The 135,000-nt window shown below is 39.6% G+C and overlaps 6 protein-coding genes across 6 annotated transcripts in view; 5 read left to right on the top strand and 1 right to left on the bottom strand.

Moving 5' to 3' along the window:
• Nucleotides 1-46,594: 46,594 nt before the first annotated feature.
• Nucleotides 46,595-60,480, top strand: parn (poly(A)-specific ribonuclease (deadenylation nuclease)). The gene is made up of 26 exons (XM_053335068.1): nt 46,595-46,677; nt 46,920-46,997; nt 47,117-47,196; nt 49,961-50,028; nt 51,060-51,141; nt 51,364-51,424; nt 52,585-52,750; nt 53,110-53,172; nt 53,270-53,308; nt 53,407-53,449; nt 53,569-53,649; nt 53,904-53,960; nt 54,676-54,753; nt 54,875-54,918; nt 55,011-55,053; nt 55,473-55,548; nt 55,651-55,761; nt 55,881-55,950; nt 56,047-56,102; nt 56,970-57,056; nt 57,155-57,229; nt 57,317-57,491; nt 57,612-57,739; nt 58,059-58,101; nt 58,189-58,352; nt 59,465-60,480. The coding sequence occupies exons 1-26, from the start codon at nt 46,659-46,661 to the stop codon at nt 59,509-59,511; spliced, it is 2,034 nt and encodes a 677-aa protein (XP_053191043.1). The 5' UTR covers nt 46,595-46,658; the 3' UTR covers nt 59,512-60,480.
• Nucleotides 60,481-61,263: 783 nt separating this feature from the next.
• LOC128374241 (RNA exonuclease 5-like) lies at nt 61,264-69,948 on the bottom strand. Its single transcript, XM_053334521.1, has 18 exons — nt 69,698-69,948; nt 69,428-69,554; nt 69,188-69,308; nt 67,776-67,883; nt 67,555-67,643; nt 67,239-67,354; nt 66,999-67,137; nt 66,719-66,813; nt 66,517-66,619; nt 65,927-66,039; nt 65,324-65,432; nt 64,357-64,458; nt 64,144-64,281; nt 63,820-63,912; nt 63,312-63,681; nt 63,008-63,207; nt 61,995-62,107; nt 61,264-61,890 (listed from the first exon to the last, which is right to left on the bottom strand). Exons 1-18 carry the CDS (start codon nt 69,946-69,948, stop codon nt 61,836-61,838), a joined length of 2,442 nt encoding a protein of 813 aa, XP_053190496.1. The 3' UTR covers nt 61,264-61,835.
• Nucleotides 69,949-71,721: 1,773 nt separating this feature from the next.
• eri2 (ERI1 exoribonuclease family member 2) lies at nt 71,722-77,056 on the top strand. The gene is made up of 9 exons (XM_053326007.1): nt 71,722-71,744; nt 72,449-72,507; nt 72,649-72,729; nt 73,124-73,251; nt 73,368-73,530; nt 73,919-74,019; nt 74,341-74,422; nt 74,515-74,603; nt 75,021-77,056. The coding sequence occupies exons 1-9, from the start codon at nt 71,722-71,724 to the stop codon at nt 76,971-76,973; spliced, it is 2,679 nt and encodes an 892-aa protein (XP_053181982.1). The 3' UTR covers nt 76,974-77,056.
• Nucleotides 77,057-78,499: 1,443 nt separating this feature from the next.
• On the top strand, nt 78,500-83,060 carry thumpd1 (THUMP domain containing 1). Its single transcript, XM_053332512.1, has 5 exons — nt 78,500-78,792; nt 79,971-80,136; nt 80,229-80,314; nt 81,036-81,198; nt 81,924-83,060. Exons 1-5 carry the CDS (start codon nt 78,586-78,588, stop codon nt 82,256-82,258), a joined length of 957 nt encoding a protein of 318 aa, XP_053188487.1. The 5' UTR covers nt 78,500-78,585; the 3' UTR covers nt 82,259-83,060.
• Nucleotides 83,061-99,476: 16,416 nt separating this feature from the next.
• Nucleotides 99,477-114,702, top strand: LOC128374653 (axin-1-like). Its single transcript, XM_053334898.1, has 13 exons — nt 99,477-99,612; nt 100,426-101,122; nt 103,241-103,434; nt 103,646-103,798; nt 104,934-105,068; nt 105,211-105,307; nt 106,424-106,561; nt 107,337-107,730; nt 110,693-110,870; nt 110,995-111,171; nt 111,986-112,285; nt 112,388-112,537; nt 113,291-114,702. The coding sequence occupies exons 2-13, from the start codon at nt 100,496-100,498 to the stop codon at nt 113,415-113,417; spliced, it is 2,670 nt and encodes an 889-aa protein (XP_053190873.1). The 5' UTR covers nt 99,477-99,612; nt 100,426-100,495; the 3' UTR covers nt 113,418-114,702.
• A 3,719-nt stretch (nt 114,703-118,421) lies between these two features.
• The window catches only part of LOC128367699 (general transcription factor 3C polypeptide 1-like), a 24,574-nt gene continuing 7,995 nt past the window's right edge, over nt 118,422-135,000 (top strand). Inside the window, exons 1-30 of the mRNA XM_053328314.1 lie at nt 118,422-118,844; nt 120,396-120,590; nt 120,714-120,890; nt 120,984-121,127; nt 122,420-122,516; nt 123,283-123,406; nt 124,032-124,211; nt 125,409-125,524; nt 125,817-125,869; nt 125,965-126,362; nt 126,473-126,535; nt 126,920-127,070; nt 127,155-127,271; nt 127,364-127,517; nt 127,892-127,995; nt 128,466-128,599; nt 129,543-129,878; nt 130,003-130,148; nt 130,987-131,084; nt 131,175-131,271; nt 131,548-131,731; nt 131,836-131,932; nt 132,445-132,577; nt 132,666-132,753; nt 132,892-132,956; nt 133,228-133,336; nt 133,427-133,569; nt 134,428-134,570; nt 134,654-134,738; nt 134,821-134,933. Of these exons, the coding sequence (XP_053184289.1) occupies nt 118,624-118,844; nt 120,396-120,590; nt 120,714-120,890; nt 120,984-121,127; nt 122,420-122,516; nt 123,283-123,406; nt 124,032-124,211; nt 125,409-125,524; nt 125,817-125,869; nt 125,965-126,362; nt 126,473-126,535; nt 126,920-127,070; nt 127,155-127,271; nt 127,364-127,517; nt 127,892-127,995; nt 128,466-128,599; nt 129,543-129,878; nt 130,003-130,148; nt 130,987-131,084; nt 131,175-131,271; nt 131,548-131,731; nt 131,836-131,932; nt 132,445-132,577; nt 132,666-132,753; nt 132,892-132,956; nt 133,228-133,336; nt 133,427-133,569; nt 134,428-134,570; nt 134,654-134,738; nt 134,821-134,933 (4,265 nt within the window). The 5' untranslated portion in view covers nt 118,422-118,623. The remainder of the gene's footprint in view (nt 118,845-120,395; nt 120,591-120,713; nt 120,891-120,983; nt 121,128-122,419; nt 122,517-123,282; nt 123,407-124,031; nt 124,212-125,408; nt 125,525-125,816; nt 125,870-125,964; nt 126,363-126,472; nt 126,536-126,919; nt 127,071-127,154; nt 127,272-127,363; nt 127,518-127,891; nt 127,996-128,465; nt 128,600-129,542; nt 129,879-130,002; nt 130,149-130,986; nt 131,085-131,174; nt 131,272-131,547; nt 131,732-131,835; nt 131,933-132,444; nt 132,578-132,665; nt 132,754-132,891; nt 132,957-133,227; nt 133,337-133,426; nt 133,570-134,427; nt 134,571-134,653; nt 134,739-134,820; nt 134,934-135,000) is intronic.

Genomic DNA, 135,000 nt, shown 5'->3' with positions numbered 1-135,000 from the left:
GTGGACTGCTGCTCGGAAGCCAATAGTTTCGAATCTAGGCAGCGCCATCTTGAAAATTTCAGGAAAAATAAAAATTCGGATTCTACTTATATTGGCATGAGGCGGGGCCATGGGCGGAGCAGGGAGATTGCTATGGTTGCCAGGGCTGGATCTCGAGGACATTGGTCAATCAACCTGTCAATCAGGACGTAGCCACGCCCTAATGCATACCCTGCTTTATCGTCAAATATAAAATCAGGGAGGCCAAAATGTCACAAATGAACATCATGCTGCATTGAAGAAGGCTTTAAACTAGCGATTGAGACCATAAACACATTTTGAAAACGTTTACTGAGGTTACAAATCAAGTGAGAAGTTGGTGAATTCTCCATTGACTTGTATAGAGACGGAAGTCCTTTTGACACCAAAACGGTCGCCCCCTGGTGGCCTTTTGCTAGAATGCAGTTCTAAGTTACTTCCGCGTTGGCCTCATTTCAGAGGACCAGAACTCCCCGCCTGGTTGCTACTCATCTAATCACATATCTACAGCAGGGTATGAGAGAAAACTTATTTTTTTAATATGTTGCCATGATGGTGTATGCATGAAGCTTTTCTGTTTTCCTTAAAATATTTTATAGTTACCTAAATATGTTGATTTGTGATATTTTAACTGTTGTGACCCAGTATCACTGGTTTCCTTGCCTTGAGTACCTCGGTGAATAATTTCCCACAGTCAAACTCCTGGCTAAGCATTTTAAAAGCGTTTAGGGAAACTTTTCTTTCAGCTTACAGTGGCTTTTCAGTTACACATACGCCCCCTGAGGTTTACCTGCGGCTACCCTTGTACACACACACACACACACACACACACACACACATAAATGCACAGAATCTAATAAAGGAATATTAAGAAAGACCTGACGTCCGCCTTTCCTCTGTGGATTTAAATACTGGAAATTAAAAACACACACACGTACAATGTGATGCATCCAGATCTCCAGGGTTCAGTTACCCAAGAATTACAAGAGGTTCAGTCAACCATTACAGCTGAGCATGAATGTTCCACTTCTTTTAATGACTGCTAGATAATGTCTAAATACTGAAACACAAAGTCACATATTCTACAGCAAATTAGGTCTTACTTGTTCTTACCTGAAATTGATTGTTGCAATAAGACGTGTCCAAACATTACACCCCACATAGGTCTTTTTAGTTACCTTAAACCTGAAATAACTGGCGTCTTGGGGGAGATGGAAACAAGTTGTGGAGACAGAACTGACATCACCTCTTGCTGAAAGCATTAATTGCTTTCATGCACATTCAGCAGTTACATAGACACATTATCATCCATTTGGAGTCTTGTTTATGTGTACCTGATGAAGGTAAGTCCAATATTCACTCTCCCTTAGCTCTTTTTGTTTTGGGCCTGTATCAACTCCCCAGGGAAATATCTGGCTCTTTAGCTGCTAAATGTCCCACTATGTTCACCTGTTACTCTACAGTTAACTGTGTTTGGTGGCTGTTTGGTGCTGAGCAGGTAGTGCACAGTAGGCTTTTAGAGCTTTTTCTCTGAAAACAGCTAGCTGCTGCATCTGAAAATGACACTATGGGAGTAGTGAGAGTGAACCAAAACAGTTAAGTTGCAGCCAGGGAGATAAACAATGAACAGAAACTCATTATGAAGCTCCATAAAGTGGAGTGGAGCTGCAGAGTCTGGTCAGGTTCATCACTATGAGTGCACCTTTCACATTGTTTTCACATTGTCATTATTATCATAAAATATTTATTATGATGACAGAGTTTTTAAGTGCACTGAGGTCCAAGTTTGCCCAAAACTGTGTCCCATTGTAAAATATGCAGCACACTCAAACTGCAAAAGTGACACTATATTGTATTCCCAAATATGTCAGTATGCAATTTAAATTCATTTTATCCTCAACTGTAGCAAAACAAAGTCGAAATTAAAAAGTTTGAACAAAACAGATTGTGGATATTGATAAAGCAATTATCATCTAGGGGTGATCTTTGGAAATTGTGTTTCAGAGTTTGAACTCATTCCCAAAGTCACAGTATCAATTTCAATTTCAGTCACAGTTATTGCCAAAAGAATAAAGTGAGGGGGATCAGTACACAGAGTATGCTTTATTAGAGAAGTATAGGATATGGTTTCTTTTAAAATTTGTACATATCTACTATTGTCCTCTAGAAGTCATTTGTAGAAAGAGACATACACTATGGATTCCTCGTATGTATCACCCATTATTTTATTACATCATCATAACGGGCTTTACTTTTACCTTAACATCAATAACTTTGTGTAGACTCATTTCAGATATGTCTTATGGTATGATCCCTTGTAAAATACAGTCCAATATCTGACTTACTATCTCTGTGTCTGGTATCTTCAAATTATTTTATTAAAATATTCTTTTTGATAAATGTATATTTTACCCTTGCCTTACCCTTACCTTGCCCTACAATATATTATAAAGACCATGAACCTATAAATCTATATAATGTATGATTCCCGTTATGTAATTTATTTTAAATAATTGCCTCTACTGTATGCAAAACTGTCTGTAAAACTGCTTCAATGTATGCATTGTGCCATGAAAATGATAAATTTGCCTTTCTATCAGCTGAGTCAGAAATGACCAAGCAGCAATGCATTATGGAAAAACCATTTCCCTCCATTTCCCCTGAAATTACCACGGCAGGTAACACAGCAGGGATGCCCATATTGAAGCCACCTGAGCAGGGATCACACACGACCCGGCTGATTGGAGCCGTACTTGAAATGGCAAAGTTGGGGTTTTTTTAATGTCCGGAGAAGAGACCTCAGCACGAATCTCTTGCTCAATTCAAAATGTCTCTTCAGAAAGTTGTGGCTTTATCCAAAGAAAACACATTTCGGTGTAAGCAGTGTGATCGGGACAATACAGACGAAGATTATGGACAATAAAAAAGAGGAGAAACATTATGAGAAAAAATCCTTACGACTTACGGTTGATCAGGCAGAAAGCCATATAAACCAGCTCCTACCTCAGCCTGGGAGTCGTGTGTTAGCGTCGCTGCCCTATAAACACACAGTATACACTTTATAGCCTGCAGCTACAGAAGAAAAGCTCCTTTTCAGATTACACTATTTTCTTTACAGCGGAGTTCAGCGACGATCACAGAAATTGTTTTGCATTCTATTTCAAATCTGCGTTTCTGTTTATCAGCGTTCTGCGTTTATTTATTTTATGAGGCTTATTTATCAAATGGTGCACAGTTGCTTTGTGTTTGGAAGGAACATTTGAGAAATGTGCCGTTTTTATCATACTCTATTCCAGAGTCCTGATTGTTAATTATATTGTAAGAGGCTTATATGATGCTGTGTGTATTTTTACTGAATTTACATGCTCTCAGAGAGATGTCAAGCACCAGCGCTTACCCTGAATATGCATATGTGTGTGTGTGTGTGTGTGTGTGTGTGTGTGTGTGTGCAAATATTGTATATATCTTTCCATTTTAGAGTAAATCTCTATAGACAATGATCAATGGCCCTGTTCCTTTGTGTGTCTATCTTCATAAGGCACTGTTTGCATGTCTTGGATGATGCATTGTTAGCAAATTAGGCTTCAACAGAATCATTGATTAATGTCTATTTAACGACTGGTACTGTATAATGTGCACACACACACACACACACACACACACAGAGAGAGAGAGAGAGGATCTTTAACGGGAGTTGTGAGAAAATAAAATTGGTTGCTGCCAGATATCTTGCTCGGAGCCCACCAAGGAAACACATTTTCTTGGCTAATTGCAAAAAACAGCTTTATGCACAACCACACACACTAACCCAGAATATAAAGATAGATTGAATTGTGGATACACTATATTTGTACATGTGTATGTGTGTGTGTGTGTGTGTGTGTGTGTGTGTGTGTGTGTGTGTGTTTGTGTTTGTGTGTTCATGTGTGTATCTGTAAGTGTAACAAGGCTCTTTCTGAGATTACAGGGCTTTAGATGGAGGGTCCTCGGGTTAAAGGTCTATCTGTCAGCTATAACATCACATTAACAGCGTGATCCTGTGAATGTGTTTGGGTGATGGTCACTATATGTTATGAGTTTGCTTGTGACACCAAGGTGACACTCACCTTCTCTGCTGCCGAAACCCTGATTCATGCTTTTATAACATCCAGACTAGACTACTGCAACAGCATCTTATACGGCTCATCATCCAAACTCCTCAATAAATACATTCAGAACTCCGCTGCCCGCCTGCTCACCCAGACCTGCTCCCGAGAACACATCACCCCTGTCCTCCAAAATCTGCACTGGCTCCCCATCTCACACCATATACAATTCAAAATCCTCCTGCTCACCCACAAATCAACCTGGCCCCCACCTACCCCCCCCCCCCCCTGTGCCCTCCAATCCTCAGAGGGAAATCTCCTTGCCCTACCCCCTCGGACCAAGCACCGAACTTGGGGGGACAGAGCCTTCTCCACTGCCGCCCCCACCCTCTGGAATTCACTCCCTAAACCCATCAGAGACTGTACAGACCTCCTTTTTAAACTGGCTTTTAAACTCTTTCCATTTTATGTCTTTTTAACCTTCTACATTGTTTACTCCACTTTGCTCTATATTTTTTGTGTCCTCTGTAAGCATCTTTGAGCACTTGTAAAAGCGTGTTATAAATAAAATGTATTAATTATTATTATTATTATTAATTGTGCCATTAACACATGAACAAAGACTCCTCAAACAAGTTGCCTTTTTTTGTTGACATCAGCACACATATCTGCTCTGTACGTCACTTATGCTGTGTTCTCCTGAAATGAACTGAAAAAGGGAGAAATTTATATTTTAATTATTTGATTTTGATTTGATTCATGATGCTGTCTCCTAGTTTTGCATTATTTCATCATCTGTTTACATAGCTGGAGTCCATATTTCCATACAACAAATCAAATCTTGCATAAAGCAGTAATTTGGTGTTCAGTCATTAAGACAGAGCCGACGGTCACACAGAGCCTGATAGCATCCTGCTCCACCACACTCAAGCACTGAAGACTGAATAACCCACATTAGCTTTCCTGCTAAAGTCGCCTTCTTATCGAACTCACAAACATAAACACAGAGCCGGACAGTAACGGAGTACATTTACTTGAGTACAGTACTTAAGTACAATTTTGAGGGATCTGTACTTTACTCGAGTATCATTTGAGAGGCAAATATTGTACTCTTTACTCCGCTACATTTCTATCCATAACCGTGAGTACCCGTTACTTCTACTAAAAAAAAAAAAAAAAAAAAAAACCCTCAATTTGTCGTTTCCCTCTCAAACATGATTGGATTGTGCAGGCACCACTGATTGGGACAGCCTATCAGCAATCACCTTCAGCCAAAGTCAACTCCATTGTCAGGTTAGATGAGAGACGAAACCATGGAGGAAACAATGGAAGAAGACGCAGCAGGTCCATCTCGGCCCGGGATGAAAATGACTTGATTTTACTTTCAATTCCTTTTACATTCTCCAAGGTATTAACATTAACATTTTTCATAACTCCATCTAGGACATTTCTATACATAAATGTAAGCACTGTGGCAGTAGTAATGCAATATTTAGAAAATGTACTCTTGTACTCTTGATACTCAAGTACTTTTAAAAACAAGTACTAAGTAGACATCTGACCGTAGTACTTTTACTTGTACTTGAGTAAAATTTAGCACGCGGTATCTGTACTTTTACTCAAGTAAGGAAGCTGTGTACTCTGTCCGCCTCTGCATAAACATAAACATAAACAAACATTCACCAGGGAAACGTGAACCCACTAATATCAGCTAGCAGATACTGTAGCAGGCTGGATAGGTACCGGTAATTAACTCCTCAACTGCAGCACGTTAAACAGCGTGTAAACATAGCTGAACATGTCGGCTTGTTTAGTCATTACTCTTCAAAATCCCTGATAAAGTCACACTGTCTGTTCATGACCTGACACCAGTATGTTTACTTCGGGGCTGCCAACTTTGGACTTCAGCTTGGAGTAAGATTAGATTTGTTCCAGAGGAGGGAGGGGGGGGGACAAATCTTGGGTAAAATGTTTCACACTCTGGATATTACACATATTTTTCTTCAAAACATAGAAAGGAGAAAGATCTGTGCTCCTCACTAAGTCGCTCCCATCATCTGTCACTCCTCACTTTAGTCTCTCAGGATTAGTAAATCTAACAGGTCTATATACGTGGGTATCTGGTTATGTTTTAAAATGAGGGAGCAAACCATGAAAAAAAAAAGTAATTTAAATCAAATTTCCTGCATCTCTACACCACTTAACCTCTTGGATTAATTCAAGAAACAAACCACCTGCACTATCTTAGATTAGTGAGATTGAGAATGCCATAAAAATCCAAGAATGCATCAGTAACGGTATAATTGGATGGATCAGGACAGGAAATGATTATTAGAAGAATGGCTTTTTTCATATTTGAAATACTTTTCATCCCCTCCAACCCTGCTCCATCTGAGAGTGTGGTGAAGCAGGGTCTCTTATTTGGCATGAGATTAAAGAGAGAGAGGAGAGAGGTTAAAGTGTCTTAGCAACCCTGGATAATGTTAACTAAAAATGTAATATTATATCACTATATTTTGGCACTGACGTACTTGCATTCATGATTTTGCATAGACATACTAACCTAAAAACCTATTTTTGGGAATTGTAAAAAAAGTTTCAGAGTGACAGGGACAGAGCATTCCGTAACCATAGCAACTCACTCTCACTGCTGCCTACATGTGCACAGTGTGAGTGAGAGAGAGAGAGAGAGAGAGAGAGAGAGAGAGAGAGAGAGAGAGAGAGAGAGAGAGAGAGAGAGAGAGAGAGAGAGAGAGAGAGAGAGAGAGAGAGAGAGAGAGAATGTTATCTGGCCCTAAAAAGAGATTATGAATTGGCAGAATATCTCTCCGTAGAGATAGAGAGCACAGACAGATCCTAACCAAGTACAGGCTCAGTGACCACAAATATGCAATCAAAAAAAGGATGAAGCAAAAAAAATCTACCACAACAGAACAAGTGGTCACCGTTTGAGAGGTGAGATGCACTTCCACTTACAATGTAAAACATTCAATATAATAAGGAAATAAGGGGATTATTTACTTTAACAAGGTCAACTCTGTAATTTCAGATTTCAAAGATCTTAAGGACCTCTCAAAAATAAAATGAATCCTGGGTAATAGAGACATGGCATGGCATAACACACACACACACACACACACACACACACACACACACACACACACACACACACACACACACACACACACACACACACACACACACACACACACACACAATGTGTATATATGGGTCAGTGACAAATAAGGGTTGGCAAGATGGGCAATTCAAAAATATGTTAAAAAATAGTTTTAAAAACAGCATCAGGTTTGTTAAAACTTTGTATTTTTGCTGGTTTAACGGTTGATGTTTGCACCATTTCTTAACCAAAAGTAAGACTGAATGCTCCTGAAAATGTCAAATGGTGTAAACACAAAAAATAAATATTAAATATGTTATTAACCAACAGTGTATTTAAGTGGACTTATACAAATAATGACTTCACTTAAAAGCATTAGCATTTTTAACTAAGTTCAATTATTTAGCATTTGATTCTGTATGATCTTGGCATTGGTTTTTACTTTGATATTTGCAGATTTACTTATATTGGTTTTTTTTGTTTTTTTTTGAAGTGTTGAAGTGAATCCCTTGTGCATTCGCTGTTGAAATGCATCCAAGGAAATAATAATTCATACATTTATTTTCACATTTTAACCCCTTTAAATTTGACTAAACCACATGGACACAAAAAAGCATCATTGACCCATAGATGATTAAACGTATAAATCTTAATGTTGTGTTAACGTTTATATTATTGTTATTTTGTACGATACATAGCCTACAGTATATATGGACAAATTGTATTTTGATGCTTTAGTAACATTGTTCTCATAACATTCATGCCAATAAAGCCAGTTGAACTGAATTGAATTAAATTGAATTGAATTGAAGAGTGGACGAGAGTCCAACCCCTCTCGAGGAGACTGGTTCCAGAGCCCTTGCTGTGCGTCGAGGTGAGGCCGACTATATCTAGCCGGAACTTCTCAACCTCACGCACCAGCTCAGGCTCCTTCCCCACCAGAGAAGTGACGTTCCACGTCCCTAGAGCCAGCTTCTGCAGCCGAGGATCGGACCGCCAAGGTCCCCGCCTTCGGCTGCCGCCCAGCTCATTACACACCCGACCCCTTTGGCCCCTCTCACTGGTGGTGGGTCGGTGGGAGAGGGGTCCCATGTCCCTTTTTCGGGCTGTGCCCGGCCGGGCCCCATGGGTGAAGGCCCGGCCACCAAGCGCTCGCCTCCGAGCCCCGCCCCCAGGCCTGGCTCCAGGGGGGGGCCCCGGTGACCCGCGTCCGGGCAAGGGACACGGAAGACCAATTTTGTTGCTCGTCATTGGGGTCTTCTGAGCTACCTTTTGTCTGGCCCCTCCCCCGGGACCTGTTTGCCATGGGAGACCCTACCAGGGGCATAAAGCCCCCGACAACTGAGCTCCTGGGGTCATTGGGACACGCAAACCCCTCCACCACGGTAAGGTAGTAGCTCAGGGAGGGGACTGCTGGGGGACTTCAACGCCCATGTTGGTAGCGACAGTGAGACCTGGAAGGGTGTGATTGGGAGGAACGGCCCCCCTGATCTGAACCCGAGCGGTGTTCTGTTGTTGGACTTCTGTGCTCGTCACGGATTGTCCATAACGAACACCATGTTCAAGCATAAGGGTGTCCATATGTGCACTTGGCACCAGGACACCTTAGGCCGCAGTTCGATGATTGACTTTGTAGTCGTGTCGTCGGACTTGCGGCCGCACATCTTGGACACTCGGGTGAAGAGAGGGGCGGAGCTGTCAACCGATCACCACCTGGTGGTGAGTTGGCTCCGATGGTGGGGGAGGATGCCGGTCAGACCTGGCAGGCCCAAACGCATTGTGAGGGTCTGCTGGGAACGTCTGGCAGAGTCTCCTGTCAGAGAGAGTTTCAACTCACACCTCCGGCAGAGCTTCAACCATGTACCGGGGGAGGCGGGGGACATTGAGTCCGAGTGGGCCATGTTCCGTGCCTCCATTGTTAAGGCGGCTGACCGGAGCTGTGGCCGCAAGGTGGTCGGTGCCTGTCGGGGCGGCAATCCCCGAACCCGCTGGTGGACACCGGCGGTGAGGGATGCCGTCAAGCTGAAGAAGGAGTCCTATAGGGCCTTTTTGGCCTGTAGGACTCCGGAGGCAGCAGACAGGTACCGGCAGACCAAGCGGAGCGCAGCTAGAGCGGTCGCTGAGGCAAAAACCCGGACATGGGAGGAGTTCGGTGAGGCCATGGAAAAAGACTTCCGGACGGCTTCGAAGAGATTCTGGACCACCATCCGGCGTCTCAGGAGGGGGAAGCAGTGCACCGTAAACACTGTGTACGGTGGGGACGGTGTGCTGCTGACCTCGACTCGGGACGTTGTGGATCGGTGGAGGGAATACTTCGAAGACCTCCTCAATCCCACCAACACGCCTTCCGGTAAGGAAGCAGGGCCGGGGGACTCGGATGTGGGCTCTCCTATCTCTGGGGCTGAGGTTGCCGAGGTGGTTAAAAAGCTCCTCGGTGGCAGGGCCCCGGGGGTGGATGAGATCCGGCCCGAGTTCCTCAAGGCCCTGGATGTTGTGGGGCTGTCATGGTTGACACGACTCTGCAGCATCGCGTGGACATCGGGGGCAGTGCCTCTGGATTGGCAGACTGGGGTGGTGGTCCCCCTTTTTAAGAAGGGGGACCGGAGGGTGTGTTCCAATTACAGGGGAATCACACTCCTCAGCCTCCCTGGTAAGGTCTATTCGGGGGTGCTGGAGAGGAGGGTCCGTCGGGTAGTTGAACCTCGGATTCAGGAGGAGCAGTGTGGTTTTCGTCCGGGCCGTGGAACAGTGGACCAGCTCTACACCCTCTGCAGGATCTTTGAGGGTGCATGGGAGTTTGCCCAACCAGTTCACATGTGTTTTGTGGACTTGGAGAAGGCATTCGACCGTGTCCCTCGGGGGATCCTGTGGGGGGTTCTCCGGGAGTATGGGGTATCGGACTTCCTGATAAGGGCCGTCCGTTCCCTGTATGACCGGTGTCAGAGCTTGGTCCGCATTTCCGGCAATAAGTCGGACTTGTTTCCGGTGAGGGTTGGACTCCGCCAGGGCTGCCCTTTGTCACCGATCCTGTTCATAATTTTTATGGACAGGATTTCTAGGCGCAGCCAGGGTGAAGAGGGGGTCCGGTTTGGTGACCTCAGGATTGGGTCACTGCTTTTTGCAGATGATGTGGTCCTGTTGGCTTCATCAGACCGTGACCTCCAACTCTCGCTGGATCGGTTCGCAGCCGAATGTGAAGCGGCCGGGATGAGAATCAGCACCTCCAAATCCGAGGCCATGGTCCTCAACCGGAAAAGGGTGGAGTGCACTCTTCGGGTCGGGGATGAGATTCTGCCTCAAGTGGAGGAGTTCAAGTACCTCGGGGTCTTGTTCACGAGTGAGGGAAGGATGGAACGGGAGATCGACAGGCGGATCGGTGCGGCGTCTGCAGTAATGCGGACTCTGCACAGATCCGTCGTGGTGAAGAGAGAGCTGAGCCGAAAGGCGAAGCTCTCGATTTACCAGTCGATCTTCGTTCCTACCCTCACCTATGGTCATGAGCTTTGGGTAGTGACCGAAAGAACGAGATCGCGGGTACAAGCGGCCGAAATGAGCTTCCTCCGTAGGGTGGCTGGGCTCTCCCTTAGAGATAGGGTGAGAAGCTCAGTTATCCGGAGGGAGCTCGGAGTAGACCCGCTGCTCCTCCACGTCGAGAGGAGCCAGATGAGGTGGTTCGGGCATCTAATCAGGATGCCTCCCGGACGCCTCCCTGGTGAGGTGTTCAGGGCACGTCCCACCGGTAGGAGGCCCCGGGGAAGACCCAGGACACGCTGGAAAGACTATGTCTCTCGGCTGGCCTGGGAACGCCTCGGGGTCCCCCTGGAAGAGCTGGACGAAGTGGCTGGGGAGAGGGAAGTCTGGGCTTCCCTGCTTAGGCTGCTGCCCCCGCGACCCGACCCCGGATAAGCGGCAAGAAGATGGATGGATGGATGGATGAATTGAACTGAATTGAATTGAACTGAACTGAGCAACGCTGTTCAGCTGCAGCTGCTGGAGGAGATTACTCTAAGCAGCATGCAAGGGAATAAATTACAATTTTTATGTATATCTCTCACGTTCCCCCTGACGGTCTGAATGGCTTATTGCAGCACAGTGCGGTGTGGTGGTTGTGTGCTATAAGTGTCCTCTTTTTACACCACAATGATTCATTATAAAATCGGACGTGTGGTGTTAAAGCATGTGAAAAGTATCTATCTGTGAGTGTACTGTAACATCAGCTTCCAAATATCCATCTTCATTTTACTAACACAAAAACTATTCAAAATATACTGGCATTGTTTTTGACTGCTAAAAAAAGAGAAGATCAAATGTGATTTCAGTCGGACTTCAAGCTTCACAGCATCTTGCAGTCATGAATATCTTTAAATGTAAACTCAGTGTTTTCATAATCTTCACCATCACCACTCATTCGTTAGTATTCAGCCCTCATAAGTCCTCAGGGAGAGCATTAGTAGCAGCAGATGTCTTGTGATTGTAATATCCAAGAATCTCTCTAATCTTTGCCTTTCTGCCATGGCGGAGGAATCCCAAGTGCCTACAATTTACAAAATGATTTCACTCACAGTTTCACTTCTTTCTAGAGCAGCACTAAGTAGTAAATTTAGACACATAATTTTTCATTTACAAAGCTGATTGCTTTTCACCACTCCTTTAAAGCATTGGTTCACCCAAAGCAGAAACACATTTTTACACTTACCTTTAGTGGTATTTAGCAATGCAGATCATTTTGGTTTGATTCAGTCATATTTTCACATATCAGTCTGATATTAGTCCCAACACAACTGGGGTGAATGAAATTTCATCTGTGGCTCTCCAAGTATTGGAAAATAACATTTGATAAATATTTTCCAAAAATCAAAATTGAGCAGCTTTAATTGGAGCCATTTTCTACCAAAAAAATGTTTTCATAGATTTTTTTATGTATTTTGGTCATTTGGTGTGTTCTGAAGAGCACAAATAACACTTCCATTAGATTGAGTAGCAGACATTTCAGAGGCAGATAAATCCAGAATTGGGCAAATAAAACTGAAGCTGCCTGCCTGATTCAACCCTGTGGTTATTCTGAATGTCGAAATTGGACATTTCTGCAACATGTCCAATTTCAACATGGCAACAACGAGACAGCTGAGGTGAGCTCATGTCCAAGGCAAAAATCTAAAAATGAACAATAACTATTCATTTATATATTTCTGGATTCCGTCACCCAATACGTTTAGTAGTAAACTGAGTTGCTGCACATATTTATGTTGCTTGGAAATTTGGGCTGTCAAACCATTAATTTTTTTAATCGAGATTAATCGCAGACTTTCCATAGTTAATCACGATTAATCACATTTTGATTTGCATGTTTAAAATCCTGTTATTTTACATTTCAAGGCAGTTTTAAGCCCATAATGTCTTAACTGGGAATCAATCACGGCTCTGCTGCGACTCCCACACTGCACCTGGGTGTTTAGCGTGGAGGTGCTAACTCAAACTCGACGTACTCCGGTGGTAGTTAAACTCCGTTTGACACAGGTTGCATTTTACTTTTGACTTGTCAACTGAACCGTCTCGAAGTGTTTTAAAGTTAAACAAGCCGTTCAAAAGTCCAGTAGCTCTCTTACTTTCCATCAGCGCAGTAGGTTAACTGCAGGAGGCCACTTCAAAGCATAGCACTACAGCTAGAAGAGCCGTCTACGGGGGAGTAGAAGGGACAAAAAGGCTTGCAAAATGAAAATGCGATTAAAAAAAATTAACGCGTTATGGATTGCATTAATCTAATCGCGATTAACGCGTGAACGCCGACAGCCCTATTGGAAATGTTTTTTTCACATGGCCATACAGGACTTAAAACTACAGACAGGAGGTCTTGCGGACCACATGCAGTCAGTTACAGGCTACTTTAAGTCAAAGTCAGGGAAATGTCTCAAATAAATAATACAAATAATTTAAAATGATTTCAGTGAGTGAGTACAGACACATTCAGTATTAACATGTTTGGCAGTAGTAAAGCTCTTTACTTGTCAAATGCACAGTTATAAGAGTGGCAGTTATTGGTGGAAATTGAAAGGCTTGAGCTTCAAGTCTTCCCAACTGTTTTCAGCACGTACGCCATCCACCATCCACTTTGACATTCAGTCAATACGCTCGCTAAAAACGTTTCTTCATTACATTGATAAAAGCGTACTTTGGGCAGCATAACGTTTCTTCCATAATGTGTCTGCTGCTTCTAAAGAGCAGTATGTAAATATCATTTCTAAGAGATAAAATTGGTCTACAGCAGTATGTAAACTCTGCTGAAGTAGTGTCCTGCATTAAGGGAAGATGTGCTACTTCCTTACATATCTTTACATATTGCCTTGATATATAAAGGACACAATACTTCCTGAATTAGTACTGACATGCATTACAAAACAATCCAAGATCCAACACAAAGCATATTCAGATTCAGAGCTGGAACAAATACAACATGAAGTAAATGAGAAAATGTTGTTTTGATTTGGGTGAACTGACCCTTTAAATCTGTTTTGCAAGTAAATGATATGATAATGTAAATCCAATTAGCATCCTGCCAAAATAATTTGACATGAGCAGCAGCTCAAATCATCTTCATGAGGTCATTACCTGCAGTCATCATCAGACATATGATAATTTAATTTTCGCATGTTTAGTACAGAGGGTTTTATTCTGAGGCTCCACTGAGCATCGAGTGGTATGTTGCCTCCAAAAGCAAAGCCTGAGCAGCTGCACAGTTCGTTACTGCAGCCCTCCCTAAAAGACCCCCAACAATTTCATTCCTGTTCCATTTTTCTGTACTGACTGGGACTTCTTTTGACACGTTGACACTCAAAAGCACCGCATTAGCATATCTGCTTGTGAAGTAGCGCTCACATCTCTCTCTGCGTGACAATTTACACAAATTCAAGGTTTTATTAGATTCATTCCCTGCCATTCAGCCTCACATGTGGTACTGCACATGCTCTAGTTCACACACCACCACCACCACGGCTGCTCTGAGAGTGGGCAGCAGCTACTGTGCCTAGTCTGTGGGCAAAATACAACCAAAATAGCATGTGAGGAAAGGGATGTATGACAAAAACCTGAGCAGAAATCTAAAGAAAGTTGTTGTCTTCATTTCCCAGGTCATTGATAGCCACAAGTTTAAGACGATTTTAATTGATATAAAAAGCTTTTTCTGATAAGTTCTTGTACCATCCTGTTAATTTTTGATTAAGTGGAAAGTCTGATCTCATTCCTTTGAAAGATAACTGTCAAGGGTACAACAGCAGGAATTTCAAATCCTTTCAGGTCATAGAAGATAACATGATAATACCAATATTACCATGAGGAAGTCATGAATACATTAACTTTGCCAATAAGAGAAAAGGCACTGCAGACGGAGTCTTATCTTGATTTTAATGACCTGAAGCGGACATGAGATCGTTTACAGCTGTCTTTGTGATTTTGTGCATGTACAGGATAGTGTGCATATGTGACAGAGAGAAACATAAAGAGCATACATGTGCAGCTGTTGCAACATCTCATGCTATAAATGTCGGGGGGGAGGATATATGGATGAGTTTGTAGGGTAATGGGAGGAGGGGCTGCTGGGAGAAGAGATGCCTAGGATAGAGCATCTCATCTGGGATGAAAAACAACTCGCTCTGGGACATGCAAACCCACAGCGGAGCTCACCTACCACTTTTATGAATAAGGAGTGCGCTGTGTGTGGGGAATTAAAAAATCCTCTTTGTGTGTTTGTGTTTCCTCGCAGGCTACAGTTCAGCATGCTTTACACAGGCATGAGTGGTGTAATCATTATGAGAGGCCTGGGCCTCCGGCCTTGGTCAGTGTGTCTATTATTGGTTCAAGCTGTGAGTTATGCCTGTGCCCGGTGGGCTGAAATAAGCGCTGATTTAATCAGCTGGGAGACAATTAATCATTTAACTTTTCTGTGATTACTTAATTCATACTGATGTTTGCAAAATTAGTATTTGAGAAAATACATTAGGAGTCTTTTTTGTGGATTTGCGACACTCAGTTATTCCCCATCTTTGTCCTCTGGCCTTGATGTTAGCTGCGACACACTTCTAAGAAACCGTTTTGAATTAAACAAATTTTTTTTAGGTTCCTGCTTTCTATGCAACAATGTAATGGGTTTTCCTTTTGTGGACTCTTTCCATTTGTTATCTTTTTTGAAGATGTACTGCCTTTTCTGCAGAATGCTAGGCCAGCCTTTTTTAACAGCACTGAGTTGCATCTCAATGTTTGCATCACAGACTTCTCTTCTATTTTTCAGGAGGTGTGTTTACCCTGAAGACTACAAACATGAACATTTCTTTACTGATATGGTATCTCTGACTTAATGTCATGATGTTCATTCATTAATTATTATGCATTACAACAATCATTATGTTTATTTACATTATTCTACAGTATTTTTCACTTGCCTCTCAGCTTGCCTCCAGCTTGTTCACTGTTTTTCCAAACTTGTAACAGTCAGCTCAGATCAATCCAGTTTCAGTTTTGCTCTGAGCTTATTTTAATAAAAAAAATTCAACAAATAATCTTGACTCAAGGTCAGTTAACTTGCTTTTTCTGTAGCTTTCAACTTCAAGATAATCTGCACACACTAACACAATCCTGACAAGAGGTCTAATCACAAAACTGTGGAGGACCTTTAAATCCTCTCTAAAATCTTACTTGTATAGCTTTGAGCCTTTCTTATCTTAATCTGTTGCCTAGTCCGCCTCTTTTATTGTGTCTGATATTGTTCAATACAAGGTCAAACAAACAACCTTCCCATTAAAACTGAATCAGCTGCTTTCAGTCTGTTTGGCCCAGACCTGAATTTCTCAAGAACTATTAGATGGATTGCCATGAAACACTGTTAGACACCCATTGTCTCCAGAGGATGAAGCCTATAGACTTTTTTATAATAATGTATCAAATGACAATAGTAATGTGAGAAGCATCGCTCATAGTGATGACCCTACAGAGAATTATCAGCTCCCCGCGGGCTTTATGGAGCTTTATAGCATTTATAGAGTTCATTTTATGGTTCCGCCGTCTAGCTGCAACTTTACTGTTTTGGTTAACTCTGATATTGTGCCATTTTCAGCTGCAGGAGATACATTTTTTCAGATAAATACCTCTAAAACTCTACTGTTCACTACCTGCTCACTACCAAACAGCAACATATGCAGTTAGTGACTAGTTGGTGAACATAGTGGAGCTTTTAGCAGCTAAAGAGCCAGATAACCTAGTTCTCTCAAGAGTTGGTAGAGACCAAAAACAGAGCTAAAAAGAATGAATGTTGCACTTTAATTCACCAGGTGGACAGAAACATGATTCAAATGTTATGTTTCTCTGTAACTGTTGAATGTGTAAATCATCAACTGTTTGCGAACAAGTTTGCCCAATCAAGGTGATGATAGGTGCTGCCCAGATGTGGTAAAAAAAATTAAAAAACAGTTAATAACAGCTGTATTCATCTTGTAATTTCTCCTCTAGCAACATCAGGTCAAAAATTGAACTTATTCAGTATTTTAGTTTATGACAAAATACCTGCAAAACTATCAACATAACCACCAGTACATACTTTGGGATTAGTGCTAATTAGCAAATGTTAGCATATTAACAGGATAAACTAATAGTACATAAACATAGTAAACATAATACCTACTAAACATCAGCGTGTTATTAGCATTTTCATTACGAGCATTTTTTTTTTCTCACCTGCATTCTACGATCTGCCTCTGCCTCTGATTGGCTCTAAACCCCAACCATGCCTAAACCTAACCAACCTAATCAATGAAGGTAACAAGTACTAACCAATCAGAGTGAAAAAAAACTCATATTATAGTATAATCCATTTGTATAATGCAGCGATGTTCATCACCATTTCCAGTCTGAAATGTGGTCCCTTCTCTTCTGCTACGTAGCCAAGATGGAAACCACTGAGGACGAGAAGTCAGTCAAGTCCATACTGTAGTACCACACACAACTTTTTGACCATTTTGAGTCCACCATCCAGGTATTTACATTGCAATGCATTTTTCCAAAGTTTTAAGTGTAGGCTAAGTATAGTAAGTATGTGAGTTTAAGTAAGGCGATTTGGGACTCCGTAATCTTGTGTCTAGCAATTAAAATTCTGAAATGAACAATATTTGCATATTTATACATTATGGAATTTTAAATGTGATAATTATATATTTTCTTTATGGGAAAAGCATATCAGACACAGATTATTATTTTAACTAGTGTATTTATATGTGTCTTAATACGCAGCTGGAGGGGATCTTTAAATAACATGAAATATATTCAATGAGTGAATCCACTTTGGTTTGGAACAGACTTTTGTAGGTTGGTATCCCTTATTCAGTAACATCGCCCGCAGCAACTGAGCATGATTTTTGATTGGCTCTGAGTTAGTGGGAAAATCTCCAGAGACAAGAGAAATTCTGACTAATGCTGGTATTTCATTTGAATAGATTTCATTTCAATCCCCCTCTAAAACGGTTAGCCGTGAGAAGATTCATTTTATAGACCTTCACTCTTCACTTAAACAAAACGGGTGCAAAACATTGTTCCGAGCAGCAGGGGACAAAATGTATTACATTTACTCGGAGACGCTGTGAAGCAAAGAGCAAGCTCAAAATAAAAAATATTTCACAATTACTATTATTGAGAAAAATGAATATTTTCTAAGTGGAACAAGCTGTTGTTATAGAAGATGTAATATAGACCACACACACATATTTGTCATGAGATCCTTTTTCCTTTTTCCTTTTACACGGGACATGATAAATTCTGCTCTGTATATCCCATTCGATTTGTGACAGTGATTTTTAATGAACAAATGTTGAATTTCCACTCACAGATATAAATGAGATTAACTTCTCCCCTTCTCCTGTGTGTACATGTCACATTAGCGTATATCTGTGTGTACCTGTGCGTGATGACATATGACACACTAGTAAAACACAATCTCATTTCCTGCTCGTCTGCCGGCCAACGCGTCAAGGCCACGATGTGTGTTGGGTGTCAGTTCACAGCACATATAATCAATCTTCCTTTTGAACACGAATAATAAACTCTTTACATGCATGATCACACATTTACAAACAGATCATTCAAATACACACACACACACACACATATATATAGGCTACATAAATACACACAAATAAAAAATCGCCTTCCTCTGAGAAACAAATTTAAAAAAGTTCTGACGTAAATGTGTGTGTCTGTGTGTCCGTTGATGTCAAATTAGAAAATGAGAATAGCCCCAAACCCCTCACATGAGCCCACTCTCATTATTTTTCGTTTCTTTTTTCTCCCCTCTTTCATACATCCACCCTCCAATCTCTCTCTCCCTTCAAGGCTGAATTCAAACTACCTCAGAATCAACACAAGGCCGTATGAGATTAACTGTGTATGTCTGTGTGTGTGTGTGTGTGTGTGTGTGTGTGTGTGTGTGTGTGTGTGTGCGAGACTTACCATAAATTCTACTCCTCTCGTCCTTCTTTCAGTTTTTCTCCATTACACACACGCTCACACAGATAGACAGATGAGCCTATTTGAATGTACTCCACACTGACAAAAAAACCTTTTATCTCCAATGTGGTGAAAATGATAAAACAGGTGTGGAGGGAAAAAACATTGCCTGAATGATTCGTTTTTTGTGTTCTTTTTTATATATATATATATGTATATATATATATATATATATATATATATATATATATATATATATATATATATATATAGCAGGATTTCTCATTCCTGTGTTTCGTGACTGCCACTATTATACAGTGCTGTATTGTTTCTATTGAATGCTTGTCTTAAGTCATAAAGCACTGTCACAGAGGAAGATGAATTATGGGTGTACAGAGCGGCAGAGTTTACAAGAAAACTCCACAGCGCACCTTTTAAGACCTTTCACAACTGCTAATTCTGATCCATGATGTACTGGATCATGCACTGGACTGGAGCAACATTGCAGTGCCGCCTGGGAAATTATAAATATATATTTTTAATTTCTAACCACCAAGTTATAAATAAACAATGATGTTCCCCTCCTAATTATGTTTCTTAACCCTCCTGTTGTCCTAGAGTCAAGGAAGGAAGGGAGGAAGAAGGAAGGAAGGGAGGAAGAAGGAAGGAAAGGAGGGAGGAAGTAGGAAGGAAGGAAGGAAGGAAGGAAGGAAGGAAGGAAGGAAGGAAGGAAGGAAGGAAGGAAGGAAGGAAAGGAGCAAAATTGCAGTGCCGCCTGGGAAATTATAAATATATATTTTTAATTTCTAACCACAAGTTATAGGAAAAGGAAGGAAGGAAGGAAGGAAGGAAGGAAGGAAGGAAGGAAGGAAGGAAGGAAGGAAGGAAGGAAGGAAGGAAAAGAGGGAGGGAGGAAGGAAAGAAAGGGGGAAGGGAGGAAGAAGGAAAGAAAGGAGGAGGGAAGGAAGGGAGGAAGAAGGAAAGAAAGGAGGAGGGAAGGAAGGAAGGAAGAAGGAAAGAAAGGAGGAGGGAAGGAAGGAGGGCGGGAAGGAAGGAAGGAAGGAAGGAAGGAAGGAAGGAAGGAAGGAAGGAAGGAAGGAAGGAAGGAAGGAAGGAAGGAAGGAAGGAAGGAAAGAAGGAAGGAAAGAAGGAAGGAAGAAAGGGTCAATTTGACCCGGGAGGATGAAACAAGGGTTAATCCACTGTGATCTGTAAGAACCAGAGAGCACACACTTGTTGATTATGTAATTCATCAAGAATGCTAACCTGGTTTCAGTTATCTCAAAGTAATATTATAAAGTGACAATAATGTTATGTATGTATAATCATTTCCATACATTGTTAATTAGATACATCCATAAAAATGAGCAAAAAACCTGAATAAGATCAATACAGGTTCTTTCTCCTACATTTCTTCAATCAAGTGAAAAATCTAACATTATCAGCTGTGTGCAAACAACACTACACCTTCTGTGTTGACTGGAAATGATATTAAGGGTATAAATATGTCACTTGCTACTGATTGGTTCTGTCAAGGGAACATTATCACATACACTGGAGCATTAAATTGTATTTATACTTGTGAATTACAGCAAAGAAACTGAGGTTATACACAGGTAGCCTCACAGTTATACTATACTGTACAGGACTTTCACACCAAAACTGTTCAAAGCAAGACTAGATTATTTCCAGTGGAGTGAGCTCCTGAGCTCCTGAGCAGCTGCATGGGCCACACATCACTGATTCTTTGCCAGGTTGTGCATCAGAGGTTCAAAAAAAGTGAACTTTAACACACAATACATTGACCTCTGCAATCCATGAGATTATTGCATAATGCATTATGATGGTGATAATTTTACCTTAGAGAAGAATGATAGAAAAGAGAGAGTGGGGTAATCAGTTTAGAAATGACGACCATCTTTTTGCATACTCACGTCTATAGTTTTATTTCTCATCCCTCTCACAGTTCATAAATTCCTTTACCTGGTCACATCTAACCAATAGCATGGTGACATAAAGCAGCTGTCTTTTTAAATATGCTTTCTCCTTCTCTGCTTTAGTGCTTTCTTGATGCTGTTTTGTGCGACTCACCACCTCCTCATCACCAGCCAGTATTCAGATTCATCAGTTCATCACTTCATTAACCTCATCAGCTCGATCAGTCCATCAGACTCCATGGGGGATCTGTCTTGCTGCTGCTCAGGACTGAAGTCCTTTGATTCAAAGTCTCCCTGCAGAGTCCAAGCGCAAAAGACTAATCATAAATATCATCATAATAAAGAACTCTGTTTGCTTCATTCTCTGGTCTCTCCTGACTGATATCAATATAGTGATTATTTGTTCTGTGATATATGTATGTATGTTGAACATATATCATATTTTATTATGTGCCGCTCTTCATGTTGTGCTTCTTATACGAGTAACCAGTGTAATTGGGAACTGTCAAATCTCCTTTTCAGTGAGACCATTCCCACAGGAAACCGTTGCCGCTCTATCAGAAAGTGAAGGAAATAATGTAATCTCAAGGACTTAAACAGATTGTATGACAGCAGTCCCCAGTAGCTAGAAGAGGTAAACGTTCTCCATCATTGCTGTACATCACAAAGTAAATGAAACAATAACACATCCATTAAGTGGCAGTATCAGTGGGTAAATTCAGTGCTGCTGCCTGAACCATTAATTAATTCCTATATCAGAGAGCCTCACAATGGACCACCATACACCGTGACTCACAAGTATAATTTAAGCTTTAAATGAGGAGTCGGTTGGGCAGTGACCATTGGGAGTTCAAAGAGAAAAAGGAGAATCATGATAAATAAATGCAAAAAGAAAAGGAGATGATAATATAGTCAGGACAAAGCAAGGAGAGCTAAAGGACTGAAAAACAGACGAGGTGAAGAAAGGACACGAAATACAAAGCGCGGATGATGTAACCACAACCGAGAGCTGTTTTAAATCAATACTTTTCTAACAGTGTTTGACGAATTTATGAGGACTCTGTGATCTAGCAATCTTGCACATAATTATTTAATTCCTATCTGCTATCGCCTTAATCATTTCTGTGATGATAAGCAGTCATTGCTTTGGTGTTTTTGTTCTGCACTCTCTAAAGATGACTGCATACTCAAGCGGCGTGTTGAGTGCTGTGAGCTTTTTTGATGATAAACTTTGAATATTAGTCTTTGTTCCTGCTCATTAACTGTAAATCATCAAAAGTAGCTGTTTTCACCAGGATTGTCTCATTTTTCTACAAAACCATAACATATGCAATCAAAACTATTTTGAAAGACACCATCACACCATGTTATGCAAGAAGTGGCTTTAATAAACCCTTGTGAAGATGAAAACCACTCTGCTGTACATATTTACACACAACCAGGCTAGCTGTTTCCCCATTACACCAGCTTTTGCGCTAAGCTAAACTAAGGTAAGCTAAGCTAAGCTAAGCTATCTGGCTACTGGCTGTGGCCTCATATTTAAGGGGAACATATGAAAGTGATATCAATTTATTCATATTGAGGGGCAGCTGTGGCTCAGGAGGTAGAGCGGTCATCCTCCGATTGGCAGTTCGATTCCCGGCTCCTCCAGTCCACATGTCGATGTGTCCTTGGGCAAGACACTTAACCCCAAAATGCTCCCATTGCTGCGCCAACGGTGTATGAATGTGAATGAATGGTTAAATTCCCCCTGATGAGCAGGTTGGCACCCTGTGTGGTAGCCCCTGCCATCAGTGTATGAATGTGTGTGAATGGGTGAATGACATGTAATGTAAAGCGCTTTGAGTGGTTGCAAAGACTAGAAAGGCGCTATATAAGTACAGTCCATTTACCATTTACCATAACTGTCAGAAATCGAATAAACAAGTTTCCAAAATGTCAAATTATCCCTTTCAAAAATGAGCAGCTGATTAACCCACAATGTCAACAACATATGGCTGTGTCACAATACCACTCTGTTCATTTTTACATACGCATTTAATTTTTTAATTGACTTTTTTCCAACAAATATACAGCTAAAGTTAGTTATGAGAGAGAAAAGATCCTCCTCCTGCTCTCTGTGATCACATAGTTGCCCCTCATTTACATATTTTTCTGTTTTTGTCGTTAGATGTCTGGAATAGTGTCAAAATTGATCACGCCCCATTAATGCTGTACCTGTTAACCAGCGAACATTACCAAGCTGTTGCCGCGCTGCAGATAAAATTATAATTTCATGATTACAACTTCGCCTGACAAAATGAAGACAAATACAGTTAATGTTAGCAGCTGTGCTTTGAGTTCAGCTTTGTTGACATTTAAAATGAGTGATCACAAAGCTAGTCAGAGGAGACAGCGTTGTCATATTGAAGTACGACTGCAAAGCATCTGTTACCATGTAGACGAGCTGAAAATGTGTGTTCAATATGCATGTAAAACTAAAAAATGTCTCTGAAGTTGTATTGGAAATGTAGCTGCTGAAGAGGAGACGCCCCACTACTGAAATGCTCCCCTTGGACATTGAAACAGCGATGGAGCGATGGCACAGCAGACATAAGGAGCGACTGTGTGACTGGCTGACTGATGAAGTGACTGACGTCAACGCGACTGGCTCCTCAACAAACCATGAGACCGACTGATGGACTTAATAACATCAGACTGATTAGCCTACAGATGCACTGTGTAGGAAGGTACTTGTCTATACTTGTGTGTGCATTTCTGTATCACTGTGTTTCCATGTCAGTGTCACTCTCATGCTGTGCCCACGCACCTCCAGAAGATAATTGGCCTTCATAACATAAACAAGGCTATATAGAGAAGACACTTAAGCCCTACACATAGTGTGACAAGCATCAGTATATAATGGTTTCATTAAACCACCGCTCAAACGCAGAACTTTTGTTATTCTCAGACACACGCATTAGTTGGCTGCCGTCCTCCCCCACAATGAGAGGGTATAATGGACAACGTGACAATGTTTGAATGGAAAGCAATATACTGATATGAATCAAATCAAAACAATACACTCAGTAAAAAACTGGCATGTAAACAGCATAATCGCATTTGCTTAACCCAAACAAAGTAAAAGCTGAGGAGAAAAAGCATTAACTTAAAGATGCGGGCGGAGGATTCAATCTCATTATTGAAGGGCACTTTAGACACGTATTTGCCTTCATCAAACTATGACTCATAGCATTTTCATGGCATTTTGCGTCACACGGCAATCCAGCTGCTTGACGATGAATGAGCTATTATTGTGCATGAATCAACTCTGATATATAAAAAAAGAAGGCACAGAACAAAGTGAAAGTTGCACAAAGCAGCTACAAGACGGAAAGACTGCCGCAGTCCAGAAAACATAGTCAGTCACTCTGAGTTTCCACTGGCCTGTTAGAGATCCCAGATGGAGGGATTTGGCCAAGATGACATGTTGAATATTAGGAGCCAGACTTTATATAGTGAATGGATAGAGAGGTGGGTGAGCCAGAATGAAGACCACAGCTGCAGGAAAAAAAAGAGTTACCTTTTATGTTGGTAAATCTGTGTAATCTAATGCAACCCAGTACCAAACTCCTGCAATAAATAAATAAAGCCTCATATCCATTACATTTTGGTTTTAATTACCCTGAATGATCAATAGACTCTTTGGGTGATGTAAGTTATCCATATTTGTTTGACTTTTCAGGCACCTCTGCATTACCAAGTGCCAAGTTTGATATATTGCAGCTGTCATAAAAAAATTGTTTCCCAGTTGCAATTACAGCTTGGATGTTCAACACCATTTACAACTGTGAAAATGGTAATTATGGTAATTCCCATATGACATGAATGCACTATAAAGGCCACACGACAAAATTTCGGAGAATTGATTTGTGAGTAAAAGGCTCTTTTTCTCACAGCTTACATTATGACTTGGCACATAAGTAAAGGTGTTACTAATAATATTAACAATGGCTCCGTTATATTCAAGGGTGCCAGTAAGCCATGACATGGTGACAGTATTAAGGATAACTGGATATTGCATCATGGTGCCCATTCATTCCTATGAATGTTACTCAGTGGCACATGAAGCCAAAAGACATCTGCCATGTCTCTGCGGGCTTCTTCAGTGCACTTTTGGGCCCATAGAGCATGCACACTAGAGTCCTTCTACATTTGAGACTTCCACTGGCTGAGCTGGCTGACTGGTCGGCTCCCTGCTCACTTGAACTGGGATAAAGTAATTTCATCATGTGGCTCTTTTAGACTTTCCAAATGCTAGTGGACCAGTGGTGTGCACAAGGGGGGTAGGGGGGTGGGGGTGAGGGGGTGCCCCAATTGTTGAAAAACGCGTGCTAAAGTGCCCTCTTGGGAGCCAAAACACGTGCTAAGGTGCCCTCTTGAGAGCCAAAATGCATGCTAAAGTGCCCTCCTGGTTGGCAAAACACACTAAACTGCCCTCTTGGGCGCCAAAACGCGTGCTAATGTGCCCTCTTGGGTGCCAAAAGGCATGCTAAGGTGCCTTTTGAGAGCCAAAACACGTGCTAAAGTGCCGTCTTCGGAGCCAAAATGCGTGCTAAGGTGCCCTCTTCGGAGCCAAAACGCGTGCTAAGCTGCCCTCCTGGTTGGCAAAACACACTAAACTGCCCTCTTGGGTGGCAAAAACACGCACTAAAGTGCCCTCTTCAGTGGCGAAAATGTATTGTATGTGCCCTTTTTTTTTTCTTTTCGCCCCTACCCTTGAAGAAGTCTGTGCACGCCACTGTAGTGGACCGAATGCATCAAATTCTGATAATAATCATTTTGCGGGGGTTGTGATGCCATATTCTTTACAATGTGTGGGGAAAATGTTTTTTTTTTTTAGGCAGTGTGCATTATGTGATGGATCTGTAGGTTGTAATTATACTGTCTGGCTTCTATGTCAAATTGGTTTCACAGCCCGGCGCTGTTCCTGGGGATTCGCAGTGAGCCAGTATGACCAACACCAGGTCCAGGTGAAACTGAAGCAGCTAAATGGAATTCAGCCATCACTAATTTTATTATCTACACCTGTGCTTCTCCTGCTATATGTCAGTGGAAAAGGCACTGCTATCAGCTAATGAGTTTCTGTTTTTAATTACCTTTTTTTCTTTGTTTGTTTGTTCTGAATATGTACAGCACTTTCTGTATGGAAAGTGCCTTACAAATAAAGTTTGTTTGATTGATTGATCAACAAATCCAGTCATGGGAGTCAGTTAAATACCAAATCTTTCACAACAGCTCCAATATTAATGAACTCTGACCCAGAAATGTGAGGGAAGAGAGGGCCATAGCATCCAAAACACAGTAAGCTATCGTAGCCTCTTAGTTGTGTTACACCATCACTACTTTTATATAACCCTGCTCTTCCAGAAAATAAACTGCTAGCTGTTACAAATACGTCTCTTGAACAGACTATATTAAGTTATTACCCAGTTAGAGCTTGGAGAGACATGTTTGCAGCAACATTAGGTGACTGGCCACATCACACACTCATCCTGGACAGCAGCTGAAGCTCCATATCAACACTTATCTAACATCCTGATGATGTCTCCAAACTATCAAACATTCAAATATAACCGACGCTAACAAGCTACACAAAGATATCTTGCACAGTAAGCATAACCATCAAGAAAAACACAGCTCATTATATGCCTTATAAAAACACAGCATTAATGAATGGATGTGGGACCTATATCACACAATCATTTTTCCAACAAGTACATTGCCATAGATTTAAATCCCACTTCATAACAAAGAGAAGCTGTACTCACTCATTAGAAGCTCATCTTGCGCTCAGCTAAGTCATTTACTCCGCTGCTCAGGCCCAAAGTCCTCTCTGCTGGTCTCATAGAGAGTATATCCAGTCCACTGAGTCCGGAGAAGCGGGACGCGGCGGTCAATGCCGCTTCATTTACGGAGCCAGCTAGCAAGCTACCGCTAGCCTCCGGCGGCATGCTAACTTTTTCCTGGGTTGTCTGGGTTTGAGTAAAAAACGTGTAAAAAAAAATTGGTCATTTTAGCTTAACCCTCACCCTGCTTCTTTCTTTTCTTCCTCTTTTGTGTGCTGCTTTTTTGTTTGGGCTTGCTAAACATGATACTACCTTTTCTAGTCAACTTTCATCCACTTGTTTTTTTTCCTGCTGAAAGGAGAAACAACTACGTCACCTCATCGCGACTCATCATGACTGACAGCTATCAAGGTAATTGGACAAATTATCATTTCCTCCTCCCATACCAGCCACTGTTTGCAATTAGCTCACCATCTAAAAGAGTTTACCAATTAGTCCTACAAGTAGATATATGATTGAATGAATGAATGAATGAATGGAAAAATAAAAAATGATCCATCCCACATGGCACACAATAATAATACAACAACTTAGGGTGATCAACATTCATGTTCCATATAGAAAAACAAATAATTTCTATTGGTAAAACATGCTTTACACGGAAAAAACAGGCAAACAGAATAAACAATACCTATACAAAACTGTTTATTCTTAACCCTTGTGTCATCTTCCTGGGTCAAATTGACCCCATCTCTCTTTTGACTGTTCCTTCTTTCCTCTTTCTTTAATTTTTCCTTCCTTCTTCCCCTTCACCCTTCTTTCTTTGCTCCCTCCTCCTTCCATCCTTCCTCCTTTCCTCCCTCCATCCCTCCTTACTCCTTTCCTTCCTTCCTTCGCCCTGTCCTCCCTCCTTCCCTCCCTCCTTACTCCTTCCTTCCTTCCTTCCTTCCTTCCTTCTTTCTCTGCTAAATTCCTTCCTCTTTTCGTCCTTACTACTTTCCTTCCTTCCCTCCTAAATTCCTTCCTCTTTTCATCCTTACTCCTTTCCTTCCTTCCTCCTTTCCTCCCTCACTCCCTCCTTACTCCTTTCCTTCCTTCCTTCCAAATAGACACAAATAGCAACAATGTCCATTTCATTAAGTCGCCTATTTCACGAATTTCAAAATCTTTAAACTATTCATTTTCAGTTTAACTAAATGATCTTTTTCTGTAACCAAACCACAAAGGGCAAAACAAAAGGCTGTTCATTTTCTACTTCATTTAGCTCACGTAACTGTCAAACACCAACATAACATAACATCCTGGTTCCAAATGTAATTTTAGATACCGTCACTACATCACGGATGTGTGGATGTACTTTGCTGTATCTCTCTCTGGTGTGAGCAATTCAGTTTTGTTGTCACTGTGTCAAAGTGTTGCTGTTTATCTGTGGCTGTTTTTGAAGCTGCAGGTAGTTGTTTGCTGTACCAGGCTGCATTTTATTGAAAGGCATTTCTAATTTTCTAATGCTGAATGGAGACCAGACTATTTTTCTCCCTTTTAAGAATAATAATGGTGACTGTAAGGGGGATTAGTCATATTGTCTCGGTTCTAAGATATTAATTAAAACTCGATATATCCACGTATGTAGTAATAATTTATATGGGATATTTCATTATCTGTACCTGTTCATACCCAAAGAAAAACTGGTAAATAAAGATTCACATAACTAGACTTACACAAAATAGCTTCTTTCTTTTCTTTCTTTTTTTTTTTTTGTCCTTGCCTTCTTGTAGATTTAACAGTTTATCTCAAATGCTGTGTTTGGATGAAAAATGTGTTAATTCATCAAGTTTATCCAGTCAGAACAAGACAGAAATCTAGATTCAGCAGTGCCTGAAAACCATTTTTCAGTTAAATGAAGTGGCAACACAGGAAAAAAAAAGTTCAACTCTGTGGAAATACTTGTAAAAAAGGAGTCCATTTAAACATTAAATCTTGGGTGCAGAGTCAGAACTAGGATCTGTAACACACCCGTGATTTTAAACGACCCGCTCCATTCAAAAACATTAAACTGATTATGTCATTAAAAAAATACCACTGTGTCTGTTCAGTATCTATTCTATCTATTCATCGATCTGTTTACCTCTATCTATCTATCTATCTATCTATCTATCTTATTATCTATCTATCTATCTATCTATCTATATATCTAATATCTATCTGTCTATCTATCTATCTATCTATCTATCTATCTATCTATCTATCTATCTATCTATCTTATTATCTATCTATCTATCTATCTATCTATATATCTAATATCTATCTGTCTATCTATCTATCTATCTATCTATCTATCTATCTATCTATCTATCTATCTATCTATCTATCTACCTCTCTCTCTCTCTCTCTCTCTCCTCTCTCTCTCTCTCTCTCTCTCTCTCTCTCTCTCTCTCTCTCTCTCTCTCTCTCTCTCTCTCTCTCTCTCTCTCTCTCTATGTCTATCTGTATGAATACATTCCTGTACTGTTGGAGAGGCTCTTCATATTTTGATTCTTTATATAAATCAGACTGTTGGATAGCATCTGCCATGTTTTACAGCGGTTGACAACTGTTTGCTAACACGTCTGCCTCAATAGCAATAAGTGATATTATGTCATTGTTGTGTCAACTAGCTAAAACATTAACTAATGTAGATTTAGCCTGTTTCACCTCTGATATTGATAATTGTGCTTTGTTCCACCTGTAACCAAACTCAACAGTAGTTTCTTTTAAAGTAATGCATATTTTTATCAAGTGAAAATGTATTTATCTAGATACAAGAGGCCTGGGTCCACCCGCTTGTATGCTAAATGACAAAATTAATTAGGCTACCATCATGTGTGAAGTTTGGACCAATCACAGCAGGCCATTTGATGTTGGCCCAGGCCTGTTAAGCACACAGGTCACGGTACAACAAAGTCATGACACGGCCTTTCGCTGGCTCTGATTGGCCAGTATTTGTTGCCTCACTTGGTTGGATTGGCATGAAGAGTGAGTTTTGATAGATTAAGGGTAATAATAGCATGGTAAGCCAATCAGAGGGAGCGTAGGGTCATGACATCACCATCCTGGGAAAAAGAAAAATTGCTTAGGGCACGGAAGTTGTTCAGCAGCAAATTTGGGTTTTCATGCGTGTTTATTCAGGCTCTCGTCTAGTCTTCAGTGTTGGCTATTAGTAACATGTTAGTCACTGTCTAATTTCACATCTGCAAATGCATTTCCTATTGAGACGAGAAAAAACCTAGAAAACAATGTAGTGTAATGCGGGAAGTAGAGCTGAAAATCCCTGCCCGACTTGATTATCTTTATGTTGCCTAGAAAGCATAGACTGTTTCTGTTGAGACAAGAGAATTGACATCACTCTCGCCACTCTCTCTCTCTCGTCCAGTGGTGTGCACAAGGGGGAGCGGGGGTGGCCCAATTGTTGGAAAAACGCGCACTAAAGTGCCCTCTTGGGAGCCAGAACGGGTGCTAAGGTGCCCTCTTGGGAGCCAGAACGGGTGCTAAGGTGCCCTCTTGGGAGCCAGAATGGGTGCTAAGGTGCCCTCTTGAGAGCCAAAACGCGTGCTAAGGTGTCCTCTTGGGAGCCAGAACGGGTGCTAAGGTGCCCTCTTGAGAGCCAAAACGCATGCTAAGGTGCCCTCTTGGGAGCCAGAGGGTGCTAAGGTTCCCTCTTGAGAGCCAGAACGGGTGCTTAGGTGCCCTCTTGGGAGCCAAAACGCGTGCTAAGGTGCCCTCTTGGGAGCCAAAATGTGTGCTAGGGTGCCCTCCTGGTTGGCAAAACACACTAAAGTGCCCTCTTCAGTGGCGAGAACGTGCTGTATGTGCCCTTTTTTTTTCTTTTCGCCCCTGCCCTTCAAAAAGTCTGTGCACACCACTGCTCTCGTCAATGTACTCAGTATAGATAGATAGATAGAATACCATGTTTCATTTTCTCACAATCTGAGCAGTACACCCGCCTGTGCCACATGTTATAAGCTATCTCTGCACTGAAAATGTCTTAAAAAGTGTCATAATTAACCAGACACTGTAGTCTCCTTCCACAGCATGATATCAGTCATTTCAGTTTTAGAGAGACTACCAGTCTGAAACCGTCAAAAGAAGGCAAACAGTATTAACTTCTGTAATTAAAAGGCCCAGGCAAAATTACTTTGGCCCATCCAAAATTGAAATCCTGGCGCTGTGCTTGCTTTGTGCGAGAAGGATGTGATGAGACTTTGATTTTTGTGACTGCACCTTAACTAATTTTTTTTTTTTTTTTTGGGACGGAAATTATAATGAACTTTCTTCAAAGAGGAAGCGTAACTGTTGATTTTGAAGAGGCACTTGTACAGTTTGGAGTAGGAAATGAAGATTTTCAAAGACTGTGATATTGTATATATTGTAAACGAGAAAGAAAGAATAAGGTTCACCTCAGCAAGTTTGTGAACAAAAATTTAATGTATTCAAAGCCACTTGTAGTACACATTTGGACACCTTGGAACAACTATATGCTTGTGAAAAACTGACGAGTCAAATCAAGTAAATGTTTATATTTGTATAGCTCAATATCACAAAAAACATATTTGCTTCAAAGGACTTTTACAGTCTGTACAACAATGTACCTCAATCCTTAGATTCTTGATTCAAATAAGGGAAAACTCCCAAAAAAAACCTTTAACATTGAAACAAATGGAAGAAACCTCAGAAAAAGAAACAGAGTAGGGGTCTGCCATGGAAATTGTCTGAAAACACTTACTACAAATATGAAATAATACACAAAACACTGCCAGGTTGAAGATTAAACAATTATTATTGTACAATAAGGAGACAGCATACATACAGAATAACAGGATGCCTAAAAAATTATAGTTTCTAAGAGAACAAAGAAATCCTCTGTCATTGGTCAAACATATCCAACTATATCATTGTACCCAATAGAAGATAACCATGGAGCAGAATGTATATGCATATGCACATCTTACACTGGTCATACAACCCCTAACCAAGGGCCTTAGGTTTTAAACACTAGGGTCCCCACACCAAAGACTCTGAGCTTCTAACTTATTTGGAAAAAGGCCAATGGAAGAAGAGCGATGGGCCTCCTAAAGACAACAAAACACATTCCTTAAGACACACAGTGATCCTACATCCACGGTCTGAGATTCACTTTTACAGGTTCCTCTTCCAGAACGGAGAGAAATGCACTAAAAGTTGTTTACAGATTGGACCAAGAAAGCAAAATTACAGGAAAATTGCATTGACAACATATATGAAGAATCTGTCACCTTTTTCAGGACTTCAAGCAACTTTCAGGTGCTGCCAAAAACAGATAGGACCTGAGCCACCAAACCTAAATCACCATGGAGACCTGGAAAGAGGACAGACTGCACATACACACAGTGGAGAGACTTACAGAGAGGAAGGAGAGACAAGAAACCACACACACAAGGTAGAGACAGAGAGAGATAAGGACATCATTCACAGAAGGGAGGGAGAGACCAGGGGTGATGCTGAATCTCCTGCAGGATGAGGAACCAGAAGCCAAAACCTTTTGAAAAATGGCACGACAGCCAGGGAAACAGAGCGGCCCCAGGACGGCCAACTGTCTCACACATAAGCTAAACCCCTCGAGCACCACTCTCTTTTATTTTTTACTTTTTTTGCCTTAATCGGATTGCTTTTATCCTGTTTTCTCGGTATCCTTGTTGCAAATTCAGTTCTGTCAATAAATAAATAAAACACACCCAACAGCTCTGTCACCAGTTACTAGAGTGCACCTGTACATCACTGCAGCATGGTGGGAAGTTAAACCACTAAAAGTCAAAAAGACAAAAAGTCAAGATAAGTATGACATCACATGCTCCGCCACCTTGTTGCTGACATGTGGAAATTTATAGACTCAGCTTCAATTATCTATTCTACAACTCTAAATATACAGTTTTATATGAATAGTAATCAAGGTGAATCCCATCAATCATTACATATTTTTAGTTATGTTTTAACCATTGGCAAGGACTTGGCACATACACGCTTACACAGCATAAAACTAGCGCATGAACAGCATGCATCAGAGTGCGTATTAGTATGTGTGAACTACACAGAGACTGAATGAGGAAAAAGCCAGCAGGAGTGTAGGCCTCTGTTCGTCTCTCATGCAGCTGAGTGATGAAAGAGAGTGTAAGAACAATTCAGAACTGCCAAAAAGGTGTGTGACCTCGGGTTTTATCCGGCATACTAGCTCGCTGAGTATTGGACATCAGAGTGGGGGTAACATGGGCAGTCTTTATAGAAACTGTATGGTAACTGCCTCCTATCTTGCAGAGTCAGAGGCCTGGGAAATTGGAAGTGATTCATAAAATTACTCTGGCAGTGAGTGCCATCACAGGCTGAGATAATCATCATTCGAAGCTCAGCTCTCTGTAAGTGCATGTGTCTGTGTGTGTGTGTGTGTGTGTGTGTGTGTGTGTGTGTGTGTGTGTGTCATAGGCTACTTTCGGGGACAAATTTCAGACTAAAGAGCAGTTAACTGGGGAAGGCTTGTCCAATTACCGGCAAAAGCTGTGTCCTGCTGATTTTTGGGTCAGTGGTTATGATAAGGGTTAGAGTACAGGTTCAGAAAATGAATGTAAATGTATGTAATGTCCCCAAAAGTGACCTAGGACAACGTTTGTGTGTCTGTGTGCGTGCAAATGTGCATCTGTGTATAAGTACTACTGGGAATTAGAGCCAACAAAATCCCCATGTTGACAACTGTGTTTCATATGTAACACAGAGGGAACAACTGCCAGCACTTACATGCGACTCTAAGGCTGAGTTCCCACACTGCAAACCTTCAGCACTCAATTTTAATTCAAGCTCAGATCCAATATTTTTGCCATCATCATTATTCACATCCTGTTTTATCTTTCTGAACTGGCTTGCCTGGGAAAAAAATGAACAATAACGAAGATGTAACAACCCTGATGCTCATGCTCATACAGAAATAAAATGGAGGCTACATCTGTTAGTTATTTTGTATGATGTCATTGCATATTTTTACACAGTTTGAAATGTTATCATGAGACAGCTTTAGTTTCTAAAGATAGTTTCAACTATCTAAATGGGGCCTTGATATTGCAGCCACATTGCAAAAGTGCCCCTGTTATGTCACTTTGGGTTGTGTAGCTACCTGATAAATTATATGGCTTTAAACCTCATTGTCCATCACACTACTTGAAGCTGCATTGCCAAAAATCTGATATGTAACTGAAAATGTCTGATTGAGATTGATTATTTTCTTCAAATTGGCACATACAGTATGAAGGACAACTTCTGATTTTGTCGCTAACGTTAGCTAACACATTCAAGACAAGACACAATAGAGAAGCTCCACCCTGACTTCACTAGTAACTGAAATAAAAGTGTTAATTATGCATGTGAGAAAACATTGATAACTTTATTGATTATTTTCTTCAAACTTCTGATTTTGTCCACTTTCATCTGCAATGCTAACGTTAGCTAACACATTAAAGATAAGACACAATAGAGAAACTCCACCCTGACGTGACTAGTAACTGAATTGAAGTGTTAATTACACATGTGAGAAAATATTGATAACAGTGTTCAAATCTAAGGCTGATCAGCACTATACAAACTTTTAGATACATCTATATTTCAGAATTTGTAATATACCGGAAACTAAACTTTGCAAGAATTGATTTTTTGGCCTTTTGGGGACATTGGACATTGATATATTATCACTTTATAAAGTCAATATTGCAAATGTGTTCAGAGACAGACAATAGCTTATTTAAACAACCACCAGCAGACACTGAGCAACGGTAGCATTCATTTGCAGTCATGTTTGTGTCCAGCTGATGAATGCAAGTCCAATATTTAATTCTCTATTTTGCACTCCTTCCTCTGCACCATCTCCTGAGGGAAATATCAGACTCTTGTTAAATGCCCCGCTGTGTTCACCAGCTCATTGCAAACTTTGTCTGTCTGATCAGGTAGTCTACAACGAGTTTGTCAAAGCTTTTTGCCTGATGTGGCTGTAAATGAGGCAGACGTAAGCAGTGAAGCTGAACTAAAACCAAAACGATGAGCCAAAAGACACTAAAACATAGAGGGGACCTGCAAAGTAAGGTTATAATTCTCTATATGTTCAACACTACAAGCATATGTCTATCTAATTACTTAAAAGCCCTGTTTACACCTAAAATACTTGATCCAACAGCCAAGACACACCAGGTCATTCACACCTGTCTCTATAATGTGTCTCAAATGGTTGCTGCTCTTATTGATTATTGCATCTGTATTTATTACTACCTCCTATATTTATTTATTACTGACATTTTTATATTCACTTTTATTTTTTATCCATAGTGTCTTTTATGTGTCTCATTGTTTATGGCTTATTGTGTTTTGCTGTTTTTATATGTATTAGCCACAGGGGACACAGAATTTCATTGTTCTGCTGTGCAATGGCAATAAAGGCATTGAACTGAATTGAATTGAATTGAATTGAATTTCCAGCTGACCATTTGTATCCAGATTTTGTTGCCTATTCCACTTCCATGAGGATGTCAAAGAGGTCCGTTCACAGTTATCAAGTATCAGACAAGTGCAAGATTTGTTTTTACTGCAGACTAAAGAGCTAAGCGCTAATAAAAACGCTTCAAGAACTAATATATACGTACAGGGTTCTCCAACCGTTTAGATTACTCCAACCACGTACATCTGTGATAGAGCTGGGCAATTATCAAAATCACGATTAATTGAACTTTTAACCTCGATTACAATTAATGAACGATTATCTCCACCCTTGATGAACAGTTATGTATTTTCACAGTTTCTTTAGTTTTGTATTTTCCACTGCTGCCCTCACACATGAGAATCTTTAGGGAGTGAAAATAAAGATGTTTTAAGGTGTGACGCTGTGGTTAATGTCTAGTTTACTTGATTAGAACTATGTAAAGATCATAGTTTGGGTTAAAATGATCACTGGAGACAAGTTTTCAAACTCCTTAAAGATATGCAACCTTTGCTGTCATGGCAACAGTGAACACCACCATTAATTGACATGAGCAAGATTAAGTCGATTAGAGTTTCTAAATGTTGGTTTTGATTATTTTTCAAGTAATTGCCCAGCCCTAATCTGTGCTACTCTCAATTTATTCCGTTCCGTTCACCAAAATAACCACCACGTCCCACATTGATGACATATGTTCCTGTTACGTCTTAGCTGCGGATGCATCAGTACGCATTACTGATTACACTACAAAAGATATGTGGTCAAATGTGTCCCAGACCAACTCGGCAAGTGGTTTAAATGATTGGATCACAATGTGTCTCTGAGGTCGTTTACACTTGTATTTAGCACTGTCCACTTATGACCGGCTCACTCAAGACCCCCATCCATCATTTATTTATAATTTGATAATATTGCTATTGTTTTGTTAATGAGCTGCACATTCTCTACTCTGCTCTGCCCTTGTAGCCGATGTTGAGTCTCTGTTATCCCTCTGTGCTCGTGAGTTGCTTAATTTGCCCGTTCGAGAGTCACCAAGACAAATTTGGATTCTGATACTGTACATATGTGTTTGCTTTGAGATCTCAGTCGAGTCAAAGGCAAACAATCTGGAACCAACAAACGCTGACGGAGGATGAAGAGCGAATAGTCATCTCTCTCATTGAGTATGATGAATTCAGAGCCCAAAAATGTAATAAAGGAAGTCATGTGTGCATATCTGTGATGGAAATGATGAACATTCATGGCTGAAATTCTGTAAATCTTACCTCTGAGAGTGAGACTTTCTCCTTCTTGTCTCCACAGCTGATATTCACTGCAGCGTTCCCTTTCATCCGAGTCAAACCCCTCATTCTCCTACAAGTCCTTTTTAAACAATGAGCCAGACCAAAGAGAGGCAGCCAGCAAAGCTCCTAAATTGCCATCAATTTGTTCTTTGTTCTTACTTATCTGTTACACTTCCACAACTCTGAAAAACTTTTATCCCTTTCACAGCCACGTCTCTGTTCCTTCCTTCTCCCCCCCACCCTACAATTACACAGTGATAACCTACATGTATTCCTTCCTTTTTTGGCCTGAAAGCAAATCTGTTTTTATTCACCAGAGAGTCAGTTAAAACAGAGTGTTTGTGTGTGTGTGTGTGTGTGTGTGTGTGTGTGTGTGTGTGTGTGATGAAATGGCATAGGACGTGTCAACAGCAGGTTCTTGCTTGTGTGTTGCCGCCTAATCTCACGCATGATTAGGAGAGCAATAGCACAACTGTCTGAGCAGGTTACAAAAATGTGAGTGCCCCTCTATGTGTGTATGTCTGTGTGTGTGTGTGTGTGTGTGTGTGTGTGTGTGTGTGTGTGTGTGTGTGTGTGTGTGTGTGTGTGGCTTTATGTGTGACAGCATAGAGAATGTTTATTGAGCCAATAACTGTCACATTATCACCAGACTGTTTGTTTCTTTTTCCCACCTGTGCTCCTTCAGTTTTAAGTGTCCAGTTTTTTTTTAACCTACTGCATTACAAATCTCCAGCCTCCCCCCCCCCCACACACACACACACACACCCCTGACCTTCATCCAACCTTCCTGATTGCTTCTTTCACTAACATATTTTCCCTTTTCACCTCCCCTATCTCCTGTGGCTTCCCTTCAATTTATTTGTCTGCTCTCTAAGAAAAGGTTGATTGCAGTGATGCCCAGTGGTTTGGTCGGAGGCTTTATCAGTAAATAAATAACACAGCGTGCACACACACACACACACACACACACACACACACACACACACACGGACACACTCACTTGACAGTAGCTAATGGTCTCCACTCAGCCTGCTCTTTCCTCGGATTGCAGCTCCCCTTCTTTCCCACCACTCATCCCTCTCTCTCTCTGAATGTATTTCATTCTTTCGTTCACTTCCTGACTCTGCCCAGTGTGTGACTTCCCCATTGTGCCCCTTTTGACTGTAAAAGGTATGATGTGCTTTGATGAAATAGGGGGAGAGAAAAATCCAAGGAGCATAGCAGGCTTTTATAGTAAGCTCAAGCATTCACATGCGGGTACGTGTGTGTGTATGTGTGTGTGTGTGTGTGTGTGTGTGTGTGTGTAAAAAAGGAAGAGGGGAAGGTAATAAGGAGTCATTTCATACTGTGGATTATGGCGCCCTCACATGGAAACAGTCTGCTTTTTAAAACTATAATTATTTTAAAATCTTAGACTTTATCGAGTTTGGGCAGAGACGAGCTCTTGGTATTAGTACTCACATGTTTAGAAGACATGAGGTGATGAATGTCTACTGGGTCAGGTCATTATGTCGAGGTTATAGATATCGTTCTGGGTCTGTTTATGTACAGTGCTGTGCAAAATGTTTCAGGCACTTTAGATTTTTAGCTTCTTATCCATCAAGCAATGCCATCAGGGAGGCGTCTGATCAATCCCAAATGTATTCATTCATGCAGCATGACAACGACCCCAACATCCAGCCAGAGTCATCAAGAACTTTCTTCAGTCACAACAAGAAGAAGAAGAAGGAGTCCTGCAACAGATGGTTTGGCACCCGGCCATAGAGACCTGATTTCAACATCATTGTGTCAGTTTGGGATTATATGAAGAAACAGAAGTAAGTGAGATGCCAATATCCACAGAAGAAGAAGAACTGGGGCAACTTTTCCAAGATGCTGGAAAAACTGATGTGGTTTTGTGAGGAGAGCGTCATCACACCAAAAATTGATTTCATTTAGGTTTCTTCTGTTAACTAACCTTTGAATTAATTACTAAATTAATACCATTATTTTTCAGTAGTTAGTTAAAGTATCCTCCCTTTACTTATGCACAGTACTGTACATACAGTTAGCTCTATGAAATGATTATGAACATCTCATTTATTTATGTGCATGTATAAAATGGCATAGTCTTAAAACTTTTCTGGAGATATTTAGTATTTGCACTATATGTGGTTGTGTGATTATGTTTGCATGCATGTGTGAGTGTGTGTGTGTAGTTTTTCTGTCTGGTAAGCTCAGTAAATGTCTGGAAATGAATATGGGTAAGGTCGGATGGGGAGACTTGTTAGTTCCACGTTCTTTCTTTTTTTCCCTTTCAGCTTTTTCTTGCCTTTGTTGGACAGTCAGTGGCAGAGAAGCCAACAGAAAACAAGGGGAGTGAGAGAGAGAGAGAGAAATGGGTATGACATGCAACAAAGGTCCCTTGCCAGACTTGAAACAGGGACTTTGCAGTTTTGTGGCATGTGCTGTAACCACTCGGCTATGAGGGCTCCAGTTTAATCTTCTTTAGGAAAATGTTTATAAAAAGCTTTAGAAAGACAGAGACAGTGTTTATGTGTAGAGACAATGGCAATGTGTAATTGTTAAAGTTACAGGATGTAAAATACATTTAATTATCTGCAGGTTTAAGTAAAAAAATATCCTGATATCCAAATTTAAAAATGCATTTCTTTTCTGAAAGCAAATCTGTTTTTATTCACCAGAGAGCCAGTTAAAACAGAGTGTTTGTGTGTGTGTGTGTGTGTGTGTGTGTGTGTGTGTGTGTGTGTGTGTGTGTGTGTGTGTGTGTGATGAAATGGCATAGGACGTGTCAACAGCAGGTTCTTGCTTGTGTGTTGCCGCCTAATCTCACGCATGATTAGGAGAGCAATAGCACAACTGTCTGAGCAGGTTACAAAAATGTGAGCGCCCCTCTATGTGTGTGTGTGTGTGTGTGTGTGTGTGTGTGTGTGTGTGTATGCTCGCCTTTATGTGTGACAGCATAGAGAATGTTTATTGAGCCAATAACTGTCACATTATCACCAGACTGTTTGTTTCTTTTTCCCACCTGTGCTCCTTCAGTTTTAAGTGTCCAGTTTTTTTTAACCTACTGCATTACAAATCTCCAGCCTCTTGCTCCCCCCCCCCCCCCCCCCCACACACACACACACCCCTGACCTTCATCCAACCTTCCTGATTGCTTCTTTCACTAACATATTTTCCCTTTTCACCTCCCCTATCTCCTGTGGCTTCCCTTCAATTTATTTGTCTGCTCTCTAAGAAAAGGTTGATTGCAGTGATGCCCAGTGGTTTGGTCGGAGGCTTTATCAGTAAATAAATAACACAGCGTGCACACACACACACACACACACACACACACACACATGGACACACTCACTTGACAGTAGCTAATGGTCTCCACTCAGCCTGCTCTTTCCTCGGATTGCAGCTCCCCTTCTCTCCCACCACTCATCCCTCTCTCTCTCTGAATGTATTTCATTCTTTCGTTCACTTCCTGACTCTGCCCAGTGTGTGACTTCCCCATTGTGCCCCTTTTGACTGTAAAAGGTATGATGTGCTTTGATGAAATAGGGGGAGAGAAAAATCCAAGGAGCATAGCAGGCTTTTATAGTAAGCTCAAGCATTCACATGCGGGCACGTGTGTGTGTATGTGTGTGTGTGTGTGTGTGTGTGTGTGTGTGTGTGTGTGTGTAAAAAAGGAAGAGGGGAGGGTAATAAGGAGTCATTTCATACTGTGGATTATGGCGCCCTCACATGGAAACAGTCTGCTTTTTAAAACTATAATTATTTTAAAATCTTAAAGACTTTATCGAGTTTGGGCAGAGACGAGCTCTTGGTATTAGTACTCACATGTTTAGAAGACATGAAGTGATGAATGTCTACTGGGTCAGGTCATTATGTCGAGGTTATAGATATCGTTCTGGGTCTGTTTATTGTACAGTGCTGTGCAAAATGTTTCAGGCACTTTAGATTTTTAGCTTCTTATCCATCAAGCAATGCCATCAGGGAGGCGTCTGATCAATCCCAAATGTATTCATTCATGCAGCATGACAACGACCCCAACATCCAGCCAGAGTCATCAAGAACTTTCTTCAGTCACAACAAGAAGAAGAAGAAGGAGTCCTGCAACAGATGGTTTGGCACCCGGCCATAGAGACCTGATTTCAACATCATTGTGTCAGTTTGGGATTATATGAAGAAACAGAAGTAAGTGAGATGCCAATATCCACAGAAGAAGAAGAACTGGGGCAACTTTTCCAAGATGCTGGAAAAACTGACATGGTTTTGTGAAGAGAGCGTCATCACACCAAAAATTGATTTCATTTAGGTTTCTTCTGTTAACTAACCTTTGAATTAATTACTAAATTAATACCATTATTTTTCAGTAGTTAGTTGAAGTATCCTCCCTTTACTTATGCACAGTACTGTACATACAGTTATCTCTATGAAATGATTATGAACATCTCATTTATTTATGTGCATGTATAAAATGGCATAGTCTTAAAACTTTTCTGGAGATATTTAGTATTTGCACTATATGTGGTTGTGTGATTATGTTTGCATGCATGTGTGAGTGTGTGTGTGTAGTTTTTCTGTCTGGTAAGCTCAGTAAATGTCTGGAAATGAATATGGGTAAGGTCGGAAGGGGAGACTTTTTAGTTCCACGTTCTTTCTTTTTTTCCCTTTCAGCTTTTTCTTGCCTTTGTTGGACAGTCAGTGGCAGAGAAGCCAACAGAAAACAAGGGGGGAGAGAGAGAGGGAGAGAAATGGGTATGACATGCAACAAAGGTCCCTTGCCAGACTTGAAACAGGGACTTTGCAGTTTTGTGGCATGTGCTGTAACCACTCGGCTATGAGGGCTCCAGTTTAATCTTCTTTAGGAAAATGTTTATAAAAAGCTTTAGAAAGACAGAGACAGTGTTTATGTGTAGAGACAATGGCAATGTGTAATTGTTAAAATTACAGGATGATAAAATACATTTAATTATCTGCAGGTTTAAGTAAAAAATATCCTGATATCCAAATTTAAAAATGCAACAGGCTTGACATTTATAACAGGATGTGCACATTTTTTCCTCCCTGGTCTTTCTAAATAATCTACATTCAGGTAATCTCAGAAGTGGAAATTGATGTTTCCCATCTAACACACTCATCACACTCAAGTAATTGCATGGTTAGGAATATATATGTAAAAAAGATTGAATAAAATATGACATGCAATAATGTATAATTTACAAGTGCAATTATTTTGTAATACAGATTATAGTAAAACTCAATCGAGGAAAAGAGGATAAAAAATATGACATGCCAGTCGAAAAAAATTCAACCCAGCATCGCCATAAACCGTCAGCCTGCTCTCTTCAAATGAAAACTGTCGTAACGTAGCATTTCCACCTCCAAAATCTGTCTAGAACTTGTATTTTCTAATCCATCAGTCTATTTTCTGAACTACCAACCCTGTCCAGGGTCACAGAGTGCTGGTGCCCACTGCGGTGCAGCAGAGATAATTCACTATTTTACACTCAACTGTTTCACTCATACTCAGTGTTTCTTAAGGCTTTGCTGTGTTTCTCTCTGTGATACTACTACTGTTTCATTATCAGTTTGTCAAGTTCCAACCTGTCAGCTGTTCAAGAGTCTGCAGCCTCACACCTGCTTTAACATAAAATACTTTGATTCCAGTCAAGTCAATTAATGCCAAACCACAACAGAAGTGTAGTTGGGGGACTTTTCACATCGAGCAGGTTAGACTGACCAGACTGTTTCATTTACAGAGACCCAGCATGCACTCCACGACGGCAGCCCTCCTGGTTCCCATAGTGATCACCTATGAAGCCTTTAGGCCAGGGCACAGGATTACCAAACCAGGTGATGCCCCTGAGCCCCCAGACCTCCATGTCCTCTGTGTCTGTCACTTTGTGTTAATTCGATGTGAACATTGGAGAATATCCACAACTGTATCACATTATTAAACTACACTAAATGATAAGAGCTGGATCTTGTGGTCTTGTAATGTTGAGGGCCCCTGTTTCCTTCGTTCTCCCCCTCCTTGCTCCCTCCCTTTCTTTTTTCCTCACTTCCTACTTTCCTTCCTTCTTTCTTTCTTTCCTCCTTTCCTTCTCTCCTTACTTCCTTCCTCTCCCCCTTACTCCATTCTTTCTTTCTTTCCTTCCTTCCTTCCTTCCTTCCTTCCTTCCATTTGTTCTGAATCAAGAAGCTTTTCTAAGATTCTGTCCTTCCTTCATCCTCTCCTTCCTCCCTTCCTTCTTTCCTCACTTCCTACCTTCCTTCCTTCTCTCCTTACTCACCCCTCCCCCTACTCCTTTCTTTCTTTCCTTACTTCCTTCCTTCCTTCCTTCCTTCTCTCCTTACTCCCCCCTCCCCCTACTCCTTTCTTTCCTTCCTTCCTTCCTTCCTTCCTTCCTTCCTTCCTTCCTTCTCTCCTTACTCCCCCCTCCCCCTACTCCTTTCTTTCTTTCCTTCCTTCCTTCCTTCCTTCCTTCTCTCCTTACTCCCCCCTCCCCCTACTCCTTTCTTTCTTTCCTTCCTTCCTTCCTTCCTTCCTTCCTTCCTTCCTTCCTTCCTTCCTTCCTTCCTTCCTTCCTTCTGTCCTTCCTTGACCTTAGGACACCAGGAGGGTTAAAAATGCAAGGTGAACTATTTAGTGGAATACAGGACACAAATGATTATTCAAAGCAGTTTATTTTATATTCCTTTAAAACATATTTAAAGTTACAGCAAACTAAGCCAACCTTCCCTTTCTGCCTTTTACTTATTTCATTTGTGTAAAGGTGGAGGAGGCCTGTTTTAATTAAATTGAGGTTCTGCTTTATTATCTGTCATTGTCAGGAATATGTTGTTGTATATGAGTTTATAGTCTGAGTTGAATATTTCATTACGAAGCTGTCTGTACTCTCTTGTGGGAGACGAGCTGGAGCCAGTAATTACAATTATTCTGCAGATTATTCTCTCCAATAACTAATCTACTTGGTCTATAAAACATAAGAAAACCATCAAAAATGTTCTTCACGGTATCCTAGAGCTCAAGGTGACATCTTTAAATGTTTTGTTTTGTGTGATAATAAGTTCACACCCAAAATATTAAATTCACTGTAATGTAAGACGTGAGAATTTAATGAAAAGCAACAAATTAAGATCCTGTAACCATCAACTATTTCACTTTTTTTCTCCTGAGCTGTCATATTACCTCACACAATATACAAACACACACCACTTTATAGCTCTGAGATGCCAGACTATGTCAAAGTTTGGATGCTGCTGCCTGATGTTGTATCATAAATTAGTATATTCTGAAGTTTCAAAGTTTTCTAATGATACAACTTTGACTGCTAATATATAAATCATGATTTATAATATAATATAGAGAAAATGATTTCCTGAGATTGATGGGGGACCGGTGGAGTCGAGCGACGGTGTGTCACCACTGACTCGCTCACCAAAATCTGATGTTGAGAAAGTAGTAAAACCTCTCTATATATATTATATTATATTTTTTAGGCAGAAATGTAGAAACAGATTGAGGTTTGGCTCAGCTGTTAGAGGCCACACATTTCTGCTCACACAGACAGATCTTAAAAACACATTATGACTCATATTTTTTGCAAGCTACAGAAAGTGGACTGCTCTTACACAGTGTATACAGTGTGTGTGTGTGTGTGTGTGTGTGTGTGTGTGTGTGTGTGTGTGATGGTTGTGGTAAGGGGGGAGGGGGGGTTACCATAAGAGCAGTAAATCCAAAATGACACCTTAAAGGTCATTTAAAAATAAAGGCTTCTCATAAACCACTTGTGATTTAAGTGCCCTCTGTTGAAGTTCAACACACACACACACACGCCTCCTTCCTCTCGCTCACTTCCACTCATCAACCATATTTAATTAAATCTGTCTAATTTGCTGTGTCATTTATCACTTACATGAGCATTTCTCACTGTGCTGTGCTGCGCTGTAATTCATTTTTTCCATGCCACTTATCTTGACACACAACTTGTGCTTTGTTTTGTTGCTCCTTCCTTCCTTCCTTCCTTCCTTCCTTTCCTTCCTTCCTTCCTTCCTTCCTTCCTCCCTTCCTTTCCTTCCTTCCTTCTTTCCTTCCTTCCTTCCTTTCTTCCTTTCCTTCCTTCCTTCCTTCCTTTTTTCCTTCCTTCCTTTCTTCCCTCCTTCTTTCCTTCCTTCCTTCCTTCCTTCTTTCCTTCCTCCCTTTCTTCCCTCCCTACCTTCCTTCCTGCCTTTCTTCCCTCCTTCCTTCCTTCCTTCCTTCCTTGTATTAATTGTTTCCTCAATGCTTGTTGAGGATGCTTGTTGTCATCGTGTGATGCAGATCTACAAACTTAAAGCACTTAATATGGATGTGTGTGTTTCATAAATGTGAAGCACTTGAAAAAGAAATGCCAAAATCCCAAAGTCCATGCCTTGCTTTGTTACAAAATGAGCAATGAAGCACTTTTTGGAAAAAGTTTTTTTTCAGATAATTTATTTTACCATGACTGTGAAAACAGTAATCTCATTGATGATGTTGAAAATGCTCAGAAACCTTTTTATGATTGTTTCTCACTTCTCCTTTTTAGTGTTTGTTTTTCTTAAGTTGAGGAGAGGTCTGATGTATGGCTTCTTGCCTGTCATATCTCTTTTTTTATCTAGATTTTATGCTTTTATAATGTGTACAAATCATCTAAATCAAATTAAATAGTATGTATACACAACTGTACTTGACTTAAAGTAAAATATACGTTTCTGTTATGTGTTCACAAACCTTAAATCTGAAGGCTCCAAAATCATTTACATTTCGTATTTGTACAAAAGTCCTTCAGTTTTTCACTCTAGGAGAAAACAGTACAGTTAAAAGGCTCCTTTCATTACAGAAAAGAAAAATCGCCCTGTCTGTTCTTTTGGAAATGTCATCTTTGCATTTAAATGGAGGCAATACCTCACTCCGGCTTTAACTGTGAATATTTTCCCCAAAAAAGCTTTTTTAAAAATATTCATTGTGCAAGATAAAATGTTCATAATAATTGCAGGAACTGCTCTGTCTCTTAGAAACTCAATAGCAGCTGTATCAGTGCCAGTGAGACACCAACTGTGAGATGGATTTTGACCAGTGTTTCCTCGCCTTAGTCTTCATATCTGCTGGCTCCAGCTTCCTGTCGGAGTAGAGATTTCTGGCACAACTTCACAGACTTCCATGGTGCATGGAGAAGGAGAAAAAAGGTCAAAACTCCAGCAACACTTAATAATAAATTCTAAATAACAATGGGCACATGAAAAATATGAAAAGAAAGACAATAAATTTTAATTAACCTAAGGACCAATCTTTCTTTTGGAGTCATCACTTTTTTACAACAGCTAAGTAATATGAATCTTAAAAAACAAGCAGGTAAGATTAAAGTAAAACCCCCACAAATAATAAACTATAAAAATAGGAGAAGTGGAGGTTAAGGATTTTTAGTTTAATGTGTAGGCCAACATTTCCTGGTATATTGACACAATTAGTTCACCAACTTTTCCATAACTTGTGTTACCTTTGTGACCCTCATTTACCTTATTACCCCCTCTGCCATTATGACTTTAAACAGCAGCAATTAAATGGTCACAGAGCACTTTACAGATGGTGTATAGCCTACTCTGCAATACTTCAGTTATTGGTCATAATATTGGTGCAATATTATATTCCTTATAACCTGTATTAGTTTTATAAATGTAATTGGTTTTACTGTGTTTTCTTGTTGCTGGTATTTTCTGTTTGTTTTTGTAAATGGTGTAAGGCACTCGTTCTGACCTGAATTGTTTGTGTTTACTGGTGAGTAAGGGCCAAGAGGATTTCTGACATACCGTTGTACGCCTAATTGTCATTAGATAGATAGATAGATAGATAGATAGATAGATAGATAGATAGATAGATAGATAGATAGATAGATAGATAGATAGACAGATAGATAGACTTTGTTCATCACATTCATGTATCCAGAAGCTCATACATATACACAAATAAACACATAGCCTATACAAAACCTAAAAGTTAAGAAAAAAAACTCAAATGAAAAGAGTTGTGGAGTAAAAACTGTCCCTTGCTCTGGATGTGCTGGATTTAGCCCCGCCTCTGATAAAAACTTTTTGTGTGTGTGTGTCAACTCCTAAAACCGCCCCTTTTAAAAACACTGAGGCCATAATAATTTGGTTTGTTGGATGCTGGATTGGATTAGCTGGAGGGACGAAACTCTCGCGGGATTTGCATCAACAGCATTAAACCATACCCAATTTGCTCTCGCGAGATTTGGAACCCAACCAGCCGAGCGCTAAAGCGGCCCCCGGAAGTGTTTGCAGCGCTGTTAAAAGCCCGTTGACGTAGGCTAGCTAGCGTTAGCTGACAGCCGGGTTCAGTCATTGTGGAAGGATGGAGGTGACACGCAAAAGTGAGTAGCACGCCGCTGGCACACAGTTACACGCTGTTTTTTTAGTTTGCAATATTCGTCATTAAATTATACAACAGAATAGCGGCAAAATATGTGTTAAATGTGTACAAAGCTGCTCCTTTTCCTCATGGTTTGCGTTGCTAGCCTGTGAGCTAGGTAACATACAGTTAGCTGCACGGCTGTGTGGTCTCTCTTTGCATACTCACATTAATGCACTTTCGTTTTTTTTTTTTCCCCTGCAGATTTTAAAGACTGCTTAAACTCTGTGTACACCGCCATAGAAGAGGCTGACTTCCTCGCAATCGATGGAGAATTTTCAGGTAACATTATTAAGAGTTTTTGGCATGAAAATGGGAAAAAGCCATGTATGTGTGTATGTGTAAAATAGTGATGAGTGTTTTTCTGTGTATGTGCGCGTGTGTTTTTTTTTTTTTTTTAGGTATTAGCGATGGCCCTAATGTCAGTGCCCTCACCAATGGGCTGGACACGCCGGAGGAGAGATACACCAAGCTGAAGAAGGTTAGCAGAGTTGATTATTAGGCTCAGTTTTAATGGGGAGGTTCATAGCCTTTGCAAGTCTGTCTTCAAATCTGATTATTGTTTGTGGTAGTAATTCCTCCTGTTCATACTGGCCTTTTAAAAAAAATCCATTTCATAATGCATTTACTATGTAAGTGATGGAAGCCAAAATCCACAAGGCCCCCTCTGTGCAAACATGTACTTACAGGTTTATCTGAAGATGATATGCAGCTTCAACCTTCCAATCTTTTTAATTTATTTTTTATTAACCCTCCTGTTGTCTTCCTGTCCATGGTGCAACTTTTGTCCACCTGGTCGGGTTTGATCATTTATACCTGTTAGACCTTTTTAGTCAACTTCATTCCAACTTATTATAACAAGTTTTACACGTATTATTTGGAAATTATGGGCCAAATGAAAGTATACCTAATATTTTAGTTAATGCCTCTTGACCCGAGGACAACAAGAGGGTTAAACTTTTTATTAAAAAGTGAGTCCACATTAAGATTAAGATTCTCCTTTTCATGGGAGTCCTGGCGGTTTATACAGACTTAAAACACAAATGGAGACAATTTTTAAAAAGAAAATAAAAACATTGCAAACAAGCATTGCGAAAGAAAAATGTGCACCACAAGATTGACGTATAAGGAAATCTGCCTGTAATTTTCTTTTTTGATTTTTAATTAGATTAATTTGTTGAGTTTCAATTAATTCTGCAAAGCTTTATGCTGAGGGTGCAGAATTCAAAATTGTTCTTTTCCCAATTTCTGTATGAGCATGTGGGACAGAAAGCATAAAGCAGTTCAAAGAATGAAAAGAGTACAGTACAGTACACTTTTTTTATTTATTTTTTTGGCATGATAAAGACACATTGGTAGTGTGGGAGCAGACCAAGAATTGCCAAAGATTATCCAGAGCAAGCTGAGAGTATAACTCACAGCTGTCAGTCAGAGCTTTAAAATTGGCAACGTTTGTTTTTGTTTTTTTACATTAAATGTAAAATGCATCTTATTTTGACACAAAAGTGAGGGAGTCATCAATCAAAATACACAGGTGTTTATAAGGGTTAACAACCTTTATTTCTCTGTATAGAGTGAACACTGAAGGGATAGTTTGTGGCCATTTCCTGGAGTTGGTAAACAACATAAATTTTGTCTTATCTGTATTAAAAACGTGTTTCAGCTGATGTTGAGGTATTTTGGCCAAAAATAAAAGCATTTTGCGAGTATTCAGTGGCTTATATTAGAGTTGATGCAGGACAGCATATTACTGTTGTCAGAATAAAAAAAAAATTGGCATGTGACACTTTTTAATCCAGATTTATATGAATGGAGAATAAAAGTGGACATAATACAGAACCCTCTGATACACCCTGGTCCACAGATACAGTATCAGACTTAGACCATCACATCTAATGCAGAGTCCTATTACTAAAGTAGTTTGAGGGCTACGTGACTACTTGCCCAATAGTCCAAGTTTAAAGTCATCATGGTTGACTGTGAAAGTTTCAGACAGATAAATAAAGAGTGATGTGCTTCGTTGCTTCTTGTCAAGTACAACAGAAATGTTGTTTACTACCTTCAGTGCAGCTGTGATGGTACGATGCAAGAGACTCTGCTACGAAATCAGATGCCAAATTCAGAAAGTAGGGATCAATAAAATCTGGTCTTGAGGGGTTTATTTAGGGTCTAAAGCTTTTAGGGCTTTGTGAACTTCCTGCACAGAGAAAGGTACGTAATTAAAGACTGACCAGTATACAGCGGTACATCAGCACAGATGCATAACAAGCAGAGTTTAAACGGAGAGCCAGAAGATATAAAATGCTCATTAAAACAATTCAGTAGCTCCATTTTTGTTGTGAACAGAAAGGGAATCCTTCACAACAACAAACGGGGGCACAGCTTGAGAGTTATTGCTCACAGAAAGGGATTTTATGGTTTTCCAAAACCTCCTAGGGTCCTCCTTTTTAGATTTCCAGTGGTAACAGACAAATGATATTCTGATTTGGGCTTTCTTGATCAAAGAGGAGGATTTGTTTCTTGGTTGTCTAAAAATGCTAAAGAAAATAAGCCAATCAGTGGGACAAACTGTTGTCCTTGTTTTAGATTAGTTACACTCATGAATAATATCTGCCAGGGGTTATCACACCCCTTTTTACTCTGTATCTCCTGAATCATTTGCATAAAACCATCATTAAAAATTTCCCAGGCTGTCTCCACATCAGGGATTAGCCCCATTCTACTCCAATCAAAATGAGACAAGTTATGATAAACCCCTGTTCATTCAAATGTTTAAGATTTCTCTTTAAAATGATGCATGGTTTTAATTTAGAGGCCTTAGTCTTCCTATTAGTCAAATCAAGTAGATATCGTTCAGCGTTAGTCTTCTAAGTGCTATGACCCTTCTTTGTTACTGTGTTTCTATGCAAATTTTAAGTTTTAAAAGACTGTTAATGTGGCAGAAATCCACTTAATATGACTAACTCGGACTGTTGAAGTCTCATAAAAGCTTCAAATTAACTTTTAAGTGCATTTCTATAAAATAACTGGACACACTGTGGATTTTTGGCCTCCATCAATTACACTGAAAGCACATCTGAAGGGAATCTTTTAGTAGCCAGTACAAACGTGAAGAAAACCTTTGTCACTGTTTTATATGGGCATCTGGCTGTTGATTTAAGACAGACTTGAAAATCTGAATCTGTCACCATATTATTTTTTTTAACGTGTATCTCATTTAAGCCGTTTTCTTGTCCGTCCTCCAGCATTCAATGGACTTCCTGCTGTTCCAGTTTGGATTATGTACGTTCAAGTACGACCAGTCAGAGTCAAAGTGAGTGATATCTGCTTAACTAATGTAGAACCTTATAGTTATATTCAGTGGAAACCAAAGTATTTACAACACTGTCTGCTCTTGTTAAAATGTCTTCTTTATTACATGAGGACAGTGCAGTGTTCAGAGCCCAAATTTCATCAGGTGCAGACAAACTCAGTTTCTTAGGAGTCCTTTGGGAGATGGCTGCTTCTTGCACTCAGCACCAGAACAAAAAAAAAGTGTTTTTCACACTGACAAATAAGATGAACCCTTTTATAGCATCTCACATAAGAGAGGCTGGATTACCAAGTGGGCAACTGCACTGGGGCCTCAAAGCTCCAGGCTTACTGTGTGTTAATTAATTAGATTGAAAATTTCTTTGGGAATATTCAGCACTAAAGTACAATGTCAACTGACATGATAAGACCTTTAAGCTGTTTTATTACCAGATCTTAGAGCCCTGTGTTGAGGGTGCTTGCTGAGTCAATATCTCACTTTCAGGCCTTTTGTTCATACAGTTTTGTGCGTATGATGCATATTTCTAAATTGGTGCGTAATCAAAATACCACAGAGGAGACCTGGGGTCAGAAAATAAAAACCATTAGAGGTACTTAGGGAGCTGTTGTACAAGAATAAAGTTGAGTTTGCTGATAACAATTTAAGATTTTTGTTTAATAGAAATTTTAAAGCCTACATAGGAATTTGAGATATGATTTTAAACATCTAACTATTGAAAATGCTTTAGTTAAATAATGTGAATCCAATAGAGATACTGAGAGACAGAGAATCAATGCGCTGCACACAGATCTACAATGGAATAAGATTTTTTTCCTTTTTAAAAAATAGAAAATCAATACGTGGCAGTCGGGGTTGATTTTTGTGGTGGGCCGCCACAAATAAATCAATATATGGGAAATACACTTTATACTTTATATGGAAGTGATCCAGCTTTTGTCTTTTTGACTTGCATGCAGGCTCTTGTAATAAATCCCCAAAGAAACCTGAATGAATTCACTCATCTGTATTGTCTGTTATCTCTCTCTCTGCAGGTACATCACAAAGACTTTTAATTTTTACATATTCCCGAAACCATTCAACAGGACGTCCCCCGACATAAAGTTCATCTGTCAAGTAAGTCAGTGTGGCCTCTCCAAGCTCATTAAAAAGCGTCTGTGTGAACTGAGATAAGTGACTCTTAAGTAATGACAACGATAAGTATAATGATTCTTAAGTGATTGTTCCAGATGTGGTTGGCCAGATGTTAAGATTATTGCAATGTTGGTTTTTTGTATTTTTTTTTTTTTTTTTGTATGAGGAAACTTGTGAAATTGAAAATGAACTTGTCATTTTTAGAGTTCCAGTATTGACTTCCTGGCCAGTCAGGGATTTGACTTCAACAAGGTGTTCTGTCACGGTGAGTACACAACGGCAGTGAAATGTCACACTTGTAATGACCTTTTGCCGTCTGTCAAACTGTCAAACTGTCAAACATGGAGTTGGTAGTGACTTCTTGGTCAGTTTATTTGCCATGTTGTTGTCTTGTTGTTCCCAGACATAAATCAGAACATTCATTGTTTTTAACTTTTTCTATTCATGTTAAGTTCTTGAGCAGTTTTTGTAGAGACTGGTTTCAGTGCCAGTTCTTAAACTGTACCGAGCCTCAGTGTTAGGAAGAGGAGAGCTGCCATCACCTGTTACACTGGAACAGCTGGCAGCTGGCTCTGGACGTCTTCAAACATCTGACAGTGGTCATTTTTTCTTTTTTTCTTTTTGCAATTCAGTCCACTTACTAGTCTGGTCTTTATAGAAATACGGCTATTTTTTATAGTCTGGACTAAAGTCTTTTAATAGAGGTGGACGAGTAATTTGGATGATTTGAATAATTATGTTCAATTTTAAAGATTTGGAAACTCTTAATTCACAGCCTGCATTAACAAGTCGGTGGTATCTGCGTAGCTGTACAGAAGGCCGTGCTCTCACTTCTGTGTAAATGCACATAAAAGCTGTGCAGGCTTAATGAACCTGTACCAGACTGTAGTTCTGGTTCACCTCATAATTCCCTTTGACAACTTCCAGCATGGAGCACGTTAGAAAAACAAAAGTTTTTCTTAAACCAATGATGGACAAATTAGTTTGCAAGTGCGTTCTGTACTTTTGAAAGCGCTGTGACCAATCTATCACAAAGTGATGGAAAGTAAACAAGATTACTGAAAGTATGAGGATACTCTAAATGAACAAAGAGTGTCTGCACACTAGAGTTTAGTTCCCAAAAAATGATTTGACTGTAAAAGGAAACATTTCAATCCCGCTGCATCTTTGCCTTTCTCATTTAAATATATTTTTATGGAAGCTAAAATGTGGTGTGCAGAAACTCTACTTTGTCTTTCATTTAATGTTTTATGCTGCACCTGTACTGAATATAGGAAGGGATGTGCACACAACTACCTCCCTGTTCATAGAGAGGAGACACAACATCGCCTAAAGGCAGCCATGTTTTGCAGATATTTATATACAATGAATTGCAGAGCCACAAGACGTAAAATTCAAACTGACTTTTGTGGGTTGTGTTTTTAGGAATCCCTTACCTGAACCAAGATGAAGAAGCCCAGCTGAGGGAGCAGACGGAGGAGAGAAGGAACCAACATGCCAACGGTGTAGGGACCCCATCCTTCATCTCCCCGTCCTCCAAAGGACCTGCACACGTACCCGAGGAACACAAAGACTTCATCAACAAAGTGATGTAAGTAGAGATTTTTTCCTTTCCACAAACTCCTGGTAATACTGAGTCAAACAAAGAACAGGTTCTTATTTGAGACCATGGTGGTAAAAATAGCTGTGGGAAGTGACATAGTGTGAAGTCACACTAATTGGGAACAGTTTGAGGCAGTTTGCCCCCTTGGTCATCTTCCCTTGAGGGTATATTAGACATGGCCAAGTGGAGACTGGATGGAGACCTTAGCTGTCACTTGGCGTTGTAATAACTTGAATTTTCCCAGAAGGATCGAAGAAAAATGTTTTTTTTTTTTTTTTTTTACAGTTCTTTTTGTTTGGCCCCGTTGTTGTGCATTTTTCATCTTTTCTGCTCAACTTTTCCTCCAGAGAGAAGGTTGAGGCCCTCTTCACTAATGCAGAGAAGACTTTGGACTTGGAGCCATGCACTGGGTAATCTAGCCCTTCTCTCAAAAAGCCACATTTATAGTAAACTTACAATCATCTGTTTTTTTTGTATTTATGCTCATATTTTATATTTCTATACCAGGTTTCAGAGGAAGCTGATATACCAGACACTAAACTGGAAGTGAGTGTCAATTAAAACTCGACCATTATTATTATTATTATTATTATTATTATTATTATTGTGGTGATAATTAATTAACACTTATTTTTCTCTCTCAGGTTCCCCAAGGGGCTTCATGTGGAAACCGTGGAAACAGAAAAGGTAAGATCATGTTTAATTTCAACTGATCTCAACCATTTTTTTTTATTTTTTTTTTGTTATATAATTTGTGTGTGTGTGTGTGGACAATATTGATGTATGTTTTGTGTGTGTGTCTGCAGAAGGAGCGATTCATCCAGGTCAGTAAAGTGGACGAGGAGGAGAGGAAGAGGAGGGAACAGCAGAAACAGGAGAGAGAGCAGGTCAGTTTATTAAAATGCTTCAACTACATTACACATTCTTGCTCTGTTCATTATAAGTTTGTTTTATAAATTAGAATAATGTTGTTAAGGAGTATCACATTGCACCACTTGTAGTAATTTATATACCTCGTAAACGCTTTTTTTATGAAGGTCCTTTTAACCATAATGTAGCTATTTGATTAAATTCTCAGTAAGTGCTGATAGTGTGTGGGAGTCTTTTTACTTTTAAATGTTTTCTCTCTTCTTCCCCACAGGAGGAACTAAATGATGCAGTAGGCTTCTCCAGGGTCATCCACGCTATTTCTAAATCCGTGAGTCAACCTCCACTTTCTCTCGGTTCAAGTAACTCTTTGTGTCGAGTTACACAAAGCAGTTAACTGTGCTGCTCCAAAATAAAAGCCCATCATGAATTGGGAATTAGCTCTCATAATCAAACATTTATAGTAGTGTTGCAGAGCTGAGGTGATTCATTCATTAGTTCAGCAGCAGAAAGTTAATTACCTACAATATTTGATAAGCGATTCATTGTTTTGAGTCATTTCGATACAATATAATGTAAATGTGGATATTTTCTGAATTTAGTCCTTATGATACTAAACTGAATGTCTTGGTTTTTTTCCCAATGGCTTTTTATTAACCTTCCTGTCGTCCTCCCGGGTCAAATTGACCCCATCTGTTTTGACTGTTCCTTCCTTCCTTCCTTCCTTCTCCCTTTCCTTCCTCCCCCTTACCTTCTTTCCTTCCTCCCTCTTACTTCCTCCCTTCCTTGACTCGAGGACAACAGGAGGGTTAAATTGTGTGCAGTGAAGAGGCATACAGGGGAAAAAGGAAAGAAATGCAACATTTTATAGTCCAAACAACTCATTCTTTAATCAATAACATCAAACATATTAATCTATAATGAAAACAATAAATAATTGCAGCCCTACATTTTTGTCATAGCTAATTTGTTGTATTCTGGTTGTTGAAATGTTTTTGGCTGTGGTATCGCACTTGTACCCCTAACCCATTTCATCTGACCCCCAGGCTAAACTTGTGGTCGGCCACAACATGCTGTTAGACGTGATGCACACCATCCACCAGTTCTACTGCCCTCTGCCAGAGGTAGACACTCACTGTTTTTAAAAGAGGTTATAAATATGGAGCTTTTTTTTTTTTTTTTGGTGTAGCCTAAAGCTCAGTAATGTAATTCATGCATTATTTATGCCAATGCTCTTCTCTCTAGGATCTTCAAGACTTTAAAGAGGTCACAATGTGTGTCTTCCCAAGGTAAACTGCTTTCCTCTTTTTATAACAAATGCTTTTTGATGCTGTCCTTTTTTTGCTTTTTGATCATTTTATTTTATTCTGTTAACTTTCAGACTTCTGGATACGAAGTTGATGGCGTCCACTCAGCCATTTAAGGTAAATGATCCTCTTCACTGCTGTAGATTAGCACAAGTTGTAGATATTTCAAAAATGGAAAGAAAACCATTCAGCCACTCTTTTTGTTTGAGAGGAGTATATTTAACTGTGTGATTTCTGGGTTTCACCTCACAGGGTCTTCATCAGGAGTGAAAGGGTTAATTCTCCCCTGATGGTGACCCTGTGAGGTTGCGCTGGTCTTTATTTTTACCAGATTAAAAAAAAATCCTTTTCTGGGGGGGAAATTATGATTCAGTGGCTTTCCTGGGTGTTTGAGCTACACTGGTGCAAAGTGGTAGCAACAAAAAACCCTTAAAACTTTAACAACAAGATTCTTTTAAATATATCAAATAAATAAAATAAACCTTTTGAACAATTTGGTGGTTTTGAGAAGTTGTATTTATATTTTTACGTTGCAGGAGCTGATCACAAACACCTCTCTGGCAGAGTTGGAGAAACAGTTAAAGGAGGCGCCCTTCAAGTCACCCCGAGTCGGTGAGTAAAGACACTTTAGATTCGTCTGAAAGCTCTCTCACTCTACAAAATCCTTCTCACCTTCTTTTTTTTAAAATTTATTTTTCTTCTTGTTCCCGTCAGAGTCTGCAGAAGGCTTCCCCAGTTACAACACAGCCCAGGAACAGCTCCACGAGGCGGGATACGACGCCTACATCACAGGCCTCTGTTTCATCTCCATGGCCAACTACCTGGGTAACACACACACACACACACACACACACAATCAATTGTTCCTGTTTTGCTTGCAAATAAAGAAATGACTTATATAGATATAGTCTAACTCTGTCTACTCAATGCTGTTTGTTTTTCAGGCTCGTTCTTGACTCCACCCAAAGCCTACATCTCAGCTCGCTCCAAACTAATTGAGCCGTTCTTCAACAAGTAAGAGACACACACACACTTGACTGTATTTGCATCAACAGCTAAAAGTCTTAAATAAAGGCTTATAATATAATCTTTCTCTTTTCTGCTCTCAAGGCTTTTCCTGATGAGAATAATAGATATTCCCTACCTCAACATCACAGGACCAGATTGTAAGTAAAATAGTATAAAGTATGACTGTAAACTTAAATATAACAAAATATCCAAGCAGTGTAAAGATACCCTGTGGAGATTTTATTGATTGCTACTGCTGCCAGGTTCAGGCTCTTTTGCTGAATGACAGTTTGTGGTAGTAATGCATCACGAAAAATAGGAAGGAAGACTGCCAGCCAACAAACCTTGATGTAAACAATGCATGATTATTTAAAAAAAAACAACTTTAAAAATCCTCTTGGCAAATGTTTTTATGAGAAAGGAAATGCATTAAACACATTTTCAGGCCTCAAGGATGCACACAGTGTGTTTTGATGAATGTAAATATTACTTTAGTAGTTACAAGAAAACTCCACGGGGCACTTTGATGCTGCATTTAGGGATTCCTCACCACTGGGAGGCAGAGAAACAAAAATAAAGTCATAGTAACACAAGCCTGATATACTTTTTAGTTTAGCTTTGTATCCTTGTCTGCTACATGATTTCTGCACCAGCTACTTGTTAAAAAGCTTTTTATGAAGTTAAATTAAAAGACAGGTTCACAATTTAAATTGGTAATCATTCCTCTTGTTCATATTGACCATTAGAAGATCCTTTCATAACACATAATGTTCTTGATTTGACTAATATTGGCTTCTAAATAGATTTTCCCCTCATCCCTTACATTAAAAATTCATTATGAAGGGATCTCCTAATGGTGAGTATGAACAGAGGGATGATTACAGCAAGAAGAACATGTGTCATTTGGGCACCTATCATTTTAACACAGACTGAAACAATTAAGGACTTACCCTTTTTAAATCTGTTGCCACTACTCTACCTCCCCTCTTGTTTTTCCCCACTAACCTCTCCTCCTGTTCTTGCAGTGCAACCTAAAAGAGACCATGTCCTGTATGTCACCTTCCCAAAAGAGTGGAAGACCAGTGACCTCTACCAGCTCTTTAGTGCCTTTGGTAAGATGAGTATGCATGATGAAGAAAAATCTGCTTGTAAACAAGTGTGACCTAGTTGTTCATCACTCACAATCTATTCTTCCTTTTTTATCACTCAGGGAACATCCAGGTTTCGTGGATGGACGACACGTCAGCCTTTGTGTCCCTCAGTCAAACAGACCAGGTGCAGATAGGTGAGTCTACACACCTAACTCAATTCGGTCATCTTCACAAATAAATGTTAGAGCAACCTGTTAACTTGTTCCTCTTTTGTTGAACAGCTATGAACACCAGCCGCTATGCAGAGAGCTACAGGATCCAGACGTATGCAGAGTACATCCAGGGTAAGCAGCAGGACAAGGAGAAGGTCGGCCAGCCAGCCAAAAGCTGGGGAGAGGACGGCTGGGTGAAGTCTCACTACACCTCCTCCACCACGTCTGGTTTCGGATATCCCAGGTACACTTGTGCTGCTACGCAACATGATGTGTATTCACCTCTCACCTAGGGAGCTTCTGCAGGAGTCCACGGTTTCTATTTATACTGATGCATCGTGTATATGACCTATTTTTGTTCCAGAGGTTTGAGGAAACGCAGCATCAGCCCCGTTCAGACGGACCCGAGGACCGGAGATGCTCTGATTGTAGACGGTTGGAGTAACTACTCGTACGCGGATAGCACAGGCAGCAAGAAGATGAAAACCGACGGTGTGTGAATACATGCATGCATATGTATCTTCTAGGTGCTGGAGGGGGATAACATACAGGGCAGCATCATAGCTTCTCATAAAGAAAGGACATAACAGAGGTGGAGTGTGCCCTGAAGGAGAGGACAGGTGGCTTTTTGAATCAACACTACAAACAAAGAGATTAAATTGGAAATGGCGGAGTAATTTAACTTCAAATGTAATGCTTTAATAGTTATAGCAGCTGCCTCCTGAAATGTAAAGCATATTCCTGCAAGCAGTATAAGGAAGTCTAGTCGAGGCTCTCATTCACAATTTATTGTTCTCTTTAACAAACGCAGATGTTGTCGAGAGCAAGACTTCAGAAGGATGGCTGAAGACAACGTAAGTAAAGCGCATCGACCATTTCTGCAATCACTGTTCTCCTATTTGCTGTGATCTGAGCCTCTTAATGGTTTCTGTGCCCTGCAGAGATTCATCAGATTCAGCAGGGTTAAGTCCAATCCCTGACGATGAGGACAAAAGTCCTGAGGGCACCGATCCAGCCGATAATGCTGAGGGGACGGTCACCTGGCAACAAGCCACGACAGGCCACGGGAGGAAAGGTCAAAAGAACAAGAAAAAGAAGCCCGAAGGTGAGTTTGTGGGCTCATTAATACTTTTTTAATTACTGATAATATCCAAAGACACTTCTCATAACTTCAGCACTTTGCTCATAATCATTATGTACAGAAATGTCGGCTCACCCACTGAACATGATGTGATTTATATACAACTCTTTGTGGTGTGTTGACCACTTTTTCTAATCAAATCTTTTCCTCGAACATGTAAAGCACCTCCGACATCAGCTGTTTAACAGAACAAATTAACATTAATAACAACAGAGCTTGGGAAAAGGAAATGAGCTGGGATTTGAGCCCATTTCCATTTATAGTGAGACTGAAGGGGGATTTTTTTTTACATTTATAGCTTTTGGAGAAAAGAAGAGAACGTGGCCATAAAATAGCTGGTAAGAATCCCACAAACCTGAAGGGACAAATCAAGGCTCACCACAAAGAAATATATGTTCATGTGTGGGTGGGAATTAAAATGACTAAAAATGAAATGTTCAAATAATCTGATGGCTGGCTTCTACACTAAAATATTACGATTTTCTTTGACTTGCACTAAAACATCCAGAGTTTTTGTTAGATAAAACTTGACTTAAAAAGCTTGGAGCACCCGTCCCATGCGGGCGGCCACAGTTCGGGTCCCACACCGGGCTGTCCTGTCCTGCGTGTCATTCCCCCCTCTACTAACCTGTACATTGAAGCCAAAATATATACTTTAAAAAAAAACCCAAAAAACAACAGGATGAGTTTCGCTAAATATGAATTAAAAACTAACAAGGACATTTGGCACAGGACTGAGACTAAATTTATAAAACTTGCTGACGACAATTAACATGAGTTCAGATCTGTCGGAACAAATGTACTAAACAAGGTCCGAGAACTCTTAGATTCGGGAAAGTGAATCACAAAAATGGGTGTAAATAACATAAAAGCAGAACATGTGACGAAGGCTACATGTTAAGTTCCTGTGGTGCAACTTTAACCAAAACTTGTGAATAAAAGGAAACCAAGCAAAAAGCCAAGAGTTTAATTGGTTGAATGAACCATTAAATATGATTTCTATTTGATCAAATGCAAATCGAAGTGCTTTAAAGCATAGTTCTTCTTCTTATGCATACGTCTCTCTCTTTCTACAGAGCCTGAATCTACAACATCACTGTTTGAGGTCCCGGAGGTCTGGTAGCGAGAGGCCACACCGTCTCATACTGGACTCCAGCTCAGAGTCTCTTCCTAAGCACTTGGTGCACTCTCTCCTTCAAAGGGCGTCCATCACTGGGAGTAGGTGCATGCCCTAAAATTCATTCGTTCACTCAACAGCTGTGGATACCGTGTCCAAAGCAACCAACCCGAGCAAGTTGACTGGACTATTGAAAAAGAGAGAGAGAGACGAGAACACAAGCCATAATGACAGCTGCCATATTTTGATCTCAAACCAGAGGAGCAGGCAAGTCTTCTGTGTTTAAAACATACGCACACAGACACACAACTAGAATCTTGAGGTTTAAAAAAAACTCCTGAAATTTTCATTTATCCTCTCGACGTGTTCAGACTGGAATCTGCCACCACAGCCATGCTGTCAGTTTGGACTCATTCATCAATTTTAATGACGTCGTCACCTCTAATCAGTCTTATATTTTATGAGTGTGAGTTGTTGTATGAAAGTTTTGTGCATGTGAGGGAGATGTAAACTTTCTCTTGTCTTTGTATCCCTGTGAATCCTTTTCATAAATTGTGAAAAATACCACTTGACAGGTCCTGTAGTTTACAAGGTCAGGGTTATATTTAGTTAAATTTTGTTTTCCATTTTTAAAAGAAAAAGTATGCTAATGTCAGCTTCTCAAATTTTATCAAACATATAAGCTGATCAATGATAATGTGATATTTATTATTGGTGGCATTTTGACCCTTCATGAGAGGTGCTTGTTTCGGTTGTTTGTTTCCTGTTTTGTACAGAATCGTTTTCTTTACTTTTTTTTTTTTTTTTTCTCTTTCGGTTAAATGTTTTGTAACTGTGTCGACCTGCAACAATGTCAATGTATGTTCTAATGCAAAAGGTGTAAACGTAAAAATGACGTATACATTTTTGTATAAGAAAGTTTAAAAATCCTTAAATATTTCCTTTTTGAAAGGGGAAACAATTAAAGAATGTTTCTTAGTATCTCGGTTTCTGACTTTTTGTTTTCAAACGGAGTGAAAAATGACCTCACAAGTTTAGTAATATTCTTTAACCAATTTAACCTTTGTGTCGTCCTCCCGGGTCAAATTGTCCCCGTCTGTTTTGACTGTTCCTTCTTTCCTCCCTCTTCATTTCCTTCCTTCCTTCCTCACTCAATCCTTCTTTCTTTCCTCCCCCTACCTTCCTCAATTCCTTCCTTCCTCTATTCCTTTCTCCCTCCTTCCTTCATTCATTTCCTTCCTTCCGTCCTTGACTCGAGGACAATAGGAGGGTTAGAAGGAAACATACCTGACAGTTGTTTCTTAGACTTCAAAGATGGTGAACCTCTCCTTCCATATAAGGACTGTAATATCTTAAATACTTTTTATTTTAAAAGCCATAATTTACAAGTAAGATTCTGGTAAAGCCACAAGATCATGTAGATCTCACAAATGTTGGATTTCCCTTGGTTTGGAAAAAAAAAATGGAGCTCTGGTAGCTTTTGACAATTTTATTTATTTTTTTAATGAGGAATTTATTACTTGATATAAAAAATTTTAGTCACATCTGCTAAAAAAATCAGGCAACACTGGTACAGTTACAGTACAGCAAATCACTTCATTGAGACATAAATATATTCTTTAAAAAACAAATGATAAGAGTTTGAAAGATTGAAGAAAAAATCTACTATTCACACAACCACCTCTCTGTACAAATTTAAAACCATGAAGACATTAAAGCAACGTAATGTTACAATATCAAAAACCATCGCTCGCTCATAGCTAGAAGTCTCCAGCTCAAGTTTAAAGTGACATTTCACCTGATTTACATTAATATTATAACAGTGTATGATACAGTCTGTCTTGGGTTCACAGTGACCTCATGAAACTGCTGTTGGATTTTCTTCCAGTAAAACAAAACTGGAAATACTTTCAAACTAGAGTTCAGTGTTGTGCTGCAGAGTTTTGTACTTTGTTCAACCTCCATGATGCACTTCTCATGAACTGATGTCGTCCAATAATAATCACACACAGTTTACAATGCAGTGAGAAAGAAAATGTCCCAAAGGCCTGGATGTTAGTTTGTACTGTAGCTCTGACTGTCTCCAGGCAACAACACATTATTTTTAAACATCGTTTGACTTAAACGAGCGTCTCATCGTACAGACTCTGTTTCAGTGAACAGGAAGTCTCATTAAAACAAAGTCTGTGGTGTTTATTTTATACTTCCTTTTGTTTCTTTTATATCTTGTTTTATTTTTTATCTTCATTCATATTTATTGGATCCTTATTGCTTTCACTTGGGGCCGTTGGCACACAGGATCAGGCATCGATCGGCTGGCACTGTTCTCCTCAAGGTTCCTGCTTGACCTCCAGAAGACATAAACCAGGAAGGTGTCCATGAGCGCTGAGGAGGAGAGGAGGTAGAGATAGATAGAGGACAAATGCAAAAAATGAAAGGTAATTATGATGATGATGATAATTTCTTTACCGTGGGAGTGAATGTCTCACCTTGTATGTCCGAGGAAAATAACCACAGATAAAGTGAAGTCTGGGAGAGATCTGAAGAGCTTCCCCAGGCGCCGGTCCAACTTCTTCATCATCATCAGCTCCATCTCCTGGATCTCCTAAACATGAAACAGAGACATCACACATGTGCTGTACATCAAAAACGATACACGTCAGAAAAATCTAATCACAGAAGCTCTAAATCTCTACATTATAAGAACTTTATTACAATATTGTTGGTAATGTATTTGTATTATAACACTTTTGTTTTTATTGTTTTAGCAACATATTTTATTAAAGCACAAAACAGATACAACAGACAGGCTCATCTACTGCAATGTGAAATGCTGGATTCATTCAAAATAGAAAACAGGAAGAAACTGGGATAGTAGGCTTGGTTTGGGGAGGGGGTTTGGGATAGTAGGTTTGGTTTGTGCATGTCTTGGGTCCTCCAAACAGTCCACTTTAAAAGTCCTAGCATGGAAAAATTTCTCCAAAAAAACTTCTCCATCCAAAGAAAACTTCTTCCAATATCTGTTACCCTTCTCTGTATCATGTTGTGAATTTCCTTTTATTATTTCTATCAAGTCAAAGATTGTAAGACACCATTTCCTGTTTTTTGCTTTTTGCTACTTGCTTATAATATTTAAAATATATCTGTTTTCTTTACTCAGTCCAAAATACATATATTTATCTATAATAAAAAAATCTCAATCATAACACGTCCAAGACTTCTTGATGGACAGAGAAATGTCAAAGTCTACACAAAGCATTGTTAGCATTGTTCTGTAATCACTTACTTTTCATCATGACAGTAAGTCATGACAAATAAATCTAAAAGCCTAAATTTAAAAAGCTCAGTTTTCCCTGTGAGATTTTAGTCTAAAGAAAATGTGAGATTGATTGATTGATTGATTGATTGATTGATTGATTGACAGCTGAACAACAGAACAACTGGACTATGGTGTTACAGCTGCCATCTTTAGGTTGTCTACTAATACTTATCATTTGTTTACCTGAGAGCTGGTGTGCGTGTGAGTCCTCTCCTCATCTTCTACTGCTTCCTCATCAGCTTCTTCTGAATTCATTGAAGTTGTCATGGCAACCCATGAAGACAAATGAGGTGGAGTCAGGGATGGACAGATGAGGTAGTGCTCCTTCCAAAGATCCTCAGAGGAGCTGAGAGCCGCGTGTTTCCCCTCCAAACTACCAAACTCTGCCAACCACACACACACACACACACACACACACACACACACAGTCAGGTTAGAAATGAACACAAACAAGAAGAGATCATTAATATTGCAGCTCTTTACTCACTTATGTGTGCATGTCTTGGGTGTTTCCCAGGTTTGGCAGGCAGGATGATTCCCTCTACTGCACCGAAGCGGTCAAATGTTCCTCTGAGTGTCTCCTCAGACAGTTCAGACTTTGAGTTAGAAAACTTCTTTGACTCAGTCTCAGTATAGTGACCGTTTAATGTAGCGGGAGGTGACTTCTTCGCTGTTTGAAAAGGAGTGACATCTAAACATTTAGCGTGCCCGTTAACTTTAGCAGAAAGGTGTATGCTGTCGGCCATACTGGGTTTTAATTTAACAGTGTAGAGGTGACTGGAGTTCAGAACATCAACACTCAAAGCATCAAGAGTCAGATCCAGGTCCAGCATCGACTCATGAACAGGCCTCTGCACCTAGGAAATGCACACACACACACACACACACACACACACACACACACACACACAAATACAGTATATATTAGAGAATTAGAGATACAGCAGTCTACAAAAGGGGAAGAAAGAAGTAAAGAAAAATAAAAGGGTAGCTACCTTCATGGACTGTCCCTGCACATTAAGTCCATTCAAAGTTTTTAAAGCCAGCAGAGCTCCCTCCAGCTGCTCGAACTCCACTTCCGCATGGACCTGAAGAAGAAAACGTTTTCAGAAAGGACAAGTGAGATTGTCCGAGAAGAAATAAAGAAAAAACTGCTTTAATTCAACAGCAAAAGATTTACAGATCAGATTTCATCACCTTTCCTCTATAAATGAAGAAACTGTAGTAATTATCACCATATTTTAATCAATTGATGTGTTAGTCAGTGACAGAAACTTATTCGGTGTAAAACGGAGGAGCACACTGCAGATGAGACGTACCCTGACAGCTGCGTTCAGCATTTTGATTTTCCGGACCGCTCCACAGCAACGAAACAGCCGCCTCACATCTCTCTCAGAGAAGTCAGCAGGGAGCGGCCCGGCGAACACTACACACATATCTCGAAGGTTTGCACACACCTGCAGGATTAACAAACACGATAAGTAGTTCATCAAAATGACACTCAGTACACGTGATCTGAATGGCGGCCTCACCTTCTGATGAGGGAAGAAACTCTTGAGCTGGTTTGAAAAAGACGACAACTGCAGCACAGAGAAGAACGGACACTTGGTGTTTCTCCTGAAAGCGGCCACTACCTGAAGGGAAGATGATGAAGTTTTAATCAGTAGAGAAGAAGAAGAGGAAGAATTTAGTGCAGGGTGGTGATGGAGAAAAAGGCATAAGAAACAAGAGAGTGGAAGAAAAAGTGGAAAAATGAAGCAAATCAACTGAAAGCTGCATCCTGTCACTTCTGATCTGCAATAAAAATACTCGGATATACATGCAGTCACTTATTATATAATTAGCTGAAACAATTAATCAATCAAAATATTAACTTATTAAATTTAATTAACTAACCTGCAACAATTAATCTGAAACTATTTTGATAATCTGTTTTTTCTATTCTTCTTCATACTTCAATAATATCTTGAACTTTTTGGCAAAGCAAGCATCATCATGGGCTCTGAGAAATGACTAATGCCATTTTTCCCTTATTTTTTACTCTCCATTGACTAAACGACAGAATAATTGGCAGATCGATCAATAATAATGTTCTAAATACAATCAATAAGTTGTAACTTAATTAATCTGTCCTTGTTTTGTTGCTTTAAAGATTTTCCATCAAAGTCAGGTAGTCGGAGACAAGAATCTTAATATCTAACAACAACAATGCCAAACCCTTTATGAGGACCTACTGTACGTGCACAAGCAATGAAAAGAGACTTATGCTTATATTTGGGTGGGAAACAATATCATTCAATCACATTTCAACATCTGTATAGCATCTCCATACATGTTAGTGCATTTCAAACTACTTTAAAGATGGCCGACAAGCCAATAAACAATTTGACACTGATGCACACAAGAAATGAAAGAAGCTAACAAGCTAAAATAAAAGCTAATTTTGGGCTCCAGCGAGGCTCTCCCATCACATGAGTGGCTACAGAGTCAAATTCTCACCTCTTTGTCAGAGCTGTGCCACTGCTGATTGGACAGATGGAGGGCGACGTCAGAGCGTTTTCCTAAAAAGGCGACAGAGCGGCCGAGTGTCTGCAATATGTCAGCAAACCTGCCACAAGACAGACAGACAGACGACAGGAATGATTATTTGATGATAGCAGGTAGAGTATACAGACAGTGAGTTTTCCTCTAAGAATATCACTTTTACTCAAGAAGGGTTCTAGTTTGAAAATCACATCAAACGAGGAAAAAAGAAACAGACTGAGTCAATAAAAATGTGTAGACTGGCTCACTGTGTCCTCACTGAGCCTGTTAGAACTAAAAAATGCTGTTCACAAAAAGGAAAGTGTGTGTTCACTATGTTTTCAGGTTGTTTTCTGTATCTATAGAGGCTTGTAGCTTTCTTTTTTTTTTAATGTCAGTTCTATTCATCCACACTAAACTATGAACTCTGAGTGTTTTTGAAAAGCTCAGTTTTTAAATATGATGCTGACTTGAAATGGATCTCAGAGGAAACTTGAATATTCAGGTCTGCCCGGCTTAATATGGACACAGTTTGAGTAACAATATAGATGAGTCTACTCGATATGCGATGTGTTGTACCTGTTAATAGGTGCGGGTGCGGGTGCAGGTGCAGGTGTGGGAGCAGGTTCACAGTCAGCGGACTTCTCTTCTATTGTGTATCCCCACAGCTCCTCCAGATGTAGCTCTACAACCTGACAGTGAGTATACACAAGAACATGTTATACCAACTGTGTGTCCAATTGAAGACAAAAGCTATGTCCCCAAATTGAGAAAATGCTCATTTTGGGGTCAGTGGTTAAGGTTAGGATTCAGTTTAGGCAGGTAATGGTGGAGTAAGTCTCCAGGAAATGAATGTATGTCTATGTAATGTCCCCAAAAGTGAGCGTAGTGTGATGTGTTTGTGTGTGGTCTGTAATAGGCTACTTTTGGGGACAAATTTCAGACTTAGGACCAGTTAATTGGGGATAGTTTTCCCAGTTGGGGACAAAAGCTGTGTCCCCAACTGGGAAAGTGCTGATGTTTGGGTCAGTGGTTAGGGTTAGGCATGTAGTGGTGATGATTAGGATTAGGGTAGGTCTGCAGAATTAATTTAATGTGAGTCTATGTAATGTCCCCAAATTATGTACTGTATGTGTGTGTGTGTGTGTGTGTGTGTGTCTAAGCGTTACCTGACAAGGTCCTGTTTTAATAAAGTACTGAGCCAGCTCCAGCGCTGCCAGAGCATCCTCTATCGGGTTATGACCCTTCTTGTCATCAGTTTGTATTTCCCTCCTGGGACACGAGTGGAAAATTAAATTATTAGACAAGATGGGCGAGAGACACAGAGACAGAGAAGGAGAGAGAACGAGCGAGCGAGAAAGAGAGACTTACTTCAGCACTGTCTCGGCCAGGACCTTGAGTTTAAACTTCTGCCCAAATTCTCTCCTGTACAGCAACGAAGTGTCAATTACATTCTTATGGATCAGCTGCAGGGAAGACAAAATACAATACAGGTCAAAACATCAATGTTCTGTGCTTCCCTCTTGAATAAAAACAACTCATCTGTTAATTAACATCCTCAAAACAGGAGGAGGAGCTCACACTCAAAACCCAAGCTCGTAACGATCATTTCATAGCTGCTACAAGCTAAAGCCAAAATATAGTCACTCACTTTCAGAGACAGGAGGTCGTTGTTGATGGAGTGGCCCACCAGGACCGCATCCTGTGGTAACAACGTCCTAATCTTGGTTTGGACATCTCGTAGGGTGGTTGTGATTGGCCTCAACATCGCTGCGGTGATGCCAGAGAACCTATCAGGAGGCAATCGATGAAACGGGCAACAGAAATGTGTTGTAGCATCTTAATACAGCAATGTTGTCTATCAGTAATTTTAAAATGTGTGTGCTTGTACTGTGTGAGGTAGTTGAGGATTCGGTTCTCCGGTTTCACCAGATCGTCCAAAACACAGTTCCCATCGCTATCCACCAGAGAAACCCGGGTCAGCTCATATCCCTTTTCTGTTAGACACTGAAAACACAACATTAACATCTGTTAAAAACCACAGGATCCATAACATGAGTCTACAGTACATCATGATGAAGAACTTAAATCCTACAGAGGCCAAATAACTGATCTGAGACCAAACTACATGAAACAAAGTGAAGAGGGTGTAAAAGTTTTGTGTGTCAATCAAATATCAAACATTAAAAGGATGAAATGAATCTCACCATTTCACAGTCAAGTCCATACAAAGGGCTACTGTCAGTGACATTATCAACACTATCTGTACAAATAAACTCCTCAAAGCCCGGCATTCCTGTGTCAAAAGAAACAAACAAAGGAGGAAGTGAGGAAGGGATGATGGAGTGAGGAAGAGAGAGAGAGAGAGAGAGAGAGAGAGAGAGAGAGAGAGAGAGAGAGAGAGAGAGAGAGAGAGAGAGAGACTCACCTTTAACAGGGTAGTGCTTCTTGATCATCTCCTCTTGGGTGAGAACATACGCTGTCAGTCCTCTCCTCTTCGTCCCAAACCTGGCGATTACTGGATGAACCTTCAATGCTGCAGCAGAGCACGATAACACACACAGTGAGCAACAAGAGAGAAGACAGGAAGACATAATCACACAATATTACTGACTAAAGTGCCTCAGTATGTGATGTTATTACTGAATGAATAATAAAGTGATAACCCAGTAAGGCAGAGGCATTCGTTGTTCATTTCCACCAACTACAGTAGAACATTTTAAAATTTGGGAAAAAGAAAAGTGGTTGAGGCTACATCAGAGTCGGTATCTGTGGTGATAACTGTTCACTGCTTTTCAACAGAGGGAAAATATAACTCTGACCTTTTAGTAAAGCTGCATTTCTGACAACTCAAAGCACTTTACACTACATGCCAACATTCATTCACTAATAGCTGCATCGTACGGTGACAACCTGCTTATCAGGAGAAGTTTCTAATGCTCACAGACACACACACACACACACACACACACACACAGGATCACATTTAGTATCTTGCCCAAGGACATTTCAGCAGTGGAGGAGCTGGGGATTGAACGCCTGATCTTCCGATAAGTGGACGACGTGCTTCACCTTCTGAGCCACAGCTACCCCAAAAAATGCTTTGAGAATGTAAACAGGAAGTATAATGTTGTTGTCATGGATTCAGTGACTGGTGGTTGCTGTGTGCTACAAATTGAGCTTATAGTTATTTACATTTGTTTGTTTGAGGTTTGTTACTCATGTAGATGTTATTTTTAATTTTTTCTATGATGACGATGATGATGATGATTATTATTATTATTATCGTGATTATTATTATTATTACATGTACTATAATCATTAGGTTACGTGAATTCTGTGATCTTGGAGGACCTGAAAATGAATCACATCTACTTCTGTACTGTCCTTTTTATGATGAGGTAAGAACATGATGACTGATATTTAATGAAATGTCTGTTCAAAATCCAGAAATGTGTTGGTGCTTTGATAATGACAGAATGGAATGATTGTTTAATTTTAATGTTTATAATTTAACTACTTTTGTCTCTCAAGCTAGTAAAAAAAAACCCATCAGGATGCTTTATTTGTTTAGCATTACCTGTATATTGTATCTGCTCTGTTTCTTTTTTGTGGTGTCTTTTAAGCCCGTTTGCATGACACAATAATAAATTATAATCAATCAATCATATTACTTTAATATGTAAAGACTCTCCTTTGAACCACCATGATGAGGTGCTCTTCACTGTTAGAAAACCTCTGGGTTACATCATGATTTCCTAGTCCTAGTCTCATATCATACTGATAATGTAGGCATGTATGTCCCAGCATGCTCCACATATACACATACACGGTTCTCACCTTTATGTATGCTGTTCGCTTCCTTTTCTGTTTTGGAAACAGATGAACAGTCAAAGTCAGGAAGTTCACTCCTGAAGATTTCCGACGCAAGATTGTCAGGTGATGGAGTGAAGGTGACCCTCTAATACAGATAAAAAAACAAAGATGAGTATTAAACCAAAAAAAAATTGACTGTATGAGTAGAACTTATCCCAATCAATAATAATAATAAAAATGACAATAATCGCTATGGTTACTTACAGTGGTGTAGTTGCTCCTGAGGTGTCGCAGGGTGAGGTAGTGTTTATAAAAGTGTCTTTGGGTGAGACCCTCCACCAGCACAACATTCACACCTTGGAGCTTCCTCTGGCGGTGGAGACGACACCAACTATCAAAGAGAGAGTTTGATTACGATCTACTGAGTATAAATGATATAGTCTGCAAGGCACAACACTTAAATTAGATATTTTAGATCATTATTTGAGTGCAGGGACACATTATTAGTACATTACAGATAATTACAGTCATTACCTGGGATGTTTGATGCCACCTGTTTTCCCCAGAGCGGCATAATGCAGCAGCTCCATCAGCTCATTCTGCGTAATTGCTTGTTGGAGGCTTTCAGGCAACACAGAGATCCTCGGTGAGCAGGAGGTACGTCCACACTCCACTGCCTCATCATCCTCCTGCCCGGTTTTTAATCTCTTGGCCGTCTCATGTGCTGCGGGGGCGTTGTTTTTTCTCTTCTTACTATCGCATGCTGTTGATGTTGAAGGCTCCATGTTCAAGCTGATGTTTCTACTGGGAGACACAAAAAGATATTTGGCGTTGTTTCCCAGCAGCTGAGGCTGATTCATACTCTGAGCACTACAACAGATATTAGATAACTGATCGAGATGTTGGAAACTACAGCTGCAAGATTAGATTTAGTCTTAAAAATAAACTACAACTATTTTAATAAATGCTTAACCCTCTTGTTGTCTCCCTGTTGACTCTGCAACTTTTGCCCCCCTGAGTCAAAACTGACCTGGTCTGGTTTGACTGCTTATAAAGCATAAGGTATAAATTATAACCCAATTCTGTTTTAGACCTTTAAGCAAACTTCAATCCAATTTATTACCACAGGTTTTTATGATCAATAGGTTTCATTTAAAGGAACTATACCTCATTTTTTAGTTAACGCCTGTTATCCTCATGTGTCAAAATTGACCCGAGGATAACAGGAGGGTTAAGTACTTTATCCAAGTAAAAATGCCAAATTTTACTGCACTTACAGCTTTCATTTGTGAGGATTTACTGCCTCTCTTTCTCTTATGTGATGGCAAATTGAATTACTTTGAATTTTAAACAAAACAAGCTCGTTGTGGACATCACCTTCACCCTAAGTAACTTGTAATAGACATTGTTCAGACAATTTATAGCTCAAATGATTAGCAGGGTAATTGATGACTAAAATAAGCATCCAAAAGTATTTAAGACTAACATCCTGTTGATTTGAACACTTTAACACACAGCTATTGTGGGTAAAAGAAGCAGACTGGCAACATCTTATCTTGTACTGTATACTATGATGGGACGGGACATGTTACAGTTAGAAGCACATACAGTGTCCGTTTCATGATTCATTTGGCTGATTAATGCTGGAGGTGTCAAGCATTAAAAGAAAGCTTTGGTCTGTTTGTGCAGGTCAGATGGATGAGAGACACTTATAGACACATGTAGCAACAACTATTTACACTCTATACAATGTACAAGTATTTAGACGTTTAAAAGACATATGAAGATAGAAGCGAATAACAACTTATATATGTATACCAAATATTGCTGGTCCAAGGGGCCTCCAAAGTCTTATCTTTTCACCAGCAGACCAAACACACATGGCCAAAATAAAGACTTGGCTACACGTTACATAGCTACCAAAAGACGTTATTTTCCCACCCGCATCCTGCCAACATATGCCTCTGATTGGCTGCGATGCTAATGTCCCTACGTCATGCCTGAAGACAACCAATCTAAACCAACAAAGGCAACCAATCACAGGTAGAAGGAGGCGGGTCTTCTCGGAATGCAGGTGGAGGTAAAAATACCGTGACCACTACTGCTTCCGGCTTGGTACCTTTAAAATAATTGTTATACTTTTATTTATACGCAGGTATTTTAGTCGGTTCATGTTTTCCAGATAAAGGCGTTCACATTAGATAGAAAATATAGCACTTTATAGATCAAAGTGACTCCATATTGGCAGGTAAATCCTTATTTTTTTCATGTGCGGCGTTAACTTTATGCTTTTGTTTTGAAAACAAGCCGTAGAACCGAAAGTTAGTTCGTTCAGTTCCGGTAAACTTCGGACACTTTCTACGATCGACGTCCTCTGCATTTGATTTTTTAGACTTTCAGTATCAATCAATCGAGGCCACAATAATGGATGCACATTTGAAAGAAACAGCGCGATTTCTGCTCCGTTTTTAAATCAATACAGTAGCAGGACTCGGTTTTAGTTTCACTTGTAATGATTTTAACCAAAATTACCGGTGCTCTGAATTCAAGTAGCAGCTATGGCTACAAAGAAACTGGCCAAGTAAGTAACATAACCTCTCTGTTATTAGGCTGTTGGCTCAATGGCCACCATCCCAAAAACATACTGTGAGACAAAGTGACGTTAAGTTAGCTTGAAATTTTTATTAATTAGTTTAAACATACTGGGTTAGGTTCAGTGTTTGAATGTTGTTGTAAAACTTGATTTATTTGTGTCTAAACTGGTCAACAATGCTTAGTAGTAGTGCAGTACTTTACTAATTTACACCTAAACAGTAGGTACAGTAAATGTATCTTTGTGAATAAATTTGCAATGTATATATATATGTATATATATATATATATATATAAAGGATTTACATAGTAAGGATAGCATCAGTCTTTTTTAGTGGGACTGGGAGGTATACTGGGAGCTGTGGTGTTGTGCAGTCTGATGGCTGATGGTATGAGCCCACCAAGCACTTTGAGCATGGCTGGATGAATCTGCTTTCCTCTCATCCTCTTCTCTGTCACTGCCTCCACACTGTCCACTACAGAGCTGGCTTTTCTCACCAGCTTATTTAGTTTATGTGCACCACGGCTCCCGATGCCACCTCCCCAGCAAGATCTGTCCACCACAGACTGGTATTAAAGGATCTGAGCCTCCTCAGAGGGAAAAACCTGCTCTGTCCTTTCCTTTCGAGGGCCTCAGTGTTGTTTGTTTGATTTTAGATTTTCTGTTCATGACTCTTCAATCTCTCCACACAGAGAGCTTGGACTGCTGAGGCAGCGCAGTCAGTCCTCAGGAAAGAAACCAATGGTATTAAGTAAGTATGAGTATTTAATTTGATGATGTGTATACAGAAAGTGCAGCAAGACCTCACTGCATCTTCACATTGGATTATTTGTGACATTATATCATAATGTTTGTTTGTTTATTATTGTTGTTGTCTTCTTTTTTTCCCCAGATCAAATATTTTCATACTTGATTGTGATTGATTTCGAGTCCACTTGCTGGAGAGAGAAAAACAACTACACCCAGGAAATTAGTAAGTTTCTTGAGGAATTACTTTGAAAAGCTGTAACTCAAGACACTGTTTAAAAAAAAGTAAACAGATATTCAATTTTTGTGTCAAGAAAAAAAAAACCCATATTCAGGCTTCTTAAATATAAATTATTTCTGGCCTCTGTAGTCAGGTATGACAGTAAAGTAAATATCTTTGGGTTTTGAACTGTTGAAGATCGACACCAAAGCAAATTCCTTGTATGTGCAAACTGATTGTGGACAAAACAAGACATTTGAGGGCATCATCTTGGGCTTTGGGGAAACAGTGATCAACATTTTTGCACCAAACTGATTGATTAATCGATGATGAAAACATTGTAGTTAAAGTCCTAATTATTCATGTCTTACACCTTCTCTCCTTTGGTCCTGTTGTGCAGTTGAGTTTCCTGCTGTTCTGTTGAACACGTCCACGGGGGAGATCGAGTCTGAGTTTCACACTTATGTTCAACCTCAAGAGCGCCCTGTTCTGTCCGAGTTCTGCACTGAGTTGACGGGGATCACACAGGTTCGTACAAAGGCATAAATACACAATTACAAACACAGCAATGTACTTCCTGCTCCTTTTTACTGTTCATTTTACATCAGTTTTACATGTGACAGCTTTATTTCTCTGTCTTATAGATGCAAGTGGAGGCAGGGATCCCCCTCCAGATCTGTCTTTCTCGGTTCAGCCGCTGGTTACAAAACCTGCAGCTCCAGATGGGAGTGGTCTTCTCCAACAGACAACAGAAATGTTCTGCACCTTCAGCCTCTCAAAAACTGTGTACTTTCCTCACATGGTCAGGTAGAAAACATTTTTATGTGTAAGGTCAGAGTTACCACATATATTGTTAGTGATAATTCCCAGTAAGCCTCATCACAATCAGTCTCTGCCTCAATTAAAGAGGCTCGTTTCTGTGTTTGAGGCAAGATGACCTAACCCTAACCCTAACCCTTAAAATAAATTGAAATACTCAAACATTCAAAACACTCAAACATTACAAATTTTGTACAAAAACGTGTGTATATACAAATTAAATACAAGTCATGACATGCAATGGTAGAACAACATCAACCAGAACATCTCAAAGTTTAGTTTACAACATTTTGTCAGTATTTTAAAAATTAAATGGACGAATTAAGTTGAAACACGTTAATTTTGAATGTGCCTCTCCTCCCACATTGTGTATCAGACTGGGATCTTGGAGTTTGTTTGCAGTACGAGTGTAAACGTAAGCAGATCCATAAACCTGATGTTCTCAACAGCTGGATAGATCTGAGAAGCACATACAGGGTGAGTGGATACTTCGTCACTTTGTCTTTCCATCTCCGCTCTCTTTCCTGCCCTCCCCTTTATTTTAATGACTGTTTCTAGCAGTTCATTTTCTAACTGATTAATTATATTGATTAGCTACTTCAGTTCATCCCACACCCAAAGTTATACTATCCAAAAGTGGTCCATTAACCCTTTAGTTACCACAGCCAAAAGTAATATACTCAACTCTCTTATTTTATCTGACTAACGGCCACTAATCACATTTTCTGTCCTTGTTCAAATTATTTTGAGTTCTCAGCATTTCTCATGTTGTGATAAAACCTTTTTTTTTCTCTCCAGCTGTTTTACAACAGAAAGCCAAAAGGCCTGAATGGGGCACTACAAGATCTGGGGATACAGTTTTCTGGGAGAGAACATTCTGGTACAAAAAAGCTAAAGTTAACAATCTACATTATAAAATACCTGCAACCTGTTTTTTCTTTCTCACGTTTCTTATTTCCCATCTTTCCTCAGGTGTGGACGACGCCAGAAATACAGCTCAGTTGGCAGCGAGGATGATGAGGGATGGGTGTGTGATGAAGATAACGAGGAGTCTGGACAGGGTGAGTGGCCGTCCAGCGATGCATCCCAACCCTTAAATTCCTGGTTCCTCCTCTGCCTCCCCAAACAAAACCTGTTACGGATGAAGACCGTACGGAGGTCTTCATGGATGAATCTTGTTTGGTTCGGAAAGATTGATGTAAACATTTTTAAAGTGCTGTAAAGTTTTTTATATAAATAAACAAATATACAACTGGACTGTTATGTTCCTGCCTTTTATCTGCTCCAGTTTTTAGATGTTTGTATTTTATGCAGCGTAAAAAGTGAAAAATCTTTCTTGGGACTTTAGGAAAAAAGATAATTAGACATGCACTTCAAATGGGCTATAGAGTGTGACAATAGAGTTTGAATGAAAATCAGCTATGGGTGATATTTTATGCATTACTGATTATACCTCTCATGTTGTCTTCTTCTCATAGACCCCACCAACAGTCAAACCCATGTTTGGAAACTCAGCCTGTCCCGCACACAAGACAGAAAAACCCAACACAAATAAAGAAGAAAATACAAATACTACAAATAAACCTTCATCATCCAAGATTCCTTTAAAATCCGGTCAGATAAAATCATGTCCGAATAGCAATACGAAGATTTTAACCACAGAGGAGAACTCGAGCTCAGTTCAAAGCCTGGTGTCACCGAAGACTCTGCTGAACGGTGCAACAACGCCACTATGGGGACGCAACAGGAAGAGCAGCAGTGGGTCAGTGGGTCTTACCAATATTTCCTCTTCAGTTATGACCAAATGTCCGTCACCATTCAACAACAACCACGACAGCAGCAGCAGCAGCAGCCTTGTTATGTGTTCTACTACTATCGACTTCTTCTCCCACCTGCCTCAGCACAACCAGACCTCAAAAACAACAACAGCTGGATTCATGAGGAAAGAGGAAGTTGTAGAACTGTTAGTAGAAGGTGAGGACAGGTGTGGCTCGTATGATGACGTGGTGTTGGACGGTGATGACGCCAGCGTTGAAACCGACAGAGAATTTGAGTACATGGCAGATTTTGACGGCATGTGTTACGTGTCAGATGAACCTGATGATTCACATTCACGAGCGGGACGGGTGACATTAAGAGACGATGTAAGAGAAACTGTGAGCGCTGGAAGTAAAACTCAAAGGATAGAGACCACTGAGGCATCCACAACGTCCCACATTAACGTCTCCGGTCAGTTAAATAAGACGAGGCAGCATTCAACCATCTCGGAGCCAGAAGCTTACTTTGCTGTGCCTCAAACTGTTATTTGGAGCTCCAAATCCAAGCAGCAAAAATCAAGAATGAGAGCTCCGCTACCCCAAGAGAAACCAGCTGTGTCACATGACAACTCTAAAATGAACACACCTTCTATGTTCAGGTTGAATCCCTTCGTCCCAGAGCAAACTTCCACCCCTCATACCTCATTTACCAGACCCAAAGCAACGGTCACACAACACACAATGAAGTACAAAGAGACTCCAAAGTCTTCTTTCAGCATCTACACTGACTCAGTGAAACAGGACGCAGCTCCCTCCTCTCTTAACTTCTCCAAGAACGTCCTTTCCTCTTTGTCGACCAACACGTTCTCCTCATCAATACATCAATCCTCCATTCCTGTGAATGTCCAAGGGAAAACTTCCACCCCTAATATCTCATTTGTCAAACCCAATGCAACCATCACACAATACAAAAAGCACAAAGAGACTCCAAAGTCTTCTTTCAGCATCTTTACCGACTCAGCGAAGAAGGACGCAGCTCCCTCCTCTCTCAACTTCTCCAAAAATGTCCTTTCCTCTTTATCAACCAACACGTTCTCCACATCTATCAATAGATCCTCCAATCCTGTAAATGTGACAGAGAAAACTTCCACCTCTATTACCTCATTTGCCAAACCCAAAACAACCATCACACAACACACAAAGCAAAAAGAGACTCCAAAGTCGTCTTTCAGCATCTTTGCCGACTCAGCAAAACAGGACACAGCTTCCTCCTCTCTTAACTTCTCCAAGAACGTCTTTTCCTCTTTGTCAACCAGCACGTTCTCCTCATCTATCAATCGATCCTCCGTTCCTGCGACCATGAGAGGAAGAGGACCAGGAGGAGGAGGGAAGATCACCTCCCCACTGTGTGGATGTGGCCGCCGTGCAAAGCGTCAGGTTGTGTCCAACGGTGGTCCGAACCACGGCAGAGGGTTTTATTGCTGTGCAGTCCGTCGGTCGGGCAGCGGCAACAGGATCCAGAAAGGATGCGAGTTCTTCAAGTGGGAGTCGGCGCTGATGAAGAGCAGCTCAGTGGTTTCTCCTGCTGTCAGGTCCTCCGTCTCACTGTGTCAGATTAACTCTACTGTCAGCTGTCGTCCTCCACAGAGTTCATCACTAAGAAAGAGCTACTAAGAGCTGTTAACTGTATCTGCCCCCTTCTACCTCTTTTACACTTTGAGACACCTTAAATACAAACTGTGAACAATTCTTACAAAGACTTTTCCTGCATGAATATATTTAGTTTCTCTTCTTTACCCAAAAATAAAAAAGTATAATTCTGAACAGATATTTTTGGAGGACGTTGACTCATAAATGCCTAATTAAGTGATTGCACCTTTAAAAATGAATGTTGACTCTTCAGGTTAAAATGCCATGAAGCCAAATGTTTGCTTTTGTTTACTGCAAATGAAATACTTAATAATATTTTTTTATGGATAATATTTGTCATTATTGAAGTTTTGGTGGAGGAAATAAAGCCAATATATTTATCAAGAATGAACAATAATAATTATGGTTATGCAAAAGTGAGCTTCGTTTTTTTGTGCTGTATGATAAATATACTGTTTGGGAAATGAGATATGAAGATGAAATAAAATGTTTAAAGATGCCTTCTTTAAAAAAACTAAATGTGTTTTGCTTATTTCTACTTGATGTGAACTTCACTGTTTTATATTAATTAATATATTAATATTTTTGTGACCTCAAGACTTAAATGCTTGAGATCTATTAATATTTGCATTTTCTTAGCACTGAGGTATGACCAAGGATCAGATGTAATTTTAAGAATTTCTTATAAAGTTTGATTTATCTCGCATTTTAAAATGTATTCATTAGTTCATGTAGATTTTGGTATATAAAATAAAGATATTTTTTCTATAAGTCTGGCATGGGTTAATTGGCACTGTGACACCATTTAAACCGATGTGTGTGCTCCAAATAAGCCTGTGTCATGATTTATTTCCAAATTATCGATTTCAAAGAATTAAAAACAGCAATATATGTATTCAGTAACATGTTAAATATAAATAAATAATTTCACTTTAATCTGTGCAATACGAATATCATCTCTTGGAAATTGCCACTCAATACTAATATTACTCTTACTTAAATAATGTCATAAATTATTTTTATTATATATTTTACTATTATTATTCTTATTGTTTTTGTACTAGTATTGATCTTTATTCTTTTTTCTTGTTGCTGCTCTTAAACTCTATTTTACTGTCCACGTGCTTCTGTAATAAATGATTCTTAAATAAATCTTAAAGGTTCTTTGAAATCAACATTTTCATAAGTAGCTGTAGTGTAATTACACATTGTTTATTATTAACTGTAAAGGATCACAGTTAAACTTATTGTGTAATGACATTAGTCTCTGTAACACTGTCACATGTAACTAGTTCCCCTCTAACTCTGCCTACATGTGTGTGTTTGTATTATTTCTGCTTCGCGGGTCGCTCTTTTGTCCCTCCTCCCTCGCCGTCCAGGACAGTAAAACGTGCTGTGTTGAATGGCAACGACTGAATGAGACGTCGTTTCATGCCACAGGTATAGCTTCAACTTCAACACATGTTACCACGGTCAGGTTTGAGGTTTTTGTGAACTCCTTAGGCCTTTTTAAAAAGTGTAGCTTTAAAGTCTCAGAAAGGAGGAGGAGGAACCAAAACAAGACGCTAGCCTGCTGCTACTGAGTTTTTTGGAGGGGGGGTTGTGTATACTTGCTTTTAGAAGCATATTTGTAAAGATGTCAGCCGTGCAAAATGACTCGAGGAAACGCAACAAGAAGAGGTATGGAGCTGGCTACCACAGCAAGAGGTATAAAGGGTCGAGGGAGCTGGAGGTGGGCATGCAGGGCATCCTCATCACATGCAACATGAACGAGAGGAAATGCACTGCAGAGGCCTACAACCTGCTCAGTGAATACGCAGATGAGCTGTTTGGGCCTGAGAAGGTGAGCACTGCAAACACTTATGAGATGTTTGAATGGATTTGTTCATTTTAAAGTAGTTATGTATAAGTTGCAGTGCAGGTTGGACACGTGAGCTGCAGCTTTTAACTTTAGGAGGGAGTGAAATATGGATTAGTTGTTGTTGTTTTGACACATTATATGTTTTTTTTTATTACTCCCCATACTATAAACTTTAAGTTCAAGTATGAAGTCTCTCGATAGCTACTATCCTGCTGATAGTGTTGAGGTTCAGCCAGACCGATATATATATATTTTTAAAAAGTTATTTAGGCAGGATTTAATGGGGTTTTTTTAATCCTTTTTCTTAATTCAAGTTACATACATATATTTTTTGTTGTGTTGTATTATTTCGGCAAGGCAGCTTTATTTATAGCACATTTCATACATGGATTAACTAGAAGCTGCTTCATCTTGTTTGGTCTGAACTCTGGGCTCCACTATCTGACCTGAGGTAGTAGATCTCAGAGCCATACTTTATAGGAGTTTATAATTATTAAATTCATAGTGAAGTTTACTGTTTCAGTCCACTGATATCGTGTTTGATAACCACATATATACGATTATTATTATAATATTAGAATTAATCAGCAACTTTTCATAATTAATCGTTTTTTAAAGTAATTGTCCAGGTAAAAGATGATGAAATTATTTGGCTCCAGCTTCTTAAATGTGAATATTTCTGGTTTCTTTAGTCTTCTGTGATAGTAAACTGAGTATCTTTCATTTGAGACATTTTAGGTTGCATCTTAATCTTTGTGAAACGGTGATCAATATTTTTCAGCATTTTCTAGAATGAACAACTTATCAGTTAATTGAGAAAAACACAGACAGATTAATCCGTAATGAAAGTAATTATTAGATTATGGTGTCTTGTATTGGTCAGCCGTAACTCTAGTTCAAAATTTGATGATCAGTTGTAAGAAGCAAATATACAAAGTGTTCATATTTGGTCCTTGTCTCCTTTTTATATAAGTGGTTAAATAAAGATTTAAACATTTTTAAATTGATTCTGTTTAAATTTTGAACTTTTAATTTTTGATTGGATTTAATCTGTTTGGTGCTTTTTTCTGTCATTTCCGGCCCTTTTGTGGACTTAATTAAGTCACATTAATTAACGACACTGCCTTGTATTTACAATGTTGTTAATCTTATGATCACAGTTGCAAGACAGTAGTGAAGAAGAGGAAGGTGATGAAGAGGATGTTGAGGACGCGCTGAAGAAGGAAGTGGCGCAGCTGAAAAAAACAGGAGTCAAACAAGAGAGGCGTTTCCAGGCGATGGACAGCGGGGCAAACAACGTCATCTTCATCAAAACTCAAAATCTGGGTATGCATTAGATAATATAATATAAGAATAGTTTTTTAACTTTTATTATTATTGTGACTTAAATTTGAGGGGGGTTTTTTTCCTTCTCTTAGATTCTGACAAGCTGGTTCATCACATCCTGTCCGATCTTCACACCACCAAGAAGAAGAAGTCCAGAGTGATTCTCCGGATGCTGCCGGTGAGACACTAAAATCTGTACTGAGTTTAAGACGGTGGAAGTAATGTGACAGATGCACTGAGGGACACTGGAGCAGAATAGTTGTTATATTACAAATAAGACAGTTGTTTTAAAATTAACTTATTATTAGACATTTAAAAATAACACCTAATGTAGAGTACAAAAGTCCTATTAAGCACAGTTTCAGCACTGCATCAGACTTTACTGAATTCAGGTGCTGCTGTCTTCGAAAGTATATCATAAGTCTAAATAAATGTAACATAATAATAATAAATGTTATATATAATGCGCTTTTACAAGTGCTCAAAGACGCTTTACAAAGGACATAATTAAAATATAGAGCAAAGTGGAGTAAACAATGTAGAAGGTTAAAAAGACATAAAATGAAAAGAGGATAAAAGAACAGTTTACAGGTTAAAAGCCAGTTTAAAAAGGTGTGTTTTTAGGAGTGATTTGAAGGTACGAGGGTCTGTACATTCTCTGATGGGTTTGGGGAGTCAATTCCAGAGGGTTGGGGGCGGCAGCGGCAGTGGAGAAGGCTCTTTCCCCCCAATTTCGGTGCTTGGTCCGAGAGGGTAAGGCAAGGAGATTTCCCTCTGAGGATCGGAGGGCACAGGAGGGGGTGTAGTGGTGGAGAAGGTTTGATATAAGGCAAATATAAGGACTAAAATGACTTCCAGTTTAAATTCCCACTCACTAATCTTTATTTTCTCTCTTGAAGGTAACTGGAACCTGCAAGGCCTTCCAGGAGGACATGGTGAAGTACCTGACCACGTTCCTGGAGCCTTGGTTCAAAGCCCCAAACTGTGGAACCTACCAGATCGCTTTCAAGGCCCGAAACAGCAGCCACAACAAGAGGGACGAAATCATCAAATCTATTGCAGGTAGTGTTTTGACCCTCACATACTGTTCATATTCTGACCCACAGTGACAGCATTTCCTCATAATTAGTCTCTATAACAAACTCCTGAAGCACAAATCATCAAGTATCAAGTATCTCGTATGTAAGTATCTCGTCAGTCACAAATAAGCCTGATTCATCCTTAATTCAAGATTCAAGATGTTTTGTCAGTCATCATGTCAGACATGTGAGCGAAATATAGTACTCAGGTCTCAGATTCCAAAATAAATTCAATCTAATTAAAAACAAGCTAAAACAGGCTAAACACCATATACAGGATAAAACATATAGTTAAAGTGCATTAGTTTTAAAAGAGAAAAAAAAGAAGTGCGGCATCATGAAGCTTTCAGAGAGCAGGAGGACTTTATTTTGTAGTTTCTATGAGGGGAAAAAATATGTAAAAAACATTATATAATTGTCCAAAGATACATAAAACTATTCCAGTTAATTATATTAAATGTAAAGAATGAACATTTTTGAAATTTTGGATAAATATGGATTAAACACGCTAGAAAAAAAAAAATTCAAGTTTAAATTTTTCCTTTTTTGTATGTTCTGGGTGACTTTAGAGGGAGTCATCAAATTTCAGGCCATTTTGGGTCAAACATGAGTAAAGTTTGACCCTGAACAGTATGTAAGGGTTACAGTTGATGAAACTGCTGCAGAAGAGAACTGACTTCTCCTTTTTGTCTTTGACCTCATTTCCAGGTTTAGTGGGGAAGCTGAACCCTAAAAACAAAGTGGATTTGACCAACCCAGAACTCACCATCATCGTGGAGGTCATCAAGAACGTGTGTTGCCTCAGCGTGGTGAAAGACTATGCGCTATATAGAAAGTACAATGTTCAGGAAGTGGTGAAAGAGGACATACCCAAGCCTGACGTGACAACGCCAAAAATCGATACGAGCACAGCTGAGCAGAAAGAGAAGAGTGAGGCAGAGGAGGCAAAACAAGAGGAGAAGACCGCCGAGGAAGAGACGGACAAAAAAGTACCGCAGGACAAGAAGGAGGAGGTTGATAAGGGCGACGGTGAGGGGGAATAACAGGTCACATGGTCGAGGTAGATTAAACTATTTTTAAGACGTGATCTTAAGTTGCTTTATATTGTAGTGTTTTTGTTTTTAAAGGTTCAAGGCGGAGATAAGTCAATTTTTTTTTGGTTCACATCAGACGAGAACCTTTATCTAATTTAATGTATTTCTTTTTATTATCAGTACCGAGTTAATAGAGGTGTCCCTTTTCAAATAGCAATGAATTTTAAATGAACTGTACATGTCACCATTACATATCGTAACTTTTCCAACAGCTGACAGCTTTTTTTTTTTTGTTAAAGGTGCAGTATGTAGAGTTTAGTGGCAGAAACAGGATATTATATTCATGACGATGTTTTTATTAGTGTATAATCATTTAAATAAGAATAGTTGTGTTTGTATTAGTTTAGAAGGAGTCCTTTTATATCTACAGGGAGCTGGTCCTCTTCCACACAGCCAGCGTTGTTGCACCACCATGTTTCTACAGGAGCCCAGAACGGACAAATTAAACACTAACTAGCCGATAGAGAGGGTGTTTTATGTTTTCTGTGAGTTTCGCTGCCACTTTAGGTTCTCCTACATGTCGGCTGCAGTCTGCGACCTCACTGCTCGATGCCATTAAATTCTTCACGCTGCACCTTTAAAACACAAACTTACATTTTTTAATTCAGTGACTTTTTTGGGGGTTTTTGTTTGTTTTTTGGCGTGAAATCTGAAGTTTAGTTCAGGTTAACTGGTATGCCCACATTTAATAACTGTCTGTTTTTGTAACTGTTATTTCTTAAAACAGTCCCTGAATTAAACCTTCCTGTGTGTTTGACTATTTTTGCCAAATATCTTTTTATAATACATTCTACTTCAGCAAGGGGAACAAGTGGGAGCAAATACAGGAGAAGAAATCTACATTAATATAATAAAATCAGCACATATTACACTTTTTTTTACATGTGTAGTGAGTGAGACGTCCTGTTTGACATTGTGAAGACCTCCCACCACCATATTTGAAGTGGCAGTTTGTTTCTTTGCCACAAGATGGAGTTAATCCCTCATTTTTTAGGGGCATGTATGATAGGTTTGGGGGGGGGGGGGGGGGGGGGGTCTGTTCACAAAGTGATAATTCATCACTGAATCTTTGATAAAAGAAAAATCTATTGTCTAAGTAAAAAAAATTTGAGTGGCTAATAATATTCTATCATTTTTTAAAAGCTGTTTGTAATTAAAAATAGTAAGATTTTATATTTATTAGCAGCATTTACAAATTACACACCTTTATATAACCTCATACATGATTCATCCTGCAGCAATATAATATTATTTACATGTAAGTCTTAGAGTAACAATTAACTTTGGTCTTCATTCAGTTCATTTTATAATCTCTCAAAGTTTCATGTATTGTAGCCTTACATTGTTAATCATATCAGTCTTCTTCAATAGAAATAAGAAAATAGAGTGAAGTAGAAATTACTAAATAGGACAGATGCATTTTTTTTTGTTTGGGTTTTTTAGTATATGCATATCTTTCATGATATTTAGATTAGTTAAGTTTATAGGTTTAAACCAGGGATGTCAAACATGCCGCCCGTTGGCCAGATCCGGCCTCCGAGGTGTCTAATCCGGCCCACTTTCCTTATTCATCCCTTCCTTCCTTCCGTCTTCTTTTTCTTCCTTCTTTCCTTCTTTCCTGTCTTATTTTCCTTCCTTCCTTCCTTCCTTCCTGTCTTCTTTTTCTTCCTTCTTTCCTTCTTTCCTGTCTTATTTTCCTTCCTTCCTTCCTTCCATCCTTCCTTCCTTCCTTCCTGTCTTCTTTTTCTTCCTTCTTTCCTTCCTTCCTGTCTTATTTTCCTTCCTTCTTTCCTTCCTTCTTTCCTTCCTTCCTGTCTTATTTTCCTTCCTTCTTTCCTTCCATCTTTTTAATGATCCGGCCCACATGAGATTAAATTGGGCATTATGTGGCCCTTGAATGAAAATGAGTTTGACACCCATGGTTTAAACAATATTGCTGTAAAATGAGTGTGTGTGTGTGTGTGTGTTTCCTGTGCATCCACTGAGCTTTTTTTTAAAGTATGATGTGTTTCTTATGAGATTACCAAAATATAGCTTTGTTTGTCAATTTATAGGTAGACATATGGAAACTGAATGTTTTAAAATGAAGAAAAATCAGTTTTCTCTAAAGTAAAATTGCTGCAGTATGACCAGCCTCTCCGACACACTCACTGCATACCATTAAACATACAGTACTGTGTAAGGACTACATAACAATCTAATCTATACAGTTCTTTATCTCTGTCACGTACACACAACACACACATGCATTAAGTGAATTGTGAATTCCTCTCTGCTCATTACACGTGGGCTGAACTGTTGCTGTGACCCTCCAGTCGTTATCTCCACCGTATTCAGCTAAAAACTCACAAATTGCGTCGCCAACTGGCTCTCAGGTGCCCCAATCAGTGTGACCTGCTGACAAGCTTATAGCTGCGACACAAGGGGGAAGGATTGGATGTTTTCAGCCTGCCAGTGTGTTATTAGTACAATGCCAATTAGACTGTGACTAGCCTACATAATGGCTAATGTACAGTGAGGCCTGTTAATGATATCACAGTGGCAGCATCTTAATGATGTCGCTGCTGTCAGGTCAGATTCTTACTGTATGTTTAAAATAGAGGATATAATCACAACATAATTCACTACAGATGCACAGGCATTTTTTTAAGATTACTGGATGCTTTAAAAAATATTACTGCAAAGGAAGGTTACTGAAATTTTCTATTCATTTAATAAAAAAGCATTTTGTGGAAGCTTTAATTGTGCAGCCAGGAAGCTCACAATCAAGAGAATATTTACAATAGCAACCATTTGGTGTTGCCTAAATTTCTGATGTTTTAATTGCCCCCAAGGCCATTTCTAATTAAAAGTCTCTGGGCTCTAAAGCTCACTGCTTCCCAGCCAAATAGGCACACGAGCACGTACACACTGTTCTGTCACACAGGACTGTACGCTTATTCAGGTTTAAATGTCACAGGCCTGTGAAACAATTGCATCCACACAGGCGCATGTGCACACCGTCCCCAGGGTCAGGATTAGCATCCATTGGTGTGGCACCATATCTGACCTTTATGAGTGGCTAAGTAGTGCTCTCCAGGGTCTCATTTGTCTCACTTTACCCCCGAACAATAGCCTCAGCCCCCACACAACTGTAGCCTGCTCTCCTCTCGATGCAGAATGTACACAACGAGGTGCAAATTGTTGAGCTTTAGAGCTTTTCAAGGACTCCAGGTTTACTTTCTCTTACCTGTGGTTAAAATGACCACTGAAATCACTCAATATGTAGTTTCAAATTGTAAATATTGCTTTATAACATCACACTTTTATGACTAAAAAAGCAACAATGAAAGCCAAAAAAAAAAAAGCCCATCCTTAATTATTAAGTACTAATTAGGAATTTAGAGGTTTTACTGTTAATCTGAATCATCAGGACTGTCTGAGTGTGATTCACATAACCTCACACATTTAGCTTCAAATGTTGCTTAATCATGATTGGTGCTTTAAGATTTTTGTCTAACAGAGGCCGGCCCACTGCAAATGAGGAAGAAGAGCACAAAGACAAATAGAGAAATCTTATATGAAATAACAAAAACTGCTAATTCTTGTGTAAAGAAGGATCCAGTCCCTATAAGTAAGGAACTGATTAAGCTCATTGATGATTGATGTTTTCAGGGCCTTTAATTGCCTATTAGTTGAGCAGCTTGTCTCTTTGCATCCCTAATATGTTTCCTTATGTTGCCTTAAAATCCCGCTCATAAAAAAGTGTCAAGTGGTAACAAAAACGGCACACATTGCTTTTAATTACGGCATGAAGAGAGAACAGATGAACAGGGAATGCAGAATAATTACAACTACTTAATAAGTCAACGCTAAGCCAAATCAAAGCAAGAGAGGTAACAAATAATGTTTATTTAGTATTTGAAATGCATCACTTTATTCTGCGTTCCCTGTGTCCATCTGCTCTCTCTTCACGCTGTCATTAAAAACAGTCTGTGCACTTTTTCTGACTATCCGACACTTACTGCAGACGACAAATTACAGTGAGCACAGATGGAAACGTGGGAATGTGTGGGCACAAGAACACGAGGGTGCTCCATCCATAATTGTGCATTGCTACATCGACGTCCTTCACCTTGACCTCACCCAACCCGCTTCAATAAAATGATGAAATAAAAGATAAGTACAGTGGCCCTGAGCGGTCAGCACACTGCAAGTATAACCATGCTGCACACAGAGAAGCAGTGCAGAGAGAGAAAACACAACCAAATACTGACAAGAAGGACACTTTAGTTCAGATACATCCACAGTATATCAATAACATAAAAAAAGGACATAAAGGATAATTAGAATTTAATTATAATACAGTACAGATATATACAAGGCCATGGCAGTATTGGTTAAAACATACAGATGTGTTCCAGTGCATCCAAAACCAAGAGAAGTACCTTGTGTCAGAAAAGTGCTGCAAAGAGAGAAAACAATGACGTTTCTTTGTGTCCATGTGGTTTAGACAAATTTAAAGGAGTTAAAATGTAAAAATGAATGTATGAATAACTTGCACACATTGTTTTTTGTGTGGAATCAGCGAAATATTTCTGCTTTTAATCCATTTTAAGAGAATATAGCAAAAATGTCTAAAATCATAAAAGCTTTGTACCAAATAATAAGCTTGCTTAAAAATGCAAACTTCTCTATAAAACACCATATCAGCTATTAGTTTGGCATGATCTTAAATTAAAACTTATTTATATTAAATAAAGGTAATGTAATACAATTATTCTAAATATTAAATTTAATCTGGGAAATCATGTAAATCAGGAACCATTTAAATTGTTTTTATTATTTGTATAAATACACTTAAATACACTGTAGGTGGATAAAATATTTAATATTTATCATTCTTTTGTGGTTACACCATTTGACATTTTGGTATACCATTTTCTTTCTTTTGTTTTTTTTTAAATGGTGCAAATGTCATTTCAAATTACATAAAAATGTACATTTTAACAAACATGATGCTGCTTTTAAGACAATTTTTAGATATTTTTGAATTGCTCATCTTACCAACCTTATTTGTTACTGATCCATATACAGTACAGATAATACCACCAAATACATTTTACTTGAGAAAAGGATCTGCGTACTTCTTCCACTTTTAGAAAACATACACCAAACACAGAAACAGCCGCATTAGGAAAAGCCATGACTTCAAGTCCACTGTCCACAATCATCGACTAAATAACACAGTATGTGATAGTTGCTCAACAACACATCATGGCCTCAAGAATGACCGCTGCGTTGCACCCACACGTCTGACAACCGCAACAAAAAGCGATTATGAGCTTTGCCAAACGGGTATTTACTGTGCTGCTGTTGTGTAATCAGGCTTTTCTGTTATTTTGTCCGTTCCCTCCAGGCAGGTGTCAGTTTGTAGCTTTCCAGATGCTTTTTTCCCTTTTGTCACACACACATGCGATAGTCAATAGATGCACACACCAGTAATTTATTTATTTATTTATTTTTTATCATTTGTTACAATGATGGGAATATGTTTTTGGGAGAACATCTATTTCTGGGAGACATTCTCGTGTGTGTGTGTGTGTGTGTGTGTGTGTGTGTGTGTGTGTGTGTGTGTGTGTGGGAGCTGGCTGTGTGAATGGGATCCAATAATGAGAAATGCTTATCAACCCTCGACAGCCTGTCAGCCCGTTGCTATTAGCCGTTACCCCAACAATCCTACAGGTAGGCCAAGAGTGCTCATATTGATCCCAAACATTCCTATTTGTCCCCGCAGAAAAGGGGGCAACCAGCAGACGGATTTAGTTGATTAGGATTATGGGGAAGTAATTTGTGGAGGAAATAAGTGGGCATTTTTAAGTGGCGGCTATTAATGTTGTGAAATTAGTTTTTTTAATACCTGGGATGAAGTTGCTGTTTGAATTTAAATGACTGTTTACGTAATTTGACAGGAGAAGAAGGGAGGCAAGCAGAAGGGAGGGCTTGGTTTCTGTAAGAATCGCAGTATGGAGAGAGGAGAAAAACCTAGAGCGAACAACAAATTCAGGAACAGTTATTCTCTTCTGCACAAAAACACATTTATTCACTCATTCTCATCAGCGGTATAATCCTCGGTGAGGTTGCTTTCCATATCACTGGGTGGCTTTTGCTGCAGAGAGACACATTTTAGCATAATGCTAACAAGAACCTTGACAATTAGGTAGACAGGAGAGGGGACGTGGGGGGACTTGGGGGGCCAGAGAGGCAGGAGGGCAGCGTGCAGAGTAAAGATGTGAATAGAAAGCTGAGGAAAATGAAAAAAAAAAAAAAACAGGAGGCTCTGGGAATGGAGACAAAACTGGGACATCAGCTGTGTTTGATAACTTTTCTTTCTTTATTCCTTCCAATGATGTTAAGAGGATTAAATCACCATCCACTCAAAAATACTGTATGTTTTTCTTCTTGTTCCCACAGTGAGATGTTTGAGTTTCACTGTGTGCAGAGTTTAACATTAGAAAGCTGTTTTCACATCCATGTACTGAAAGTGGAAAGTTCCTCTCTGCATTTGTTGTTTTCTTTCAAACAAAAATAAACAAAATAGCACTACGACTGCTCAGATTCAATCAATATAGCTGTTTCAGAAATTATATTTCTAAAGGCAGCATTTTTCCAAATTTCTGCCTATATTTAAATTAATTTGAAGTAAGCTGCCCTACAAGCCAAAAAACACAATGACTAGCTTAGTTATATAACCTTTGAGTTAACATTAAGACCAAAATCTGGCTTTTTGACTTTTGTTTTACATGTAAAAAATTATAATGCCATAAAAATATATAATTTCTGTTAATATAAAAGCAAGTAACTTCTACTCTGAAGCTAAAAACCAAACAATGAAGATATCACCTAACAAGAGAGCTAAAAATATAACAATATATCAAGTGAAAGCTAGCTTGGGTGATTGACACTGCTAGCCTTAGTGAAATGTGTTTCTAAGCTCTCTTTGTAACATTAAAAACATCTGACATCTTATTTAATTCAATTTAGTTGATCTCACATAGTTCAATGAGTCAGTAGGTAAATATAGGAAAAAGAAAAAAACTACTTTAGCTACAAGATAACTAGCTTAAAAGAGCAGTTACAGTTTTTTATTCTCGTGGGATTTATGTGATTTGGTGAGTTTAAGAAAGTTTTAAAGCACCTCAAATTAAGGCATTACAACCTTTTATATGTTGTACACTGTTTTAAAATTGGTGTGAAAACTTTAAACCGTTTTCCTTGTTTCGTTTCTATAGTAACTTTTGTTTTTGTCTATGTAGGTCAATTTATTGTGCTGTATAGGTATACTATTAACTTATGCAAATTAAATGTAAGCCAAAGACGTGTAAATTAAAGAGTTTATCTGCCTTATTACATTTACTGGTAGCTGTTAGTCAAACAAAGCTAATGCTGTTGTTAACCGTGTGTGTGTTTTAGGAGAAGATCCCATTGGATTGGATGACAGCTGCCTCAGAGGATCGAGAGTGCGACAGTGAAACATGTATATGTGATTTTCAGCCGGATGACAGACAGACAGAAGGGCTCCTTAAGAGGACATACAACTCTAACAGGATTGGGAATGGTACCGGCCAGCTGTAAGAGGTAAGAGAGAAAGAGCAGGGGATGAGAGTCAAAGTGCGAGGAAAGGAGGGGTGGCGATCGCCAAGGAGGAGTGTTACTAGATCAGTTTGAGAAGGAATTAACTGTTATTGAGCCGCAAAGTTGACTAAGAACACGTTTGTGTTTGCTGGGATGGATAAGGAGGATGAAAAAAAAATGGTGGCAAAAAAAAAGGAGCGAGCTTTGGGATGAATGAAGCTGTTGAACACATCATCAAACGCTGCAGGCACAGCAGGGGGCCTCGGGATACACCCGTCTGAGAGATGGGTGGTGTGGGTGTGTGCTTGTGTGTGTATAGTTTTGTATTGGCCTAATAAACCATCCATCTGCAGGGAGAGGAGAACAGTGGATGCGGGGAGCTTGGGAGCATGGTGGGGTGGGGGGGGGGTTACAGCACTCTTTATGCTCCATATTTACACCCCTTTCAAATGCACAGACCGACAGATACACAGTCCTACCAAGAGGTTCTTTGATGCTTGTCGATACTGCTGCGTGATGATGTCATACGGCAGAGAGCAAGGGAGGGAGGCCTGATCAAAGGAGAGAGGGAGGGATGAAGACGCAGGAGAGGATATCCAAGACAACAACGGGACAAAGATGGCGACTGCTTCTGCAATGGGACGTCCACTGGCGTCCAGACCTCCGAATCACCAGGAGGAACCCAGGCCGTGCAGCAAGTGTATTCATACCCCTCATCCTAATAAGATGACCACCAGCATGACATACTGGAACCACCAAGCCAACCTCAGCCACCACTACCGCCGGGCTAGCACGGTAAGCTCTCCGTCTACCTTAGCCTTTCCTCCGCTGCCGTTAAACCATCAAACCCTCAACGCCCCGATGTCTGGTTACCATCACTCCATCCCAAGGATTTAACATGAGTTGCCATTCTTTCTAATAACACATTTTCTACCCATTTTCTTTCTTTTTTCAGCCCTTTCATCATGGTCTTTTTGGCTGTTAATATAGGCCTCTCTTTGCCATCAAAGGCAGCACATCAATTGCCTTGACTCCCAAGTGTATGTGTGAGGGTGAAAGAGAGAAAGGGAGAGGAGAAAAAAAGAAGAACACCATGTATCAAAGATCAAGGCACGCTTTCATGTCTGATTTTGGCCTTGGTTGGGTTTTTGCTTTCCATCATCTTTCCATCCTCCTTTTTCTCCCTTTGCACCAGGGATGCAGGTGCTCTCTGAACCCATTGACGTTTTCTCTCAACCTCACAGTGGTCCAAATTCGACATTCGCTGAAAAAAATGAAATCGGCCGCTTTTGTGGGGGGAAATGGATGCAAAGATAATTTTTTTTGTAGTTTTCTTTGAGAATATTCTGTAGCTTGTAAGGCTACTGGGCCACAGCTCTGCGCCAATGATGACAATACGTGAAACAATATTTGAATAAGCAGCAGGAGGGCAGGCAGCTAATCCACTGTGGCTAATCCAGTATTGGTGCAGGCCATATTGGTAGCTGGAGTATTCAACCCCATCACAATACACATCAGCAGGACGCCATGGCAGATATACTGACACTCGTACTACAGGCATGGCTGGGAAAGGCCAGCAGATGGATGGATGGGTGGATGGACGGATGGATGGGTCATGTAGAGATAAATGGATTCATAATTTCACATGGCCTTGATATTGATACTTGCTGCTTTATTGTACATAAGGTCTTGTTCTCTTGTGTAGCTTAATTAGAAAAATAAAGAAATGAAGGAAATTGTATGATTAGACTAAAATAGGGATAAATACTTCTACTTTTAGGCTTCTTTATAGATCTTTGTTAATGTTTATTGCATAATTTATAGAAAACAGGAGTGCTAATCTGAAATGTCGATATCACGCTACTCTCTATACATTGTGCCGAATGTGATAAAAGCGTCCACTGTACACGATCCTCCTTATCCTTTGTCTGGGAGCTTTTAGCGCAAAGCAAACAAAATACTTGTCTCCAATTAATTTTCTTAAAGAGCAGAGGTCTGTTTCTCTTTCAAGAGGTATATAATGAAGATTTCACTCTCTGTGAGCATCTAAATGGGTCTTTGTGCTGGGAGGCCCCCAAGAGATAAGCCTGTTTCTGACAGCCCTCCGTACAGACGCCCAAATCTGCTGTGGCAGCTGGAACAAAGGGACCCTGAGCTGGACCAGCACACTGACAAAAAGCCCCATCTCTGTAGTCTAAGGGGGCTGGCTCAATTTAGGAATTAATAATCCACTTTTATCTTAACTGGAAATGGTTGTTTTTATCACATACTTGACAGCGGTTAAAGAGTAATTTATGGAGCGCTTTGTCCTTTTTTTAAGACTGTACAAACAGTTCAACTTGCAAGAGTCCTCAGTTGATTGTGGGAGCCGTCTCATAGACCGCTCATTTATCAATGACATTGTAATTAACCAGTTCCAGATGCGTTGTATATAGCGCTACACAACCTTCAATTACATGCACTTATAAGCCAAAGCATGCAGCCTCCTCATTGTTAATTAGGAAATTACATTAAGAAAATGTTTATGGATAAAATTAGCAGTGTTTGAATGTTTTGGTTAATTAAGTGAATTAAATACTTGATTAATAAAGGCATTTCATCATATTGAATGTTTTTTTGTAATCTAATACTGCTGTAAAACAATCCTGTTCAATGAATCGCAGTGTCGACCACAATAGGCCTTTTTCACAGACAACAATGTGACATGTCACAGTTGGAAAAGCACAGGTGTAAATAATACATTTAATTTTGGCTGAATCTCATTTTAGCTGCTTCAATTTCAGGGTCCTGGTGTTGTGTATGCTGTCTCACTGTCACACTATCATGGCTTACTCTGGCGCTTGAATAGAACTGAGATGTCATTAATGTGATTAGTAACACCTGTGGTTTGGTTACCATGACAAGTCGAAATGTCTTGTCTAATACAACAACAATTACTGAAGGGGCGGACACTTTGGTTTAAACCAATGTGGCAAATTTAAGGATAATCTGATAGCTGACAAATTTATATTGTCTCATTTGGTCATATGCTGCACAACCCTAAAACAAATAAACATGATATCAGGAGCTGTGTAAATGTGCAGTCATGTAACACAAAGGAATAATCTAATTTAGCCTGTAGTGTGGCTGTAAGGTCCAACACTTTAATCAAGATTGAATAATCTCAATAAATTAAACTTGGTACAGACATTCATGGTGCTCAGAGGATGAATCCTAATGACTTTGTGATCCTCTGATGTTTCCTCTAGCGCCACCTGCAGGTTAACGTGTCTCAACAACCATCAAATGGATTGCTATAAAACAAGGTCCAGACCATGATGTGCCCCTTTGGGATATATTGTAACAATATTAGTGATCTTATAACTTTTCATCTAGCGCCATCAAATCTGAATTTGTCTAATACTTTAGTCAAGTATCAAATACCTGAAAAACTAATGACATACCCATGAGCCTCTAGCTGTACTTCTGTTTAGTGCTAATTAGCAACATGTTAAACTAAGATGGTGAACATGGTAAAAATACCTGCAAAAAATTCTAGTTTAAATAAAAAAGGAAGGAAATCTTACATGGTGTCACCTGACTTGATCCCAAAAATGAGCAATGGAAGTGTCTTCTCATTTCAAAGTGAGTCACTGTCAATGGACAATGTACAAGGTGACTTAGGTGAGATTAAAGGACAGTTTCACAACAGCCAGGTGCCCAAATAGATGTTGAAGCATCTTTTTTCTTGCTGTAATCATTCCTCCTGTTCATACTGACCATTAGAAGATCCCCTCATAATGCATTTACAGTGTAAGTAATGGGGGCAGTCCTCCTTAAAAGTTTATCTGACGCTAAAATGAAGCTTCAGTCATCAAAATGAGTCAAATAAAGTAAATATCTTTCAACATTAGAGTTTTTTTAGTGCCAAAGTCCCTCTTTTTGTTACTACATATACCCACACTGCCTTTCTTTACATATGACTGCCTTTGTGAAGCAATTTGGTGCAAAATCTGCTTTTTAAAGTGCTTTACAGATAGAATCCATCACAGCTCAGCAGAGAAACACTGTCCGAGGAAGAGCTTCAAAGAGGGAATTTGATGCTAAAAAAACTGTAAATGTGGCAGATATCCACTTGATATGACAAACTAAGCCTGCTGAAGCCTCATTTAAGCTTTAGATAAACTTTTAAATGCATTTTTGCACAATATGACTACAGTATGTGGACACTGTGGATTTTGTCCTCCATCACTTACACTAGGAGTGGTTTGAAGGGGGATGATTACAGTGAGGAAAAACTGTTTCAGTGCTCATAGATAGATAGATAGATAGATAGATAGATAGAGAGAGAGAGAGAGAGAGAGAGAGAGAGAGAGAGAGAGAGAGAGAGAGAGAGAGATAGATAGAGAGAGAGAGAGAGAGAGAGAGAGAGAGAGAGAGAGAGAGATAGATAGATAGATAGATAGATAGATAGATAGATAGATAGATAGCTAGATAGATAGATAGATAGATAGATAGATAGATAGATAGAGAGAGAGCGAGAGAGAGAGAGAGAGAGAGAGAGAGATAGATAGATAGATAGATAGATAGATAGAGAGAGAGAGAGAGAGAGAGAGAGAGAGAGAGAGATAGATAGATAGATAGATAGATAGATAGATAGATAGATAGATAGATAGATAGAGAGAGAGAGAGAGAGAGAGAGAGAGAGAGAGAGAGAGAGAGAGAGAGAGATAGATAGATAGATAGATAGATAGATAGATAGATAGATAGATAGATAGAGAGAGAGAGAGAGAGAGAGAGAGAGAGAGAGAGAGAGAGAGAGAGAGAGAGAGAGAGATAGATAGATAGATAGATAGATAGATAGATAGATAGATAGATAGATAGAGAGAGAGAGAGAGAGAGAGAGAGAGAGAGAGAGAGAGAGAGAGAGAGAGAGAGAGATAGATAGATAGATAGATAGATAGATAGGAGAAAAAGAGAAATGGAGCACGAGGACCAGGTGTATTAGTGCCCCCCTTGTGTGATGACCTTTCTTCAGCTAAGAGCTCAGACCTACAACACACACACACACATAGTCGAGGTTCATTACAGATTCATAAGTACCAACATGCCCCCAACCCCTCCTCACCAAGACATCATAAAGGTCAAGTTCATCTTCCTCAGTATTCTGTCTTTGTCTCCCTCTCCTCTCTCCTCATTGTCTCTGAGGGCACTGCAGCAACAACACCACCAGCCTGTTGCAGCTCCAACATGCACGATGTGTGTGTGTGTGTGTGTGTGTGTGTGTGTGTGTGTGTGTGTGTGTTGACTGTTGAGGGTATAAGCCAAAGTGATATGAATACATTTCCATAACGAGGCACGCTTAGCTATAAAGTCTGCCAGTCAAACACGCTGCCAAACATTTCATCATCACTTTCTCGAGCCACCACTGCAAACACCACCTGCCTATCTTCATTACTGACCTCTGAAAAACTTCTCCTGATCTCTTATCGAACGATTTCACACTGATTTACATACTGACTTTCATACTTTTCTATTTAAAGACATCTAAATTATTTTAAATATCAAGGCTAAAATAAGGCTAAATAGAGTTTTTGGGTTGGGCAATACTGACTAAATCTAGTGTTGTTGAACCAAAATCCTCAATATCTCTATAAAAAACATCTTGTATTGAACATATAAGTAAATGTTGACATACATGGGGAATTTATATTAACAGCTAGTGGCATTTATTGTGCCTTTAGGTCATGTTGAACAGTCAAGTTACCCCAGAGAGAAACAGAAACAGCAGGTTTTTAATGAATAGTCATTATAAAGAAAGAATCTGAGTTATACATATACTGATAATATATCAAATATGATGGTTTCTTAATGCTGTTTTTTTTTTCTGTAGCTCAGGTTCATGTTGTTATGGAGACGCCGTCAGTCCAGGAGCGGACAGAGACGAGGACAGGTGTCTGGACCTCACCTGAGCCTCCAGACCCTGCTGCCTCCACGTGGGACAGCTAGTCCGACTGACAGGAGGCGAGGTAAATACCTTTGTTAACTGTTATTGTTTTCATTCAAATTTGATTATTTCATCCATAAATTGTTATTTTCATAGCTATATAATTATACAACTTTTAACTGAGCAAGTCTGTAATTAGATTTTTGATACAGATCCTGATTCTACTACATCATTTTCACATTTCTTCATAATTAAATGTGAGAATAATTTGAATGCAATGTCCGAACAGGTAAAACAAACTCACAATTTAACTGTCAACACACAAACAGTGTGTTTCGTGATAAGGTCGTCAAGTCTGGTGGTTTAATTTCAATCTTATTTGACCTTGTATAAACAGCAGATTGAAAACACTGATACTAATTACACCTCGATGTCAATTTAGGAGCACTGAGCCTTCCTTAAAACATTTCCAAATCCTTAACAGCTGGGCAACATGATCTACTAATTAGGACTAATGTGACAGACAGTATCAAAAGCTACAGAAACAGCTGTTAAACTTTCCTTTTTGTGAGATTATTTTGTCAATTAATACTAGTATATCTATTTCTACCCTCTGCTACCAAAAGAAAAAAAGGAGAATGTGAGAATTTATCACAAGTAAAACACATTTCACACATTTATCTGCCTTTTTATTTGAATCACATACAAGAAGCTCAATAGACTACACACTTTAAAAGGTATTTGAAATATGGTGAGTACTCAGAGGCATCTGTCATTTTGTAGATTTCATATTGTATTGCATTTATGTGGTTGGTTTTCAGCCACTTACATGTGAAAAATATGTATTTCAAATGTTTATTTAAGGAATATTTTTAATCTATTGGTATTATTGGAAGGAAATGAATGCTGTTAACAATAGTCTCATCTCTTGTTCTCTCTCTCTCTCTCCCTCTCTCTCTCTCTGTCTATCTCTCTTTCTCTCTCTCCTTCACACACACACACTCTCACACACACACACACACACACACACTCACCGGTGATAGCTCGGTGCTCCTGGCTGACTGACAGCTCGGCGGAGGCGACTGAGACGCAGGATGATGCTCAGGTGGCGCCGGTGTCCGGTCAGAGGAGATGAGCTCCGTTAACTGAACACCTGTCCAGAGGTGAGTCCACTTTTTCTTTTTTGAAATTTCTTTGTCTGTGTGTTGCTCACAGAAACATATATGCTGGCTCAGATTTGTCTCGGAGCAAAGTGAAAGAGACCTAAGCAGGATTGTCTGTGTTGTGGATCATCTGTCTGGGGCTTGCCTGTGCCCGGCTGCTTTTTTTAATTGCTATATATTTAATTTAATTTAAATCTGTTTCTCAACTTTCTTGGTAATATTTTAGCACTGCCAGCGTGTCATAAATCAAGTTATAACTACTAATTAGAGTCTAAAATGCTGTCGCTCCCACTGCAATTCATTTTATATTGATAATTGTGTAATGACGCCTCGCTGCCAGAGGGGGCGCATCCGAGCGTAATTTCACTAACCTGACATAGATCTGCGGTAGATAGAAACGGGATGCTCTGCGAAATCTGTTAAATAGCAACTCTATCTAATGTACTGCCAATGGTGGAAAGTAACTAAGTACATTTACTCAACTACAGTTCTTGGGTACTTTTTTATGCTTCTTTATTCTTCTGCTCTGCTGCATTTTAGAGCCAAATATGTGGTACTTATTCCTCCACTACATTTATCTGACAGCTACAAGTTACTTTCAGATTATGCAGTGCTATAAATAATAATAATAATATTAAATTAATTGCTTGTTTTGTCTGACATGACCTCCAAAATCTAAGTATGTTCCATTTACTCACATAATATAAAAGAAAAGCAACAAAGCCCTTGAAAACTGGAACTAGAGAATATTTGAGTTGTTTTTTGTTTTTTTGTGATGAAAAATAACTAAAATGATTTATTGATTGAAATAAATAGTTGCCACTTATTTTTCTGTGAATTAAGTAATCTATTAGTTACGGTAAATATCATATCCACCTCGACAACTGCAACTTTAAAGACTTCTTACACACGTATGCACTAGTAATGACAATGCAATATTTATAATGAAATAATAATATAACATTTGTAAGCAGTTGTTTTAAGTGTAGGCCTAAACACAGATAAATCACAGGACTGATGAGTGTTATATATTTATATTACATCGCTTCCTGCCCTTATAGTGATAATGTCGATATTTGCATTTCTGAGGTAATTGTAACTCACTTTTATATGTTTAATATATTTTTATATTTTTATTTTAAACTACACTTCCACGCCACTACTTTTTACTAAAATTAGCTCCACTGCAACCGGCTGCAAAATCAAAATGCTGTGTACATGTTACTGCATCAGTTATAATTATACAACACTCTATTAAATACATTGATGATATATTGATGATTGATAATATAATAAAATGGAATATTTGTACATTGTAATAAGTAGGGTAAAATAAATGATTGTTCTACCACGTTCTGGTAAACTGAGATCAGATCAAGTCCGTCTTAAAACAGCAGTCGGGTCGGGTGTCCATATGAGCACTGAAAGAGGTTTTAATCAATCATTCCTCCTGTTCATACTGACTATTAAAAGATATCCTTCACATGTGATTTCAATGTAAGTGATAGGGGGCAAAATCCACAGTGTGTCCACACACAGTTATGTTGAGCAAAATTTCATTTAAAAGTTAATGTGAGGCTTATATGAGGCTTCAGCAGTCTGAGTTAGTCATATCAAGTGGATATCTGCCAGATTTACACTCGTTTTAGCTTCAAATTCCCTCTTTGTGTTTCTCTGTTGAGCCGTGGTGGAAGTACAGTAACAAAAAGAGGGACTTTAGCACTAAAAGACTGTAAAATTGAAAGATATCTACTTTATTTAACTAATCCAGACAACTGAAGCTGCATATTAACTTCAGATGACTGTGGATTTTGTCCTCTGTCACTCTATCACACAGTAGGGGGGTTATAAAAGGATCTAATGGTCAGTATAACAGGAGGAACCATTACAGCAAGAAAAAACATGTTTCAATGGACATTTGAGTATCTGACTGTTGTTTAAGAAAGTGGAAGCATAAAAACTTTGGACACATAAACACATACAATTAAAAAAAAGAACCCAATTATAATCAAATAAAACAAAGTACAGAAAAATGAAAAGAGAGAAAGAAAATAAAAACCTAGACTAAAATAGAGTATGAAAAGAAAAGTTTTTAAGGTGTTTTTTTCATCTTTCAAACATGAAAAATAGGTGAAATTAGACCCTGAAGTGAACAGAATATAAGGGTTGAGAAAGTAGAAGCATAAAAACATACAATTTGAAAAAAAAGACCCCAATTATAAAGTATAAAAAGGAACTTTCTTTAATCTCTCAAACAAAAAATAGAAACCTGTACAGTATGTAAGGATTAAGAAAGACTTAAAAATATGTGTCCCCCTCCTTTAACACTCTATGCGCGTCTCTTCTATACACTTCGGGTCTGTGAACGCACCACGCAACGCACGACGACGGCGGCGGCGTGCACGCACGTACGTACGTATTCTCTCGCTCTGTATTATTGCTGAGAAACCAGCCACCATGGGGAGCTAAGGGCAAGACGACGGGCTATTTTCGTTCATATTTAACACAAGAAAAGCTATCCATATGCTGCGTTTTGGAGCACACAGTTTGCGCCAGTGTCCCCAATGCAGCGGATTACGGGGGACGGGCTTTCAGAGACGGTAGGACGGACACTTTGGGGGGAAAACACGGGACATTAACGCTAACCCAAAAACTAGCTACGGCTAGCAGGCGCTGCAGCCAGGAGAGTGGAAAACGTGCCCTCGCTTTCTTGTTTTGTTTGATCTCAGATGGGCTGATTTTAGCTAAAGTTAATCAATCTGCAAACGTGTGTGTTTAACGTCTGCTCCCGAGTCAGCTGGACACACACACAGATGTAGTAAAAGTTGCGCCCTGTGTTGAAGTGTTTTTTGCACGCAGGCCCCGTCTTCTTGTGTGGTTGTAGAGTTTGTTTCTGCACCCATCCCCCACCGTCTTTTTGCAGGCCAAGATGAATGAGATTCTCACTTCAAAGCACTGGCATTGGTGGTGGCATTGCTACAAGGCTGGCTAGCTGTCTTGGCTTGTTAACATTTGTTTGGGTTTATTTGTGAGATGATGAAGTGCTGCCTCACCAAAGTTTTACCCCTTGTTTTGACAGCTGTTAGCCTTTTTGAGCTAGTTGTACTCACTAATAGCAACTTACTGACAGTGTTGAAGAAGAATAAACTTGTCAAGTGCTAGCATTGTTTTTAGTGTATAATGCTATTAAGGATTCACCTCATTCATCTCCTGATCTTGTTACCTCAAACTTATTTATCTCCTGCTCTCTTTTATATGTGTTTGTGTGGCTCATCTAAAGCTGCTTCTTAGTAATGTTGTATAGTGATGGACTGAAGGGGCCAAGAGATGAATCAGCAGTGTTTATATTCTCCTAGTAATAATGTTTATTTCCATTTCTTTTACACTAACAGTTTTTCTTGTTTCCATCGCAGGGTGAATTGTTTGTCTGCAAAATCATTGCTAGAGGGGAAAGTCTGACCTCTGCCTTCAGCAATCAGAGACATGAGTGTTGTCAGAGAATTACATGGGATTGGATACAGGGGCGGCGGCAGTGGCGGGGTTGTGGCCTCTCTGAGCGGCCCAGCCCATTTCACTGAGGATGCGCCGCGACCCCCAGTTCCTGGTGAGGAGGGATCTGATGTGGACCCTCCGCTCCAGTCAGCCAACACCCGTCCAAACACCCTTTCCCAAACCCTTGGCTTTCCCCTGTCATCGTCGTCCTCTAAAATGGGAGATCCATCGAGTTACACGCCCTCCTCGTCGTCTGCGACGCCGCGTCGGCCGGACCTGGACTTGGGGTATGAACCCGAGGGCTCGGCGTCGCCAACTCCACCTTACCTGAAGTGGGCCGAGTCACTTCACTCTCTCCTAGACGACCAGGACGGCATCCAGCTGTTTCGAAATTTCCTGTGCCAGGAAGGGTGTGCGGACCTTCTCGACTTCTGGTTCGCCTGCTCGGGGTTCAGGAAGACCAGTCAGGAGAAGAAGGGGAAACTGGCCAAGGCCATCTACAGGAAGTACATCGTAGACGGAAGTGGGATTGTCTCCAGGCAGATCAAACCGGCCACCAAGAGCTTCATCCGAGACTGCGTGGGGAGGCCGCATCCAGACCCTGCCATGTTTGAACAGGTGATTAAAACACTGATAGATGATGAGTCGCTCTGCTGGTGGAGAGTCTTAATACATTTCTCACTGACTTTGTTTAGTCCATCACAGTTTCATAAAAAAGATCTGGTTCATTCAGGTTCAGGGATTGAAATGTGGTGTTTTTTAAGGTATCAAAACAAACTGAACATTACCGGACAGGCTGTTCTGAAATTGAATTAATGATGTGTCACACCCAGCAGTAACCACATTTAGATTCGATAGCGGAACTTTCTTTTTCCTCGCGGCTTTAATCACTTCTCGGCACACAGTTATCTGTAGCTGACAACAGAGTCATGTAGATCAAGTGTTATTGGCCTACGGTCATAAAGCCATCATAACTGTGTTGTAGGTCAGTGGTTACGTCTTCATTTGAGGAACTACTCACCTCTGCTCCCTCCATAACTCGCCATATCTGGTGCGGCTGCCATTTTATAAGCAAGGTCTCAAGTTTTTCTGTTTGAACACGAAAAATCAGATTCCAGTCAGAGTATAGAGAGTATGATGATGATGATGAATTCATTTTAAATAGTTTTAGTTTTCTGTGGAGTATTTGCAGTCAGTGTTAATGCTAAACATCAGCTGTTGCACTCTTGTGTGATCAGATTTAAATATTCAGCAGGGCAAACTGTACACTGATAGTTTCTGTCTGAGTGGAAAGTACAACTCCAACAAAGGATTATGTTATTTTATTGTATATCTAGTTGATGAAATGTTAAAAAAACTGGTGAAGAATCACATTCACAATTTCTCTGAGAGCACAATGATGTCTTTGGTTTGCTTGTTTTGTCCAACTAACAGTCTATAATAATCATTTATTTGACATTTACTGCCATATATGACAAAGAGAAACTGCAAATTGTCACATTTTTGCTTAAAAAAGGACTGAAACAAATAGTCAGTTACCAAAATAAAGGCCAATATTCAGCACAGCAAACTGTACACTGATAGTTTCTGTCTGAGTGGAAAGTACGACTCCAACTAACGATTATTATTACCAAAATAAAAGCCAATTCATTTTCTTTACATCGACTAATTTATTAATCGAATAATCACTCTAAGCAGCTCTAATGCAAAGTCTCACCTCTTCAGAATAGATGCTTTGGGGACAAAAACTACACCTGTATCTAACTTCCTGTGGTTGAAATGCAGCAATAGTGCTTATAAAAGAAAATGCGATGCAAGCTGCTCTGGCTGTAAAGGTCTGTTAGCCTGTTGTCAAACCTTCAGGAGAGTTTACACACATCCCAACATGTTATCAGGTGTGTAGGCAAATAAAAGGCCTGTGCAGACTGTTGAGCTGTTGTAACATTCAAATCATATTTAAACTAATGTGATGGAGAAAGACTGCAGCACAAATCACTTCCAAATATGCACAGATTTAAAGATTTATTAGGTTTTTGTCACTCATTCCTCATTTTTCCCTTCATCTCTTTCACAGTTTTTCCTCTCCTTTTTTTCTTCTTCTTCTTCTTTTCTTCTTATGATGAGTCTGTTGAATGTGCGGTTCAGATCACATTCGTACGAGTCTGTCGTCACACATTAATGTGTTATTCACCGAGACTCAAGTCCGCACTCGATCACTGCTAAACAACAAAAATGACAGACAATGACATTACATAATTACCAGATGAAAAAGTTTTTGTTCTCTCGCTGCCAACCTCACCAACTCTCTCTCTCTCTCTCTCTCTCTCTCTCTCTCTCTCTCTCTCTCTCTCTCTCTCTCTCTCTCTGTCTCTCTCTCTCTCTCTCTCTCTCTCTCTTTGTGTCTGTCGCTCTTCCCACTCTCGTACTTGCTCTCTCTTGCTTTTCCATCCCTAATGAAATTTTCAGTTCTTGCATTCAACACACCTCTCTTGTCCTTGTCAGTCTTGATGGAGTATTAGATTAGCCGGCTAGTACGTTACACAAATGCGGGTTTATTCTGTGTTACTGTGTTGGTCTGGAGCGGGCAGCGCGTGGAAAAAAAATGAGCTCAAAGTATGATGTAAATAAAACAATGGTGACATTTTTTAGGCATAATTGAGTTTTGTACCAACTCTGAGTCCTCATATGTGACCCTAACAACCCCCTCCCTTCCCCTCCCGTGTTCCTGTGCTCCAGGCCCAGACAGAGATCCAGGCCATGATGGAGGAGAACACCTACCCTTTGTTCCTCAAGTCGGACCTGTACCTGGAGTTCACGCGGACAGGAGGAGAGAGCCCGAAGCCTAACCCCAGCGATCAGAGTCCTTCATCGGGTCCAGCCAAGCCAGCGCCAGGTTACTTACCGACGCTCGCCGAGGATGAGGAGTGGAGGTAAAAGATTAGCTTTGAGACTTTGATATGCGCCGTTAATATCACATAATGTCCGGAGTCCCTGACTCTTATCTCGAATGACTGGACTGTAAAACTCCACAGAGCTTCCTCGGCCGGTCAGTTCTGAACACAAAATGAGAAGTCATAAAGATAACGTATCAGATGTTTAAGTAACAGATCTGAATTTTAATGTGATTTTTTTTTTTCTTAGGTGTGGAGGAGGTGCGAGGGAAGAGGAGGAAGAGAAGGATGAGGAGGAGTGTGGAGACACACCAGCTGGTCGGCTGACTCACAGCCTGCTGATGCAGACGGCGCCGCAGAGAGCTACGACCAGCCGGAGGAGACCGGACAGCAGGGAGTACAGGTGTGTGTGTGTGTCTCATGGAGGACACAGTGAGAGCCGGGTGACAGAATATGAATGGCCAAATATTTTTGATAGATTTATCTCTTCTTTAAAATCATCTAGCTTCTTTATATTTGAACATTTTCCCGTTTTTCTTTTAGTCCACCAAGACAATAAACTTAATATTTTTGGGTTGTGGACAAAACATTTGAAGTTACATCTTAGGTTTTAGGAAACAGTGATAAACATTTTTCATCATTTTATACACCAAACACCTAATTATTTAATAAAGGAAATAGATCACAGGTTAATAAATAATGACACGGTTCACAATATGTCCCAATACAAACCATAAACCCCTTTCCAGTGTTCAGTAATAGATCATTTCTGTGGTCATTTATGCCCATATTACTAATGATACTAATTTTCTCCCCTTTATTTGAATCCTGTTACCCTGAAGTAAGGACGTTACCTGAAATTCTGTCTTTGATATCTTTTTGTTGATTATAAAGTTAAAGAAATACAGTAAGCTGGAGGTATGGGTGTGTTTGCCTGTGAGCCAGCTCCTCACTACTTTTACATCACTTAAAAAAAAGAAAAGAAAGATAACATTATGTCCAGCACACACCAGAGGAGCTTACTCATTAAACTGAACTGTTACAACAACATTTGGCACAAAGACAACAGTCTTAAAAGCACTGCTTCATTTCCAAATCTGCTAATGTTCCATTTCTTTTTTATTTTAACTTTAACGTAACAAAACTCTTGATAGGAAGAGTTAGATAGGAAAAGTCTGTTTCTTTACTTAAATACTATTTTTTGACAACATGAACAATGCCTCACTTCTTATGCTTACAAGTGTTGTCTGAATTAAATACATTAAAATAATAAATTATAATAATGTGATACTGCACCATTGAAGAAATGTAATAATAGAAACAAACCTGCTGATTTTAAAGCAACCTGAAGACAAACATGAAGTCTCCTGAGGCGTCTCCTACTTATAAAGATTCCTTTCAGTGTCGTTGGAAAGCCACGTGAACATCCATGGATTACTCTCACTAGCTTTATGTCGATCCTCATCTCTGTGTGCATGACCCCACATTATAACGTGAGCGCATTAATCACCATGTCTCTTCCTCACCTTCACTCTCAGACCTTGGAGAGAGCCTGTAAACCCGTACTACGCTAACATGGGCTACGCTCGCGCTCCAGCGACCAGCGCCAACGACAGCGAGCAGCAGAGCATGTCGAGTGATGCAGACACACTATCACTGACCGACAGCAGTGTGTAAGTTAACACAGACGTACAGCCCTGTATTCATCATTTAAATCTCTTATTTATTCAGTTACTACATGCTACACCTTTAGCATGAACGAGTGAGTCGACGAGATGTGTGATTAATTGTGTATCTGTGTGTGTGTGTTTGCAGAGATGGTATCCCTCCATACAGATATCGGAAGCAGCATCGCAAAGAGATGCATGAAAGTGCCAAAGCTAATGGACGTGTGCCCCTACCTCATATACCTGTGAGTCACACACACACACACACACACACACACACACACACACACTCACACACTCCACCCACACACACACTGAGCCTCATGTCAGCACAGACGGCCGTATTCATGTAGCGTAAAAAAACTTGATGACCTGAATTAAATATTAACAGCATAAGCGTGTGGTCTTAACAGCTTTATAACTGTAGCAGATAACGTCGAACGGCACAGTCTGGATTAATGTGTGACATAAAAATGTTACGCAAAGTCTCCATGTCTCCATCTTAGTATTAATAGGTCATGTAGCCGTGATGCCGTTAATGTGTCTGTAGCAGAAGAGCTAGTAAATCATTTTCCACACATGACCTTGCTCATGTCTAGAATCGTGGACGGTATGCACACATGTAAATATGATATAAAATAACATTGTAGAGTTGATTTTAAAAAGGTATATACTCAAAATATGTAAAACAGCTGCCGACACTGGAAGATGAGAATATTTAATGACATTGACCCTTTAAGAAGAGCAGCTTATGGTTTTATTCTTAAATGTAAAACACTTTAAGCTGCATTTGATGAAATCTGGACGGCACAAATGTAAATATGACATAAAATAACATTTAAGAGTTGATTAAAAAAGTACATACTCAAATATATAAAACAGCTGCCTACACTGGAAATGAGAATATTTAATGACATTGACCCTTTAAGAAGAGCAGCTTATGTTTGTTTGCTCTTGTTTTATTATTGATTAATGTAAAGCACTTTAAGCTGCATTTTATGAAATCTGCTATAAAAATACAGTTATTATCAGTAGTAGTATTATTGTATGTAAGCATATTTGTCTGCATGTGTTACATAAGTGTATATTTTGCATTTAGTCTCATTTAGATGTTAATACATTGGGGTAAACATACAGTAATGTGCTTTCACAGTCTGTCTTTGTTTAAATTAGTCTCTATTCTGTTTCAAATGTCTTCCTCTTCACAGTCATGCTGCTCTTTGTGTCCCATTTAATGCTTATAAGCTTTATTCCCACCTGATAGTGATTTAGCATCAGAATCGTAGCAGCTGATTTCTATAGGAAGCCATGGCATGTGATTATTTTACTTATTTATTTATTTTGCTCGTGTCTGTACGCAGCGCACGTACCGCATGCCAAAGGACATCCATGTAGAGCCCGAGAGGTTTGCAGCAGAGCTGATCAGCAGGCTGGAGACGGTTCTCAGAGAGCGAGAGGCTCAGGAAAGACTCGAAGAAAGGCTGAAGAGAGTACGACTGGTGAGTCTACGTGCGCTCATCGAGACGCGAAGAGACTGCAGTACGAATATTCACTGTGAAATGAGAGATGAGTCTTATTGAGGAACTTTGGTTTGTGCACTAATTAAAGGGCAATTAATTGTCCCATTTACCTCAGTTGAGATTAATCACATTGCTTTATTTAATACACCTGGCTGGATTATGACTGACTCATATTTATAAATCATATTTAGTAAATAAAAACACTTATTTGCTAAAACAGGAAATTCAAAGTGTGATTTTCTAGCATATCTCACAAATGTCAAAAATAGTCAGTTGTGGAAAAACATTATGATTATAACATTATTAATATTAACATTGTCTTATTAGCTGGACCTATTATTTTAACTAACACTTGTGCAACAGACTGCTGCGTCTGAAACAAGTCCAGGGATCAGTTGCAGCTGATTTCGGGGTTAATAGCGTCAAATATGTTCAGCTGCTTTCTCTGCTTTACTCTTTAGAAAATAAACTATCAGCTTAAATAAATAGCAAATATTGCATTTAGCTTGTTTTAATGCTCTTTATATGCACTTTTGAGTTCTGTATCTCATTGAAATAACTTGTCACATAAAAGTAAAAATGGCTCCATATTTAACCTCAGGCTGTTAAACTGTCACACTGATGTCTAAGTGTTTATTTTTAATATTTAAATAGTTTACTTTGCTTTTTTTCCACACTGATATTCACTAGTAAATGTAAGTTTGTTTTGCCCGTCAACTCACTAATAAAATGTCTGCTTCCCTTCTCACAACAGGAAGAAGAGGGGGACGATGCCGACATCTCCGTGACGACCTCCATGTCTTCTCATAGCATACCACTCCCCCTCCCCTCATCGTTTCCACCTCTCTACGGCGCCCGTTATTCAGAGACCACTGCTAACTCGGCGACAGTCACCACTTACGGCGGCCTGGTTGCCATGGAGGATTCCCATGACGACGACCCGGAATCTATTTTGGACGAGCATGTACAGCGCGTGATGAAGACGCCGGGCTGCCAGTCGCCGGGGGCAACCAACAGCACCTTAGGAGGAGGAGGGGGTCGACACACTCCTCCCAAATCGTCACGTTCACCTGACGGGGGGATCGGACCGCCTCACTACCCCCCACACCGAGGTGGGGGTCACAGTCTGCCTGCTGCTGGGGTCAAAGGTAAGAGGCTGAGAGGGGGAACCAGAGAGGGGTCGTTTCTGTTTTTAATAAACCGGCAAACACTCACGAAAAAGTTGGGACACACTCTATTTGTGTCTAAAGTGTTTCTGACTGCTGCTGTAAATCTTCATAAACATGTTTTTGAAAATTAAGTTATTACCTAAAATCTTTCTCAAACAGGGGTAATCGGTGCATTTGTTGTCGGGCTCTATTTTTAGCCGTGGATTAATCCTCTTGTGCAGAGCTTCCAGGGTGCAATGTAACATTTCTCCCCAATGACCCAGTTGACCAGCAGATCAAAGTTTCACTGGTCCTTTGTATATTTTAACGGGTCCGGCAGCCAAATAACCATTTTAGCAGTTTATTCATTATTCACATAATATTTATAACAGTAAACTTATTGCTTATTGTTTAAAACTGAAACAAATGACTCGTTTTAATATGACACTGTTTTTAGCTCTGCTGAGAATCAACAGTTTGCAACTCTATGCAGCTATTTGATGAGTATTTTGTGAATCTCCATCAGTTAGAAGACAATCCCAAACTTCAGCTTCACGTTCATTTCAATAAGATGAGAATCATGTTGTTTATTGCTGCTTTAAGTTTCTTCTCATCTTCTATGAAACACAATTATGTATTATAGTACTTTGCATAGAGAAGTTGGCACCATTTACTCAAAAGCAAATCTAAATGTCGAGTAAACTTCCCTTTTTAGATTTGGTTGTTTTCCTGATAGATATATAATGTGGATATATTACACACACATATTGTTGCTGTGAGGCAGTAACCCAGTAGTTCCATAATTCATCTTCTTTATTTATTTTTTCATAAATCAATGCTATTGCTCACCCCTACTACTTCTGCCTCTGGGTTCTACAAACATTTAACCAATCAAAAGTAGAAAAAAAGAGCTTGTGAGCGAGTCTCGTTTCTATGGATTTATTTTATTTCCTGTGAAGAAATTATAGACTATAAAATTCAACCCATATTGGATCAGTAAATGTAGGATTCTCCCTTTTTTAGATTTGGTTGTTTTCTTTAAGATATATGGATATGTAATGTTAGTATATTGCACAAATATGCAAAATATAAAAATGAGGTGCATATTGGATCAGTAAATGAATGTAGGTGAATGTAGTTTCTCCATATTTTGTGTAAAGTCAGAGTATGGAGTACCTAAGGAGAAAGGAATTATAATACTTCAGCGAGTTTTCATGACGAGCTGAGACACTGCTGATAGATGGATGGATAGATGGATGGATGGATAGATAGATAGTATTCATTAAGAGAGAAGAGTGAGAGAAACGTAATGCTGTTTGTTTGAGTGCGTGCGTTCACTCCGAGCTCCTTCTGTCTGTTTCTACGAGCCACCTGTCCTCTGCAGACATGAAGCTGAACTGTAATGAATGAATGAAAAGAAGAAGTGAAGAGGAGGAAACACAAACAGGAACTAAGAGCATCTGTCCAAACAGTAAATCATCTGTTGAGTGTTTGATGGTTATAGTGACACAATCTGAAAATAACATTAGATTTCTGTCATTCAGTGAGTTTGTTTCTCGCTACAGGGGGCTCGCTCTCATCGCTCTCTCTCTCGTTTTCTCTCATTATGTTTAAAATGAGTCGACAGTGAAACCCGACTGTACTTGTAACATTGTCAAACAAAGAGAAACATCCTAAACTGTTAATCCATGAGTCTGATTGGCTGTCGATCAATGAACTCTGTATAAACTTTAAATGGCCACAAATCAGTTCAGTTGAACCCCGAGGTCTAATCTTCTAACAGGCCGAGAGGGAAAAACGTGATTTAGAGCTGCAATAATCAGTCAATAGATAGCATAGCAATATATCAGCATTTTTTAAATAATCCTATAACCTTTTGTCTATTTTTCTTCTTTGTTCTTTTCAATTAAGTAACCACAAAGAAATACAGAGAAGTGAAGTTTTGTTTTGATGCTCGCCCTCTTTCAGCGTATCGGCCTGATGGATGCTGGATCCATTCATAGTTTTTAGTCTTGATTGGATTTGTTGACTGACTGTTGGTTCGGTTAAATGCACCAAAATAATAAAAATAAACCAGGAGAGGCATTAACGTGTACTGTAATCACCAGTTTACTGTAAATCTTTATATTAATGCAGCAGATTAGTAATCAGGTTACTCTACTCTGCCACCAGCTGTATTTTGGCAGCGTGGCCGACTGATTTTAAGTTGTAGTCGGTGGGTTTCCATGCAGTCCAGTAACCACATTACACGGCAGAGGAATCAGCGTTCTCCAGGAGGAAGCTACCTGGAGAAATCAGATTACTCTAATCCTCTAACCTAGATTACAAAAAAAACAGTTTACTAGATTACATGACTGTCGAGATATCAGCTTTTTGGAGAAAGCTGATTGTAACTAGGTCATTTAAATGCATGTATATAAGAAAATGACAATATCAACTCCTGTGTATTTAAAGATGTAGAAATGCAAAGATCACAAGTCACATCATTTGACTCCATTTTGACATTTGAATGGAATAAAAAGACTAAATTACATATTTTTTAAACCTGAAATTTAAATAGATATAATTATGGCTGTTATGTTCTCTTGCTTCAGATAACAGGAGTATAGTATAATATATAATATAGTGTATATAGTGTGAATGTATTTTTCTCTAAGTGAATAGTGTCAAACCTTAAAAAAGAAACTCCTCTAAAATATGTTTTAATAAAGACGATGCAGACTTAGAATATGAACGGTATGTAATGGTTAAAAACATTTGTAGGTGAGCTGTTACTGGAGAGATCTGGCTCCAGTTAATCATTCTGTATTTAGCTTGTGTCGTGTTTCAGGTGCTGTGGAGATATTTCCGATGTGTCTCATGAAGCCGCAGCAGTTGTTTTGTTTCACACTTGAACGTTGGATGTATTGAAAAGAAGGGTGAGTAATGTTACTGATGAGTCTCGCTCTGCCGTCTCCTCCAGGCATGCATCACCACAAGCAACTGTATCACCACCGAGGAAGAGAAGGGCAGGAGGAGGCGGGCTCCAGGTCGCAGCCCAACATCCTTTGGAACGGAGACCCAGCCAATCAGTACGCAGGGAGAAGTCGAAACTACGCCGACGGGGCTGGAGCTAGCACGATTGAGGGGATGGGCTACAGGTAAGCCGACGTGGTTCTTATGGGCTAAAACATGCATCAGGTCTACGATACATATATGTGTGATGTCTTATATCCAGATGATGTCAGCTGTTGTGTGTGTGTGTGTCACCTGTTCGCTCTGCAGCAGTAAAGGCAGCACGCTATCACGGCGAGGTTGCAAGAAAACGTCGGAGACAGGCGGCAAAGTTGAGGAGAGCGGGCGAGGCATGGAGACCCAGGTACCGCTGGAGGATCTGGAGAGAAACCAGAAGATCCTGCAGTGGATGATGGACGGAGACAGACAGAGGAAGAGCTCCCACGGGTGAGTCTGATGCTATTAATCATATGACATATTCAGAGATATATTCAGAGTTTAATTTAAATCATGTTTTTTATTTTAATGATCTTATTGAAGATCAGAGGACATCAAATCATCAGCTGTTTCATTGACTTCTCTTCTTAAAACTTTTATCTGAGAGTTTTTCAAGATTTTATTTGATATATAATAACTCTCCAGACAACTGATTCTCATTGATGTTTATTCTTTATCATTATTGATTCTTATTGAGCGCCCCTTTTGGTGGTTACGCTGTAATTTGCTGTATTGACTGCTCTGATTGCTTGAATATATTAGATTATATAGAATTTGTAGATTTTTATTGATTGCCTGTTTGTAATGTACTCAGTGCTAAATGTAATTGTTGCTGCTCTGAGTGAAGCACTGTAATATCCAGAAGTGCCCTATAAATAAGGATTCATGTCATTGTTGTTGTTATTATTATAATTATTATTATGAAGGTGGGATAATATACCATAGAGGCTTCACAGGATCAATAAACCCTGACATAATACTTTTTTAAAAAAAATTTTATGATAATCTTTTTCAAAACACTCACCACAGCTTACCAAGAAATGCTCCTGCTGAAAACCATTTTTATTATCGTATTACTGAGATATTGTAAATGCACGATGCTGATGTGTTCACTGCATCTTCAGAAAATGGGATTCAGTGGTTTTATATGAATTTAGCTGCTTAAGAAGTTTCATCTTGTTGCTTGTTTAACATTTTATTCAGTTTCCTCAATACTTCCTTAAAGTCTTCTGACATTCTTCCTTGTCCTTGTTTTATTCTCCAGCGGCAGCACCAGCAGCTCCAGGAGGACGGGAGCCAGCAGCGAGTCACCGCGTCCGACCTCAGTGGAGCGACCCGGAGCGGTGCACCCCTGGGTGTCCGCCCAGCTGCGCAACAACCCCTCGTCGGTGTCCCCCGTCATCCCCTGCTCATCGTCCGCCCAGGTCCAGCCCTCGCACCCTTTCATCCAGGACCCAGCCATGCCCCCCAACCCGGCTCCCAACCCCCTCACCCAGCTGGAGGAGGCTAGGAGGAGGCTGGAGGAGGAGAGGAGGAGGAACGCGCTACAGCAGGCCAAGCAGAGGTACGTGTCCTAAAATCACACCTCCCATACTTTAACTCATACTTGTATCCGCGTGCTTATGTGATGCCGAGTGTTTAATCTGTGGATCTTTCTCTATTTTAGGCACAAGTCTGGGAAGCGCCAACTGTGTGAGAACATGACGGTCGCTTACTACTTTTGTGGAGAGCCAATCCCATACCGAACATCAGTCAAAGGCCGTGTGGTGACTTTGGGCCAGTTCAAGGAGCTGCTTACCAAAAAGGGCCACTACAGGTGAGAACATGTGATGCTTTATGTCTTAAAACGAGCAGCACAGGTGGGAACAGGTCGCAGTTTGACCCATTTTTACATTTAAGAGCTGTAAAAACACCCTAAACACCTTTTTTCTTTTAGCCTTAACCCTTTCATGCATAGTGTTCACTGCAGGGGACAGCTATTCAAAAACAGTTTTATTAGGTGAATACATGGATTTTGATGGTGTAGTTGCACTTCAGCCACCACAGTAGACACTAGTGCAAATGACCACTTCATCTGCAGTAACTTTTTTTTAGTTGTAAATCAGTTGGTTTGTGTAATTTGATGAGTTCACTACTTAAGTTTGCAAGAGTACAAGGTGGTAATATTAATTGGAGTGTAACACAGCAAATTGTATATATTTGTAGATATTTGGTATGGACCAGAGGTGTCAAACATGCGGCCCGTGGGCCAGATCCGGCCCACCGAGGGATGCAATCCGGCCCACTTTCCTTCCTTCGATCTGTCCTTACTACCTTCATTTTTTCCTTCCTTCCTTCCTTCTGTCTGTCTATCCGTCCTTCACTATCTGTATTTCCTTCCTTTCTTCCTTCCTTTTTAATGATCTGGCCCACATGAGATCAAATTGGTCTGTATGTGGCCCGTGAATGAAAATGAGTTTGACATCTCTGGTATAGACTCTAAATATGAAGGGAATATTAACAGGCTTTGAGGGTTAAAGGAACCATTTTTGGCTCAGTATTTATGTATTTTCTGTCTTTTTTCTTGCAGGTTCTACTTTAAGAAAGTTAGTGACGAGTTTGACTGCGGCGTGGTGTTCGAGGAGGTTCGCGACGACGACGCCATCCTGCCCATCTTCGAGGAGAAGATCATCGGGAAGGTGGAGAAGGTCGACTGAAAAATTTGGGAACAGGAAGACGAAACAGAATTGCTAAAAAAAAAGAAAAGAAAAAAGGAGTTCATTTGGAAAAAGAGGAAAACATCATTCTGTGGGTCGGGAACGGAAATTCAGCTGTGCGACAAATGAACGAGAGAAAGTAGGAAAGAAGGAAGGAGCAATGTGTGACAGAAGGTAGACGGCGCTGCATGGTAGAAGATCGAGTGTTAAGAAGGTGGACGTGTTTTTTTTTGTTTTTTTTTTAAATGGAATATCTGGAAATCTGCGTCAAAGCCTGGATCAAAACCTTACATAAAGCGAAGAAGCTTGGCCAGATGACACGGGAGCGGAGGAGGAGGAGGAAAAGGAACATAAATTATTTCACCTGTCTTGTCTCCACTGTGGATATCCGAGGAGGGCTGTTTAAAACAAAAAAAAACAAAAAACAAAACAAAACTGATGTCTGACCAGTCTTCCACTTCCACCGCGATGGATGGAAAAGGGTGAGGGACTGCTGGAAGGAGAGAGGATAAAGTAGTCTTCCACTTCTGCTCTGGAGGAGTCTGTCCTCCGCAGACCATTATGATGCTGCTACATTACCACGGAAAACTCTTCAATCGGTGCTCGGGACAGTAAAAGAAAGCGGATTTTGTTCCATTCAGGAGTCTCGCTGCCTTTTTCGCTGTCTCTGTTCCTCATCAGCTGGTGACAAGGGGAGAGGACGGAGGATTTAGGGAAGTGGAACTTTAGCCTGCTTCTCCTCTCGTTGACTTTCATAGCCTCAAAAAAAAAAAGAGAAACGTGCTCACCCTTGATTCCTAGATGTCATGTAGTGATCTCTCACATAAACATGTCCAGACAACAGTTCTCTACATAACTTGTTTACCAAAGCTACATATTTTTGATAAGACAAGTATCCTAGCTACTTGTTTTTCTTTTTATTTGAATTGTGTATGTACAAGGCAGGTACTATTACTTATTAATGCAGCCTAATTTCGTCATATCTCAACTTAATGTTGTATTATTGTGTATGTTTTGAAGCTAGTTCATTAGTCATTTCAGGGCAGCCATTTTTCTTTGTTTTTTTTTTTTTTTGTCCCCCCCCCCCTCTATACCACATCTCTGTATCCCATTTCTGTACTGTTTACCTTGAGTGTGCAGTTCTGTTCTCCTGCGCAATGCATTTTAAATGTAGGACTGTTTTTTTTTGTTTTTAGTTTGTTTTTTTGTCACCATCACAAATCGGTTTATCTGTGCCGTTCTTAAATTCTTGTGAAAAAGAGGAGCACACGCTATAGATGTACCATTTTTGACCACAGTCATCTCCCCCCCCCCCCCCACCCCCCCCACACATCGGCCCTTTCTCCCCCTTTGGTATTTTTCTGCTCTACTTTTAAAGCCTGTGTACGTAACTCCGAGCTCAGTCTAGGTGCCTGCCTGGCCAGTGCCATTACTATCTAGAGTGCTTATTCTGAAGCGTGTTGTCGGTGAAGCGTGAAAGTCTGTGTCGTGTACGCCTGAACTCAGCCAAAGAGCATATCATGCGTCCCGTATGCCTACAAGCGTGTGTCTGTGCAAGTCCATCAGTATGTGTTGTTTTTCAGACGGAGCAACGAAAGCAGCTTCAAATGTTTTGTAGCTTAGCGTCGATTTTAGCATCCGCAGCTTTTCTTAAAGGAGCGGTTTGACAAAAAAACGCTTGTTCACTTTTCTTGCTGAGAGTTAGACGAGACGATCGCATCTGTTCCAGCCGGCAACCAGTTAGCTTCTAGCTTAGCACAACAACTAAACACTGGGACACTGATAGTTTGGTTTTAGTAAAGATTAAACTATTTAAAGCTGCAGCTAACTATTGTTGTTATTAGTAAACAATTTGCCAGTTGTTTAATTAATGTCAGCGTGTCACACTGCTTCTTAAAGCCCAAGGTTTGACACTACTACTACTTTTTAAAACAAAAAAAGTCTAATTTTTCAGTCAATCATCGAGTCATTAACTGATTGCTTCAGCCTTAAAATGAACTAAATATAATGTGTTTTAATTTGTGAGCTTCAGAGGTGCTATTAAACTGTTTTGTTACCTTTTGAACAAGCTAGGCTAACTGTTTTCCTCTGTTTCCAGTCTTTATGCTAAGCTAACCGGCTGCTGGCTAAAGCATCATTTTATTTACCGCACAGACGAGAGTGATGTCAATCTTCTCGTCTGAATCTCGGCCAAAAAGCAGATGAGCGTTTTTCTAAAAAAAAAAAGTCAAACTATTCCTTTTTGAGCTCCTCACGTCAGTTACAGCACTGCAGTACGGCCTCGAGGCCAGAATATCATTACAGCACCGTGCAGACGTTGCACTGACGACACACCAGCCATGTAAGCTGAATGTAATTTGAGGTTTTTTAAGACTCTTACCTGCTGTTTCCTCAAAGGAATCACGTCATTGGTCCTGTCAATATGCCCGAGTCCACCTTCAGTATTGATCCCAAACCTTTGTCCAGATTGAGTGTTTCTGTGTTAATCTATGCTGGTAGTTAATTGAATGTGTTCATCAAACAAAGAGGTCCTACAGTAGGTCTGGCAGGAATGTCACATTTGTCCTGGGTTCGTCCCAGTAAGGGAATCATAGGATCAGAAAAACATACTTTGTCCTTACTTCAACCCATTATGCCTTCAATATGAAATTTTAAATTTAGATATGTATTTGTTTATAAAAAAAAAATGTAATTTTAATAATCAACCGAGCATGTTCTTTATAAGGAATGTTTTCCTGATGAGTTGAATTGTCTATTTTGTTTTAATGTTTATGTGCGACCTGCTACGACGGCCCTCTGATATATTTTATCTGTTATGTTAGAACGAACGCCCAGGGACAGTTGAATGACAACATTTGTTAGGAGTCGTTTCTTGTGATGATGATTTCTTCAGAGATGGACAAAAACAAACAACCGCGTCTGTTGTGTTGTCGATTTGTGTGAAACACAGTGCCTTTATCATGTTATCTTTCAAAATATGTTTATTGAACCAATCCATGCTTTTTAATGTAAGTTTTTTTCTTTCTTTTTTTTTTTTTGTCTTGAGTCAGTCCTGTTGTATTTTTAGCTCCAGACATGCTTGCTCACTTCTGTTCTGATAGATCCTCTGCTGTAAATATGTACATTATCATTTCATACGTGTCTTCAGACCTGCACCACATGTCCATGGTGTTTCTGTTTTTCAAAGGTAAACGCCAAGATGTCACTGTGCTGGTTCCACTTGTACATTTCTTTTAAAAAGGTACTTCATAATAAAGATGTTGAATAAACACTTCCTCTCTTTTATATTTTAGTGTGTATTTTCTGTGTTCATCATCTTTTCCTTATACTTTTCTTACTCACATATAATACAAACATTTTTAACCCTCCCTTACAGAGCTTACATTGGAGGAGCAGTCACATGAACAATGAGCTGAAACAATTAGTCGATTAATTGACTAGTCAAAGAAAATTAATCAGCAATTTTGCTTTGATAATTGATTGTTTTAATCATTTTTGCTGTATTACTTTGTCATATACGGCAAAAAAAGCCATAATGTTGCTACAAACATCTTACAACATACTCAAGTACTTACATTGGTTAATTGACCAAATATAGTCTTAATAGTGATTAACCCATAAAATATGATTTGTGCTATTTTATTTCCCAACAATCCCAGTTGCAGTAATCCCGACTCATCACCTCCATTTGAATATTTCTTCAGAGCTACAATAGCTTTAAGTACTCTAAGCATCGTACACATGGTTATAGAAGTTTTACTTAAATTAGATTTTTAATAGAATTTATTTTAAGTTCAGTGAACCATGTTTCCCCATGTGTAGCTAAGTGTAACGTGTAAATAAATACTTTTATACATGCTAAGGATCAGTGGAGTACACATACTCAAATACTTAATTTAAGAACACTTTCCCTCTACTTTTGCTTAAGTATTATTATTTTCTACCACATCCATACCGCCATGCCATGCAGATATAAATTCCCCTTATGTAACTTCTCATTTTGCAGACAGACATTTAACATAGGAAGCATATGATGATCATATAAAATGGCGTGACGCTGCTATTTGTTTAACTACGTGGTGATACAGTTATAATTGACTCCACAGTCATAAACTACAACATTTAAATGCTGTTCATGTGTTTATGTATTAGCAACAATCCTCAAATTATGCAATGTAAAATGAGTCATTGTGTGACTAAGATAATTGCCGGCTGCAGCCCTTCTTTACAAAGTTGTTTTAAATAAATTTAAATAAATTTGAAATCAAACACCAAGATACTGGTTCCAACATATCAATATGTTAGAAATAAAGTGTTAACAAAGTTATTCAAAGACTTAATGATTGCTGTTCCTTATTTTTTGTTTTTTCCCCCATTAAAATTATTTATTCTATAAACTCAGAAGTAACCTATTTTTTTTTGAGAAAACAATCCTAATTTAAAGTCAATGTATTAGCTTCTGTATCTGCTCAAAACAATATGATAATCTCATTTAATGAAGCAACACTTCTATTATGGGGGGGGGGGGGGGGGGGGGGGGGGGGTTAGGGTTAGGGTTAGGGTTAGGGGGGGGTTTATTATGGGGGGGTTTTACTGCATGCTTATGGATGCAATCTTAATGTTATTTCAGATATAAAACATTTAACTCTTATGTCTTTAAACCTATATGTACACCAATTGTCCTGCAACTACAAAAAATGTATTGATTGAAGATTGCTGTTTCTTAATTTGTGTTTTTTCCCTTTAAAAACGATGTATTATATAAACTTAAAAGTCCACTTATTAGCTTCTGTGTCTGCTCTAAAAACATAATAATAATAATAATAATAATAATTTCATTTTAATGGCTATATGAAGAAGATAAGTCAGAATTTGTACTTGGGCGCCATCTGTTGGAATTTATTATTATTTGTTCGGAGAAGACGCACAACGTCATGAGGTCAAAGTTTACGTATGACGTAAGCACGCTCACAGATATACACACAAGTTGGGAAGCGTTGCTGCAGGAACACAACACATATGCAATAGGTTTATTTGTTGTAAATTGTTTTATTGGAAGAGCTATTTGACCCGAAACGACTCCAGGAGCTTCGTTACTCTTCTCTTTAGTCTGCAGAGGAATTTTATTATTTTATTTATGAACAACGACCTCACAATCCTGGTAATAATCTTGGTAGTAAGCTAACATGAGTGCTAGCTGACAGGCATGGATCCGCTGAGTATAGTCGAGGATGAAGTGTCTCTGGAGGGTTTGGACGGGATAACTATTCCCACCTTGTGGATACGACTCGAGGATAGAAAGCCCAAGTTTCCCCTGAAGCTCGACGACGCCACAAAAGAGCTTATCTGGAAGTCACTGATCAATAACACCGACCTGAAGTTTTACCAACTCCCACACGACAGAGAAGATGTTGTTCTGTTTGACAGGTGAGTTTAGTGTTCTGCTTTACTGATTTATTTATTAAAAAGAGAGAGAAATTAGAGAGAAAATGCTGTTTTTTCTTCCCCCACTAGTCGATGTAAAATAAGTTTCCTAATTATGTGGTTCCAGCTTCTCATATGTTAATATTTTCATGTTTCTTTCGTCTGCTATAACAATAAAGAGAAGATAAGATGTATTATTATTGATCCCCTTTGGGAGAAAGTCAAATTGACAAAGTAGCACAGTGGAAACAAGTAGCAGCGTAAGGGTGCAAGTGTGCTAAAAACTAGAATCAACAATAGATAAGACACAAATAGGATAAATAAATAAATATATCTGCAATATATAAATGTGCAAAATGCAGAAATTCCTGAGATTATATACATGTGAATGTTCCTGACATTTACATACAGAATATATCCTTATACATATGTAAATAAATGTATAATGTGCAGGAAAGCAGAGATATGTGTGTGCTTTGTTCCTGACATTTACATAGTAAGGTAAAGTAAATATGTGTGCATACTGTTGTACACGTGCAGCATCAGTCTACTTAAACTGTGAGAGAGGTGTATGGTTTGAGTCTTAATCCTAGTCCTAGTCAGTTGAGTGGGAGGTACTGGGTGCTGTGGTGTTGTGCAGTCTGATGCCTGATGGTATGAAAGAGCTCCCCAAATTGGTCCTGAGCCACCTCAGCTCAGCATTGAGAGGACGAGAGGGATTGTCCATTATAGCTTCCTGCTTTCCTCTCATCCTCTTCTCTGTCGCTGCCTCCACAATGTCCATTTTCATCCCCACATTCCCCCTAGATCGACATTTAAAAGTTCATCAGATAGATAGATAGATAGATAGATAGATAGATAGATAGATAGATAGATAGATAGATAGATACTTTAATTATCCCATAAAGAAATTAAAATGCAAAAGCTGCCACCCGACATTAATAAAATCATTTAAAATATAAAATATAGTGGTGATGTTTAGCTCAGTGGGTAGAGCACCCGCCCCATGTGTTGATGCTACAGTCCTCACTGCAGGCGACCCCAGGGCGAATCCTGCGCTGAGCGGTCCTATCCTGCGTGTCATTGCCCCCCTCTCTGCCTCCCATTTCCTGTCTCTCTCTACTAACCTGTACATTAAAGGCAAAAAGCCCCCCAAAAAAATATACTTTAAAATATAAAATAAATATTATGAATACAACAGATGTGATGGATAATGCAACCAAAAAAGTCGAGTCTGTCTGCACTGTCAGACAGATTAATTGATTAAAACTGGAACTGGGTGATATGGACAAAATCAAATATCACAGTAGTTTTGACCAAATACCTCAATATCTATATTTCAATAATACTGTTTTGATTACTGGTGCCTTTACACAGTATTTACACATTTTTGACAAATAATCATCAGTATATAATATAATGTATAAGTGGGTAAAGACAAGTAATAGAGCAGCTGGAACAGTTTAATATATCAATATACTGCCCAGTCCTATTTGCCTCTCTGTGTTAGATTATTCTTATGTTATGTGTTGGCATGTCTGGTTGTATTTTCAGGTTTAAAGAAAGTGACTCAGACACAGTGAGTGATACCGCACAGAGGAAAGATGTCTACCCGGTCCAAATCGTTCCTGAAAACAAGGATGGGATCCAGGGCTCGTGTGCTGTGTTCAAAGAGAGGAGAGACATCACAAAGCAAGTCCGCTCCAAGTCCTTCACCCCACTTTTCAACTTGGAGGAAGCTTTGAAAAAGTTTGTAGGCTTTATCTACATTTTCCTGAACAAAGTCAGCAGAATATCGACTTTTCAGGTGAATTTATTTATAATCCGTTGTTGTAAGTTGTTCTCCTCTTTTGACACTTCACCTTTTTTCAGATATGGGAGAAAGCTTGTCGTTGTGGCGTCTCAGGTGCTGCGATTTCGGACCCTGATTGGTTCAGAGAGCGATCCTGACTTGAAACTCACCGATGACTCTTACTGCGTGTTGGAACGAGTGGGCCGAGCGCGCTGGCAGGGGGAGCTACAGAGGGACCTTCACGGATGCTCTTTCAAGTACGAGGCTCACACACACACTCATTTAGCTCAGTGTTACCAGCAGGGACTTTAATGTTCACCATGTAACAGACTGTGTTGCTTTCTCAACAGGATTGATGCTCGAAAGTTGCACTACATGAGGAAATCTCTGGTCAGACACGGACTCATCAGCATGCAGTCTCACACCACGCGACTGAAGTCAGGACAGCAGCAACACTCAATCCTCCTACTGCTCAAACGTTTCCACATCAACAGGTCTGCTTACGGTTTACTCGTGACCTTTTTTTTTAATCTATATTCTCAACACTGGAGAAGGGATGTAGGAATAACCAACAAAGCTCTAACTGAAATTTATCTCATTGTATTAAAGCTTTTTTGGGGGAGTTTCTGTTATTTTTTATACTATTAAGTTGTTTGATGTAAATCAATCTCAATAGCGCCAAATCACAACAGAGTTATCTCAAAGCACTTTACACATAGAGCAGGTTCTAAACCGAACTCTTCAGGTTTTAACTTTAAAGAGACCCAACATTCCCACATGAGCAACAGTGGCAAGAAAAAAACTCCCTTTTAACAGGAAGAAACCTCAGAACCAGACTCAGAGTGGGAGAACATCTGCCTCGACCGGTTGGGGTAGAGAGGAGAGAAAGGAAGGATAGAGGAGAGAGAGGAGAGAAAGGAAGGATAGAGGAGAGAAGCACAATGAAAGTCAACAATGAAGCTAGAAGGTCCGGGACTGGACTCTGTCATCCGGACGTCTCCAGGCCCAGATTACCTGTGAGACGAGAAAGCACAGACAACTCCGAGGAAGAAGCTTAGCTTATTGAATACAATTAATAGTACATGAATGTTAATGGATGTCTGTGTTAAACTTGGTCAAAGTCCCAAAACATGAGTTGAATGTATGTAAAAAGGTTCCCTGCAAACCAAAAGCCCAGATTTCAACCTACTCACACTTAACACCTAACACTTTGTTTGCAGTGTTACCTTTACTTCCTCCTCGCAGTGACATCAGCTCTTTCACACATGCCCGAAGATCAAGATTCTTTTTCTGTAGCTTTTTGTTGCTAATGTTGCTCCACAGGATTTTCACATTGAGATTCAGGCTTGAACATGTACAGATGATTTTGAGAAGTTTATATTTCAAGTAAAAAAAAAGAAAATAAAGTGAAATACTGCTACTATTGTTTGTTTGAGTGGCCTCTGGATCCAGGGAGTGGCAGCTGTGTGCTCATTGGGAGGGGCGGCCTGAAGAGACAGGAGCTAAAACGGCCTATTTCAGACAGAGACTGAACTGAGGGGCTGCATAAAGAGCCAGTATGACTGTGAATGGAAATAATGAGTCAAAGATAAGATATTCTGTTTCTCTCTTATTGAGATATGGGAGGTCAGAGTCAGGTCACAGCTTGTTTTTCTGTTGGACACACAGCACGATGAAAACACAAAGTGATAATTTCCTTCCCTATCAACTAAAAACTAGTCATCAGGGCACCAGCAGATTGACCTCGAAATCCTATTCCCCTTAAACACTTTCCTGTCCCTTTCAGGAGGACTAAGTACGACGTCCTGATGGAGTACGTGTCCAACCATCTCCAGCAGTCACCCGGCCAGATCGCCACTTTGATCGCACTCAGAAAACAACTTGTGAGTATCTCTCTGTCAGCATTAGGCAAGGCTAGTTTATTTGTATAGCAAAGTTCATACACTGGGTAATTCAAAGTGCGTCACAAAAGCTGGAAACACATTATTAAAAAAAACAAACAACATTTAAACATTATTTATTAGGAAAAAATTAAAAAAAAATAAAACACAAGTAGATAAATAATAAGATACGGTTTAAAGTAAAAATAAAAAATAAAACAAAATAGGAGCAATAAAAACCAGGAAGTAGGTATTGAATTTAGGAGAAAGCGACAGTAAACAATAAGTTTTTAGCCCTGATTTAAAAGAGCTGACAGTTTGAGCAGACCTCAGATCTACAGATGAGGAGCATAGTAACTAAATGCTGCCTCACTTTGTTTGGTTCTCGTTCTTGGGACACACAATAGCCTGGTTCCTGATGACCTCAGTTCACCTTGTATGACTGAGTATAGATGTGTATGGTTGCGTAGTATGTATTTTATCTCACCCTATTATTTTGTTATTTATTACTTTTTAATCGAGCTCCATTCTCTGCCTTGGGTTTTGAATTTAGTTGTATTTTATACAATGACAATAAAGGAATCTGTCTATCTGTCTATCTATCTATATTTTTCAGGTGGTAGTAGGCAGATTTGGTGATAAGCTTTAGATGATTGTTAAAGTTCAGGTCCGAGTCAACATTAGGGGTGGTTGTTGGTCTCTCTGTGTGTGTTTTTGTCTTTGTGTTAATAATGATAACCGTGTGTTGTGTGTTGTTGTCTTGTTGCAGAATGTGAATGATTGTACTTTTAAGCGTGTATTTCAATACATGCGGGCAGCAAAGTTGGTGGAGTTTTGCCGTTACCCTCTGGAGGACTTGGAGCCCAGCGGCGGGCCTTGCCTCGACAAAAAAGGTAAGGTACCACTTAGGCAACGGTTCATATGAGGCCTAACCCTAATCCTCAATCTGTTTGATATACTGGGCTTATCATACTGTTTTATCCTGACATATCTTCCCAAAGTCACAAGTAAAGTTCAAACCAGAACTACAAAATAGTTTTTCAATGTCTTATTTCACAGCCCGATGCACTTTCATGTACCGTTTACTGAGATTATTCTTTTATTTCTATCATTTTCTTAAATATATTGATATGTTGGAGCCAGTATTGATGTTTAATTTCCAATTGATTTCAATTAATTTAAAACCACTCTGTAAAGAAGGGCTGCAGCCAGCAATGATCCTAGTTGGAGATTAATCTACCGGTTGTTTTTCAATGTCTGGTCTATTGACCTTGAGTGCTTTGAAATAAATGCATTATTATTATTATTATTATTATTATTGTTGTTATTAAAGGTCAAACTTTTGTGAAATTTTGTCAGTGGCGACATCTTTAAGTAGTTTGTTTTGTTTGACGTACAGCCCAAACTCACTTAATGAGTGTTTTTTCCCAATCGGCAAATACTTAGAGAGGTTTTCATCTCAAGGTGACTTCCTGTTTAAAAACAAATCCCCTGCATTGTCTTACTTGTCTTATACAGGAAATAAAGTGCTTGTGCGCTGTTTGAGGCTCCTTAAGCCATACACGAAGAAGGGCGTCACTGATGATGACGATGATGACGATGAGGATGATGACGATGAAACCGGAGCGAGATTAAGAGCTTTTCCTCCACTCGGGCGAATCATGGAGAAAGATTTCCTGTCACAGGCCTATCATCTTGGTATGTGTTACATGTTTTATCACGGAGGAAAAGAAAGTGGAAACAAAGGAATATTTTTGGGAGCTTATCAGGCCTGACTTTTATCTCTAAGGACGTCTGTTAGCCTTCACATTCATTCACATTCACATTCACATTGTGTCATGCACATTAGGAGGACAATGAAGGAGTCTTTTTAAAAGCTCCTTCCAGACATGCACTCTGCAACGTAAATGGAGATTTTACATATTGGCGTCCTGTCTGAATAAGCTTCGGAGTTACTTTAATGTGTTTGGATCTTGTAACATTTCCAGCAGGGCACAAAGTCTGCAGCAGCACACGGTTAAATACACAGAGAGATATTTAATGCAGGTCTTTGATGCTTAATTATCATCTCTTTTGCACAAATCATTTTCTTTAGTTTAATAAAGCACAACAGACTGTGAATGAGCCACTTTTAAGTCATTGAGGAGAGTCTTCTCATGCTGGACTAGTCTGTAAAAATGCCCCCCCCCCCCTTCAAAAACACATATACAATCATCAGTCCAGCAATCCCTCCATATATTTTCAGTTAAATTATGAATATTCAGCAACACACTTGGCCATTTTAAAATAATTTCATTAAGAAGATAACTGAAGCAGGGGAGACCTTCTCTTGTGGTCATTCATTACAAACTTCAACAGCAAAAAAGAAGTAAAAACCATCATTAAATAAGTCTTGAGTGCTCTTCTTCTTCTTCCCTTCTCTTGCTAACTAGATGCCAAATGTTACATTACTTTAACCTCCATGTCATCCTCCCGTGTCAAATTGACCCAGTCTGTTTGGACTGTTCCTTCTTTCCTCCCTTCCTTCTTTCCTTCCTCCATCCCCCTTCCTACCTACCTACCTTCCTTCCTTCCTTCCTTCCTTCATCCCCCTTCCTTCCATCTGTCCTTCCTCCCTCCTTCTCTCTTTCTTTCCTTCCTCCCTTCCTTCTTTCCTTCCTTCCTTCTGTCCACCCTTCTTTTCTCCCTCCCTTCCTTCTTTCCTGTCCTTCCTTCCTTCCTTGACTCGAGGACAACAGGAGGGTTAACAGATACTGAAGATTAATTCAAAGGTGTTGTTTTATGTTCAAGAGCACAGAGGCAGCAAAAAAATGTCACTGTTATGGATCCAAGTGATCCAAGATTAACTCCCATCACCTATTTTTTATTAATGCTCTCTTTTTTTTGTGCATGTAGTTTTATCCTGTGGTCAAAAGGGAATCGCTCAGAGTGGTATAGGTCTCAGAATGAACGTCGGGAAGCTGGAATCTCGTATGCTCTGCCGAAAGCTGGAGAGGGATGGTATGATCAAGGTAGGTTTATGTCGTTGTTAGCGGCAACCAATCAGACCCTTAATGGTTGATTTGATTTATTTTTTAAATTAGCTTTTAAGGATGCAGTTTGTGGATTTGTTGTATATTTGTGCTTCTCTGTAGATGTAAATTAGGTGGACAAAGAATAAGAAATGAATTCCAATATAACACAAAGTGCAGCCCCAACATGTAGGTCTAGTATTGTATTAGTAGTATTTAATTTAGGGCTCACATTATAAAGGTTTTTCAATGTTTCTGCTCAATCATTTGTGTGATGTCTTTCACCCTGCAGGGATTCATGGAGGATGAGGGTCGGCAGAGGACCACAAAATTTATTAGCCACAAGTATGTATCTCTCTATAAGCAGATGTAGACGCATTAATACCACATATCATCAAATACCTGTGAAACAAATGTTCTGCTCATGTGTGTTTTGGCAGGTTTGTGGGTGTGAGCGATCAACTTCAGCTGGTTGCTAAAGAGCAGGAGCGCCAGAAGCTGCTCTATTCTTCTGCACCACAGACATCCGGTTCCCTTAAATCACAGTCCACCTCCAAGTTGACAGAAAAAGAAAACATCAGAAGTCCAGCGGCAAAGAAGATTAAGAAAGCAAGTAGAGGAGGAGTTAAAGATGAGGAGGAGGAGCCTGTGGAGATGAGTGTTGATAAGGCTGATGATACGGGTGAGGAGGAGTCGGATGGAGATGGAGATGGAGTTAAAGCAAGAGGAAAGTCGGGAGCAAGAGGAAGAAGAAAGACGGCAGGGAAGAAAAGCAGCGTGACCACAAAAGAAACACAACCTGAAACCTCCGTCGAAGAGCCTACACCCCCCGCTGAATGTGAGTGCTCATAAAACCTTTCACACATTCAAATGACAGATATGACTTAAACAGGAAACAGGATTTTGTAACCACCTTCTTCTCTTCTTCTCTCTTCTGTCATCACTCAGCTGAAACCCCAGCCTGTAGCACATCAAGTGTTACACCTGACTCAGTGTCTGTTTCAACAGCAGGTAAGAAACGGGACAGGAGGGTTGGGGTTAGGGTCATGTCCTAAAGTTGATTTCTGACTTGATGTCCTACAACACAGCAGCTATAGTCTGTTATTCATAATGATTAAACCCACATTAAATAGAAAGTGTTGTCAGTGTACAGTATTTTTAATCCTCACTTGTTGTGACTTGGGAGTCTTTATATCTGTACCATCCATCCCAAATGACCTGAGGCATACTTCTTGCCTGAGTGTTGTGACTTCCTGGAGTTTACTCAGGTTGCAAACAACATGTAGCACATAACAGTTAATTAGTTTTTGAGGTGCTGGTGGGTGTATATGTTATGTTTGTTCACCTCTTTGTTTTGTTTAATCATATTTCATTTTGAACTTTCTCTTCTTTCAGAGAAAGATCCAGTCGAGGTGGAGGAAAAGTCCAACTCAAAACCGGCCAGCCCTCTCCCTCAGAGTGAGGCGTCAAACGAAGCCGATAAACCAGCAGACCAGAGCACTGTGATTGTTAAAGATGTTTACCAGCAGGTTAGTCTGATGGGTTGGTCTCAGTTGTTGAAGATGTGTAGATTAATGACAAAAGTAACAGTTTAATCTCCCTCCTCTCTCTGATCGATGCAGGTGTCCAGTACTAAAAAATCCCAAAAGTCAATGGAGAGGTCCCATGAGACGTACCGCCTGTTAAAGAGGAAGAACCTGATCGTTGAAGCTGTGCGCAACTGCAAAGTCGTAGAGGGTCTTTTCCCGTCAGTTTAAACTTTCTCTTCTCTTTTAATTTGCATTGTGTTGCTCAATATGAGAGGGAGCAAACATGTCACCATATTCTGTCTTTCTCCAGGCTTCAGAAGATGATCAACGACGAAGAGAAGCAGGATGGAGTCAGCTCAAAGTGCTGCAAGAAGACTATTTTACGTCTCGTCCACTGTCTGGCGAGAGAAGGCTTGCTTAAGATTTATACGACAACCGTCATACAGGATGGGATCACCAAAAAAGTGAGTGCACTCATCACACATGACATTTCCAACAGAAAGCTGATTCACCATTACAGCTCTACAGTAATTAATAATATCGACAAAGATATGCTTGAATTACTACAGGCAGATGTGACACTTGAATTATTAGTTGTGCATAACTTAATCAATTATAAACTATATATAAATTCACTCAGAAAAAAATTGTAAATTGAATGTTGGAAAAATGCTCTGCAACACAAGATCTATTGGTTTTTATGTAAGCTTCATGCAGTCACTCATACATTTCAAAATAAAAGCACACACATAACAAATGCACAATGTAATGTTTAATTGTTGATGTCTTCTCTCTTCTCATCTCCTCTCTCCTCTGTCTGATGCTTTTCCGCCTCCAGCTCGAGATGGTCGTTCATCCCTCTGTTCAGCCCAGTGATGACATAGTGACCCGAGTTATTGAGCAGGTCCGCTTCAAAATCTCCAGCTCGTACACGGCTATACGGTGAGCACAAACACATACTGTACAGTACTTAAGTAATGTATCGATTGGTGACAGATTGAAGGAAAAATCAATAATGGTGTTTTTGATGATGGTGGAGACTTCTCCCATAGATGTTTGGTTGGATTGGGATATGGTGTATACCTGTTTTTCATGTTTTTCCACTAGTGTTACAGCTTTTTTGTAGTCTGATTGATGTACTGTGTGTTGGCTAAGTTGTCACTCTAATCTGCTGTCTAGTGTTATCTCAGAATTTTAATAATATATAATAATACAGTGTGTGAACTGACATGACGATTTATTCCATATACTGCATATTGACTACACTTAAATTTGGTCAGATTTTCTTACTAATTATGCTGCCATACTCACTACTGATTTAAAATGACTGCGTATTAAAAAAACAGGAACATGCATCTTGTTTCTTGCCTCTTGCTTCAGCTCATCTGTATTTTGTCCCTTTGGTCGTTCAGTCTGCAGGGCGCTGAAGGGAAAGCCAGAGGAGAAGAAAACGAGTCTGATGAGATGAGCGGCTCCTTATCCCAGAAAAACAAGGGTGACAAAAAGAAAGCGAGTAAAGACGATGAGGAGTTCAGGCCCATCACAGGTTCTGTTTGGTTTTATATATTACAGATTACAAAGTGGGACGGGTTATTTTGTTGTTCATCTATTTGAATAGTGATTATTAAGGTTGAACAATCAGCAAAGCTCTGAAAGATTTTAATTTCTTTAAGTGAAATAGACAAATCTCAGTACATAAAGACTCAAAATTATAAAATGTGTTGCTTCTTCATATAATGGTGAGCTAACAGTAGAGAGTGAGTATTTTTTCTCTTTGTATTTTAACAAACTATGGTGCTGAGTTGTTGTTATTTTACACTGTCTATAGCTCTCATTTGCTCTTCTGGCTGGTGTCTTTGCTATAGCCTCAATATACAACATAAGAAGATTAAACTATTGGTTTCCCTATTAAATAACCTGCTGATTTTTTTCTTGATTCATTGATTAAATATTTAGTCCTTAAATGTCCCAAAAATAATGTGTGATCATAACTTCATAAAACCCAAAGTAATGAATTCAGATTGTTTGTTTCATCTGACCAACAGCCCAAAACACAAAGCAGCAAGTTCTCACCTTTTAGAAGTGGAGACCAGCAAATATATTGCAGCTGTTTCTCTAAAAATGACTAAAACAATTATTAGATTATAAAAAATAGTTTACACTCGATTTAATTTCTCATGAATTAATTTATCAGTTGACAAATTGTCTCAATGCTGTTTACCAAACTGACAAATTAAATATGATTTTTCCATGATTTACATTATGAAACCACAGTATGGTAGATATCAGGTGTATTATTTAAATCAGGCTATTATCAAAAGAAATATTTAGAATTTGAATTAACAGTCAGGAAAAAAACATTTAGACAACTTCCCCCACTTTGCTGCTTTATTTAGCTTGTTGACTGACTGTATGTGCCGTATACCTCACTGAGGTTCCTCTGATTGATTGTTTTGCTCTTCGTCTCTTTTCTCTCTCTTTCTTTATAGTTCGTGGTTTGGGGAAGACGTTAGGTTTCCAGCCTAAGATGCATCGTCTGCGTGTCATTCATAACTTCCTCTGGTATGTCATCTATGGGCATCCGCTCCAACACAACTCCTCCGAACCTGACGAGTCCATTCAAACATCGACTCCGCCGAGCAGCTCTGATCAGTCAGCCACCGACACAGACGCACAAAACTCCAAAAACACGGACAGACAAACTCGGTCACCTGAAGATGCCGCCAGCAGCTCTGTGGATTCTGCCGCATGTAATGTGACATCAGGTGAGGAAAGGGAGGAGCTGAAGGATAAATCATCTGCTCTCTTTCAGTCTAAGTTGAAAGGTAAGAGAACGTTACTTCATGCCTATTTTTAACAAACTGCCCACTTTGTTTCTTAATGAATGAACTAGTTTCTCCTCTACTATCTACCTTCATTTCTGTGTAATCTCCTTCTTCTGTCTTGTAGTGTATTCAGACGAAGAGTCGTGGAAGAAATTCGTCCCCCCTGTCCGCGTACACAAGGAGTTTGGCAGCGGCTGGGCGATGGTGGGCGACCTGCTCCTTTGCCTGCCTCTCTCTATCTTCATTCAGCTCGTACAGATCAATTATAAGGTGAGCATGGATTTTATTTTGCTTTTAATGGAAGGCAGGAAATCCCTCCAAGTTACCTGCTGTGAATATTGTGGAAGAAAAGGAGCCAACATGGAGTCACGGTGACATGTTCATCTCACATCATGTTGTTATATTACAGTACAGTGTTTACAGTGTTTTGTTTCAAATTGGAGAAGATATATGTTATGATGTTATTATTATATGACAAAATGTTGATAACTGTTACCCAAAGCATCCCAAGTGGATGTCCTGAAATGTGTTGTTTTGTCCCGTCCAACAGTCCACAACCCAAAGATATTCAGTCAACTATGACAGAAGACTTAAGAAATCAGAAAGTATTGTTATTTTAGAAGCTAGGACCAGATAATTTGGGCATTTCATTCCTTAAAAATGACTGAAAACAATAAATCTATCATGACATTTCTGGGTTTTTTGATTAATCTGTGCAGTTAAGTTCAGATATACAGTGCCAGTGTATATATTAATACTGTTTCCTTGCAATATCAACTAAACTCACTGTCGCTAAAGTTAAATTTTAAGTTGAATTTTAATCAATTAGTCAATTTCTTTTTTTTTTAATATATAATTTTATTGAGTTTTCACATGTATATAGACAAAACAATACAGCAGATAAGGTAATCACTGTCAATTTCAACCTTGAACCAAACAAAATCAACTGAAATGTTGATTGGTCACTGTTAATAAACTGGTGTTATTTTCACATGTTAATACTCCTATGAGGAATGATGGAACAAATACATATAGTACACACACACTTTCTCACTCATGAAATCTTGTTTGGAAGAGTTCATATCAACCAGTCTGTTGACTTTGACAGGTGGATGAACTGGAGGAGTATCTGAACGACCCAGTGAAGCAGCACTATCTAGTCAGAGCGCTGCCTGCAAGGATGAAAAGACAGCTGCTTTATAAACGGTAACTCCTCTCTGTCTCTCTGTCTCTCTGTCTCTATAACACATCGCCATCAACTCCAGTTTACTTATTTATGTGTTTTCTTTGTGTCAGGAAATACATCTTCATCTTTCATGAGAACCTGCAGAGGTTGGTCTACATGGGTCTGCTGCAGCTCGGTCCTGTGGAGAGGTTCAAGGAGAAAGACCAGGTACAAATCAACTACGATCACATCTCAATAATCACATAGCAAAGTAAATATAATCAAATGTCTGAAAGAGACGTGAAGATTAATGTTTTTATTTGATTTTCACTTTAAATGAGTAAAACATTTGCAAAACATGCTCAATTTAATATTTTATGATAAAACACAAACAGTCAACAATGTATTTATAATGGATTTAAATAAATATGAATGGAAGATAGATCAAATGTAAGCTTAAGGAACTCTGTCTCATTCTGGTTCTCCATGTCTGCACTGATCCAGGTCTTTGTGTTCCTGAGGCGTAACGCCACAATCGTTGACACCACCGACGCTGAGCCTCACTACTGGCAGGTCACTCCGTCACCTGACAAATCATTCGACAGGCGTCAGTACACATTCAGCTCTGCCGAGGATGTAGAAAACTACTGGTTTGACATGATGTGTGTCTGCCTCAACACACCACTGGGTACATACACTCACTCATCACTGGTGATTTTATATGGAAAGTTATGCTTTACTATGTTTTAAGAGCATTCAGTATTTTATAAGATGTTGTGTTTGCATTTTTAGGAGTAATCCGCAATAAGAGAAATGTCACAGAGGAGGAAGCAACTCCTTCCTTCGTGCACGAACGCAACGAGTTTTCAGGACTGGCATACCTGCTCAGGTAGGTGGAGAGGAAAAAAAGAAAAAGGATAAGGATAAATTTATTGATCCCACAGTGGGGAAAATTCATTGCTACAGAAGCTCAAAAAATAGTGATATATAAAAAAATATACAACAATATAATTAAAAACTAAATAAAACGACCCTAAAATGAAATTATAACATAACATATACACATACATACAACAATAAAAACGATAAACTCAATAAAAAGGACCATAAAGTGCAATTATAACAGATATATACTACAATGAAATTTAAAAAAGCTAAATAAAGGACCCTAAAGTGCAGCTATAGTGCAGCATTGTAGAGTCTGTGTATGCAACACGGTCAAGAAGACTGCGTACTTTCATCTCTCGCCTTCTTTTTAACAGACAAAATCTTGAAACATGAAAAAGTAGTTTTTATTTTTCTCATATTTCATGAAATAATGAACTCAAGCTGACATTCAAGGCTCAGTGTACCACCAGTGTGTTAACGTAAAGTGATGTATACATGTTCTTGTACACACAGGGGCAATCGGGAAGTGAATGATGACGGGGTGATACCAGGAGACGGTAAAGGAGCAGGAGGTCTGGACTCTGAATTCTTTGCTCATCTGAAACGCAACTGGTTGTGGACCAATCATCTACTTTCTGTCAAAACGGTACAGTTAATGTATAGCACACAGATACCGAGACAGAGACAGATGAACATGGCCGATCATTTGGTTAAATATGCTTCTTTATTTTCAGAAACCCACCGGTTCAGAGGCGAAGGAGACCAAAATCAGACTGAAGAGCCTCCTGAGTAAAAACGCTCTCAGGTTGGCACTTAAAGCTGGTGAGTTGCAACTGCTGAAATGTAGAAATGTATGAACCAAAATATGGTAATAAAAGTGAATGAAACATGAAATCTAAAATCAGTATATTTGTCGCCATGACGATAATGATATTCCATTTTATGTCTCTCTTTTAACAGGAGGAACAGCTATACCTCGTTCCCTAACTGCCAAGCGATCACTGGTCAGACAAGAAAATATTGAGGTATGACTTTTTATTTTATTATATTTTGTGTCTGTAATATATCAGTTTTACTGTTTTTAAAATGTACTGTACACCCCATAAAAATCTACCTACAACGTTCAGTTTTCAGTTGGTATCAACTTATTACAGGTGACAAAGTTTTATTGGTGCTTGTTCAGCTGAAGGTACCATCTCAGTTTAGGCGATGGTATTTGTATCGTTGTGTCCTGTTTAATATTGCAGCTTAGAAAGAATGACATGTTGTTTTCTGTTCTTGTGTCTTTGTAACCAGGTCGCTATAGAGCCGGCTTCCAGAAACCAGCAAGTGGTCGGAGGAAAGCGACAGAAGAGGAAGAGAAACAAAAAGGAGGTTGTCAAAGCCCCACGCAAGAAGAAGAAAGGTATGAGCTGTTCAACATCACAATCTCAGTGTGTGTGTGTGTGTGTTTGTGTGTGCGTGTATTTATGTGTGTTTGTTTTTTGCCTCAAAGAGCCCAAGAAACGCACCCCTGCCCACGATGAGGTGGACCACCGAGCTTTGAAGATGATGACCAGACAGCGAGTCTACTGGTCTGTGCAGGAAGACTCACTGATGATGCTCTGCAGTGTCGCCTCACAACTGCTCAACAGCCAGGTACACACACACACACACACACACACACACACACACTCACAATCTACTGATGGAGTAATCAGGTTATGCCTTCTTATGACAGCCATCACAAAACTGATAATGGCCATTTCAACCAAAGACACTTTTTTTTTTCTTTGTTTTTAGAGGTAAAATTTTACTGTATTAGAAATATACACTTTTCTTTTTTTTGATCAAGGTCTCTTTTATTTTTCAAACATAACAAATAAAAGATACACAACTCACACATGAAATAGTCAAGTCTAGTTCCTGTCCGTACAAATCAACTTCAACTTCCCAACACCCCCCCACCCACTGGTACTGGACCCCCAGCAATATAAATACATCCAGACATATTCAGATCTGAGCTTGCATATACATTTACATTACACATAATATACATTGTCCTGCTTCCTTTCCTGTTAATCATTGAGTGCGTTGTCTTCCAACTGATGTGTTGGGGTCCCAAGATATATCTGAGGGGCCACTAGATGATAATGGTATAGAAAGAAAATAAAACACATTTCTTTTATATGCAATTGTGTTCATATTTTAGCAGTTTTTCTTATCCTTGCAGTTTTTTCAGTCTTAAGAAGCATATCATTTGATTTCCATTAAAAAAAGGAGGGGGGGGTAATTAAAAAGTATTGGATTTTATTTATAAAAGAAGTTAGATGTTGTACCTGATGATAAACTCCAGGCAATAGCTGAGTCACCACAGTCCTATAATAAACTGACTTGAATAGTTTCGTCATACATCTATATTATTACAGATGTTTTCTTCCTGCAGTTAAGATTTCTTTTTAATAATTAGGTACAGTCACAATCATACATTTAGAGTGTATTGTTGATGTGTTGCAGTTAAAAAGACCGTTCATACCTTACTGTGTGGTGAGAGACCTGCTTCACGCGGAGTTCGCCATATCGATGGATAAAACATCTGTCGCTGTCGGACGTCGCACACGATACATCCTCAAGAATCCTCAGACGCTTCTGAACTACAGGTAGGTACAGGTAATAATAAGACACGTGAGTTTGAACACTTTTACGCTGTTTGATTCGCTGAATATGTGTGGTGTTGTTGTAGGATCTGCCTGGCGGAGGTGTACCAGGACAAAAATCTGCTACAACAGTTAGCCGAGAACAAACCTGCTGACCCAGACAAACCAGAGGTGGGGTTTATTTGGTTGTTTCTACATATTTTATGTTTTCTGACTTCACATTATTGAACATTTCCGTCTGTCGTTGTTTTAGGATTGTGCTAAAGCGTTCTCGGAGTATGCCAGGCTGCTCAGACTGAAGTTTTGCTCTGTCATTAGCGCCTGTGATATGATCATGTCTGACACCAAACAGCAGCTGTTTTCAAGGTGAGGAGAGCAGAAAGTTTAATGTGCTGACTTAAGACAAATAGTGATGGCTGGAAGAAGGAACTGA

Source organism: Scomber japonicus, chromosome 2 (genome assembly GCF_027409825.1).
Source record: "Scomber japonicus isolate fScoJap1 chromosome 2, fScoJap1.pri, whole genome shotgun sequence".
Classification (NCBI taxonomy): domain Eukaryota; kingdom Metazoa; phylum Chordata; class Actinopteri; order Scombriformes; family Scombridae; genus Scomber; species Scomber japonicus.
Note: the sequence above shows the minus strand (reverse complement) of the source record. Positions and strands in the feature narration are given on the sequence as shown.

Excerpts from the sequence above, each read along its gene's own strand:
- thumpd1 (XM_053332512.1), top strand. The coding sequence starts at position 78,586 with ATGTCAGCCGTGCAAAATGACTCGAGGAAACGCAACAAGAAGAGGTAT. Across the intron at positions 78,793-79,970 it reads AGCTGTTTGGGCCTGAGAAG|TTGCAAGACAGTAGTGAAGA; the intron begins GTGAGCACTGCA and ends TTATGATCACAG. Across the intron at positions 80,315-81,035 it reads TGATTCTCCGGATGCTGCCG|GTAACTGGAACCTGCAAGGC; the intron begins GTGAGACACTAA and ends TCTCTCTTGAAG.
- parn (XM_053335068.1), top strand. Across the intron at positions 55,762-55,880 it reads CTCCATGGCCAACTACCTGG|GCTCGTTCTTGACTCCACCC; the intron begins GTAACACACACA and ends TTTGTTTTTCAG. Across the intron at positions 55,951-56,046 it reads ATTGAGCCGTTCTTCAACAA|GCTTTTCCTGATGAGAATAA; the intron begins GTAAGAGACACA and ends TCTGCTCTCAAG.
- LOC128374653 (XM_053334898.1), top strand. The coding sequence starts at position 100,496 with ATGAGTGTTGTCAGAGAATTACATGGGATTGGATACAGGGGCGGCGGC. Across the intron at positions 103,799-104,933 it reads CCGGACAGCAGGGAGTACAG|ACCTTGGAGAGAGCCTGTAA; the intron begins GTGTGTGTGTGT and ends CTTCACTCTCAG. Across the intron at positions 106,562-107,336 it reads GGCTGAAGAGAGTACGACTG|GAAGAAGAGGGGGACGATGC; the intron begins GTGAGTCTACGT and ends TTCTCACAACAG.
- eri2 (XM_053326007.1), top strand. The coding sequence starts at position 71,722 with ATGGCTACAAAGAAACTGGCCAA. Across the intron at positions 71,745-72,448 it reads GCTACAAAGAAACTGGCCAA|AGAGCTTGGACTGCTGAGGC; the intron begins GTAAGTAACATA and ends CTCTCCACACAG. Across the intron at positions 72,730-73,123 it reads CAACTACACCCAGGAAATTA|TTGAGTTTCCTGCTGTTCTG; the intron begins GTAAGTTTCTTG and ends CCTGTTGTGCAG.
- LOC128374241 (XM_053334521.1), bottom strand. The coding sequence starts at position 69,948 with ATGGAGCCTTCAACATCAACAGCATGCGATAGTAAGAAGAGAAAAAAC. Across the intron at positions 69,555-69,697 it reads GGTGGCATCAAACATCCCAG|TTGGTGTCGTCTCCACCGCC; the intron begins GTAATGACTGTA and ends TCTCTTTGATAG. Across the intron at positions 67,355-67,554 it reads ATGGACTTGACTGTGAAATG|TGTCTAACAGAAAAGGGATA; the intron begins GTGAGATTCATT and ends TTGTGTTTTCAG.